General features: G+C 42.3%; 2 protein-coding genes and 1 long non-coding RNA gene across 3 annotated transcripts; 2 read left to right on the top strand and 1 right to left on the bottom strand.

Annotated features, from left to right (window-relative positions):
• Window positions 1-4,301: 4,301 nt before the first annotated feature.
• Window positions 4,302-14,931, bottom strand: LOC144466879 (uncharacterized). The gene is made up of 3 exons (XR_013493295.1): window positions 14,635-14,931; window positions 5,971-6,047; window positions 4,302-5,873 (listed from the first exon to the last, which is right to left on the bottom strand). It is a non-coding gene; the product is annotated as an uncharacterized LOC144466879 (long non-coding RNA).
• Window positions 14,929-78,717, top strand: LOC117251521 (SH3 domain-binding protein 4). Its single transcript, XM_033617920.2, has 5 exons — window positions 14,929-15,062; window positions 44,176-44,394; window positions 46,560-48,913; window positions 72,244-72,432; window positions 76,145-78,717. The coding sequence occupies exons 2-5, from the start codon at window positions 44,271-44,273 to the stop codon at window positions 76,367-76,369; spliced, it is 2,892 nt and encodes a 963-aa protein (XP_033473811.1). The 5' UTR covers window positions 14,929-15,062; window positions 44,176-44,270; the 3' UTR covers window positions 76,370-78,717.
• A 37,891-nt stretch (window positions 78,718-116,608) lies between these two features.
• Window positions 116,609-118,557, top strand: LOC117249086 (ADP-ribosylation factor-like protein 4C). Its single transcript, XM_033614473.2, has one exon. It carries the CDS (start codon window positions 117,271-117,273, stop codon window positions 117,847-117,849), a length of 579 nt encoding a protein of 192 aa, XP_033470364.1. The 5' UTR covers window positions 116,609-117,270; the 3' UTR covers window positions 117,850-118,557.
• The last annotated feature ends 3,339 nt before the right edge of the window (window positions 118,558-121,896 follow it).

Here is a 121,896-nt window from a genome sequence, read left to right as displayed (position 1 = left end):
TGCAGCGCTGGCTGGTTGGTCCGCCACGGTGGTGTAATCAACTTTATTATAGTCGGTAGTATATTGTGTTTTCACAGCTCATACTGTCATGTATGTTCACACTGATATGTTTCTAGACATGCTGCTACCTTCTTTTTCTTTCCAGGGAAATCTGCTGCACGGGATTATGAATTAATTGCTCGCTACCTTTGTCTTGAGGAGCTGCAGTATTTATTCATAGACAAACCGACACCTTTACTTGACAACTTTACCGCTTATTTCTCCTCTGGTCCGATCGCCACTGTCACTCCCTCACTCTTTCTCTCTCATTCAACCCCAACATGCTACGCACTCAGTCAACACATTCTCACTCCGACCTCGTCACATATCGACGTTTGGTCATGAACTTTCCACGTCGACATCCAAGGTACCCTGGGTGTGTTGGTTGTTGACGTTCTGGGACGCCGTGTCAACTTCAGCCTGTTACATGCATTGTCTGACTTCAAAATACACTTCTGTGCATAATTTGAATTTGCTCAGCGAGTCACTCTGGCAATCAGTAATCATTACCCATGTCGTTGGAGCCGAGCTGCACCAGTCACATCGGTGTATCTGATATAGGCGGGCCAGAGCCGAGCTAAACAGATGACGACAGCGCTGCGACGACGAAGTCCAGAATCAGTCAGTAAACATTGCAAGATGGCTACGGATGAACACCAGTTGTTTGAAACGGCTTTGGCCGCTACAATGAACGAGTTAGACTTGGCTTTTTCTCTAAAAGAGGAACAGAAGACGGCGCTCAAATCTTTCCTTTGCAAGAAGGACGTTTTTGCTGTTTTGCAGACCGGATATGGCAAGAGTCTAATCTACCAGTTAGCTCCGCTGGTAGCTAAGCTCTGGATACGTCACCCCGTGTATTGTTCTGATTGGTTGTAGTGTTATCCAGTTGCATGCAGTGATATTTTCAAATGCATGCTTGGTGCCGCCCCTCGACTTGGGCCATTTTCATTACTCATAACCAGACCCTAAATCTTTCTAGATTTGGGTCTGGATTTCCAGGCTACAGTTTGCATACAGTCTCTTTCAAAATAAAAGCACAATGTCGGTACAACACTGCAAACTGACTTTTTTTTATTCAGCAACACACACATGTGGTTGTGTTTAGTGTTATGCTGGTTGAGTTTAAGCAACAAAAGCATGTGCAAAATGACAGGGCTTTGGCTTTACAATCGCACGGAAAGGTAACACTGATCCCTGGGCTAAAGTCGGTGGGTGTTGTCTCGCCGTGTTTCCCCTCGACACGGCCAGGTGCTGTGAAACAATAACACCAACCAGCCACATAAACAGCCGACATAAAAGGACGGCTTTGGAGTGTTGGACGTTTCTCACACTCAGTGTTCGTAATGTTGCCTACGTAGCACAAGACATTGGACCGCAAATGCTTTTCAAACTTGTAAAAATGGTGGCTGATCAGGAGAGTAATAATTTGGTAGACATTGACGTTACATGTGTTGTGGCATAAACTACACAACCTATGGACGTAAAATATGTGCGTAAAATCTTATGACCGTCATTTCTGGTAAGTGCGCAACGGCTGTGATTCACGTTAGACAACTCCACACTGTCAAAATTCACACACTACTTTACTAAGAACAGTGTATTGTATGTACTAATGGAAGTATCTGAGTTGAGACACAGCAACAGGACTGTTAAATGAATCTGCCCTTTATCTGCTTCGTGTTATCTGAGATGACATTGTAAAAAAAAAAAAAAAGCAGACTTAAAGATGAATTACACAACTCAAACAAGTTTTGCTTCATACATAAATGAGTTGAAACCAACGGCTGCCTGGAACTATTAAAAAACATCCATAAATCTCAGACTGAATATATAGACAGCCTTTAAAAATGGTCAGTGAAAGTCTGAAGTACATACATTTTTGTCGTTAATGACCTAAAACTTGTGTTAAAGTACTCATTGTTTCGGCAGCTGAGGCCATTAAGTGAAAAAATGTTGCCATGGTTACATTATAAACTGTCAACACTGACGACTATAGCCTAATGAGACAGGATATGAATGATGCCAAGTTTTAAGGCAAACACTTCCACACCCATCCATCACTAGGATCATTACTTCCTGGCTCAACACTGGCACACATACCTCACACTCAATGTGAACTGATGATACACAGTAGGAAAACATTTTTAACCCTCTCTGCTGGTGACACCTTTTCAAAAGATGGACACAAGACAACTTCTTCTGAGAGAATGAAGAATGGTTTAATGAAACTATGGTGGGAAGTGGAGGAAAACTAAGTGCCAGCAGCGGCCCAGAGGTTGGTGTTCCCTCCTTTGTTCAGCCACTTCCAGGATTTCTTTCAGAGGAACAGCTGGAACTGACATCTCCTGCAGACTGGGAGCTGAGTCATGCTTTATTTTGCCTAACTGGGCTAAACTGCTGGTTCATTTGTTCATCGTGAACAGTGTGTTTGTACCATCGGACACACTGTGGATTACAGAACGTTCTCTCTGACTCGGCACATTTTCCATCCAGCTAATTCTCTTTTAAAGATAACACTGGAATTATCCTGCTAGCAAGCCACAGCCTCATACACTGTAGTTTATGTGAGGATATTGTGTTTCCATACTTGTACACATTATACAAATCCTGTTTCAGATTATTATTCAGGCATTTGGGGTTCTGGAGAGAATTAAATTGTAACACAGAGCTGCTCCTTTGGTGCTGATGTGGGATGGAAACCTCCAAACGACAGATATAAATGTAACTTGTAAACATGTTTGATCAGTGTGCCTCTATTTCACATTTTGCATGGACATTTGTAGAGAACTGAGATGAAATCTTCATTTTACATGCTTTTAAATTTTCAGAACAGGTTACAGCAACAAGTCCTCCAACACATACAACCACACAGGTCGTTTGTTCCGACCCTCTAACACTCATTCAGGCTTAATGTAAGATACGGGATGGACGGAGCCTTCTGTCAGTACTGCTGGGGTTAACACGCCACAGTTATATATTACATTTTAGCCAGTAACAAAGTAATGTAACACATTATCAACAGGATTTCGACTAATATTATTACCTTTACAATGTTACATAACACGTAATCACCCAAAATAATCTGTTAAATTTTTTTCATTTTTAATTTATCCACACTGATCTACATCGCTCCGCTTCCACCAGTGTGCCACCACAAAAAATATCCCCAAAAAGTTGCTGTGTCTTGTCGTGTCATAGTACACTACAAGAAGATACTGCAAAATACCTGCAAAATCTATGGGAACTGCCCATTGGTCAGACAGCCCATTGTTCCGACCATGTTAAACCCATTGTTCCGAAGTCCCGTTGTTCCGAAATCATCATGATGCCCTGTGGTTAAGGTCTGGTTAGGTTTAGGCACAAAAACCACTTGGTTAGGGTCAAGAAAAGATCATGGTGTGGGTTAAAATGAAAAAGAAAGTGGCAAACTCATAAGCTGTGAGCCTGCTTCGCCTCAAGCCTTTCTCAGCTGACCCAGAGCCGGTCGCAGCTCACTGTCAAGGCAGAAATATGCCCGCCGGGAGCCGTTCAGCATCGCAGAAAGCTCCCCACACAACCCCGACCCCAGAGTTAATAACAGGAGGTTATGGTGTTTCATTCTCTCCTCTCTGTGACACTTGTATCTCGACCAGTAGCCTACTTTTGTTGCGTTTGCTGATCCTCTATGGTACACAAATACAGTACAGCCTAGTATAATCACATATCGGAACAACGGGACGTCGGACTAATGGGATGGACCCGAATCTATAACGTATCCTGTTCTGCGTGCTACGGGTGCAAGAAAGTAGCGAGGATAAGGAGCTGGCCTCCGGTTTGTTTTTTCCTCGTCCCGAAGTCTGGGTGATAGTAGTATATGTTGTGTTTCCATCCACATCCCCTACAACAGCAGAGCAATGCTGGCACACAGCAGAGTTCCTACACATTTGGAATTTCAAAATTCCATACTTTTCCATACCCTAATTTCCAGACTTCTCAGCATTTGTTTTTTTTTTTCCAGAGAATATGCGACATCTGAGTAAATATATCAGTGTATCATATTTCACATATTTCACATCATATTTAATTATTCTTAATAGGCGACTGTAGCCAAGTACCATAATGGCATGCAAATAAAAACTCAGGTAAGTTCAATGCATTGGATTTTATTTTAACACAATTTAAGAGTTCAATGTTTACAATTTTTTTGTGTCCCTGAAGTGTCTGAACATAAAACTGTAAATACTGTTTCACACACACACACACACACACACACACACACACAGAGAAGTAAAACAACATGTCCCATCTCAACATTTTGTAGGTGAGGTCAACAGTCAACTACAAAGGCAACACTGGCTCAAAAACAACAAGTTAAACTTGTTAGAATTACAACTTAAACATGTGCAATAAATTGTAAAAACCTACATATGGTTACATGTGCATTTCTGATTGTTCCACTCAAAGTTGTACCATAAAAAGCAATCATATGAAGATTGATTAAATTATTTTTGGAAAAACCTAATTTTCTATTTTAGAAAACAGTATTTTAGAACAGTGGTAATAGTCTGGAAACATAAATATTTTTCCATACTTTATTTTTCATTTTCCATACTTTTTAATACCTGGAAATTGATCAAATTTGTTTCCATACTTTCCATACTTGCATAGGAATCCTGACACAATGCCATTCTTATGCATAACTCTCGCTACAGTGCTGTTGTAGCTTACCGGCACATTCAAATGAAAGTAACTAGTAATAGGCTATGTAATATATTATATTTTGAGAGTAACTTGCCCCACACTGCTGGAGATCGTGAAGACAGTGTGGTGTCGTTCAAACGAGATACAACCATAGGAGACCACAAAGAAATTTAAATAATGGGAGAACAAATCGGTAGTAAAATGAAAAGAATTCCTCGTCCATATGTCGGGATGTAACATTATATGGCCGTGCAGACCGCTGCCATCGACAATGTTATATTGTACAAAAGGTACACTATAACGACCTCCTCCACTGTCGCTTCGTTTGTTGTTGTGTGAAACTTTTGACTCCGCCCTATAGTGCCTTCTATTGGCTGTATCTATAGCAACATTAAGGACACATGGAAGTATGAGGGCAGTTAACAATGTTTGAAACCGATGTATCTATTTCAAACATGTTTCTTAAAATAGTGCTCCATACCAGTGGCAGGAGATCAACATGTCCTCATCCCTAAACAACAGATGCTGTATATGACCGTTAGATTTAAGCAACAAAATTACATGGTTAGGTTTAGAAGAAAAAATTTGTTACTTAACTTACGTACGTAAGTCCATATGTCGACATTATGCAGATAACTGCATTACGCCGTTAAAAAAAAGTAACATAGGTAAAAGAACTCAATGTTGAGTTTTGGTTTGACACGAGACATGAACAGCAGTTTCCCTGATCAAAGTCCTGTGTTTGTTTGACACATTTGTCCACTCTGACCTCCTGACATGGACTTTGTTGCTCTTTAGACTACGTCACCTGACTTTTTCATTGCTTCCGTCAAGATTACTATGAGCTCTAGAGGTTGCCATCTAACAATGAATGTAAAAATGGGTCGTAATAAGCTGTTGTACAAACAACCTGTGTGAATTTTTTTTGAAAGTGGACAGTCTCGGTTAAAGTGTATTATACCATAATTAATGGGAATTCTAGATTTTGACTGGCTACGTAGATAAAGTTATAGTAACTGGACAGTATCACCAGACACCTATGAAGCAGGTACTTTTTTGCAGATCGTAACTTGACTGAAGGTAAAACTGGAGGTAGGACTGTAGGTCTCAGCCAAAGATTCTGGAACTGGGGCTATTTGTGTAACCACCACCAACTGTTGAAAACAAACAAAAAAAAGATACAAAAGCTGAAAAACATCCAAATTTCATTTCCAAAGCCTTTGATATTTATGAGAAACTGGAGGTCCAAACCATCTCACGACAGGAGGAGGTGAAGCTGCAGCCTGAGGACCAGCTGCAGGGAAGAGGGGAAGGAAACGTGACCGAAGCTGCACAAAAAAAGAAAGAGAAAGTATTTGCAATTAAAAGTGTGAGATAGAGTCAGAGAGCTAAGTAGTTAACTAGCATGAGTGGGAGGGTGACAGTTTTAACATCAAGTTCCAGTACGCAGGCTATAGTTTGGGTGTATTCAAAATCTAAGTCTCTCCAGCCTTCAAAAGTATTTTAACACTCTTTGATCAGTCTCCTGAGCCTCTTCTGTAAAGCTGGAGGTCGTAAAGCAATGCAAACCGCAGAAATTTTGCAGCTAAGGAACTTTTTTTATGATATTTGAAACAGTAAAGTGAGATCAGGTTAGAATATGGGTAAATAAACCACTGGTACTTTTAATTTAAGAACATGGCATTTTGGGGGCAAGTGCTATGAGCAGGATAATACCCTCTAAGGTTATGCAGAGGTTCATAGTCATGGCGAAAACTTTATTCATTACAAACATGAAGCGTATCATATTATTATTTCTTACATTTTCACTGTAACTTACAGCTATCTCACATGGCTTGACTATACTGGTTTCCACATACATCTGGCCACATTGTGCACTTATAAACTTAGCAGCAAAGTTTAAAATAATGTCCCACACCTCCAGTCATGCGTCATAAGTTTTTGTCTGTGGAATCAGTTTACCCAGAAGCCATCAGTGCGTTCGCCTGAAGATGGAGCTTCACAGGCTCCACGGTACGTGCTGGAACATTCTGCAATAATGGCTCCATTTGTTTCATGTGCAAACACGTATTATGAAACCACAGTTACTTGATGCATTTGCAATCCATCTTCAATCTGCCCGCAAGCCTCAATATTACACCACACATCTTCTTTATATATGTAGAGAAGCCAATGCATTTTATCAAGCCGACGTCTCCCACTGAATATAAATGAAGAAATTTTTATTCAGAATGCTCGCTGTTAGTACATCTGCTTTTTCTGGGTTGAGGCTATAAAACATAAAACATTTTGTTAGGTATTCTGAGTTATTATACACTGTATATATTAGCTGCCTGCTCTGTGGTGTTAGTGTAATGCAATCTAGTTTCATGGACGTGATGTGGCGGCCTGTTTGTCTGTCAGATATAAACCCAGACTCTGATTTATTACAGACGAGAGCCTCGGAGTCGGATCAATTCCTATACCTCCACCTTGTCATTCATCACACTGATTGAAGATCAATCATTCAGTTTTTACTCTTATTTTGTTTTTCTTCTCAGGATGGCAACATTGGTCCATCACTTTGGTCCAGACTGAAATATCTCAACTATTATTGTATAGATTATACATTTGGGTCCTATCAAGACAGTAAATGGCAGCAAAGAAATAGACGCAGACCTCCTGTCCATCATTCCTTCATCCAACACAACACAAAGCAGAGTCAAGTTAACTAACCAGTTTCACAGGTTTCTCACTGATTTAGTTAGCATGCTAATGTTAGCATTTAGCTCAAAGCACCAATGCGCCTTATGCTGCATTTTAGACAAGTCACAACTTGAAAATTTCCAACTTTCTAACACCTTGTCCTAACTGGATGCAAGGCAAGTGAGCATCATCGACTAAATCAGTTTGACTGCATTGTTTTCTATGGACTGTCCTAACTGTGTAAGCGCCACTTCTCATTGCATCGCACCATATTGAGTGAAACTTTTCGTATTGAAAGCGCTACAATGGATGAGGTATGGCTGTTTGACAAGGCTGAAATGAGGTGTAATCTATACGTCCAATGGGACATGTAGTCCAGTGTAAAGTAATGTGGCATGACAGCCAGAGGTTCACTCGCTGTTAGGACACGTTGTACTAGAATAAGTACAGATACCATCACTCAAAGTTTGAATTCCTACTTGTAAATTCAGGGAAAATCCATTTATGAAGAGGAAGCAGTTGTCTGACATCACAAAACAGTGGCAGCACCAATGGAGGCGCACATTGTAAAGGTAAACCATCAACTAAAATGCAACATAAAGTATATCTGCCTGAATGTGATTAAAATAGCACATACTGTCATATAGTCAAACCAGTTCTGCATGTAAATTGATGTTAAAATATGTTACTAATTTAATGAAGTAGTTGGTTGTCTGACTCAGTGGGTGTGGACTGTAGCTTTTAAGGCCTGAACATACTCGGGCGTACTATAAGCGGAACAGACTCCGCGAGGAATGTCCGCAGTTATTTGGGCTTTCATAGTCGAGCGCACTTCCGTGTTGTAGTTTCCTGTAAAAATGTGCGTGAAAAATCCCCGCGATGTGAAAAATACATGCCGAGCAGTCACTGGTGTGCGGAGTGGAGTCCGTGCGGTCGTAAAATCTGAGCTTTGCGCGCACAGGGCTTGCGGACGTCCTCTTTGAGTCTGCGCGGACCTCCACGGAGTTCTGCGTACGTTCTGCCCAAGTACATTCGGACCTTTAGCTTCCTTCCGCAACCTACGTGCTAAAACATCTCATGGTGTTTAATGTGATGTTCACTTTTGCAGGTGTTTTAATGCCACCACTTACCTCTTCACCAAGACAAGTTCCGGCCTGACACTTATTTGCAGGGGCACCATGGCTGTATCCTGGGATTAGCATCGCCCAAGATGATATTGATGGGTTTAAAGCAATACAAACAACACAGACTCCTTTTTCTCTTTTGGCTATGTGAGAATATTCCACTAGTGGCACAAGTCTTGATAGTGGTCACTTTGGTCACTTTTTGGCCCATGACAAAGGACCTGCAAAATGACAGGCTGGATTTCCATTAGAATTTCTGAGGATGAGCTCAGTCTCCAGAGGATGAATTCTAATAATTTCGATGCCTCTTAGATTTTTTTTTCTAGTGCCACAATCAGACCAACAATTCCATTTGTCTGTACACAAGAACTCTGAACAGTTTATCATATTCCCCAGAGTATGAACCATTTTTATTTGGCCATCCAAATAATTCCCCCTTCACCCTCAGGACAAAATCTCAACTGTTACACAAGATACTATATCTTATAATCAACACAGGTTTGTTGTTTAATTTGTTGAGCACATTACTGCTCCCCAGAGGATAGATCATTCCCATTTTGGATGTCCATGAGCTTCCCCTCTAGTGCTACCCTTAAGACAAAATGTCAGCTTTTCACACAAGATACCAAATCTTAATAATCTTATAATCAACAGGCAGGTTTGTTGTTAAAAGCATTAAGCAAATTCCTGCTCCCCAGAGGATGAACAATGAGCTTCCCCTCTAGTGCCACCTTTTGGACAAAATGTCAACTTCTCACACAAAATATTGTATCTGAAAATCAAAGGGCAGGTTTGTCTAAATGTATTGAGCATATTCCTGCTCCCCAGAGACTGAACCCTTTTGATTTTAATAACATCATGGTACAGGGCTCGAGTATACTACTTTCTAAATTAAACTGTGTTTATTCAGAGAAATTCAGTCTTCACATGAAAGTCATTGTGAGTGAAAATCTGTCCTGAGACACCACAAAGTTTTTTTTAGTTGTTTTTGAGAGATAGTACCCAAATCCAAGGCAAAGACGACACAAGTACGGCAACAGAAAACAGAAAAATAGACAGTATGTTTGTTCAGTAAACCAAAGAAAGAGGCGGAATAGAGAGATGACTCTTTCTATCAACAGATGAGGAGTGCAGATGAGGAGGGGGATGTGTTGTAACATGTTTTGTGTTGTGGGATGTAATGAACAATGTAGCCTTTAGGGGATGCTCAGGGGCTTATATTCACAACAGTGACTAGTTCAAAATAAACTGTGTGTCTGCACTGTGGACAAATCATCAGTCATTATTTTTAATGTTTCAGAAACAAATAATAATTCAGTAAGAGCGAAAACAAAGACTGTTAGAATCCAACAGAAAAAGTTCTACCATCATAAAGATTCTTATTTCTGATGCTGCGTCTCTGTGGAGGTTGAATACAGGTTTGATCTTCTGTTTCTGAACTTTCCACAGCAGATCATGAATTATTCTGTCAGACACTATTTTGAACCTCACACAGTTGCTCACGTCTCCACATAATGCCAGACTTCCTTTAAATTCTGTGAAATCTAACTTTACACTATCTATATGAGAGGACATGCCTGCTCTCGCCCACTGTGTCCTGATAACAATCATAGATAGTGTCATTTCCATGACGCCTCACTCCTTTAGAATAATGGGCTCCACAGGTGGTTGTAAAAACAAACATAAAAACAGGTTTTGCATAAACAGTAAAGAGCTGCTCTGTTTTTGTTAAACAAAAATATTCTATAGTAAGGGGTGGGTGATGCCATGCATGTTATTTTAGCATATGACTTTGATATTTGCAGGTCAGTTTTATTATATCTTATGTAAAATCAGAGGGGCGCCCTTCTGTGTGGAGTCTGCATGTTCTCCTCATGTCAGCGTGGGTTTCCTCCAGGTGCTCCAGCTTCCTCCCACAGTCCAAAGACATGCAGGTTAATTGGTGACTCTAAATTGTCCGTAGGTGTGAATGTGAGTGTGAATGGTTGTCTGTCTCTATGTGTCAGCCCTGTGATAGTCTGGTGACCTGTCCAGGGTGTACCCTGCTTCTCGCCCTGTGTCAGCTGGGATAGGCTCCAGCCCTCCTTTCAACCCCAACAGGATAAGCAGTAATGGAAAATGAATGAATTATGTAAAATCATAATCTGCAAAATGGTTAGTGATTTCATAAATATGTGGTGGGGTAAAAAGTACAATTACCCCTCTAAATGTGAAGGAGAATAATATTATAAGCAGCATGAAGTATCTAGTAACGTACAAGTAGACTTATTTCAAAGTTATTACCAATCAATCAATTTATATATCATATCATATCCTGCTTAAGTAGAAGTACAGAATAATTATCACTTAATGTACTAGGAGTGTCAGAAGTAAAAATGCTCATAATGTAATGTTAATACTGATGCATCAATGTTAAAGCAGCATGTTATTATTGTAGCTGCTGCAGGTGGAACCAGTTTTAACTACTTTAAATACTGTTAGCTAGAGTAATCCAGTGGTTCCCAATACAGGGTTGGGCCCCTCCAAAGTCCCCAGATAAGCCTGAGGGGTCATGAGATGATTAATGGGAAGGAAAGAAGCACCTGTCTTTAATATTATCAACCCATTAAATGGCTTTTATCAGCTGTCACCAGGAGCATAGATCTAAAGTGGTATGGCTCGACTCTAAAGTGGGATTTATACTTCTGATGCAGAGCCTACTGCGTAACACACGCCACAGCCTGACACGCACCTCCTCAGAGATGCAAGTACATGTTGCGGCGACGCAGACCTCCTGTCTGTCTCTGTAAGCTGAAACCATTTCCCTCAGTGGAAACAAAGCTTTTATTTACTTTAATTTCACAGATAAGAAACAATAAATTGTGAAGACAATAAAGCCTCAGCAAAAATAGCATTTAAAGTCCTGTGTGTGATTTATCCTGGCTTCATATGAGCAGAGGAAATCTCCGCTAGCTGCTAGGCTAATGTAGATTCAAGATTCAAGACCTTTATTTGTCCCCGAGGGGCAATTGATTCTGCCGCAGTAGCAATAAAAACAACAGCAACAAACAACAATGACAACAACAAGGTTGACACACACAAGGCAACAGTCACATAAAATCAGTCGTAACTAAATAAATAAAAACGCATACTTGAATAAAATATGAACTAATGATGATGCTACCTGTACTGTACAGAGTTAAGCAGTGAGATGGCAGAGGGTATGAAGGAGAATTTGTATCTGTTAGTTTTGGCTAATGGTTGTCTGAGACGGGAACCAGAGGGCAGGAACTTAAATTCTGAATGCAGGGGGTGAGTGCTGTCGGACATAATGAATTTTGCCTTCTTTGATGGCTGGTTATTGTACAGATCTGAAAGGGTTTTTTGCTGAGTGCCAATGATTTTACTGCTGACTTTTGTTATCTTGGTTAATGAGTTTTTCTGTTTCAGATTTAGTGATGCAAACCAGCAAATAAAAGAAAAGGTGACAACAGACTCAATAAAAGATCTATAAAACATTGTCATCAGAGATCTGTCGACCTGGAACTTTGCCATGTGTAATGTGTGTTTAATGTGTGTTTTGAATCAACTGACCAGTATTTTGGAGGTGTAACTGCAGAGTGACACAGACACACCACCAAACAAGTATATATGCTCCCAACAGCATAGGCTCTGCATAGAACTGATGCACAAGTATAAATCTCCCAGACTCCACTCCTAATTGGCTCAGAGGGATATAATTTATTTTTTTAAAGATGTATCACAGTGGGGTGGTTCAAATTTGTTCGGTGGTGGCCTCTAGTGGTCATAGTAATTGTGACTGGAGCACAGAAGAAGTCAGGTGATGTAATATAGAGAGAAGAGGTCAAAGTGGATGGATGGGTCAAACAAACACAGCACTTCCACCCTGGACACTGCTGTTTGTGTACTTTGTGAAACCAGAAGTAAATGTTGACCTATGTTAACTTCCTTAACAAACAGACTTATTTTAACCTTTAACCTATTTTAATATTTTTCTAAACTAATCAAGTAGTTTGTTTCAACTGTCAATGCTGACCATGTTTTAAAACTGCAACCCTTTCTCTCTCTCAACACACACGTAGACACAGTTCGCCCTGTCTGAAGCATCAGAAATCATATTAAACTTGATGACATAAACATCCTGAAAGGGCCCCTTTGTATTTCCTTGCATTGTATGTGAATGACATCAGCTGACAGGAAGTAAACATGGACCAAAGCTGTTGACTAGCAACTCCAGTGAAACTCAGCTGATAACATTTAAAACTGGTGCAAGAAGAAGAAACTAAGTTCTGATACACAAATATGTTTTCACTTTTTTTTCGCTTTTTGTAAAATATTGGACAAAATGACCTGTTTGCACCTCATTTTTAAAAAAAAATGAAACCATATGAAAAGTTCAGAGGGAAATGTCTCTTTGGTTTGTATCACTTCTCATAAGTTATCAGTATTTAAAACTCTATACCTACTGGTGAGTACAGTAAGCCTAGGCTACATGAGTAATAATTCTTTTCACAGAGGTGTGAACTCAAGTCTGGTGTTTGATGAACTCATACTCGACTTATACTCAAAATCAAAACAGACTTGGACTTTAATACCACTGACCTGTGACTTCACTTGGACTTGAGCCTTTGACTTGAAAATTGCCTCCCTGATACCTTTCACCAAGCCCAAAGATTAAAAAGCATTTAAATTAAATGTGCCTCAAATGAATTATTTCCCTTCATTTTCTCAATCATCTTATGTGAACGCAATTAATTTCCAGCCAACTGAGACGTATCTCCCCAGATGATCCACAATATCTTAGCCAATCAGCATCCAATCAAGCTGCAGGAGAGAATCACGAAGAACTAACGTTACGTTACTGAGCTCAAGTTGAAAAAATGAGACCAAAGATAATTTGGTTCACGTACATTTGAAATCAACAAAAAATGAACTGCAGTATGCAAAATGTGAAAATCACAGATGGAGATGCAACAACTTCCGACTTTGTACGACATTTGACGTTACACAAAAAACAGTAATAGTATTGTAGTTAGTGAGATAATGCTTATGCAGCAATCATCACTGCGTATCTGACAAAAATAAAAATAGAAAGTAAGAAATTAATCATTTAATTGAATCCTTTTTTTTTATAGTGTATTTATAGATTTTCTTAGCCTGGAAATCCAGACTCAAATCTAAAAAGATTTTGAGTCTGGCCCTCACCGATACACCCTTCCTACCCAAGGGGCGGCACTAACTGAGGCATATTAAATGCTGCTGCATGCATTTAGATAGCACGATAGCCAATCAGAGCAAAAAACAAGGTGAGGTATTCATTGCACTAAGCCCCATTGGTTTGCCGACCAGTGAGGCTAACTGATATATTATGCTTTTGCCGTATTCCGTCGGCAAAACGGCAAAAACGTCCCTCCTGGAAGCGAAGGCTTCTAGGGCAGTCTTCTGTTCCTCTCTCAAGGAAAAAGATAAGTGTAGCTGGCTTAACGTTTCTTCCAAAGCTAAACTGAATGGATGTGGTCCTTTGGCAGCTGCCATCTTGGCTGTCTTCATCATGTTATGCCTGCCCAGAGCCCGCCTCTGTCAGATAGACTGATCTGATTGGTCTGATATGCAAGTCACTGGGCTCTGCTCGTCGGGGCCAGATCCCCTCCCCTAGCAAATCGAATTTGCTCTGTCCGTCTCTGTGTCTCTGTCTGTGGCTGGAGTTGGGGACACCAGTTGCCATAGCATCAAATACACCTCCTCTGATTTCTTTTGTTTTAGATAGCTACTATTTAGATTTAATAAAAAAGGAAACCATGATGGCTTTGCCTTTTTGAGGGTCTATACAGCAAATGACGCTGTTTTTAAATCAATAATATTTTTTTTTATAGGTTTATTTCCAAGGTTGCAGTCTGAATCACTTGCAAGGGCCAGCTCTATCCTCAGCCCCCCCACCCCAGGGTTCCCGGTGCCATCGCACTGCCTCCACTGTCTGTATTTACGCCCCTGCATCCATGATTGTTAAAATGACATTACATTTGACAAAGAGCTTATTATGACTTGCTCAGGACTCAAAACTCAAAGTTTAAGACTAGCGACTCGAGTGCAATAACTTGAGACTTACTTGTGACTTGCTAACATTTCGGTGACTTGGTCCCACCTCTGCTTTCCACCACTGTGTTGCTCCTTTTGCACACATCTAGTGTCCTTGCTGTAGTGTTGTGTGGGAGCTGTTTCCGTGTCTGAGGGTCTCTCTCCACAAACCCTTCACCATTAACAGTCTCTGATAATAAAACAACTGTTCCTGTCTGTGTACTGTACATCTGTGTGTGGAGTCAGAGCCATTTGAACCAGTGAAGTGACATCATGTGTCCCGGTGAGGCCCCTCCCTGTCCCGGTGACATCAGCCGGAGCTGTGCTGCTTTCCTCCAGGAGCCCACGGTGGATCCGCACACACACATCCAGCACCACCGGGAGAGCTCGACGGAAACTGCGCCTGCTCGGCTGTTATCGCCTTCTTCATGGGACAAAACAAGACTTCTTCTGTGCCAGGTAAGCTGACATGTCTCCTCCTCTTCATCTCCCTCTGTGTCTGTTCAAAACGCATTTCTTGCTCATAATGTCAAAGTGTGAGAACATGTTTGAGCGGCTCCACCTGGGAGCGACGGAGCTTCATCCTGGCGCACAGAAGGAACTTTTCACTGTGGGGACTCAGCTGGAGCGGAGCAGATTTGGGGGAAAACGACGATTAATCGACATCAAACTGGTCTGCTTTGGATTCTTTGCAGTCTTTCCAAGTCCTGTAAACACCCAGAGTTTAACGGTGAAGCTCCACGTCCTGTTTTTCCGTCTCGGTGCGAGTTGGACCGTTTGAAGCCTTTCTTTCTGTCTGTGGGTGGAACTGAACCGTACCTGCTGTGAAACTACTGTAACGGCTCTTTGCAGCGTTTGTCTTTATAACGCCGCCGTTTCAAGTTTAAAAGCAGGCGGAGAGAAACTAAAGCTGTGATGATACATGTCAGATACTGTGTCATAAGCTGACGGCCCGTTAAGTCTCTGTGCAGCTGTTTGTAATGAACACGGTGCTCTGTCTGTCCGTCTCTGTGTCTCTGTGTCTCTGTCTGTGGCTGGAGTTGGGGACACCAGTTGCCATAGCATCAAATACACCTCCTCTGATTTCTAGTGAAGATTTGGCATCATCATCTTCATCATCTTCACAGTACGTGTTTGCAGGAAACCCGGATCACAGAGGTTTCACACTGCACGAGCCGTCTGAGTCTGAACTGTGGAGCCAAAAATAAACACAGAGGAAGATGATGAGGAGGGATGGAGGTTAGAGCTGAGATTATTTATCTGACTGAGTCAATTAACAGAAAAATATTAGGCAACAACTCTGATATCTGATTGATTGAGAAAAAAAGCAAAACAACAAAACAAATAAACAAAAATACAAAACAAAAAATAAATAAGCAAAATCAAACTCTGGGTTCAGCTTTTCAAAATATTTGCTACTTTTATGACTCTTCTATGACAGTACATGAATATCTTTTTTTTTTTTTAGTTTTCAGACATTTGAAGATGTCACACAAGGCGGTTGGAAGCATCATTTTCACAGTTTTCTGTCACATTATGGACCGTTTAATTAATTAATCATGAACATTATCTGCAGATAAGTGGATAATTGAAACAATTATGTGGCACCGTGCTAATTAAAATTGTAAAATGCAAAATTTTGGCTCATATCTCCAACAAATATGGGTTTGAGGTTCTTATACATTAACAAGACGGTAATATATATATATATTTTTTTTTTGTCAAAAGTCCCTCCAGCTGGGCTATTAAAAAGCTGTGGCAACAATATATACTGAGGTATTATATTTTACAGTTGCTGAAAGTCAACAGTCAAAGATGGAAATTAACAGTAAATGTCAATGTAAAATACTGTAAAAATGGAAATAAGATATGTAGAAATATTTTAAAGTTGACTTAAGGTAAGGAATCTTAATTTGTTCGGCACCTTAAACACAGAAGCAACTCAAGGAGCTTTACATGAGGCAAAGACATGCATCACAACAACATCAAAGAAAGAGTTATAGGTAGATTAAAGTGGTTAAAATCTAAATAGATAATAAATATAGTTTATTGCAGTGTGCCCCTGCCCTACGCCAAAATACAAAAACTTAAAAAAAAATAAAAAAATAATATATATATATATATATATATGTATATTAAAAAAATATAATTTATTTTACTGACAATTTTCAAAGAAAAGATGACCCCATTTATCACAGCCAGAAACTGTGAAAACGATTCAAAAAGATTTTATCATCGGATTTTCACATTTCGGACGGTCCCTGGACACATCGTGTGCCGTAATGCAGAAGTCAGAAAAAAAACATGACCATACTTTTAACTTTAAAACATTAAAGGGTACGTTTTAAAAATCAAATCTAATAACAAATTTATGGTGGACGGAGGGTTGGGCAATTTCCACCATTTTTTTTTGAGGGTTCAAAAAACTGCCAAAACAAATCCTAAAGTTTCACCCCCTCCTCTGATAAATAAAGAACAGTCCCTAATAATGTATTAGTGTCTTTATAATCAGTTTAATCCATGGTTAGTGAGAGTTAAAGGACCAGTCTGGGGGACTACTTCTTCGCAGAGAGCAGCGACTTCACAGAGTTGCTGGTTGCCTGGCAACATCAATACGACAGCTAGACTCCAGGAACTCACTGCAGCTTGACTGAGAGATAGTCCCACTCCCACACATAACACAACCACCTGTAACATGGAAAACTTTTGATTTTACACTTTGATATTTGTATTAGATAAAGAAGTGGGATGCAGCATGTTAGTCGTTGAGCTTTAGATGAGCTGGATGGTGGATTGTCTTACCTTTGGACAGAGCCAGGCTAGCTGTGTCCTCCTGTTTCCAGTCTTTATGCTAAGCTAAACTAAGCAGCTGCTGACTGAAGCTTCATATTGAACTATGAATATGAGAGTGATGTTAATCTTTGCAAGAAAGCAAATAAGTATCTTACAAAAATGTCGAAGTATTCCTTTGATTGAAGCCACTGAAAATCATCTTAAAATAAATTTGCAATATCATGAGTGTGAAATGGAAACTGAGCATATATGTCTCCTTTCTCCTAATCCCTCACCCGTATGTTTCCTGGCAGTAGAGGAGAGAAGAGCTGTTAACATGCTGAGGCCGAGCCTCCTGACTTTTTCTTCTTCTCCTCTGAGCCGCCCTGCTGCTCTCCACACATACCACCTTAAGTGGTTTAGTCAATATCTGACAGCAGCATGCTGGGTTTGCTCCTTTGCTTAAAGTTTGCACTTTTAAGCCGCTCTTTAAAAGAAAATGTGTGAGTGTTTCGTTGTAACAATCCTGAGTCATATTGTAGCTTTGAACATCATTTATATCATGATAATGAGTTACAAACCAACTCTGGCGCTGAGATGTGAGGATCCATATGACAAGTTTTCAGATGATGTGGTTTAAACTGGACTCAAACCATTCATCTTAACCAAATTACTTGTAAGGCAGATGTTAAAGTTCTTATGTAAGCTGTCTGTTGTAAACAGAGACTTCCTGCTTCAACTTTGACCCACTGGATTTGGTGTAATTCTGTGCTCACAGTTTTCCTCTGCACTGGGGGCTATTTATGCACATTTAGGTGTGGGCAGTTTGGTTTCACCTCTAAATGATGTGGTTTTAGATGAAATGCTGAACTGGGAGTTTGTTTACAACCTGTGTGGTATAGCTGGACTGGCCGCAGTTCCTGCTTTGTTGGAGTCTGACTTCCTTTCATGAGAGAGCATCTTCAGTTCTACGCAGTACTGAGGTCATGTTTGTGGGGCTTGGATCTTGGGATGGAAATGTTGGTCAGCTCACTGCTTTGGTCCAGACTGAACATGAAAGTTGGTTCAGATATTTGTGTTTAATGTCTGAATTCATTGAAAACTTCTGAAGTATGGACAAAAGAAATTAAGATTAAGGAACCAGGTAAAGAAATGTCCTTGAAGTCTGATGTATGCTACGTCACGAAATGCAGGGTTTCCCATACATTAAATTATTTGTGGCAGTCCACCACAATTAGCACATCTGCTGCCGCACATTAATATATTTTTATTTTGTTAAGGAGCTGGACTGTTTGTTATACTGTTCGGTTATTAATTTCTCCACACTCACAGAGCCCAGAGCAGCAGAACGTCAGGCTCAGTGAAACCGAAATTAACCGTTCATTGCACTGGGTCTTTAAGTTTGCCTCTCATCCATCAATCTGGTCTGATCAGCTCTGATCAGGTCGACTGATCAACTATCCACCCTGCAACTCAAAACTCCACAAGCTGCTGCTGAGAGGAAAAACTGAACTCATTAAAAGGATAGTGCACCCAAAAATGAAAATTCAGCCATTATCTACTCACCCATATGCCGAGGGAGACTCAGGTGAAGTTTTAGAGTCCTCACAACACTTGCAGAGATCCAAGGGGAGAGGAGGTAGCAACACAACTCCACCTAATGGAGGCTGACGGTGCCCCAGATTCAGACGTCCAAAAACACATAATTGAAACCACAAAATATCTCCATACTGCTTGTCCGTAGTGATCCAAGTGTCCTGAAGCCCCGACATAAAAAGTTGTTTGGAAAAATGTCATTTGAACTCGGTTTTTAGCCTCATTGTAGCCTGTAGCTCTGACTGCTTCTCTGTGCACTGCGCTCATGTGTGTGCGCTTGCGCAAGACCGTGAGACATGTGCACCGCCTTCATGTGTGTTCATGTGCTTTCGCTGGTCTTGTGTGCAAGCGCGCACACGTGAGCTCGGTGCCCAGAGAGGCAGTTAGAGCTACAGGCTACAATGAGGTTCACTTGGATCACTACGGACGAGCAGTATGGAGATATTTTGCGGTTTCAATTATGTGTTTTTGGACGTTTGAATCTGGGGCGCCGTCAGCCTGCATTAGGTGGAGTTGTGTTGCTACCTCCTCTCCCCTTGGATCTCCACAAGTGATGTGAGGACTCTAAAACTTCACCTGAGTCTCCCTCGGCATATGGGTGAGTAGATAATGGAATGAATTTTCATTTTTGGGTGCACTATCCCTTTAAGATTTACGTGCTGCGTTCACGGACCCACAAAAACCTCCCAATTTAAAGGGGACCCCACACCCTGCCACCATCAGCTACCATCACACACAGATTCTAATTTTGTGGGAAACACTGAATTGATCTAATGATGTAGACGTGACAGTGACAAAGTCTGTGATGTGTGTCATCTCAGGCGAGTGTCAGCTGTCTGCAAGTTGATTTTTTATTGCACTGAAGTCATTTCAATCAACGGCTTTTCTGACAAAAAGGCACATTTGAAAAAAAATACAATAAAACATGACAATGGAGTCTGAAGAATGTGTGATTTGCATTAAACCGTCAAAACTCACATTATCCCTCAGATATGTCAGACAGTTTATTCAGTTAAATATGAAAAGAGGATGTGATATTTTCTGCTGTGGCACAAACAACATGGAAAATAAACTGGGTGATTTCCCAGCATGCTCAACAACAGCGTCAGTTCCTGGTAGATTTGATTTAACTGGTAACCACACACTGTCATCGAGTCTTGATATAATTTCCATATTGAATGATACATGAATACTGTGTGTTTGATTTAGAAGTGTCTCTTTCTGCTCCAGCACTCAGTGAAATATGTGCTCATTTCCAGAAAGCTGCAGCCGACAGTGTGACCGTGACTCACTCAGTCTGCATGTTCACATGCAAAAAGCTGATGTGCGTTTGAACACTGTTATGGAGGAGGACTGGTGGATATAATGAGAAATGTAAAGATAAACCCTAATGTAGGCGTATCACGGTTGTTATATCTAATGACTCATTTGTATTTGAATTAAAAAACAATTACATTAGCAGTGGTTAAATTATGAGGCCTCTCATTTTTCATATATGAATTAAATAATGTAGCTTGCAATAATTAATGGCACCAGAGACTCAACAGGCTCAGTGATGGCCTAGATTGAGTAAAGGATGGTGTATCATGTTTTAGTCCTCTAGCTGTTGTCGGCTATATGTTAGGTGAGTACTAAAGTATCTGCAGACTGTTTTTGGACAGTGATGGAGCTCTGTGGCACAGAGGAAGAAGATATATTACTTCTGGTTTTAGTGTGTTCATGGGAGCTGTTGTCAATAAGAGAAATGGGGAACATCTCCAAAAGTTGTGTGTTGAAGAAATTCCCTTTAAAGGTAAAGTAGGCAGACATACACCCTCCTCCTGCTGCTCTCTGTCTTAAGCCCCTCCCACCAGATGACCACAGACATGTGCACGCACTTATTACAGTAACCCAGTGTTTCCCATATATTGATTTAATCTTCAATCTTATTTCATTGTAGAGTTGCCTGCAGCTCATTCGCTCAGTCCCTCTTTAACCTGCTCCCTCTCTCTGTTTATCAGATCACAAATGAGACAAGAATTAGCTGCTAGCCCCACAGTTCCCCTGCCTCGCTTCCCACAGCTGTGGACTGCTTCTCCAAGGAGGAGAGTGGGCAGCAGCATGGGAGATGGACCTTTATTTGGCTCAGATTCAGCCAGCGCAAGCCCCCCTCAATGCAGGGTGTTGGGTCTAACCTGTGTCACAGCAGCAACAGAAAGTTTGCTGATCCAATGGGGAGTCGAGACTGTCTTGTTTGAGCTGGAGTTTGCGCTGGCTGGATTCAGATTGCTGCAGCCACTGACTAGGGGTCTCCGGAGCTCCTGCTCGCTCTCCTCTTGGCGAGATGGTCTTTAGTGGCGGGGAGTGAGGCGGAGGACACGCTGTGATTGGAGGCTCTAGCTAACATCAGCTACTTAAACGTGAACTTGAAGCCACAGCAATGAGTCTTTGGTTTCAGTTAGCAGAATGCTAAATATTGCAATATTTTCTCTCCATCTCTTAAACACTTTGACGATATTGACACGTTTTATTTCACTTACTGTCAGACTCTCTCTCAGACGGACCGACCAAAAGGAGAGTCTGAAGACCACGAAGCAACCCGAAAAAGGATGGCGATCCTTTTTTGGGTTGCTTCACGGTGCAGGCAGTTGTTGCCAATGCTAGGATAACAACTTTCCCTGTAGAATTCCCCACCACTGAATCAGGCTTTCACCATCCGGAGCCAAGAGGCGGTGCAGAACTTTAGTTTTCCTTGAGACCACTTGAATTACAATATGCTCAAAGTTTATGACGGAATTTTTGCTCAATGACACCGAAATAAAACTGACTACCCAGCTTTTAGGCTCTAAGACAGTTTACATCAGTGGTCCAGCCACAGGGTCCAGATTTCTTCTTAGTCATTAGTTCAAGGTCCACGCAATTTCATATACTCAGGCTCATACTTGTGTTTGGACACGCTGTTTAGTAGCTGTCTCTAGTAGCAGGAAATGGCACTTCAAAATAAAATTTCTGAGCCAAAAATTCACTGTACTTGAAAATGATGTGTATATTTTTGGAAACTTTATACTGAATCACTTGTGGTCCAATTCAGGATGAACCCGCAACCTTCTTTTGGACTGTGACCCACCAGTTGGGAGTTTCTCATTGCTCATCCTTAGCAACAAAAATAAGAAAACATGACTTTCAACAGCAGCTGTCTTGATTAATATAGAGTAAGTGTGAAGCTCTTATCTTGTTTCATCATTTCTTGCAGTATGTGTTGCTTCACACTGAACGATACTCTGAGATCACTTTAGTTTTCTTTTGGCAGATTGTTTTCCTTCTCAGTCCAGATTCACTCCTCCCTGTCAGACATTTCTAACAAGCACTCGCTAAATATACAGACAGCAGCATCATTGTTGATTGTAGATTTGAGTAACTGGAGCATGAAGCAACTGTAACGGCAGGTCAGTGAGGAATTACTCAGGATTTGACTTCAGTTTATGAGTCTGACCGTTGAAAGTGGTTTCTAGATGTTTCACCACATTCTGAGCAAAACCTACTTCATCTCTGTGTGTTTGAGGACCTGATGTTGGGTTACAGCTGGACTTGAATAGACTTCATTGTTTGAATGAATGCATGTGATCCCAGATAAGCCCCCCCCTCTGCCCTCCAGGCGTAAACGTGCGTCTTCTGGTGTTGCTGAAGCTCCGTTCCAGCTGATTACAGCATGAGTCATGACTGGGAGGGCACGGCTGTAGTTGGCATCAGATAGGCAGCTGGTACCACCCCGACCCCCCCCCCCCCCCCCCCATCCCAACCCCAGCCCAGGGCCACCCTTGTCATCTTTGCTTGTCAGAGACTGAAGCCAGCCATTATATCAGGCGTGAGTCATACTGTTGCTCGGTCTTCCCTCAACAACCCCCACCCCCTGATTGTGATGGCAATCAGTGATATGGGCCTTTTCCACTGTCACTTTTGTCCGCGCTGAGTCAAGCCATGTTGCACCGATTTGTGTTGCTGTTATCATTTAAGACGTGCTCTGCCATACTGAGCTGTGCCAGAGATGGACTTTTTCCAGAGTAGGTCCAAAAGCCAGGTCGGACACCCTCAGGTGGGTAGCGGTGATGTCTCGCTGACCGCAGCCAAACCCTGATGACCCCCCTCAAACAAGCTGTGTTGTGCGAGACTCTCCTCACCTTTCTCTGCAGGAGACCAGAGAGAAAGGTGTTTTTAAAAGTCTCTGTGTGTTCAGCTCTCAGTACGTCTGTAGCTTCTAACTGAATCTCTGTAGTTTGGAGTTTAGTTTCTCTCCTGCCTCCTGTTTGTACTTTAGATATCTGCTTTATTTTACTGTTTCATGTTCACTTTGAGCCGTATTAGAAGTTGTGTGAAGTTGCTGCTTGAAGACTCAACATTTCCTTGTTTTGCTGCTTCACAGTAAAAGTTTTTCATTGTGAAGAATTTAAATTGTTAGTGGCTTTTCTTCAATAAAGGCAAGTCTAATGGTACCCCAGAACAAGAGTAAAATCAGAAACAGCCTCAGTGCTGCAGACAAACAGATCACCTCCAACAGGTAAACTTCTTTTACCTGCCCTGCTGTGTGATGGAAAAACACATGCAGCAAAAAATAGCAAGGGACTTTTAAAGTCATCACTCAAGACAAACCATTGTCAGTGAAAGACACACCTCCTAGTTGGTAGCCCTGTTGTAATGGAAATGAAAATCCCTGCTGTGCTGTGCTAACGGCCCAAACCAAACCAAGCCAGCTCATGACTGCTGAAAAGGGGAATTACGCTCCCTGTGTTTATATTCAGCATGTTAGCACGCTGTGTCAGTCAGTCTGTCGCTTTGGTCCAGAGTAGAGTTTGTGGTTTCTGGCAACTTTATATGTCTGCAGGGTGCATGAAATATGGGTCAAACTGCAGCGACACTTACTGTCTTAAGAGCAGCTTTATTGCAACAACTCCTTTGGTGATTCCTGACTTTTCATATTTGTCCCACTAGTGTCTTTTTCAGTGGACACAGAAGCAGGGAGGGTGCTTTGCTGAGGAGCAGTTTATTTAACAGGTTTTACAATCAAAGAAGTGCACCAATTTAAGACTTGTTACAAGGCTTGAAAATGTATATTCAATGGTGCACCTAACTTTTTTTTTTTAACCTGCACCAACGTTCCACATCCACCAGAGCATCTTTTCTCGGCTGAAAGCGACAGGTGCTCCTCAGGATACGCCCAGCTAGGAGCTTTGAGATTGCTTGGGAGGCAGAACGTTTTTTTTTTTTCATCTCAGACGCTTTGATTGAGTGTGGTTGCTGTGATGCAGAAAATCTGTGGACATAAACATGTTGGCACAAGGTGGAGAACTTGGGTGAGGGGAATGCTGAAGCAGGCAGGAAGAAAGGATGGACCCGCTGGTCTGTGTGGGTTCATGAGAGGAAACATAATATATATATATATACAGATTTCTACTCCATTGTTGTTTTTATTCAGTGCTTGTACTGCTAAGATGTGACGGTTTGTCTTTGTGGTATTTGTCCCTCCCCTGCTGTGACTGAATGGTAGAGCGTTTTCACTTGCCCTTTTTAGATAGGAATTGTGCAAATTTGCGGGAAAGCCCAATCAGCATGTGTTGTTTCAAGCTCTGGAATGGTTACTTATAACAGTCTGTAGAGCTGAATCCATCTCATCTACAGTTGTCGATGTTTTGCAGCCAGTTTTCTGTTGCTTATTTATATGGATAGCTGAGTTAGCGAGATAGTTTGAGAGATAACATCCTTTTTAGGAGAAAAGCTCTGTGGAGCTTTGGCCCTTCCTTCAGGACGCACGTCACAATCCTGGTAAAGAACAGCAAAGTTTCACCCGTCCATCAGCTCTGTTGTCTGCTGGCGTGACTAGCCATGTTGAGGAAAGCAAAGGGAGTGAAGTGTGTGTGTGTGTGTGATGGGTGATGGGGTGGGGGGATAGAGGTGGGAGTGTAATGTCATTGTTTTCTGGTTCGTGACAAGACTGGCAACAACGAAAAGCAGCCCAATGAATTTGCTGATAAAAGCCCAGAATGACAGTTTAACATGCTCTCTAACCTCCTCTTTGTCGTCACAAGAATGATGCGTTTTCGTTCCTTGCTCCTTCTTCACATGAATAATACATGATTTCATTCGGAGCTCGGCATTCCTCACATTCCTCCTGGCTTTATCCCCGCAGCCATTCCACCTTGCTACGTTTATATCGTCAAGTAAAGGGATGAATGATGGCTGCAGCTGCTGCAGCACTGACGGAGTCTACTCACAATACATTTCTGGTGGCAGACGCAGAAAACAAACCAATTGAACTGCTGTCTGCGTGCAGAATGTCTCGTAAACATCTGTAAATATGTACTTTAGCAACAAAACATTGGGGCTGCAAACACCTCTGGCTCTGACTGACAGAGCCAGAGGTGTTTGCAGCCCCAATGTTTTAGCATGCAGTTTATTGCTTCCAGCCAGCAGCAGAGCACTCTGAGGAGAGTTTGTAAGTCAACAAACAGACTGTGCGTCTCATGAAATATAAAAAACAGCATTTAAAATTCTAAGTCTACGAGTCTGTGGGTTTATCTCAGATCAGACAATTAGTCCTCGGGCTGTGTGGACCTCAGGGTGTCAGAAGTGTCGGCTGCAGACTCCTGACAGCTCTGACAGTCAGAGGAGTGAGAAATAATGAACGTGGTTTCTAAAAGGGAGCAGGGATATAATTCGTCCTCTCACCGAGGCTGGCACATCACACAGGGTTCGCAGGGTTTGTTTTTTTAACCCATTTATTTCATAGCCTGCACCGAACAGCCGAGGGTGCAGGGTTCATTCCAACATTGGTGAGATACGTATGAAGCAAGAGGTCCTTCTTCTGGAAATTTTGAGTGTCAAACACTAAATTTCCTGCTTTCTGGTTATAGTGCACCAATTTATGGTGGAAATGTTTTTATTTATGTAAAGGAAAACACAAATTCAATTCAATATATAATGGAATATACTGCAGTAAGACTCTCAGGTGTTCTGCATTGCTTTGCTTCAAATATTTATTCTCCTTTAGATCAACTTTTCTGCTGAGTCAATACACCTGCAGGCATAATCTACTCCTCAGTCTTCCTTAATGTCTCTGGGGTATTAATCTCTTTAAATGTGCATGTGGCACCTATTCACCTCAGTGATCATTTAATTTAATTTAAATAATTCATAACCACCCGGAGTTTAATAAGTCACGTGTTTTAGCAGGATTTCTGCTCATGTTCAAAACTTTCTGCACGTTCAAAACAAATCCAGCACATCTGTGCTCTCTGAGATTTCGAGAAGAAAGCTGAAATATTTTTGAGAAAAAGTTGTAATATTACAAGGATGAACTGTATACTAATCCTTTGTGCTCTATAGTCTGCTTTGCGTTGTATTATTCAGAGCCATTCTGGATGAGACAAAGTTTAAGAAAGCGGCTGCACTGCTCTTGATTTCAGCTGAATTAAAGAGACTAACTGAAAATACTTACTTAGTCACAAATCTCCTCTTTGTGTGACTTATTGTCCACATAAATGTTAACTTCACCACCTGCAATAAAGTTCAGCTCACAGCTTTTTACCCGAGCTATAAGTAGGGGCACATACGCCGACTCAGAGCTCCAGGTCAGAGGGATGTGATGTAGCCACAGTCTCTCATGTGTAAGCAAAAGTGAGTCCTGTCGGTGATACTGTGTTAAGGAAGCAGGAGTCTTCTGAGAGAACGAGGTCTGTTAATCATTGGTGTACCACTGACTAGACATTGATGGACAACAGTGATGATTATATATATTTAAAAAAAATCAAAATGAATCCTTCGCTAAGTCCTGTGACTTGAATGTAGACGATCATAGCGTAGCATCAGCCAGCTCCGACAAGGGTCCGACAAAAACACGGCTGTGCTCACAGACTGTCACGCAGTTGTTTCAGATTTCCTTCATTTTTCAGGCTGATTTTGTGGATTTCCATTTGCAGAGGATGGCTTCCCCCAGGGTTTTCCACCCATCCATCACAAAGATGTGGCGCTCAGAGGAGGGACAGTTATTGCTGATATTGTTAGGAACATTGTCCCTAATGTTCTACCACACTCTGTGACCTAGTGTTCAGCGTTCTGTGTACAGACACTTTAAAAATAGTGCTGACTGTACAAGTAATAGATTGGTCGATCGACTTTAACTCAAAAGCAAAAAAGACAAATATTGGCTGGTGTTAGCTTCTTTTATATAATTATCTTTGTTTTAATCAGAAAGTTCCAGGAAACAGCACTGATGAGGTGAAACCCCACATCTCATGGCTATTTGCATTTCCACCACATCTGGAGACTCGTAGGCAAATCAGTCAGATGACAGATTAAAAACGTCGGCGCCATGTGAGATGCAATTTTCACTCAGGAGGAAACGACAACTCAGTCTTCCTGTTGTTGCTTGTATTTCGTCTTGCATGACTCTGATGTTTGAGTGAATGTCATGAATAAATTAAAAGGAGACATGCAGAGGTGGAGACGGAAACCTCCAGAGCACCTGTCTCCACAGGTGAGTTATTTATTCAGTAAGAAGTGACTGCTGCGAACGAAATAGCACATTTTGGATTTGCTTCCCTGGTTCCCACACTTTGTTGACTCACCTTATCTCGCTTTCTTTAGACTCTTTGAGAAAGTCAACAGCATCAAGACACATCACAAGAAATGTCCGTCCCTTGTTCTAATATTGGTTCTAGTTGCACCCACTGCTGCGCACTGTGTGCATGAAGCTGTGCACAAGTTGTATCAGCACAAGATTTTGATCGATGGCTTTTTTCCCAGATGTGTCAATGGGAAAATGTCAGCAGTGAGTGCACATACTCTGCAGCGTGGCTCCACCTGGAGATATTGGAGCTTTGTTTCCAAACACTTAAAGCCTCGGCCGTGTTGACTCGGTGTGAGACTCTGGCTGAGCTGCTGCCTGAGAACACAGCATCTGGGCTTCTCTCATTATCTGATGGAGCTAATTCAAGGTCTGCGAGTTCGCTGACCCGGTGCTCGCCAGCGCCTAAATCCTCCGTCACTGGAGACACAACCAGGCGACTCTGTGTGTTTGTGGCTCTGAATGTGAGGCTGTGCTGGGATCAGTTTGACTTCTGTTCAGTCCATATGTGGTTAGAGAAGAGATAACGAGAGTTTGCTTGTTTTCATCTCTACATCTTAAGCAGATTAACGCAAAACAAACAGATATTAAACTCTAAATGTTGCAGCAGCACTTTTATTTATAAAAACATTACCTGTGTTGTAGAAGATAACACTTGGTTTGTAAAGCACAGTTTTGCTAAGTCGTCCTTCTGCTGTCATGATCCACAGTATGTGTGTTGTATAATACGAGGTGTGTCTATAGAAACATTGTGCTGCTGTGGATGGTGTGTTGTCACAGCATTATGTAAAGTGCTGTTTAAAGATGCCCTGTGGAGTTTTCTTGGAAACAAACACTGTTCTGTTTATGCTCAGTGTGTCCTCGCCAGAATACGCTGCATGTATCCTTGTTTTTTACACTCTGAAACCACATGTTCCTCGGCACATGTAGTTGGCTTTATACTGAGCTGCTTGTGTCAACCGGAGTCCTGTCGTAGATACAGATGGTGCAGGGTTTGATTTATAGTTCAGTGTCTGATGTCACCAAATCATTAAACTGGTGTATCAAACATGATCAGACTTAAATTGTCTTCTCCTCAGCCTAACAGGCTTTAGGGCTCGACATGAACCTTTTGAGGCACGTTTAAATTTACTTGGTGAAGTAAATTTACTTTTCACTTTTCCAGGCACATACGTCAGAGAAAGAAGTGAAAATAGCTGACTTTTATTTTGTTTGAAAAAATGCAGAATTCAGACGATCAAACAGTTGAAAGCATCTTAACTGTGTCAACATAGTGAGCAACCAGTAGGGCAGGGTGTCGGTGCTCGGTACCTTTAAGGTATCGACTGACTGATTCAGTGATTGCATGTCACAGTTCTCTAGATTGATGCTTGATGTTATCTTTACCGAGGAAATTATACAGCTGCTAATGATAGCTTGCTAACATCGCTTACTTTTCAGACAAATTGAGTTGGCAGAATATTACCTCTTCCTCTTTGTTTTAATGAATCCAGTGACACTTGTCTCTCCAGCTGCTGACGAATTTCTCTTTTTGATTCATGTGCTGCAGTAACGTTAGTTTTTCTTGTGAGCCTTTTCCATTGTCACTTTTGGCCATGCCGAGTCAAACCATAGCCCCTTTTACCCTGCCAGATTCTCCACGAATGTTGGGCCGTTTTGCCGGCAAGCTGCGAGCATTTAGACACACAGAGCAGGATTGGCGAGTTGATCCGAGGTGCCCAGTTTTCCGCCTCGTAGGGTAGACATATTGGCGGAACCCTTTTGGTTTAAAAAGACCGAGGCGGCCTTCCGCAACGGGAGGGGCTGTTGATGACTTGATAGCAGGAATTAGCGAGCAGCTAGTAGCAAGAGGGAAACGCAAACCTGACAGACACTGTAAAGATGAGCAACTGGGGAGGCACAATTCCTGTTTAAAAAGGGCTCATGTTGCGGCGATTTGCATTTACGTAGTCAGTTTCAACATGCCAGACTGCACCAGAGATGGACCTTCTCTGGAGCAGGGTCAAAAAGGCGCTGTCTGCCTCCAAGTGGGTAGCGGCAATGTCTTGCCAACATCAGTAAACCCCCGACGAATCCCCTCCTTCCCCTGAAACAAACTTGTGTGTTGCGAGACTCAACTCACCCCTTTCTGTGAAGGAGACCAGAGAGAAAGGTGTTTTTAAAAGTCTCTGTGTTCAGATCACAGTAGCTTCTGTCTGAATCTCTGTGGTTTGGAGTTTAGTTTCTCTCCTGCGTCCTGTTTGTGCTTGAGATATCTGCTTTATTCAACTGCGTTTAGGAGTCATGTTAAGACACTGCTGATGAAAACTCAACATTTCCTCATTTTGCTGCTTCACAATGAAAGCTTTTACATGACAAAATAAGGGGGAACTTTTCCTGCGAAGAATTTATAGGAAATGAAATGTGTTATTACTGAATTAGCAGAACTTTGTTAACGGCTTTTTTTCAATAAAGGCAGGTCTAATAATACAGCAGGGAGGAAGAGAAAAAGCAGAAACAAGAACTTCTTTTACCTGACCTGCTGAGTGATGGAAACAGCAGTTTTTAAATGTCATCACTCAAAACAATCAGTTAAAGACACACCTTCAAGCGGGTAGCCTTGTTGTAATGGAGACACAAATCCCTGCGGCCTTGTGCTGATGGGCCGAGCCAAACTAAACCAAACCAGCACATGACTGTGGAAAAGGAGTATTGGTGGATTCCCTGGCACTTGGCCAGGCTGCGAAAGCCTGAAGCTGCCGCTGTTCTTGAGTGGTGAAATGTTTTAATTGCAGCGGTTCCTACTCTGCATATATATGGGAAGACTGCATTAGTTTCAAATCAGTATTCTGAGTGTGTTCATTTAACTAAATAGCGGAATAATGAGTGGCACAGAAGGTGAAAACATACAGTGAGTTTTATAATGACTTTTAACTTGTTGAGAAAAGTCTTTTTTTTTCGACTCAACCTGCAAAAAAATCCTCCTGTCCTGGACGAGCCTTAATGTCCAGCTCTGGGCTTTTAATCACCTTGTAACACGAGCAACAGTGGGAAGGTCATCCTTGTTTCATTAGTGAATATGAGAATATTCTGTGCTGTCTCTGTGTTCTCCTGTTCATTGTGGTAGAGAGCGGGGGTCGCAGTGAACAGACGGTTCGCAGTGCACAAGTCAAGACTCATAAAGTCAGTGAACTAGTGGCGCATGAGCTGCTGGTCAGACCACGAAAAGCTGTAGCAGCAAAACTCACAATGGTATTGAACTGAGCAAGTGTGGGTTTGATTGTTCACAGATTTAACTTCTGCTGTGTGAGAGGAAGAATTTATTTCCTGTTTCAGAAGTTACACAGTGTCTGTTTAACTGTTGAAAATAGTTCATAATAATGTGTTCTCCCTGATGCACGCTGCCTGCAGAACCAAAATGAAAGCTCACTTAATTACATTTTGAACATTCTGACGCAGATGATTAATTTTCTAAGGAGAGAACAGAGCAGGTAAGAAACAAAAAGCATTCCCTGAACTCAGCCTGAACTGCTGAGCAACATTCAGAGTGGAGTATCAGCTCATTTTTGGACAGTTTTCATTTTATTCTTTAAGTGTCATCACTTCCTGTGTGGAGATGATGTCTTGCCAGTGTCCACACAAAATGGAATCTGATATCTCTTCTCTTCATGTTGAGTCTCAAGCATCCTTCTGCACTGTGAGTGAGCAGATGAGAACAATGCGTCAAAGGCGGTGCTTTGAAGGAAATGTAGCAGGCAGGGAGAGCAAGCAGAGGTTTGGCCGCCTCTCATCACAAAGGCATTTCCTCCTCAGCCACTTCCTGCTCAGGAGCAGTCGTCCTTAAACTCACAGCAGAGACAGGGCCTGCTCCGAGGGGTGATACGGAGCCAGTCATATGGGCTGTCGTGATGCTTTTATTGCTGCTGGATGAGCGTTGTTTTGTCTTTGACCTTGTACAGTGACCAGTTTTATAGCCCGGGCCTCATTAATGATCTTCCTCTGCAGTCGTTTCCTCTGTACAGATACACACAGAATATATTGTCCTATTAATGTAAGCAACAGCAGAAGCTGAACATGATGAGTAAGCAGGAGCTTCAAGACACAATCCCTGACCCGAACGTCTTCACAACAGGAAGTGATGGATGTTGTTTTCTGTTCTGGTACAGGAGGGTGTGCATGCTTTGCAGAATTTCGGGGGCGTCTTGAGGGCTGGGTGATGTGGCCAAAAATGTCATCATGATAACAAATTTCCTGTCAGTCGATATAGATAATTATCACGATAAATGATGGTTATTTTCTAAACCAACCCACGTGCCTTTGTTGCACGATGAAATTAACATAAATACGAGATGTTTTACGGGCGTTGTAAGTTTATTTTGAAAAAGACCTCCTGCATCTAACGAACAGAAACTCTTCATTTCCTGTAAAAACTAAGTTTATTTTGAAGACACACTACATGTAACAGGCGAAACTGACACAGCGTCCCAGAACATCAACAACAGACGCACCAGGATACCTAGTGTGTCATATGAAGACGTGAAAGTCCACTGATGAAGTGGCAATATGTGACCAGTTGGGAGTGAGAGTGTGTTATTGCCAATGAAAATCTGACGTGATTCAGGCAGAAATCATGTTCACAGATTAATACTTTGATTCATGTCATGTGTACGTACCTTTATTTATGTTATGTCACTTCATTCCAGTTTGTGTGGTGACTTCAGTTGTGGGGTAGTGTTGCGCTGTTATCTGTGGTCAGCACGGTCAAACTAAAAATAACTTTATGAACCTGACAATGTTACGGTACGTTTTAGCTTGGTGGCTGGTCTCGGTCACTTCTTCTCCTGTTTTGCGGTGCCTGGCAACTTGTGTCTGATTACCCAGCGACACCAAACTGGCCTCAAAGAACTCGTGGCGACAAAGGTGGACTGTTGCGTTGCCTCATGCTGTCTGAGTCTCAGCCAAAAAGTTGCATTTGAACACGCCGCAAAGACAACAGCTAATGGCCAACTAGCATGTGCGTTCTGCGCATGTGTGAGAGGAAATAACTCTTCACTCCAGCAGACGACAGTCATTCAGAAAGGGAAACAGCAAGACTGATGACAGAACTCCAACCATAGTCTAACTGTAGATCAGTGTTGAGTCAGTGCTTCTTTCTGTCACGTCTAAAAAGCATTGCTGGAAGAAAACGTTGTTGTGTCTGGTGTTTGTAGGTTTTGATCATTCACAAGTCTGTTGCCAGCTTTTATGAATCATATTCAAAGCATAAAAACTAAAAATACATTTCACTATCAAGGCCCATAGTGAGGCCCAGATTTCTGAACCTTCGATCTGTGTTCTCAGTAGAAGGTGAGGACCTGCTGTGTCCTATCAGCTGATCAAAGCTGCTTTGTGTTTTCCCCGTGAGCCTGTAATAAAATACCACTTGGCAGCGGCCCTTTCCCGGGGGACATCCACCCCACAGGAAGTGAACTGCTGAATAAAAGGAGTGGGATGGTTGACAGCTTCATGGAGCACTTCCTCTGTGGGGACTGTGAAGGAAAGGCTGAGTGATTTTTTTTTCCCTTTCTCTGAAGACGGGCTGTTCTCCCACGGCTTCTGCAGTGAATTCAAGTGTGGAAATCGGCTTATGGTGCCTCAGCAGGGTCAACGCGCCGCCGCTCCTGCTGCCCGCTGACAATGACCACCTCACTGCCCAGACAGGAAATGAGAGCAGAGGTTGGAGAAGGGCAGACATGATTATAATTTTATATTCATAGCTTTGGTTTGCGTTGGAAGAGTCCTATCAGTCTGAGGCAGCGGCCAACACAGCAGAGCCTCTCTCCTCCTGCTGCTGCAGACAGTTTGAAGGACAGAGCAGCAGGCAGCCCGAGGCGGCTGAGCTTTAACAGCACTGACAGCGGATCTGTACCGTTAAACTACTCTGCAGAGAAGGCCAGCAAACAAAAGATATGACCAAATTATCTTCTTACAGTCTGCAGCACAGACCTCTGCACCAGAGTTTACTGGACGATCTGGAGCCTGTTAAATGTTCTATGTAAATAATTTAGGGTTTTATTGCTTCTTTCTCCAACTGTGAAGTTGTTTTGGTCGATATAAAGTCTGAATGCCAACAGCTGTAAAAGGAACAATTAGTCTTTTTTACAGGTATGTTCATGCAAATATGAAAGGTTGAGATTGAGAGACTGACATAAGAAAAAACAAACCGACCAATCAAACAAATCAGTTTCTGCTGAAGACTGGACTAAATTTCTTGCATTTTTCTTTGCAAGTGTCACTTTTTAACATCTTATTTGAGCTCTTAATTGAAGGCACATGATGTTTACACCGAGTGGAATATTGAAACCCAAGACTCCATGTTTTATTACAGCTGCACCTATGAGACATCACATAGAAATGTTCAAGATGTTTTGTGCATCATTTTAGACAATTTTCCCCACAAAACATTTTTAATATTTTTGGAAACTTTGAGATCCTTACATCAATTTAAAAAAAATGTTTGAATAAGATTTTACATGATGATGCAACCCAGTGGCAGCTTATCTTTCTGTAATCCAAAGACACATTACATTTGTACATCATTATGTAGCGGATACGCTGAAACTTTTCAACAACGCTGTGTTTATCCTGTGTTTAGGTTTAGGCGCAAAAACCACTTGGTTATGGTCAGGAAAAAAATCATGTCTGGGTGTAAAATACATGTTTCATTATTTGGCACTATCCTAACAGTGACACATGGCTAAAAAACACATTTGTAGGCTTAAAAGCTGCTGGAAATGCTGCAATGACTTGCTAATAAAACAACCAGTTTTGTTGTTAGTTGGTCTTGAACAGTGGTCCGCAGCCCAGCAGGCATCCCATCTCGGTGTCACACCATACACCATCCCCTCCGACTCCAGATGACAAAGTCAGCTCATATACTACACTATCACTTTAGAAACGTTGATACGTATGAAACATACAAATGTAACATGTTTGTGGTTTGCAGAAACATACAATGCCAGCATTTTCCTCTGGTGACTGGGCTGTGTGATGAAGTCACAGTCACACACATAAAAATCCCTTTTCTTTACAAATATTAAACCTTCATGGGTAAAAAATCATAATACAAAGAGTAATAACTGACATTATTTTTAGTTTAGAGCATCTCTCTCTTTTATAAAGGCGGTCTGTTGGGAAAATGCTTTTTGGGCTGCAGGGGACTTTATTTGGTTGCAGTACCTTCGTTGACCAAGATGAGATAAAACTTTATTTTTTGCGGTTTGAAATCACTGTGCAGCCATTGTAATACAAAGTGGGAAGAGTGTAGATATAAACTGGGACTGATCGGCAACTGGCGCTGTACCCAGCTCCGCTGACATATTAATGGCTAAACAACATATTCCATTTGGATTTTTAAAATTAGGCCTTTCTGAATCTCGCATTTTGTGATTAAGACGTGAGATATGTCGATATTATTTGCTTTTTAATAGCATTATTTGGGCCTATGTGCAACACATCTCAACTGGGATTTTTACTGCAGTTTGCAACACACTGCCTTTTGACTGTTTACAGTCGGCTCTGTGCGTTGTCATGGAGACGTTGTACACAAACCAACTAGCCAGCAGTTTGCAAGGCTGAGGGTAGAGATGCATGCCAAAAAGAAAAGCCCACATTTGTGGTCGCTTAAAGAAACTCACCTACTGTTAAACATTATGAAAGACTTGAATATCAACAGGTTTTTGGATACACGGTTGTTGAAAGATCAAAAGTGGGCAGCTGTGTTCACACGATCCAACAAGTTGAAGAAAACTTTGAAAAAAAAAATCAAAAATACTTTCATGTGAAGAAGCAAAAAGGCACAAGCGGCTCCAGCTGTTGTTCTTTTCCATATTTTGACATGATGAGGACACGTTCGTCAGAGTATGCAGGGCAGCATGTACATCAGCCATGTAAAGAGCTTAATATAAGTATTGTCTGTCTTGGAATTACGACAAAAAACAGAATATTTCGTGCATGTAAACATCGTCAGTGTGCAAAAATTGTCAGACTGAAACTTCAAACTATACTCTGTTTCCATGGCAACTAAAGCATTAAAGACAGGATCAAGAATATCGACGTCACCTTCCTGCATCAGAGCCATAAAAAAGCAACAGGAAAAAGGCCACAAATATGGCGACAAGTGAGGATGAGATGGATGCAGCTGTACAGCCTTTCAAAATAAATCAACATATGTATTGAATGAAGTTGTGAGAAACTGAAATTGCTTCTATATCGCTACTGAAAATGACACCGAGGGGATGTATACATCACTCACCACACAGCGTTCAGAGCAAAATAAACTGTCCCCCTCCCCCCAAACAAACTGGTGACTGGGAGAAAGGCTTTACAATCTACTGTAACACTGCGTCCCAATAATGAGCAGTGACCAGCTGCTGCACTTTTCTCTGCATCGGTCCAGTGACCTCAGAAAATTTCTCCTCCATTAGGCTCCAGAACTTAACATAAAATGTAATGTATCAGATAAGAGACGACTGGTGGAGATCCTGGGATGATTTCTGATTACTTCTGTCTCTTTGCTCCACCCAAACATCCCCAAAGACTCCAACAGCAACATTAGCAATATAAACCATCAATCAGCAGTTAGATCTTGTGTTCATGTTGTTGAGGAAAGTACTGGCATCAGAGCCAAAGACTTTCCTCTTGACACAATCCCCTGATGAGACACATGAAATAGTGCTGGCTGTTAATACCACACATAATGAAAGTCTGTGCGAACGGCCGGGCGGTTAAACTCTGCAGAAATGTTATTAGAGAGGTCCAGAGGGAGGGTTCCTGACATGCCGTAAGCAGGGGAAGCTGGCTGAGCCTCATTATGGCCTCTCCAAGCGCCTTATTACCAGGCAACATGTGGTGATTTGCATGACAGAGTTGTTGTTGTGCTTTTCTCAGATTTACATGCCAGCAGTCCCCACCCGCCATTGTTCTGTGCTGGGAGTTAAACAGTGCAGTGTGGTCAGGCTGAGGTTTGGATAGCTGCTGCAGACCACCCAGACATATGACCTGACATCACCACCCCCCGCCCCGCCCCCACACCTCTCACACCTCCCCCGCTTCAAAGAGATGAGATCCAGACGTCATGTCGTCGAGGAAGCAGAGCGCGGCAACATTAGGATGGAATTAACGGAGTGACAGAATTTCCCTCAGGGTCTGACTGAGCTGGATTATTGAGTCTGATCCTGATGCTCTGGATCAAAGCTGCAGATACCTGAACGCACTGGTTAATGAAACTACTGGTACTTTTTATACACGTGTACTAGTGCAGATCAGAGTCTTTACAGGAGACTGAAAAAAATATGAAGACAAGGGCGACTGCTGCACCAACAGAAGATTCAAATGTGAGTGAAAATGAGTCTGAATGAAACAAGATATAAAACAATAAAAACAAAACAGGCAGTCGAAGATGAAAATCAGATAAGAGCCATAAACCTGCCAGGCTAAAACTGTAGCTTTTAAATTGATGCATAAAGCTGTCAACACTAACTCATTCCAGCAGCTCAGAGCATTAAAGGTAAAATCTGCAGCACTTCTTGTTCTGCACTTTGGAACGACTAAAGCTCTCGTGCAGACGACCTGAGAGGCCTTCTTTGTTCCTTGTGTACTAAACACTGACCAGCAGGCAAAAGACTTAAAATCTATATTATATAATCAACATCTAGATGTGCTGTTTAGAAATAACCTGCCTCCATGGAGTGAGTTATTTTCGTCATTGCATGTGTCACAGTGGATTATTCCACTTTCATCGCAGTCATTTTCCAGCCAATCACATTGTGACTAATGGTTTACTAAGTGCTGAAATGATAGTCGATTAAAGGGATACTTCACCCAGGTTTGCATCACAACAATGTGGGCAGTATTCAGGGTTAATTTTGACAGCTATTTTAGATTTTATCATAGTCTTGTGATGAAAATCCTCATTTGTTTTAGTCACATTTAGTCTTTTCTATCCTTCATAGTTTTAGTCTAGTTTGAGCTGATGAAATTAACACTGATTATATGTGTAAATGAGCTGTGTTAAACTTCCCTTCATGTTGCCAGTGCCCAGATCTCCCTGGTGACACCTTTTGCATCATCCGGGGTGGGTGCGCTCACGCTGACAGAACTTTTTGGGTACGCTCTAATCAAGCAATAAAATAAATAATCAAAATCTTTTCATGTTGAGGGGCAATTAGCTCTCAAAATAAAAAGCCTTGAGGGACTGTTGTCTCAGTTTCCATGGAAATACATAGGGTCTGACTAAAAACTGGAAAGGAATCAGTCACGTCAGCAGACTCCTATATGTAATGAAACCTAAGTCCTTTTTAAACAGGAGTTGTGCAAATTTGCAGGAAAGCCCAATCAGTCTTCTTTCAGCATTGGCAGTATAAAAACAAAATCAGGGAGTGCAGCAAAATGCCGCCTGCCTACTTTTGTTTATACAGAATGCACCTTTTTCGGGGCAAGTAACAAAACGTGTAGCTCAGCGTGTGATGTAAACAGTGACGTGGGAGGGAAGCCGCGGCTGGTCAGTCCTTCGGTGATTCTCTCATAAGTCGGCCCGTTCTTCACCGTCCCCGTCATCTGACGGTTAATGGCCTCTTCGTTTGCGAGGACAAGGAGGGCGCACAATTCCTTGTCTCCCCAGTTGCTCATCTTTACAGTGTCTGTCAGGTTTGTGTTTCCCTCTTGCTACTAGCTGCTTGCTAATTCCTGCTATCAGCTGTTTCCTGTTAGTCCACCCCCAGTGGGTCCCATTGTGGCATCATCAACAGCTCCTCCCACAAGTCTTCAACAGCCCCTCCTGTTGTGGAAGGACGCCAAAAGGGTTCCGCCAATATGTCTACCCTACGAAGCAGAAAATTGGGCACCTCGGATCAACTTGCCAATCTCAGCTTGCCGGCAAAACGGCCCAACTTTTGCCGAAAATCTGGCAGTGTAAAAGGGACTCTAGTTTACTACTCCAGCAAGTTGTTCAAACCATAGTAACAACCTACAGACCTGTTTATAGTCCCTGAGTCGGCAAGCCAACATGAGCTTCATACTTTTGAGAGCTTGTCGGGTTTCCCAAACTAAATTAATACCCCACATATAAACACAAAACTGCTTTGCTAGCTCAGTCTTGTAACGACTAAGATGTCTGCTGAAAAAAATAATTTTCCATAAACAGATTTAGCTCTTACATACTCAAACTTCACATGTTTCTTTAAGCTAGGAGCGTCGTGTCACCGGCTCAGCTGGGGTCTTCATTCATTGCTAACTGAATATTAGTTGGAATGTTGGTCAGCCAAAATAAGTAATGTGTAGGTCATGTTGGGAACTCGTGATGTGCATGTTTTATCTTGACATTTTACAGTCAAAATATTTGCGATATTAATATCTATTCATCAGCTGCAGCCCCAGATGACTCTACTTTGAGGCAGTGTGCTTTTGAACTTATCTACTTTGTAAGAGGCTGATACTGGTGTCGGATTTTTAATGTCATAGTTGATCTGTAATATTGGTTTGCATTAGTTAGAGGTCATAAACCACTCAGATCCTGGTGAGATCCAATCTCAAGATCATTTTGATTAGTGTTTGACGCCCAGAACAACAGGCAGACTCAGTCAGTATGTGGCTTTGAATTTGCTTTTGATGTCATATTGACTGATATTTTTTGGAAAGGATCAGACAAATTTAGTTTGTTAAGAGTTAAAACACAGATATTTAACTGTTGTAAGAATAATGACTGTTAAATGTCATAAAGGTGCAGCCTAGATATTCTTGAACTTTCCTGCACTGAGAGTTTTTCTCATATCTCTGACAGTGATACAGATTTAATGATGTCGTCTTGTTTTGCTCAGTCTAATGTGGCTCAGGCACCATACATGTGTAGGTTGATACAGCAGGCTGTGATGCTGCTGTAAGGTTTATGTTCTTTCATATAGTAACCCCGTAGGGTTTATCTATCAGGATAATATTTCAGCATCAGTGGATGGGCTGTTAGTGGTATAAAATCACAACAGAATAACTCCTCTGAAGTTCTAAATGTCACAGCAACACAGCGGGAAGTTGCGAATATGGTGGCTTCTGGTTTTGCTGCAGAAAACAAACTTAAAAGCAGAACACAAAGTAGAACAGCTCCTTGATGGCTTGTTTCAATCTGTGCACTCTTTGTATCTCAGTTAGTTCTGTTGTTTCTGCTGCTGCGTAACTGCAGTGTGACTGCAACATAAAGTGCTGTCATTTAGATGTTGGAACAAACTGGTTCAGTCAACGTAAGTGAGCAAGAAAGAGCTGGGTGATATTGTTAAATCATGATATTGATAATTTTTTTCAAATATCAAATATATGCTACAGCTGTCCCCCTTAGCATTTAGATTCCAACCATCAGTTGATAAACCCCAGAGTCGAACCTCACTTTGTTGGTTCACTGACTTTTAGCTGCATCATTGTACACAGAGAGAACAGCATGATGGGAGATTATTCTCTTAAAAACCTGTCTCAAAATCACCCGACTACAAAGCTAACTGTAACAGGAATAAACGAGGGGGAATACTCAGCCTGAACTGACTCTGACTCTCTCATTGACTACATTTCCATGCACACAAGTATTCCACCAACATTCAGAATAATTAGTTATTCAAAGAAAACAATAAAACACAGGATGCTTTGGGTCAGCCTCAGATAATTAATATCAGATACTGACTGTTACGATTGTCTGAATTCCCACTTTCAACTAATATGGGTGGTCTAATTGTGTCTCTGTTGACAGCTGAATGCAAATACAATGACTGCGTGTACATGCACCCTAATATTCCATTACTATTGGACATGATAGGGGTTATTTAAACAGTATATTATGTTATAATGATTTCAATTAGGCTTCAATCCAAATGATGCATTTTCCGATTAAAACATGCTGATATTATTCAGGCTGAGCATTCTTTGGACATGTACACAGCACATTTAGAACATGCATCTCAGCTGGGTTTTTGCTGCAGTTTGCGACACACGGCCTCGTGTCTGTTCACAGTCAGCTCTGTGTGTTGGACACAAAAGTTTGCAAGGTTGGTGTAGGGATGCAGACCCCAAAGAAAAGCGCACATTTGTGGCCAGAAGGAGATTCACACCTACGTTTAAACATTATGAAAGCCTTGGATATCAGCAGGTTTTAGATATTTGCAAATATCTTAACTCTGACCTTTTCAAGATGGTGGTAGAAGGAAAGAGGAAGGTTGTGTTCTCCCAGTCCAACAAGTCCATCACTGTTGGAAACCAGTGGAAAGTGTAGCTGTGTTATCTTCACATGTTCAGGAGCCACAATTCTTTGCAATGCTTGCAATAGTTGAGAACAGACAGAACATTTTTATTTCATCATGCTCAGATGAATACATTTAGACAATAGAATTTTGATGACATGATGACATGATCACGATAGGACCCTTTCACAGAGGATGTTCTGTCACAGTGGGAAAAACACTGGTGCAAATAATAAAGTTAATGAGGGTTGAATTCCATTTAGAAGCTTCAGTTTCAGTTTCTTGGTGTTGTCCAGGCTCACTGTGATGCCTCAGGCCTCAATCACACAGACAGACGCACCACACCGCCTTATTTTTTTTTTAATTGAATACCACTAGTGGAAAAAAAACATTGGTGCACCTTTTTATTGTTGCCAGGCAACTACCCTAAAGTAGCCCTCCTGTGTAATCAATCTACTGCTTATTTATTTCTTTTTTTCACAGTAATTAGTATCTAGTTCCTGCTGAGGCTGTCAGCAGATAAACAGAGATCTGTGTGGGTACATGAGACCCTAAAAACGAGGCTGGATCATGGGGGGTACCACCAGTTGGCCCAGGAGCTTCTCCTCCATCATGGACGTTTCCACGTATATTTTAGGATGACTCAGGGGCAGTTTTACAACCTGCTGTCTCTCATTGGGTCGTATAGCTCTGGGTATGCAGCAAAAGCTCCCACCAGTTTCTCCTCCATCATTTAGCAGCTGTAAACTTGTTGTCGTGACCACCACAGAAGGCCCGCCTCACAAACCATCCCATTGGACAATGGGACAAAAGATGACGACAAAAAGAGATGACGTGCCGGAGTGTTCTGATCCTAGGCGCAAAAAAAAATCCAACCCAAGGCGCATCGCAATGCAAAAACAGCATTCTCATTCAAACCAATTCCCAACAGCCGCCTCCAGCTGCTTAAACACTTTGTGTGTGATCATGGCCTTACTCATTTGAATAGAGCAGAGCCATTGTTAATGTGATTAGCACTGTAACACCTGTGCTTTTCTTATGAGTCAGAATGTTCTCTGTGATAAAGACCTCTTTGCTTCTCTCTTGACACCCAGTATACTGGAGGAGGCGGCACATGATAACACTAATTACATTAAACTGACAAAACAGATCCAACAACAGCGGATTATCCCTTTAAAGATTTCTCTGTTTGTCCACTCAACTCACCACTGAATGTGTATATATATAATATTGGTGACGCAGTTTTCACTGCAGGTTTTACAGACTGACAAAAGCATAAACACCATGATATTGTGGGATATAAAAATATAAGATCATCATAACTGAGTGGAGCAGTCGTGGCCTTTGTTGGCAGAGTTTGTCAGAAGTTCCAGGTGAACGTCTCCTGCTGTAGAAGTGTGTCAGTAGTGAACTATCATCAGCCTCTTCCTCTCCGTGCAGTGTGTCGTCCCGAGCTGACACCCTTATGAATTATGGATTTAAGTAAAAAGCCTGGTGTCTCTCAGACCGCTGTGTTCCACTGACCCACATCTGCTGTTTGCACTCTCAGCCCTCTGCTTTTTGTTTCAGTCAGTGAGTTTACATTGTACAACAGTGGTGTGAGTATTTATAATACCATTTAAAGGTAGCAGCTCCAGCTGAACCTGCGAGGGGCTGGGGAAGTCGACAGTGTAACTGTTGGATATGACTAAATACAAATGGTTGAGGTATGAAGTCAGTGTTTAACTTCCCCCTCTACAGTCTCCAGAAAATGTTTCATATCTGCGGTTTGTGATAACTGAAAACAGCAGACGACAAACCAGAATGATTCTAATGTTTCTATAGATGCCAAAGAAAAGGGCAGAGTTACTGTCGGGCATTACATGTTTTATTACAGTGATATGTAGAGCGATTAAACACTTTGACACCAGAGTTTAAAACAGGGACAAAGCAAGTGACAGTGACTTTAAACTGAGTTCAGCTTTGTTCAACTTGAATTTGCACGGTTGAGTTGAAGTATTCATTTTCATGTAACCTCCATTATCAGTGACAAATTCACAAAAAGGTACTTGTAGCAGTTAAACCTGCAGAAATAAAACGAAAAGAAACTGTAATTCTTTAAGTATCTGCAAAGGGTGAAATGCACCAACTGCACTGCCAAGCAAAGAACATCTTAGTGCTCCTGTGCTATTTAAATTAAGCAATATGCATGCATTTGGGACAAAATTGGCCACTTTCTATGCAAATGAGCCTGATTGCCAGATAGTCTAATTTACAAAGATCAGAGCTAACAGCCACACACAGTTACAGTGGAATTATTAGCGTCTTCATAGAGTTGGTGATAAGTGAAGCACATCTACAAGGGGGTCCCAGAAGGCCCAGACTTTCCACTCTGCCTGTAGTTTTGAGGAATGTCTCTGCACCTCATTGGTCAAGACCTTTAGCTCATAGTCAGAAAATGTCAGTTTTATTTTTTACTCCTCATTGTTCTGCCGACTGTGTTCTTGGTGCAGAGGCAGCACTCATACTTTGCCACGTGGATAATTGCAATCAGATGCAAATATAGGCAAAGTGCACTGAGCTGCAGAACGTAATGGGCGTGATCGTGCTGTAATATTACAACAATGTCTTTTGTGAATTGGAAGTATTTAGTATAAAGTGCTACACAAAAGAGGAACACTTTGCGCACACTTAACAGACAGGAGTCAGTGGTACAAACTATATACAGTGTTTGGAGGCAGGGCCCTGTTCATTCCAAGAGCATCCATATTCTTACAGACATGGATGTAAACTTAAATTGCACATAGACATATTTACGCAGGGTGGTGAGTCTAGTTTTCTATGATGAAAAGAATTAAAGATGTTGAAATATTTATTTTTCTCTCAGTTTACCAGCGTGTTACTGATCAAAGAGTCATGTATCAGTGAGGGCTGAATCGATATGAATAAATAATCTGATATGTCTGAACATCACACATCTCCATTTTTGAGTCAAAGGGCAAAACTCTGGGAAATTTCTTATTCTGTTTATAATGATTTTCTGTTTCTTCTGTTGATTCTATCCATGAAGATCCAAACTCCTGAGGGGAGGCTGAAGGATCACAGATACTTACAACTTTAATCACACTCATATGTATTCACATTTACTCAAAACTGGCATTTATTGCTTAGCTTATGTTGATTTGTAGCGCACTGAAAGCTCATGAGTAGAAAGCCAAAAACATTCTGAATTAAAAGTGGGCTGAAAATGTTGTGGCTGATTTAAATGATCAACATCAACATCATCAAGATTCTTTATTTTTCACACAGAGCACTGGATATCTAAAGTTATAAATAACAAGCAGTTATTTGTTTTATTAAATATGTTTCATAACCCAATGTCTCCTGTGTCTTTCAGAGATCATGGGAGGCTGCTAACTCGGCCCACCAGCTGAAGGAACCCCACTAGAGTAGCCTGAACACACCGGTTGGTGCTCAGCGAGAGGTCTGAACATGGCCGCCCATCGAATCAGAGCCACCACTACCAACAACACTTCTCTGCCACGCTGCAAGTCTGAGGGGACGCTCATCGATCTCAGTGACGGAGTGTCAGAAGCCAGTCTGAATGATGTCAAAGGTCAGCTGCTCAGACAGGAAGAAAAAGTCACATCAGTAGTTTTAATGGCATTCGAACTGGGGGATACATTTATTCAATCTGATTCTTTTGAATTTGTGGATATTGTATGATGTGTAAATTCTCTAAAACATGTGCCCTTAAATGTCAGCCAGAATACCAGCATAGTATTTGTGTACCTGCTTCAGTTTACAGGACTGTTGTGGCTCGCAGGGACAGACTGAGAAGAGACCCTGCACACATCTGTTGTTGGTGTTTGTTGATGAGATATTGACCCACGTCTGGTTAGAGAGGTGAAACTGAGCAGCACGTGGATTTACTTTGTTCAGCTTGTCCCTTCAAGAAACACAAACAGCAGGAGCAGATGAATTAGTGAGCAGACTTTCAGTTTTCCCCCTGTCTGAGCTGAGACAGATTAAGTGGATGTCTATGCTCTACTTAGTTTGAGCATCTGGTAGTGACAGTCCAGAGCTGCGTGGGTTAGCCTGTGTTTTTTAAAGATGCATAATGATGAAGTCCTTGCATGCATTGCAGCTCTTTGTTTTTCTTATCAACTGTTTTGCACATGTAGGCCTCAGAAATATGTGTTCCAATTTTGTTTTCACTCGATTAATACTTTGCAAGAAACAGCAAACCCTCAGACTGTAAAATAATGTGTGTAGTTAACGTGACGTCACCCATTGGTTTGTAGAGTCACATTTTGAATCCTCAAGTTTGGCATTTTCACCGTCGCCATCTTGAATATTTGAAGCCAGCAGTGACCATATTTGGATGAGAGGGTTGAGATAATGCTAGCTGCTAGCTTGGTTAGCACAGTGCATTTACCGCTATGGATCACTTTGATAATGCTAATGCTAATTTCATTGCTGAAAACAAAGGGTTAGAACCATTAAAACATCATGTACTCGTCCAAAAAACTAGACCTCCGGCTCCTCAGAGGGTCAGATCCGAAACATTTAGTAGTGAGTATGTGCTGTTACCAAGTCCTGATCTGATACTTATATTTTTCTAGATACAGCTGCACAGTGCATGCTTAAAGTGTTCTCTCTGAAAAATGTCTGTGTGACAGTTGACATAAAATGGAACAGACTGGGCTCTACGTAGCTCAGTACAGCCAATCCTGATCAGTTAGAGAAAATGCCTCAATGGGTCCCAATACTGATCTTTAAGATCATTTCGGTACATCCCTAACAGCTACACCCACACTTTGTGAGTCTAGGGTTATGCCATGGTTACGTTAACTAACCAGCGTATGTTTGAAATGTCTTTCAACAGCAGAACATAGTCAGAGTTTTGCGTCTAGACTCTAGCTTCATCCCTCACCACAGATACGTTTATATGAGATGTTGGGGAGTGATGTAGGTTGATGTTGGGCTGAAAGAGCAGGCGGCAAAACTGACGCAGGGTAGCAGCGGCGTTGACAAGGCAGAGGGAAAGCTTGGAAAGTTCTGCAGCTTAAATAGACCATACTGGAAGGGTGTGTTTTGTAGATGACATAATATGGAGAGAGTTATGACACACGTGTATGAATCAGTGCAGGTCGAGTTAAGTGCCTGAACTAGCTCGCCGGTGTTGCTACATTTGTTGCACTGGTAGCAACTTGTCGATGGCTAATACCCGCCTGTCAATCAAAGTGACCAAGCCCCTAATTATGCATATTTTTAAGCCTAAGTAACATTTTAAGTTGTGAGTTTTATAAAGATTCAGCCCCTGTACAGTTGTCATGAATGTTTAAAGTAGCTACAGAGACCAAACTGCTTTTGCGCCAGGCTGTAAACATGTTTATTTCTGCTGTTAAGTTGGGCATTTTAACATGGGGGTCTATGGGGATTGACTCGCTCTTGGAGCCAGCTTCAAGTGGCCATTTGAGGAACTGCAGTTTTTGTTACCTCCACATTGGCTTCATTTTCAGCCCTGGACGCTGCCAGTTGATTAAACTCCCATGTCTGGGAGTTTTTTAAATTCAGACTGAACTCCACAGTGACATATAAAAAAGACACTGTGTTAGACAGCAGTTTATGCTGATGTGCCCCTCACCTTATGGATCTGCACCTATTTTATAACATCAGAAAAATGTGAAAGATGTTATAATCCCAAGTATTGGTACTGGTATAAAACTAAAGATTTGATGTCTCTACCTGACATTGTGTTTTGTCTTTTTCCTCTAGTGCCTTCTCCCAGTGCCTTACGACTGGATGCAACTGCCTCCTTTGGCGCTGCCAGGGAAGTCGTTGCCATTAAGGACTACTGCCCATCCAGCTTCACCACCCTGAAGTTCTCTAAAGGGGACCGCCTCTACGTTCTGGACTCGTCGGGAGGAGAGTGGTGGTACGCCCACAACAACACAGAGATGGGTTACATCCCTGCAGCTTATGTGGAGCCCATCAACTACAGAGACTCGTCATTCAGCGACAGCGGGATGATTGACACTGTGGGAGACTGTAATGAGGAGGCAGCCAAAGAAATGGACCTTCTAGGAGAGTGGGCAGGGGTGATCCTGAAACCAACCACCTTTCAAAACGGAAATCCTTTTGCAACAACCCATACCTCTACAAACCCTTTCCTAAATGGGGGTCCTCAGAGCTCACTTGATCAGAACAGTAATGAGAAATCAGTTGACCTTCTTCTGTTTGATACGCTCACTCCATCAGTGCCCAACTCCACCAGCAGCACCGCCATCAATGGTTTTGGCAGTGGCGTTTTTAACCCGCTCAGTCCCACTGCAGGGGTGGGGCAAACATTGCGCAGGGACAACCCGTTTTTTAGAAGTAAACGGTCCTACAGTCTGTCTGAGCTGTCCATCCTGCAGGCTCAGTCCGATGCCCCTCAGGGCTCCTCTGGTTTTTTCGGGGGCCTGAAAGCACCGGCGCCAGAGCAGTTCAAGAGCAGGGAGGACTTCCGGACAGCGTGGCTCACCCACCGCAAGCTAGCCAGGTCCTGTCATGACTTGGACTCACTGGGTCAGAGCCCAGGCTGGGGCCAGACCCAACCGGTGGAGACCAACATTGTCTGTCGGCTGGACAGCTCAGGAGGGGCTGTCCAGCTTCCGGACACCAACATCAGCATCCATATACCCGAGGGCCATGTGGCCCCGGGGGACACCCAGCAGATTTCTATCAAAGCTCTGCTCGACCCGCCGCTAGAGCTGAACAACGACCGCTGCACCACCGTCAGCCCTGTGGTTGAGATCAAACTCAGCAACATGGAGACTAAAACCACCATAACCCTGGAGATGAAGGTGTCCGTCGTGGTGAAAATGGAGAGCAGGGAAACGACAGAAGTCTTGTGTGTCAGGAGTGATTGTAAAGAAGGACCTTACACTCCCATTCCTCAGGCGTACATGTATGGGGACACAGTCCAGGTGTGCCTGGATAACCTGGAACCGTGCATGTATGTGTGTGTTGTGGCCCAGTCACAGTCTTTGTTTCCAGACTCCACAGTTTGGGAGCATGTGGTTAAAAAGATCACCTTAGGTGTATACGGTCCCAAACACATTCACCCGTCCTTCAAGACAGTCGTGGCTATGTTCGGCCATGACTGTGCCCCAAAGTCATTACTGGTGAATGAGGTCGGCAAGCAGGCGCAGTCTGCTCCGTCAGTAGTGCTGCAGCTGTGGGGTAAACACCAGTTTGTCTTGTCCAAACCGCAGGACCTCCGTGTTGGAGTTTACTCTAACATGGCCAACTATGAGGTAAAGGCTAGTGACCAGGCCAGAGTGGTGCGGGGCTTCCAGGTCAAACTAGGCAAAGTCAGCCGGCTTGTCTACATCATTTCCTCGCGCAACACTGAAGATGTTTCTGACTTCACCTTAAGGATCCAAGTCAAAGACGACCAAGATTGTATTCTGGCTCAGTTTTGTGTCCAGACGCCAACACCACCACCCAAAGCAGGCCCAAAGACATCAGTGCAACGACGCTTCTTGAAGAAGAAGGAGGTGGGTAAGATCGTCTTGTCTCCTCTCGCCATCGCCACCAAGTACCCTGTGTTTCAGGACAGGAGAATTAATAACCTGAAGTTTGGAAAATTAATCAAAACCGTCATCCGACAAACAAAAAATCAGTACTTGCTGGAGTACAAAAAAGGAGACTTTGTAGCTCTGTTGAGTGAAGAGAAGATCAAGCTGAAGGGCCAGCTGTGGACAAAAGAATGGTACATTGGATATTATCAGGGCAAAATGGGATTTGTTCACGCGAAGAATGTGCTGGTGGTCGGCAAAGTGAAGCCCATTTACTTCAGCGGGCCCGACCTCACGACGTCACTGTTACTGGAGCAGATACTGAAGCCCTGCAAGTTCCTCACGTACATCTACGCCTCTGTAAGAACTATACTGATGGAGAACATCGGCAACTGGAGAGCGTTTGCCGACGCCCTTGGATACGTCAACTTGCCCTTGACTCATTTCTGCCGCGCAGAGCTGGACAGCGAGCCTGAGCGGGTCGCATCGGTGCTGGAGAAGCTTAAGGAGGACTGCAACAATGCAGAGAGCAAAGAGCGCAAGTCCTTCCAGAAAGAGCTCCTGACGGTAAGTTACAACCCCTGGCACGCTCCCCTGTTGCAGTGACTAAGCATTTTCTCCGAGTCATTGATTTGAGAAATGCAAATTGTCCTCCCCTGTTTTAAATTTGGAGTCTCAGTGGCGTCTTTTGTCCTTCACGTGTCAAATTAAACGGTCGTGTGTTTGTGTCTGTATCCTCCTCGTAGGAGATTTCTCTCTCAGAGCACAAATCTTTCCTCTCTCCTGTTATCTGCCCACAGCTGCTTCAAGCTTTTGGCTTTAGGCTGTGGTTCAGTCTGTTAATTCTGCTGGGAGTGCAGTCGATAACTGCTGTGTAGGCACAGAGGTCTAATCGGGACCTGAGGAGCTGTGGAGGGCAAAAGAATACTTTGTTACTCAACAGAGGCTGGTATGAAGACAGTTAGTGTGCAGTATGTGTACTACTCAGATAATTCTCTTTCTTTATGTACATATGAATCAACGCCCACGGGGACAAAACAGTGCAGTGGAACAACTTTATGAAACAGCCCCATACATTTATATTTGCAGTATGAAGTCATTTGAGAAATTACTGTACCAATATTATGAACTGTTAGTGAGCATCTTAAAGGCAGAGCAAACAAAGCATAACCTTTCTCATTATGCAGCAATGATAGAAGTTTCTTTTCCAGAACGTGTTCTGCTTTAATTTGAATTAAGGCTGCAGGATATTGGAAAACACTGACGTTATTTATATTGATGTATATGATGGATTTGATTTAAAAAAAGCTGCAGACTACTGACTACTGTAACTTGGACAAAGCATGTGCTTCACTGTGCCTGTGGCCCGGTTACTAGTCTACACACACTTCCCAAAAAATAACATCACCAGACTATGTCACATGCACATGTAGCCTGTCTTTTCAGTTCAATTCAACAGAACTTTATTTAACCCCAAGGAAATTCTTGAGCCAGGGAACGCTTCAGTTACAGTAATACTATGTACCGTAACCACAATGCAACGCTAACAACTAGTAACAAACAGTGGTTTCCCCGGGTCAGGGTCACTCACTGGGCCCAATTTTAGAGACAATAGAGTATTAAACATCTGGCAAAATATACAAATATACAAGGAGCAAAGCAAAACCAGTTCCTAACAGAGTAACAATAGGAATTTAATGAGTACAACAGTCACTAAAAATGAACTTAAATGGTGGAGAAAAGCAGACTGTGCCTGATAATGAACGAGATATTGAAAAGTAGTAATGTACACCATATAAAGTAATAGTGCAACTGATGTAGGTGAATATTGTTTTCACTGTCCTTTGTTTCAGCTCTCCTCCCTGCAGACGGGGGAGGAGTTACACAGTTTGATGGCCACAGGTAGAAAAGATGTCCTGTGGCGTTCTGTGGTGTGTGTCTACGTCTGAGACCTTTTGTATCAAGCAGTAAAAAAGTTGTAGCATGAAGTGTTTGAGTACATTTAAGTTACATGACATAGCATATCTTGCAATGCCAGTGTCGATGCTGGAACAATATATCGTGCAGTCCTAGTGCGCAATATGTGTACGTCATTTTTCATCAATAACCAATACTGTATACTGTTACTGAGTATCTTAAAAACAGAGCAACCCACATTCAGCAATGACAGAAGTTTCTTTTCCACAGTGTTCTACTGTAATTAGAATATCAGACTTCAGCCCTGTCAGCCATTAGTTTGGATTTGACTCGTGCTTTTCTAATAAAAGAACAGATGTGTCCGCAGCAGATGAACAGGCCCGTTCATGCCTCATGCTTTCCTTTCTTTTTTTTTCAGTACATTCAGCTTTTCTTCAGAGAGGACAAAGTGCTGAGCTGTGTTCGCTTTAAGTGCGCTAACAAACTCTCTCAGGCACTCGCTTGTGCATCTTCTGTCACGGAAATGTGGGTTTTCATTGTCGCCTCAGGCATTCAGGGCAGCCATTCTCATCCTGAGATGTCTAAACACACTGAACACCCTCATCATAGCCAGTCTGACACACACGTATGACCTATAATGCTACATAAACCTTTGCATTTTCATTATTATTCTCTGCGCCTGAAATACTACGCTCTCTCAGAGTGGTGTTCAGCTTCCCTGCTGCTCCTCGACTTAGTTTCTCTGCCAGCACATGATCCTGCTGGGAGTCTCTGTCAGAGGTCACGGACGTACTACAGCTGAAGTAACACGGAGCCGAAACACTGTAATTTACGCGAGGTTGTAAACACTAGTTAGAACCATTTATAGATGGAGAAACTGCAGTATGAAAAAGAACATAATAAAAGGTGGTGAGTGAAAATATGGCCTTTGAGGGAGTTCTGTACAATTCATGTCTGAATATAGGTCTGTGTTCCTGCCAGGATTACACCTAAACTACTGGTTGCTGCGGGCACAAAGCACGCAGCAGTCCAGCAAATTTGAAATCACGAGGACGCTTTGTTTAACCAGCACAAATATGCTGTTTGTTCCATGTGCAAACGTCTGATGTTTGGGGGTTTTTGTCCTCCTAAAAGTGGATTTTGTCTTGTGTGTGGGCCTCAGAGTAAAGCTGAGTGAGTCTAAAGACTGTCAGATGAAATCCTCGTCTTCCTCTCGTTTCTCTGTCACAGAAGACAATCTTTCATGATTTGCCGGTGTGTCATTTGACATGGACGGACGTCTATTTTTAGAAGAAAGAGAGGCAAATCAAAAGCGCTGTGGTCGCTTTCTTTGTGCTCAAATGTCTGAATCCATTGTGGTCTGCTTTGATTGTGGGTGGAGGAAGGGGGTCAGCAGCAGTGCATGTACCAGATACAGTGGATTTGTTGCAAATATAGATTTTTCATTTCCATCTGTTGTGTATTCTGCTTCACAGGCTGGTCAGTGACGCCTGTGCATTTGTCTACAGAATATCAAAACAATAGATATTAGCGTGTTGAATATGTGAACAATGGCTGCAGATGTTTTATAAAGCAGAGCAATGTGTGTGCAGCTTGGATGTGACACTTTGACTCCAAGGCTCAGCGTTTGTGCTTTTTGCCTCAGGTGATTATTTATCATGTGTGCAAATGATAATCAGTTGTTCACAGGAAGAGTGCACACCAACAGAGAGGTTAGTAGCAGCAGGCAGTAACAAGCCCGAGGTCTCAGTGTGAATCTCAGCAGTACAGGTTGAGATTTATCATCACGTGTCACCGTGCCAACTGCCTGATGGCTGCGTGTCTCTCAGAGTCTTCATTCAAAACAAAATGAAGGAGGAGCAGAGTGTTTCCTCTGTTTGATAACACTGCATGCTTTTCCTTTTCACTTTTCATCTTGTTCAACATTTCAAAATATGACAACAGTTACACAATATTTCTATTTGACTTTTACTCCTTCAGTTATTATTTCTGGGGGATTTTGGAAGATTGAACCATTATCTGTCCATTTATCAGACAGTGAATGAAGGAAGAGAGAGACTGGGGAAGTCCTGCAAAGGTCCATTCCAGACTTGAAGCATGGACGTTGTAATTACACACTCAGTATCTAAAACCCAGAAAGCCACCAGGAAACCCTGTCTCTGTTTTCTTTTCCTGGATTGTGATGTAATTTTCTAAACTTACCAAAATAATTTGCCTTTAACCACTTTGTCATTATATTCACATTACTGAGGATTGTTTATCAAAAATATCATAGTGTAATTAATTTTTTGAAGCACCAATAGTCAACCCTAGTTAGTTCAGTTTAGGATTAGATGTTACAATCCTTTCATGCACATACTTGAGGCTATGAGTGGTAGTGATAGTACCGTCTGGGGGTTTCAGAGTGGGAGACAAAGGGTTAAGGTGAGGTAGATAGAAAATTAAGAAGGAGCATAGGGAAGGCAGAGCCAAGGAGTGACGTCTGTGCGAGCTCTCCCCTGCCGGACTGGGCTGTACACTCTACCTTTCCCTACTCCCTCATTTGATGAGGCAAGACATTGTGAGTGATACTTGGAGCCATGCTAGGGGCAGAGGGTTGTCAAAAGCTTCATTGGGGTCATCAGGTGGGTACCCTTCTTCACTGGTGTTTCAATGACAGGCCCACAACACCGTGAGAGGCCTCCCTGGCATCCCAGGTTTGCCTTCCTCCACTTTTAATCCCCTGAGCTGTGCTGTTGTTAGTGGCATTTCAGGGCTCAAGTAGTGTCCCTCCTCTTAGGGCCCGTACACATGCCGCTTCTTTAACTGCTTGGAAAATGAAAGGTCAGGGGCTGGGCATTACTTATGTGCCTTTTTTGAGCCAGCTTTCAAGAGCGTGGTGGTAGGTTGCATCTAAGGTTGCCAAGCAACCTTAACAAGCACTGCTTCATGGCCTATTTACCTGAAACCCTGAGTGCAGAGCTGATCTTCTTCCAGGAGCTGTTTATAAGTGTCAAGTCAATTTTATTTATAAAGCCCAATATCACAAATCACAGTTTGCCTCACAGGGCTTTACAGCATACGACATCCCTCTGTCCTTATGACCCTCACAGTGGATAAGGAAAAACTCCCCAAAAAAACCTTTAATGGGGAAAAAATGGTAGAAACCTCAGGAAGAGCAACTGAGGAGGGATCCCTCTTCCAGGACGGACAGACGTGCAGTAGATGTTGTACAGAACAGATCAACATGATAAATTTCTAGCCGCGTTGCTCAGCGTGAGCTACCAGCTCGGTGTATTTAAGGCTCTTGCACTCGTAGGCCTCGTCCACAGCATGCTCCCAGGGCACAGTGAGCTGAATGATGTAGACGAGGCGCAGTGAGGAGGACCAAAGCGTAGAGGCTATCGCAGATGAGGAGTACAAACTCTGATTCAGATCTGCCAGTAACCTCTGGTCTCGTGCCCCTCCCAGTTGGCTGGTGTCTGATTTTACTGTACAGGCCTTGGATTGGAATGATGGAGGAGGTGGAGCATTGACGGATGTCCATCTGGTCTCCAGGGTAGCTGCTAGACACTTAAGCACCTGATTGTGCTGCCAGGTATAATGAACTTGTGTCAGGCTTGTCTTGCAGCCAGCCAGAACATGTTTCGTGTTTGCTGGAGATGGATAGATGTGGCATAAAGGGTCTTTGGCTGAGGTTCCCAGGGGATGGCAGGACGTGCCTCCTTGTCCCACAGCTCCTTCCAATAGAACTTTCTCCTCTCAACTCCCTCCTGTCTCATCCACTGACCTTGCTGTGCTTGAGAGGCAGCCTTTGCGTGCCTCAAAGACCTACAATTTTGTCGTAAAGTATTTGATCAAACATACTGATATTTGTCTTTTTCCATGTCACCCAGCCCTAACTCCACTTTTAACTTCATGTCATCAACCTTCTGCATGTTTCAACAATATGTTCCTCAAGGAACCTCTCACACTCTGTGAAGCCACAGTTGTGTATACTGTATTTGAGTGAGAGTGTGTTTGTCAGGACTGTGTGTGTCAGCAGAGTGGTATGAACCTCAGCAGATGGTGTTTTTGTAGCTTGCTCACTTAGGGGATCTCTTAGCAACAAAGTTTTGTTTCTTCTCTTCTTTTACTTGTGACATCACATTTAGTCTGGAAGGAAACAACATTCATAAACACTTTGACTTGTAGTTTTGCTTCAGGTGTCTGTATGTATATGTATGTAGGGTGAGAGTGAAGCCAGACATTTTCTCCAGACTGAACAATCACTCATTCAGTATGTTTACATGACATTAGAGAAAATCTAGGTCTTACGTTAGTCCGACTAAAACCAGACTTTTAGAATACATGTAAAGATGTTAGCCTGACCTAAGTTGTACTAAAGCCAGTAACAACATGGAGAAATCTATATCTAGAGCTGTGCATTTTTGGACAGACGAGAAGTCACAGGTCATAGCTGTAAAGTTGTCCACCATGGTAGCAGTTAGCTGCTAGCTAACCGTAGCTACCTTGTTTGTCCATTGTTTGGTCTGTGACGTAATAGATCAACCAGAAAAAGGTCCAATACTAACAAGCTGAAACGGGGCATATCTCCACCTATCACAGTGGAGTCAGACATACTTTGGTCAATAAATTGATTCCCTTCCCGTGCTTGTGTACTGGGACAAGGACAGTAGGCCAATTAAAAGGCCTAGTCGAGCTATAACTGAACCTCGACTTAGCTGCTGCTGGTTAGAAGACAGATTTACAGTGACCACACATTGCAGATTTGATTAGAGGGATGTTGCTGCAAAATTTTCTTACTGCAGGATTAACAACAGAAGTAGAACATCATGTGCATCGTAATGTTTGGTTTTAGATGCTTTGTAAGGTAGTGACAAGTCGCAGGGCTACTTGGTGAACTACCTACTTCTAGAAACAGATACGTGTGTGTATATGTAAATGCAGGTAACAGGAGAGGATTTGGTATCGGATGTGTTCTAGTTTCTGTTTGTCATCTGAGTAGTATTGAACAATCAAGTTTGAGCAAGCTTTGGTTGTTTGCAGGCAACCAGTACGTGTGGAGAGAAAAAGAGGCGTTACGCATCGGCCAGCATGCAGTCATCTGTGTTTGACTTTTTATTAGCTTTTTTATTTATCTGCATTCACAGTTAATTGAATATTCGCCATGATCATGATTTTGGCTTCCTACAGTTAAGTAAACATGATCAACTGTAATATTGACATCTAACACGTGCTCTGCTCACAGAAAACTCTGCTGCATATTGAATCAAGCACTCCTTAAACTAACAGCCTGCCTCCACTTTTGAAGAGCTGTCTGCTACATGTGCACCCTGCAGCAGCAGCAGCAGCCTGTGAAAAACTTTCCTGAATGTTGTGACTGCAGACGAACAAATTGAAAGTCATGCATTCATCAACCACCATCATCTGTTGTTTGGAGGAGAGAACAAATCATATGCAAACAGCGCACAAGACTGTTTGTGCTGCAAAGCAACACAACTAACTCAATAAACCACTTGAAAAGCACCACAATCTGCAGTACAATGAAGACATGAAGACCAAGAAGAACAACACTGCAGTGTCGCTGTCATGGAAAAGTTCACATTGTTTATTGAAAGATGTGTTTGTATCATTGACTGTCTGTGCAAAATTGTCTGTAAACTGCTCCTCTTTTCTGGAGCAGTTTGTTTAAAAGCTCTGACAAGACAGCTTGTTAACAGGCCAGTGTGTGAAATCTCAGCTCAGATCTCATCAAAGTGGAGCCTGAAGTGAAACCTCTGCTTCACCCCTGCAACATATCCACTGATCGTTACCGTTCCATTAGTATGATCTGATCTGGCTGCAGAATTTTAATGTTTTTGATGTTGTTGTGACCTTTGAGGTGAGCAGTGAGAGATCTTATGATGTAGTGTTTTCTGTCTTTATGTAGACGGATCTTTGTGTTTTTCAGAGGAGCTTTTGTTGCTTTTAATCATGTTTGACACTGCACTTGAGTTGTAATAAGTCTTGAAAGTGACGTGTGTAGAGAGGAATTCATAACACTGCAAAACGGACTGAAACAGACTCTGATTAATTGATTTTTTAAAAATAGTTTCACTCATGTATTCATTCTGGTTGTTCCCAGGTAATAACATCTGTGTGTGTGCATCATATATGAAACCGAGTGGACCCTCTGGTGTGTGTGTGTGTTGTTGGTTTGTGAAGAGTTTGTGTTGTTGTCATTGTCAGCAGGTGATGGAAAGGATCCAGGTTGTGTCTGTTGGATCTCAGGCCTGCAGATGTTTCCTGCCTCATTGTTCAGAAACTAAACAGAAGCTCCAGTTGTGGACCTGCAGGCGCCTGCAGTCCGTCCCACTTCCATGTCCTTCCCATAATCCTCCTTGACCCAGACGCCCTCTGCATATATGAACATTCACAGCTAACTGTCACACTAACACTCAGTTGCTCTCTGTTAGGTAACAGATCATGATTTCTGTTTGTCAGTGCACGGCTGCACTGCACATTTTACACCATTCATTAGTTTGATTAATAGTCAGTGTAATTACTAAGTGATTAATCATTCAGGTACATTTCACTCAGATGTTCTTGTGCTCTGGTTTCCACATTTAAACACACGTGCTGCCACAGTGTGAGAACACAGAGCTTTGTGTGTTTGTTCAGATTTCTCTGCATGAAACCTGCAGTTCAGTCTAAAAATGCTAAATTTGGTCTCTTTTTGTGAAATCAAATCTTTGCTGCAGAAACTGTGTGTTTTCTCCTCTGGAGAGCTGGAATTATGATTCTCCAGGGTGCACTCACTTGAACATACACAGGTATTGTTCGGACACATTCCCGTGTGTTTTTCTTTTGTACTTGCACAGACTGGAGGTATAATGCATGTGTCCACGTGGAAGTGTTGTCATGCTTAGCAAACCACAATGGAAAGCAAACAGTGACTGGTGACAGGTTGAAGAAACCAATACTGTGAACAATCTGTGAACCTGAGATGGGAGAGAATTTGTATTCATAGTTGTGGTTAGAAGTTTACATACACTTAAAAAAGAACATGTCTTGAATTTCCAGTCATTTACATCTCTTATGTTTCTGTGATAAATTATTAGAGCACATACTACTTTGTTTTTGTCTACTTTGACAAAGAAAACGGATGAAACAAAAATTTAAGCTATTTGGCCACAATGACCAGAAGTATGTCTGGAGAAGAGACGGTGAAGCATTAACCCAGAGAATGGAATACCTACCTTCAAGCATGGTGGTGGTTTATGCTCTGGGTCTGTTTTGCTGCCAGTGAAACTGGTGCTTTACAGAAAGTGAATGGAATTATAAAGAGGGAGGATTACCTTCGCATTCTTAAGGAAAACCTAAAATCATCAGCCAGAATGTTGGACGCAGTTGACCCTGAACACAACACTTAAAAAGTGGTATCATAATGGTGAAATCAGGCTAGAATTAAGTTCTGGAATGACCTTGCCGCAGTCCTGACTTAAACCCTGATCACACAGAAAGTTTTTTGCAGGGGCACTGCCTTTTTATTTTTATTTCTTTTAATTGAATGCCACTATTAAAAGAAATTGTTATCATTGCCAGGCAACCACCCCATCACCTCCTTACCCTAACCTTCCTGTGTAATCAATCTACTGTTTATCCATTTATTTATTTGACAGTAATCAGTGTGTAGTTGCTGCCATGTTGAGGCAGAGGGTACTGTCTGTAGCTCTGGTTGAGGGTGAGAGGCTGTCAGCAGATAAACAGAGATCTGTGTGGGTACATGAGACCCGAAAAAAGATGGTGCATCACAGGGAGTACCACCAGTTGGTCCAGGAGCTTCTCCTCCATCATGGCCCCTTCATGCACTGCGCTTATATGCTTCCACTAGGGTGGGTATTACCACTGATTTCCTGAATCAATTTACAAAGTCCCAGGTTGATTCTATTTCTGATTTGACTGGGGATATGTCAGCTACAATACCAATTTTTGCTAGTATCTGAAGAAGATTCTCAGAGAGCTAATACTGTAAATTTACAAGGAATTATTTAAAAAAAAAAAGAATAAATTCAGAACAAGAATACAACTGAATATTGTCAAACTAAATGTTGTTTCTAAAGCAGCAACAGTTATATTAAAACAGCAAAGTCACAATATAAACTCAATAACTCAGTGGAAACAAATCTAACATGTCTCACTGGACAGGAGTTGGTGGAGACCAAAAACAGAGTTTAAAGAGAGAATATTGGACTGACATTCATCAGGTGACACAAACATAAAGACTCCTAATGAATCATGTTGCTCTGTCTCTGCTGGATGTGGAAAGGAGAAACTATTTGCTCACAAGTTCAACATATCAACTGAAAGATGATATTTTAGTATTGTTTTTCACAACTTGTTTTCCCCCATAACTGCCCAAAGATCCCACATTGCAGGGATTGTCCAGACTTGAGAAGGTCTGAGTCAGTCAGAGATGTGACCTCAGGGCAGCTGACACATGACGCTGGAAGTTTCCTCAGTTTTTTAATATGAGGATTGTACTTTATTTCAACAAAGCATTGTGAAATGACTGTCACAGGACAGGCCTGTACAGGTTCGCCCTATCTCTGGCTCTGTGTCTTAAGCTGCTGCAGATGTCTTTGGGGATTTACATAGAAATTAAAAATGCAAAACAAAACTAATCCACCCGATCTCTCTTTCTCTTTCCTTTTGTTTCTCTCCGTCTGCACGTGTCCTGCTGTAACCTCTCCTTCCACATGATGTTGAGGCACATACAGGTTTTACAGTGAAAGGTAACTCTTCCTCCAGCACATTTCCACACAGAGCTCATTCTCTTATCAGTAGAGATTTACGATTGCAGCAACAAATGCACATTTTAATGGGCAGTTCCAGACTCCCAGTCACCTGACCTCCTCCCCCACCTCCTCACCTGTTCCCACTTTACCCTCATCAGCCCTGCAGTGTTCAGACCTTCCCTGTCCACTCACAACACCTGCCTCCCATTTCCCCTCATCAGCCCAGCGGCACATACACTGCTTCATTTTCAGCAGTGCTCTGTCTGTGAAAGTTGCTTTCTTGCTTTGTGTTTTTGCTTTTGGGCTTCTGTTACTGTCACCTTCACCTGTACCTGTCTGCCTGTACGCTTTTATATAAATGACTGTCTGCTTGCTTTGTCTGCATTTGGTTTCAATCCTGCACTTCTTCAGTCGTGACATTTTTCATTAAGAAGCAAGAGTAAACTTAATAACAAAGAGAAATATAAATGTTATAAATATTGAACATACAATGGGTGGACTGATTGTGAAATTCTGGGCTGAGAGCCGATACTGGTGTTTTTTTTTGTTGTTGTATTTAGTTTTTATTATACCCCTTTTTTGTGGAGGGTAACAAAGAAATCTTCATGATATAAATATAAAATAACTGAAACTGTGTTTAAGACATCTGGTCTGTAATTACACTACCTTTGAGTGAGCACAAATTTAATCATGCACATTTGATATATACTTCTTTCATATGAAAAACATAACAAAAAATAATGTTTATATTGCTGTGAAATCAACACATTTCTGCCTCAAACAGCTGTATTTATTCGAGTTTCTTGCCAAAAACTACATTTTACAAGATTACATTGAACACATCATGAGGTGTTAACCTTCAATAATACACATTTTTACTTAATAAAGCTTGAACTCATCAAGATGTAACCCAGTGCAACCTTCATCAGCAGTTAGTTCCACCAGCTGCCAACAGCTAACGTTAACTAACTTTCCTCCTGTTGATTTTCACACTAATTACAGGGAAACAATAGTGTGGCCCCACTGATGTGCCAATACTGCGTCTTTCCATCCAAACAGCGTCCCTGGGAAGATCTCGGACATGCTCTCTAATGTCCCCAGGCAACAGTATGCAGTTAGTTAGCCCTGCTTTTCAGCCTGTGCAAAATTGATGTGACACAGCAGAAAAATATCAGCTGCTGCCATCGGTGAATGTCACCTTATTTGCGGTTGATGGCAGCCAGTAAGGAGAATATCGGCTGATACCAATGTTAAGCCAACAAATTGGTGCATCCCTAAAATAAAATCTTTAATCTTTACCCATCAATGGGTAAAAAAATAAATAGTCTATATCAAATATTCCATATCCAGCTGTTGGATGGATTGACATTGACCATTCAGGGTCTCCAGAGGATGAATCCTCCCGACTCTGATTTTAAATTTGTGTTTTTGAATGAAATTTACCAAAAACCACTGGATGGATTTTGATGAAATGTGTTTAGTCACTGAATTTCATTTATGAAGTGTTATAACTTTGATGTTCCTCTGACTCTTCATCAGGTCAACATTTTATTTTGTCCAGTACTTCATAAATCAGTGGTATGTCCAGCAGCCTCCACTGTATAGCCTCCACTGTTTTGCTACAAAGAAAACCTGTGAGGGAGGCAGCTAAAGGTGTGTTTTTTACAACTAAATATAGCACAGAAGCCTTCAAAATTAAAAATATCATTAAGAAAAATTGGAATATAATTGAATGTTATAACAGTCTCAAGGACATTTTCCCTGAACCCCCTGTTGTGACCTTTATGAGGGCACCTACTTTGAAAGACAGAGTGTCTCATAGTCATTTACCAGCTGCACGTCCTAATAACTGGCTCAAATCTGAACTTAAGGGCTGTTACAGATGTGGCCATTGTCCTCATTGTAATAATATTGTTAAATCTAAAACCTTTGAAGTTAGAAATATAACATATCGTGTTCATCATTTCATCAATTGTAAAACCACCTTTGTGATTTACAAACTTGAATGTCAGATATGCTGAATCTTTTACATTGGCCGTAATAAACGCAGGTTACAAGATAGACTTGCAGAACATAAGTATGCGATCAGGATAGGTAACCTGGACTACCCTATGGCTAAACATTTCAAAGAACGTCATGGCAATGACCCCTCCTCTTTGTTGGCTATGGGTATTGACCACATCCCTGAGGCAGATAGAAGAGGGGATAGACAGAAACGTCTCAATCAAAAAGAGGCGGAATGGATTTTCAAATTGAAAGCTACTGTGCATCCAGGAATTAATGAGGACCTTGACCTTACTCCATTTTTGTAAATTAATACTTCCTATGTAAAGCTTCCCTGCTTCGTATATCTGTTTGCATATATTTAGTGTCTTTTTTCTTATTTTGGTTGTCTCTCTTTTTTGTGTTTTACGTATATATTCTATTATTTTTCATATGTTACTTCTGCTTCTGAATGCAGTCTATGTATATATATTTTTTTGTTCTCCGTATAGAATTTGACCTATTGATGGTTTATTGTGATTTTTTCTAATTATATTTGTTATATTCTCATTGTTTGCCTACTGGCCCTATAATGCAGGTTTCTATTTACGAGTGCATTGTGTAAATGGAGTTTTGCTTACATGCCTGCAGTCTGGCAAATGGAGTGCTGATTGGCTCCACCCATGTCTGAGTAGCGCCGCATTTAGGCCACCTGTGAACCCTGCAGCTTTATGTCCTGATGAAGGCCAGTGAGCATGGCCGAAACATGTTGGTGATTTTAATGTTTATCATGAACTAGCCATTTAATAAAGGCCTTTTAACTTTTGCACCAGAGAAGAGTTGCCTTGGATTTTGTTTTTTCAAGATAGCCTCCACTGTATTTTGGGTTTTGTGCTGATTTCCAAGTTTGACGGTGAGCACATCTGCTAAACATCAGCATATTGTCATTGTGAGCATGTAAACATGTTGATGTTAGTATCTATTAGGGCGGCCCCCTGATAGTCGGAGGTTCAGGTCAGCAGTCGGAGACCCCACAGTCGACTGAGATTCCTTCAAGTGGAGCAGTCAGGTTTTTTTTGTTTGTTTGTTTTTGCCAGTTGGTATGCAGTGTACTGCTAGGGAAGATTCATGCTGCTCTTTGGTCCAGGCAGCTGCAGACACAGAGGCAGCTGCCTGGACGAGGAGAGGCTTTGCTCTGGCAGGCTTTGATACTATGTTAACCTTCTGCCTTCTGTTCAGAAGTTGTGACTTAGTATGATACAGTCTGGCTTTTGTTTGATATTTTGTGTCAGCAAAAAATATTGCACTTCTCCTATCTGTCGTTAGCGCAATCAGCTTATTTATTATATTAATAAACTCCCTGAACGTCCCGCTGAGCCCCATTTAAACTCTCAAGCTCTCGTATAGACAAATAGGTGAATATTCATACTGAACAGCCAAATCTGATTTGACGGACATAACTCTGAGCCGGGTACAGCCCCAGTATTTATCTCAAAGCTCTGTTTGGCTAAATATAACCTCACAGAGCTGCGAGCATGACTGTAGACGCTTTGTTTTGAAAAAATAAGTTGAAAGAAAAGCTGCTTTGTTTTGAACGAGACCATGCCAGCATTCATAGATAATCCTAGCTAATAAACTAATTGAGTAATTAGTGCTTTACCTATTAAAATATGCATTAGAGACCAACCAGAAATGAGTGCCCTCCCAAGAGTCACTGCTGTGTCTGAAAACTGTTGTTAGTGTTGATGTTTATCATCAGTAATGGCACTGATTCATTTATTGCTAAATATATGTTTTTAAAAAAAGCCATTTATTGTGTATTTTCTTTGTTAGTAAAGGACCAAACGCTGAAACCTGCGTGCACAGTTTTCTCTTATTTAATATTTCCAGTTTCCTATGATGAGAATATAACTGAAGCTTCTCTCCTGCTGCTTCTGTTTGACTTCCTCCAGTGCTTCTCCTCCTCCTCTTCCTCCTCTTGTTGCAGACGGACAGTAAACCGACTGCAGGTTTTATAACATCTTGAAGCCTGAGACCACAGAGGTGGAACTTTTGTTGTGTCTTGGTGCTAAGAGGAGATTTTCATATTGAAGCTCTCGCTCAGCTCTGCAGCCGAGCGTCTGACCCTTCTGAATTATTTGCAGTGCGATCAGCGTGGCAGGTAGAGCCGGGAATAATAACAACATCCTATTTCTGGAGCAGGACTCTGACAGTCAGGCCCATTATGTGCGATAAGCTCTCTGCTTTGCCATTCTTGTACACAGATCTGGATTTTTGTTTTCCCACCATCTCCGGCCTCCTTCCTCATTTTTTTCCCTTCACTTCCTCCTCTCCCTTCCTTCTGTGGCTGGGTGTGGTGAGCTGCTGCTTTTGGAATAATTGACTGAACAGTAGATCACTCACTCTCTGGAGATTTTGGTCTTGTTTGGGAATGTGGGAGTCGTTTCGGAGCCAGGCTATGGAGAATAAAGGGAGTTCACATGTTGGATAAAGTGCCAAAATCAGCACCCACAGTCTGTAATCTCTGAGGTTTAGGTTTGTTCACAAAAAGGTGAAGAGACGAGCGAGCAGGTTTTAAAGCAAAACTGGAAGAGGAATGAAATTGCAAAGCCACAGTGCGGCTAAGATGGAGTGGAAAGGCAGCAAATGGGAAAGGTGGAGGAAGTCAGATGGAAAATGAAGATGGGATAGAAAATAATAAAGTGGAGATTGAAGTGGAGAGATTGAGTGTCAGAGAGGAAAAACAGAAACAGGAGGACGGAAGAAACAAGTCATTTATCAAAAAGCTCACTGTTGGTTACACCGAGGGTTTGGTTTTGCCGTTTTCTCCGAATGCGAGAGCAGGGAGGGACTGTGTGTGTGTGTGTGTGTGTGTGTGTGTGTGTGTGTGTGTGTGCGTGCGTGCGTGTGTGTGTGTGTGCTCTGCTGTGCAGCGACAGACATGATTGAAGCGCCCACTTCGTTTCCACATCAACGTTATCTCCGAAAATATGTCTGCAGGAATTTTCTTCTCGTTTTGACAAGCAGATGATTTATGCAGCGGGGGGAGCTGCAGGGCTTCAGAGCACTGATTGCTGAGCTTGTGAAACAAACTCTGTGGCATTTAACTAAAGCACACACACACTCACACACACACACACACTCAGAGTCCCATAACCCATCCTCATAGACCAGCTGACATTTAAGAAAAACACAGCACAGCATTAATTCCTCCTCTGTCTCTGTGTATTGTTGCGGTGCAAAGGAACTGTTTGAATTGCTGTAATGACGGTGCGCCCGCCTCCGTCTTCTGCAGTGCAATTATTAGTTTAAAATCAGTCTGGAGACTCACATGGCACAACGCTCAGTGATAAATACTTTACAACGCACCATCAAAGATTTACAGCAGCCGGGATGTGTCCAACCAGAAAAAGACCAAAGTGCAGCTTCACAAAACTTCTTAAAGCTCTGACCAGTCAACTTCATTACATATAAAAAAGTTAAATTCAACACACTTCATAAAAGTTTTGTTGACCACCATCTCTCGCCTGCAGTGCAAGAGTTCATTCTTGACCTTGGAATATTATTTTGACATAATAATCTCAAGGCCCAGAGCAAACTGCTAACGAAGACCATGAAATGCACTTGAAAGCTCTGAAAAAGCTAGTGTGTGGTCAGTAACAGAGATAAGATTATTCATCAATGTTCTATCTTATCACCTAATTGTCTCAATCATTGTTCAAGCAGACAGTGTTGCTGCTGCAGAGCTACTTGCTGCTATGAGATCTGTATTGTCACAATTGAAAGCTGGTGTTTCCCTAATTTATGGAGCTGTGCAAGCCACTGCATTTTGATAACACAATCCTGCAAATATTTTACAATAAAAAGCCTTTTGTTAACAAATGAAGGGATTCTGTCCACAGAAACATTGTCAGAAGGCTTTTATTTTGAAACAGAAACACGTGTTGAGTTGAAAAATATTTGTTTTGTCATGTCTGTGACAGATGTAGACATTGAAACTGTTGACACGTGGTGAAAGAAATTAGAATGTCAATACAAGCATCAAAAGACTGTTTTCACTGTATATTTTTGCCCTGACCTGTTAACTTGGGCGCAGACAGAAAGAAACAAAACAACAAGTAGTTCTGTGACGCACATGCGCTGCTGACATAGGCAGTGTGGCTCAGGCTAGCTCATTACACTACTCGTTATATTACTTTTCTGTCTTACCCCACATATTGGTCAACACATCCTTTCTTTTTGGACTTTTAATGTGTTTGTCTCTGTGAATGTCAAGGTACTTTCCAATAAGCGCAGCTGATGCTAGCTGTGGATAGCTTTAGGCCTGTCGCGATATGCAATAAGTCGGTTAATTGCACGGTAAATTTAAAGGGAGACAGTAACTTTTCCGGCCTCGATTAATTGCCATATTCATGCTTGTTTGTTTTCCTTGTCTCTCTCCACCAAAGAGACTGGACGACAAGAGCGTTCACTGCCGTGCATCGTCTGGCAGCCAGGTGAGTTGGTTCATTAGCGTAATGAACGGAGGGAAAGCTCTTGTCATCGAGTGTCTTTGTCTCTGTGGGGGAGGCGGGGCTATGGGGTTTTGGACGAGCCGGTGTGCCGGGTTTGTTCTAAAACCATCTCAACAAAAAAAGCGAATACGACCAACTTAACTGCACACCTGAGAGTGAGAGACTCTGTCTATTTTTTTTGTTTTTATTTATTTATTTATTTTGATATTTTTACGTGCTATTTCGGATATTTACATTTTATTTTTTGCATTCCTAAATATTCATGTTAAATAAATGTTTATTTCTCTTTAAAAGGGTGTACTTGCATCAATATGCCTTTATTATCATTATATAAGTTTAAAAAAAAAAAGGTCTAAAAACAGCAAAATTACAACAATAATAAAAATGCTCTTAAAAGCACAATATTACGCAATATTATCACTTATCGCAATAATTTCTGACGCAATTAATTGCCCAGCAAAATTTGTTATCGTGACAGGCCTAGATAGTTTCAAATGATTTTTTTTACCTTAGGTTCTCTGTTGCCTTTGAGTGGTATTTTCGCAACGATCTGTGTGAAAGACAAAGTCCATTGTGGCAACATTTCATCCAACACGTATCAAGCCACAAGCTTCATTAATTTTTTGTCTCTTGTAGCCTGCAGCTTTCCACGATTAAAATCCATTTTGATTGTTTAGTGTACACCTTTGTCGGGGTATATTTCCTGGAGTTTCATGTTGTACTGTCGGAGTGTTTCAAGAGGTTTGAGGTTGTGTTTTTGCAGTGGAAAGAGTCGCACAACAATCTTCCTCATTTCTTTCCTCCAGACAAAATCGAAGTAATGCAATGTGCAACAATTACAAAAGTGAATCCAGTGATGCGATCGATAGTTAGATTTCCAATCTATAAAGGGGAGACAACAAAAGTAAGGTTGTAAAAAGTGATTTGTTTTTAGGGTAACTAAACCAACACTGCACCTGAGGCCTGCATGTCTTCACAGTTTGGTGAATCTACACAACGTCAAGTCATGCTGCATTAGCTACTAGTTCTTGATTGATTGTAACCATGGAAACAGACTATAATCACCTTAGATTTGATGCTGAAGAAAAAAGTCTGAATTTGATGTTAATGAGTAAAGATATGCAAAAATAAAGATAATCTTTCTTGTGTGATTTCAGAGAGTTACTAAACGTGTCTTATTGTGATTGAATATTTGAGTTAATGGGGACCGTCATCTGAGATCTCTTCACAATGCCTTTAAGCTCATGTTAAACTTCCCAGAATCCTCTAGCTTCAGAACCATGTCTCTGTGAAGAACGGATCAGGTTTACTTTAAGCAATTAAATTTGATCTGGAGGAATTAATAGTCTGCTGAGAACAAAAAGAGGCACCAGGGAGTGATGCAGGAGGAATTATTGATCGAGTCACTCCTTAATTCACCGTCTGTCTTTTCATAATGGAGAGGTTTGATGCTTTTATACCTTCACTAAGTAAAGAGTCCGACACTGGCCTCTGAGAACTGCAGAAATCACATGATGACTTCAGAGGAGGCTTTCCAGCAGTGTGTGCAGCAGGCTCTGAGGGGACACACACATCTGACTGTTCAGACTCATTTCTTTTTCACAATTACAGACAAATACAAAAAGAGAAGGAGGAAACTAGTAGGTCCTCTGATGGATAAAAATTCCCCAGATTTTACTCCACTTGGAGCAAACGCCAAGTTTGCATGTGAAGAATGCAAACTACAGCAACAGAGTGCACAGAAAGCCCTGCTGCTCATTAAAATGATGAATCTGTTCCTGCATGTTCTTAAATCATAAACTGTGTTATTAATGAACTGCCAAAACCATAAACACAAACAAGCAGTCTTTATGCTAAGCTAAGCTAAATGTCTCCGGGCTCCAGTTTCATATTTACCACACAGACATGAGAGTGAAATTAATCTTTTCGTCTGACTATTGGAAAGAAAGTGAATAATTTCCTAAAATAGCCAACTAGAATTGAGCTGATGTGAAGAAATAAAGGTCTATATTTGCAGAAGGTTCTAACTATGAGCAACCCCAGACATGATCTTGATGTTTATTCTGTATTAAAATATTTGCCTGACTTTATCAATCCAACTGTATATCGGCACTGTTGAGTGTACCATTTTGGTGCTTTAGGATCTCAACCACAGCTTTTGACACTGTGGATCACAGTATCTTGATTGAAAGGCCAAGTCAGTGGGCGGGTGTCTCTGAGTGCCCTCGACTCGTATTCCTCCCGTCTTTCAGAGAGGAGTTTCTCTGTGTCTCTTGGTCCCGTCAAGTCTGAAATGGCTGTTTTTTCCTGCGGTGTTCCTCAAGGCTCTGTTTTGGGTCCTTTATTATTTGCTATAGATATGTCTTAATTTGATCATATTATTAGCCAGTTAGGTGGTATATCCTATGTTATGCTGACGAAATTCAGCTGTATGTCTCGTTAAAGCCTGTTAGCAACTGTTTCCAACTGTGTCCAGCAGCTTTTTACAGTTGGAGTGTCGGGTCCCTCTTCTCAGTAAAATGGTCAAATCTAAGAAACCTTGGTGTTATATTTAATCAGGCATGCATTTTGATCACCATATCAAATCACTGATCTGTACTTGTATTTTTACAGTAAAAATATTGCAAAGCTCAGGACTGTTCTGTCTTGATCTGAGCGGGAGATGATTGCTTTTGTGTCCTCCTGACTGGACTACTGTAAATGTCTAAATCATCTCTGAACCATCTGCAAATAATCCAGAATGCCGCTGCTAGCCTGTTAACCAGGTCCAGCAGGACAAGACACATCACTACTATTTTAGTTTCTTTACATTAGCTTCACATCAGGTTCAGGATTCATTTTAAGATACTTATTCTCACATATAGAGCCCTCCATGATCACGTGAGTACATCTGTGACCTTCTCCATCCCTAAATCACCAGTAGGTCTCTTAGGTCTCTTGACCAGGACCTGCTGGCTGTTCCCTGTTCCAGACTGAAAACAAAAGTTGATATTGTCTTTGAGGTGGTGGCTACGACCCTTTGGAACTCTCTTCCATTAGGTAAACACCCTGCAGTCTCCTTAGAAATCCTTAAAAAACACCTTAAGACACATCTTTTCAAAATGTCTTTTGTTCCACCCTAAGATGTGTAGTGCTTGTCCTTCTGTGTGTTTCTTTTTGGGGTCCTCAGTAGCCTGTTTGTAGTTTGTTTCATGGTCTTTCTTTTGCTTTTGTTTTGTAGCTTTTGTTTTTATTGTAGTTTTGTCTTTGTTTTATTGATTGCGTGTTTTAACCGTCTTTTTTTTTGTGACACACTTTGTGAATTTTCTTTTTGTGAAAGGTGCTACACCAAATAAATGTAGTTGTTATGCAGTATTGTTACCAAGCAGCTCTCCTGTGCAGTGATAGACTTAAACCTGTAGTAAGACAGAAAGTGGTCCCCTTTATTTTGGTAGGAATTTCCTGTCGTTGTTATCCAGTGAGGAAACAGGTGCTTGTCAAAGAGTTTATCTCCCCGACAGCCTCTTCCCCCAACATCCACACAGACCCAGAAACAAACAGATGTTGTGAGACACCTCCAGTCTGACTCAGAGTCAGAATAGAAAGGATTTGTTTGTGTCTTTGATTTGGTGGCAGCTCAGCGTTCCTGAAGAACAGTCAGCAGCATCTGATTGGCCCGTGGCCGCTGCTATTTCATCCTCTGGTCTCGTCTCAGAGTGAGAGAGGCTGCTGGAGCATGGCATCTGCATTCCTCCCCCACCTCCCCCTCTCCACCCTCCATCCTCCGTCCTCCTCCCCCCTTCATATCCTGTCATTCCACACATTCCTGCACATGGAGCTGAGGCCCAAAGTGGAGCTTTAAATTCACCTTCGCTCTGTTGAGTCTGCAAGTCATTGCGTCCCAGTGTGGCGGGCCATCTGTGTGTGTCCTTCTGTCTTTGTGGGGACCAGTTTAAGTTTTAGACCTGTAGAATGAGGACATGTGGAAAGTAGGGACATTTTTGTAAAGTTAGGACTTGTTTATAAAGTGGTCCACATCCAGATAAATCTCTCTTAAAATAAAAAAAAAAAACACTTAAGAACTTTGGAAAAAAAAAAACAGTACAGACTTGTTATGAGTGAGTACATGTGTATCCATCAGTGCAAATGCACATGTATTTGCATGTGCCACATTTGTATTTGCAAATCCCCCGTGACATGCTGCTGGTTGTGTCGGCTGCAGGAACAGACTGAGTCTCCACAGTATTCCCTGTTCCCACTAACACCAGTCTAATCTGGGCAGAACTGATGGAGACAGGGAGGTTACAGAGGCTGATGGGAGTAGCCAGACTTGTGTTCAGACCAGTGAGACCCAAACAAACAGGAGCCACATACATCAGACCGGCAATGCATCACTCAGAGTACGCGCTCATCACCACGGCTCCTATTGGGAAAACAATTCAGCATGTCCACGTAGATGGCAACAGTGTAAACAGAGGAAGCTGAAACATGTCTCCAAACTCAACACTGATTGTGAAACTGTGGGCCATTACAGATACCAATGTTTGAAATAACAATTAGCCAATAGCCGACATTGTTGTTTTTTGTTATTGCTGTTTATATTATTTGTGCTGTTATTTATTTATTTATAAAAAAAAAAATTAAGATTTTTTTGGACATTTCAGCCTTTATTTGATAGGACAGACAAGTGTGAAAGGGGGGAGAGAGAGAGAGGGAGTGACATGCAGCAAAGGGCCACAGGCTGGAGTCGAACCCAGGCCGCTGCGGCAACAGCCTTGTACATGGGGCGCATGCTCTATCCACTAAGCCACCAATGCCCCTATGCTGTTATTTATTTACACCAGTGCAACAGAGAAATCTGAATCATAAAAGATAACCTGTTTTAAAGTCATTCAGCACTTTATTACCCGACCTTTAAATGAGCACAAATTATATCATACACATATAGGAAACAACTTCTTTTTTTATAACCTTTCAGATGAAATTGTCTTTTAAAAATTAAAGAAATAGTTGTATTAAAAGTCTTTTTACTATATGTAATATATCATAATCCTCTCTCCAATATCTATTTTATATTATATTTATTTATTTTACAAGATTACATTGAACACGTCATGAGGACCTTATAATTTACATTTGCCTAATACTAGTTGTACTGAATAGAGCTTGAACGCATCATAATGAAACTCACTGCAACCTCCGTTAGCCGTTAGTTCTGGCCACCAGCTGCTAACAGCTAACAGCTAACATTAACAAGCTCTCATCCAGCTGATCTTAACACAGATTTGTTGTTCATAATGTAGCATTATCAGGGAAACAATAGGGTGCGTCCTCTGTGAGTTTACTGCGTCCTTTCATTCCTAAGGCGTTCCAGGGAAGATCTCTGCTCATCCCAAACTAGTTTCCTACTGTTGACAGGACAGTCTGTTAGTCTCAAGCCCTACTTTTAAGCCTGCGCAAAACTGATGTGACACAACAGAAAAACATCGGCCACTGCCATGGGTGATTGTCCTCTTATTTGGCGATGGCAGTCAACAAAGTCAATATTGGCCAATACTGATGTTAGCGACAAATCGGTTCATCCCTACCAACACTAAATCCAAAAATGTTCGATTTCTTCCCTTATCATGTCTTAAAAATGATCCGGATAGAAGGGCTTTGGCTCCAAGCTAAAGACTTGAGCAGCATCATGCCATCACTGTTGGCATCGCCATGATCTTGTCCCCTTTTTGGGGAAGGAATTCCGCTGTCACTAAGGAGAGAAACTGAAAATATGAAAAGCTTATGTGTAGCAGGTTTACCGAGACTTCACACTGAGATTTGTGGCTCATAATATACGTGAATATTCACTGTCAGTGTGGTCAATGGCTAAATGATGCTGGTGACAGTTACTGCTGATTGGATTGCTAATGTTAGCTTGAGTGGGAGGCTGCTGTAGTACAGTCCCACAGTATCGCAGCATCAGACTGTATCAGATCTTTATCTGTCCCCCCAAAAAAGGCATGGCCTTGACATTTTGCGGAGTACCCATATGTGTTGGTCAGATGTATCTGCATGTGTTTTCTTAGTTTGTGCCTCACTGGCAGCAAGACTGTTGAGCTGTCTAAACTTTAGTGCAGAGCAAGATAACCTGACAATTATTGTTTATCACTGACCCTGACGTTTCCAACGCCCCCCTGAGGACAGACGACAGATAAATCATCAGTATGTTGCCTTCAGGAGACGCTGGCGAATCTTCATTCTTGTTAAATACAGCCTTGTTGTGTCCTGCTGTGCAGCATTGTCCGTATCAGTATTGGTCACCAGGCGTTTTCTTCCCCTCGGTTCAGATGGGACGTAAATCCTGAGTGTTGCTGTTGAAGCAACTTGAGACTCTTATTTGTGTTTCCAGCAGAAAGCATGTGAAAAATGCACAAAGCTGAGATTTACAGGGGGATTGTGGAGGCAGGCTGGAAAATAACAGAGGATCAAGTCACTGGAATGAAACCTGTAGATGTACATTTATTAGTCGCTATGTAGTGTTTGGTTTTAGTCAAACTTCAACGGACTCCTCGTTAAGAATTCAGTGTTGTCCTCTCTCTTACCCCGTCCACTGATTCCCAGTCAGAGCTCATATTTGATTATTCTGTAATATTCAAGTCGTGCATGTCTCTAGAATCTGATTCCACCATTTCAGGCTGTACTTTTCTCTCCTCTTTTATTTATTCACCTCAGTCTATATCTGTCTCGTGTCCTCTCTCTGCAGGCTCTGTTGAAGATGGACTGTCAGGGTCTCGTAGCCAGACTGGTCATGGACTTTGTCCTCCTGACCACAGCGGTGGAGGTGGCCGGACGCTGGAGGGAGCTGGCCGAAAGGCTCGTCAAGGTGTCACGGCAGCAGATGGATGCTTACGAGGCGCCGCATCGTGACAAGAACGGGGTGGTGGACAGTGAGGTACGTCCGTCTCATAGGAAATTACTGATGTCTTAGAAATGGTTTGTTAATTCAGGCTGGCTGTCCGTGTTATAAAGCAACCGGAACCCTTTAGTTTAATGGTGGATGATCAACAGCAGCATACAATATCACTGCCATCTGGGAAGGATTGTCGTGGGAGAGATCGGTGGCCTGTGACTCATGTGATTTGAATTTTATTATAATGACACTGAGCCCTATTAGCTAATTTGTTACCTATGGGCAGAAATGTCTCTAACCCTAGGTAACTGACGTCGCTTCATGTTTTTTTCCTGCAATTTTCGTCATTGTAAAATTAGTCATTTCATTCTGAGTGGCATTAAAAAAGTCTTGAATTTAACTTTTGCTTTAGGAACCGTTTATACTGTTAGATTTGGTGCACAACATGACAGGAACATAAAATCTGAAAGTAAGAAAAATGTAGCACATGAGGTTTGGTTATTAGAGGAGCTGCGTTGGCTCGATGGTATCAGCAGAGTAACAGTGAGAAGTGACAGGTTATAATGGCCCGCTGTACACCTGCTAATGGGTCTATGACTAATGAGTCATTACTCATAACTGGATAAAGATATTCACATCTCCATAATATTCACAAATGTATCTGGAGAGTTGATTTTGGGAAATAAATTTTAGTATCCTGACGCTTTGGCGAGCGTCCTGCTGCAGAGGACATGCAGGATTACACAGCAAACAGTGGGTTATTCTGTAATCTATAATCATGTCAGTCAAATCAGATTTGGCAGTTCGATACAAATATTCGACAATTCTGGGTAGTTACGTTTTTCCATATAAAGTTTGAACAGGTTCAACCAGACAGTCAGTGTGACAGTGACATTCATGTAAAACAAGCTGATGGCGCTAACAGTGGATCAGAAATGTGCAATAACATTTTTTCCGACACTAGAGCTCAAGCAGAAGCCAAAGACTGTGTCGTATTAAGTTGCTGTGAGCTGTAAATTCAACACTTCCAAGCAGAAGAGAGAAGATGATGTTATCTCAGAGCCTTACATGTATCGTTTCCACTGCAGCCTGTACTAAAGAATATTGAGACAGTCGACAAGAAAAGCAAACCAAAACTGCTCGACTTGTCAGCTTAGGTGTCGCTGACTGATGATTTGTGTCTCTGACTTTACAAGAGTAGGTTACTCTTTCTGCATGAGCACTTTATCGAGAGAACAACCCAACACTCAGTGTGCTGGTGTGTCCATTCTGATTTAGTGGAAATCTTTTTGGGAGAGTGCTGAACACAAAGTTGCCATTACTGACTCTTGATTTTTGGGTCATAATGTGATATTATATAAGTGTCTGAGTCGGAGGTGATTTGAAGAGGTATGGCATCCCCCTTTTAGCAAAATGACCAAAATGCATTTCCTTTGTTTATCTGCCATCCCTCTCCATCCCTTGAGTCTGGGCCCAGATGCCATCCTATCTGGACACAGACCTAAAGCCGATAAAATGTTGAGAATTTCAAAATTTGGGGGCGCCCAGTGGGTCAGTGGTTGGAGCAGGTGTCCCACGTACAGGGGCACTGTCCTTGTCCCTCTGCTGCATGTCATCCCCTCTCTGTCTCTATTCCCTTTCATGCCTCACTCTGTCCTGTCAAAGAAAGGCAAAAAGCCAAGAAAATAAAAGAATTACAGAATTTTTGGCAGAGTGCAGCATTTGTAGTATTGGTTTATCAAGAATAAACAGACTCGTACTCTTAGTTCAAAACCAGTGTGTCCCATCATGTGTTCCATAGCAATTATTAAAAGCTGCAATGTGAAGTGCTACTGTGAGACAAAGCACAGAGCATTTTTTTAGTAAACATACCCACTTGAATGACTGAGGGCACAGAAATAAAATATTTCATATGTCAGTGAATCATAACTCGAGTTAAGATAAAGAAAACTTTTATTTTCATGCAGGGTCCAAAACTAACACTCGCCAATTAAGGGTTGATTTTGTCTCTGGCTGGTAAATTTTTAAGACCACTCGCCACTCTGGCAAGTTATTTTTTTACCAGCGAAAAATGCATTTTTTGTTACTGGAGAACAATGCTGGTATCGGCAGAGTAATGTGTATTTCAGGCAGAGATGATCTTTGGTCACGTAAGTGTGTCACATGCATTTGCGACTAAAAATAGTTTAGTGCGGGCAAAATAAATCATTCAGCACGCTGTGTGAGTTCAGATTTCAACCAGCAGCAGAAACAAAAGGAGAATCCTGCCGGTTGTGGGTTGAACGGGGGTCACAGACACAGACAGGAATACGTATTCCTGTCAAATACGGCAGCCATAGTGCTCCGCAGCGCAAGATAATGGCTTACCGGCGCCCGAGAAGCCTGGGCTCCAGGTCCAATAATTGGTGTCATGACTGCCCAAAAGTACCTGAACAGCCGAGCCGTGGCGGCACACAGGTATGTGACGTGTCAGAGGAGAAACGAGCCGTTCACATTTCTCTCTTTGTGGCAGGTAACGGTCCACAAACCTCACTGCACTTTAGGGACTGTTCTTAACTTGTCAGGGGAGGAGGGTGGCTGGTTGATTTTCATTTTATTTATTGATTTTATTTTGATCCTCACTATGTTCATCAGTTGGTGCAGTTTCACTTAAGTAAAAAAATGACAACTTTCACTTGTTTTGGAGTAATATTTGACCAAAAGTATCTTTACTTACTGGATACTTTGTCCACCACTGGTCAGACATTCATGTTTATATAGGGCAGGCCCTGCTGCTGCAGTCTGGTTGAGCTAAAATCTTATGTCTCAACTGTCCAAAGGGGACTGAAGTCAGTGATTCATGTAAAATTCCTTAATGGAAGATTCTTTTTGCACTGTAGTAAGAATACTACAGAATTTATTAACCCAAACATTACACTTGAAACAGTTATTCATATTTTAGCATACATTATTACTAATATTAGTGCACACTATTAAAATATTGATTGAGAATCGCATACAAGACCCAAATGACATGCTAAATAATACTGATAGCAAATTACAACACTTAAAAGCAATTTTTATTTGGTTGGCTGATAAAATATCTGCCTGGCTGGTAAGTGAAAAAGTTTGTTCTGGACCCTGTTTTCATGCATGCCTCCAGTGAACGAAGAATCCAACCCTGAGAAAGCTGTTGATGAACTGAAGTCATAGGTTTACGTCTGCATTTAACAACTGCAAAACCATATAAAAAAATCTGTGTAAAACTCTCACGCAAGTTGTGCAGTATAATCCAAGTTTAATTTATCCAGCCATATGCTCAGTACTTCTTTAAAAGATAATCCTTTGTGCAGGGGGGCTGAACTAAAAGTAAAAAGTTATCTATGCTCTCTTTAAAGCCAGACTTCGTTGACAAAAACTACAATTTTACCTCGCTGAATATGGAGGTGCTGGTCTGCTGCCTCAATCAGTTAGTTTGTGTTATTGTGGGACTTCTGAACGAACCCTTTAAAACACCAAAAACACACAAGTTGTGTGAGAGTTATTAAACGGATGTTTTGATGTAGTTTATTAAGAATTTTCTCAGTTTTTAGATTCTCCGTTCACTGTGGAGGCATGCAAGAATAACAAAGTTCACTTGAGAAATTCAATGCAGGAGGGGTGAATAATTCTATTTGTTGTGATGAAGAAAGTATTATTGTATTAAAAAATAATTAGCTCTGTCCGCATGAATATTTAGCAGATTATTGGATGTTTGTTCTCTCTCTGTTTACAGGCCATGTGGAAGCCAGCATATGACTTCCTGGTCACGTGGGCCGCTCAGATCGGCGACAGCTACAGAGACGTGATCCAGGAGCTGCACATGGGCTTAGACAAGATGAAGAACCCCATCACCAAACGCTGGAAGCACCTGACCGGCTCGCTCATCCTGGTCAACTGCCTGGACGCCCTGCGAAGCTCCGCCTTCAGCCCCGCCGCTCAGGACGACTACGCCATCTGAAAGCCCCTCCCTCACCGCCCCTTGTTAATCCTGCTGGTGTTTCCCTCCCCACACCAGCTCACCTCGCTCTCCTGGAGCTTCTGAAAAGTTACACAGTTTGAAATGCTGCATATTAGCTGTCTGCTCACTCTGAATGCCACTACTGCTGTCGTGTGTTGTGCTGTTCCTGCGGTGCTGCCTTCAGCTCCTCGTGCCCAGGGGAACGTCGCCGGACCGCCCCCGCGTCTCCGCGGCTGCCGGCCAAACAACACAGTGCTGTACGGAGCTCGCAGTATTCACAAAGACTCTTTTAATAGTTCCTGTCTTGCATAGTTCTGTATTTTTGTACTCTTGTTATGGCACAGCGTTTTTTAAAGCAACACTTTGAACCCTTTGGTTAAGAACTTCTGGATCGAACGCCAAGACAGACACTTTTTCAAGAAAAGACACTTTTAGATATCGTATCCTTGTTACCGTAGCCTTGTCACATGTGTCCAATCTGTTCTATTTATTTGTACATCAAAGAGAAAAGTCACTTTTTCTTCTCTTCTTCAGGTTCTCTCTCTCACTGTGGTCCCGCTCATTTCACACATCCAGATATTCGGCTGTCAGTCTGTGTGTTTAACACCTGGCACCAAAGAAAACAGAATCATTCTTTAATCCTGTTTGAATGAAGCTCTCCACTAGTGCCAAAATATTTAGTCAATTAATTGAATTGTCATTGAACAGGAGGTTAATCAACAGCAGATTAAATGTCTAAATTGATTGGATTTAAAACACTCTGGTTTCAGCTTCTCAGATGTGAGAATTCGCTGCTTTCTCTTTTATATTCTTATTAACAAGATGTTTGTTGGTTGGACAAAACAAGTCCTTTGGAAATTATTTCTGACATTTTTCTCAGTTTTCTGACTAAACCATTCTTGTATCAAGCCACACAGTTCATCCTTGACCCAAAGGGCCGTTGAAGAAACAGACTCAACTCAAGATCTACTCACTCACTTCTTCTGGTGCTTTTGACCGAATCTCAGGTTCTTCATCAGCAGATTCAGTTCACTCAGTCTCTCCATGATTGTGAGTTTAAGGCTCAATCCCAATACACCCCTTGCCCCTACCACGTAGCCCTTACAGGGTTGGGTACTGAACTCGATACCGACTGAATAATGTTAGTACTACCAAGTGCTGGCTTGTGTAAAATCAATTTGTGGCAAATTTCAGTCCCAAAGGACGCATCTAATGACAACACTGGGATCAGACAGGAGGCAGAAGCACCAAGAAGCCACTCATAGAACTCCCCAGTTTAGGGTGCTTCTTAGTGGAGCAAACGAAGCTCTCTGGAGCTGTGAGGCTCAGAAAGGAAGCGTAAGTGCCACAAAATTTCTCAAAGAAAGGGAGAAGGCCAAACTCCAGAGGCTGCCTTAACTATCACTGCAGCGTCGATACTTTTGGTGTCTGGTCTATTTTCTTTTCTATTTGATTTTGGGAACAGCCAAGTATCACTGCTTTCTCAGTTGTGTCTAAACAGACATCAAGAGAGACGAGTGCACAACACACAGACAAGCAGACAGACAGACAGACAGACAGATTGTGCTTCTCAGAGTCAAGGATGCTTCCTGGGTAGGAAAGGTCCTTCCAAGTCGGGTCCCACAGAGGCTAGACAAGACTCCATCCTAGCATTTGGTGAACACACATTGGAACAGGCTGGTGAGTGCCCAGATGTGCCTCACTGAAGAGGCCCCACCTTCAATTCTGGCAAATCATGTGCAAAGCATTATGGGCAGCTTATACCTGCAAAGTATGGCAACAAACGCCATCGATGATGTCACTGATGACTATAGGGTCTTGAAGGGGTGACCCATTTCATAGGGGAAGATTTCAACCACTACCCCTTGTAACCTTTCCAAGGGGCAAAGAGGAACTCAAAATCAAGGGGTAGGGGTAAAAAAATAAATGGAACTGGGCCTAAGTCAATATGGATGAAAAATCTGCCCGTGAGACTAAGAGCTCCAGAACAAGTGAGTGAGTAGACTGAGTTAGAATTTGTCGACGATTAATAATTTTTTTGATTAATCAATTAAATATTTTCAGCCTTACCTCCTCACAAACTGTCTCCACTCGTGTCTCCACTCTTTGTTGTCTCTTGCCTGTTTTTCTTTTGTCCCATCAAAGTACCTTTTACCAAAGCTTGCCAAAACTGACTCCAGCTCTACACACACGACCTTGTACAATGTTGAGACCACTGTTGTCAAAGCTTCTGGTTCAGTTTTGTCTCAGTGCTGCATACTGTATAATGTGGTGACTTTGAAAACCTTTTTGTGACTGCATACTTTTGTGGAAAAGACTCTAAATAAAATGTAAATATTTGTACACACCATTTGTGAGATCGTACCTGTTTCTGGCTGCTGTGATAGTCTCTCTGTAACAGCATACAGCGAGCAGTGCATCAGTGCCTTATCTGAAGCAGGAGTGATAGGCCGCCATGTTTTGTGTGTTATCAGCGTTCTGTTTGTGGAAAACACCCTGAAAATACAGCATCTGAGAAAATGTGCAGTGGAGAGTGAGGGGGACGGTGCAGGAGGGAAGACAGGCCGGCCTCGGGGGGGCAGACAGCAAGGTCAGAACACAGAGGCGAGGGAAAGATAAGTGAAAAAGAGGATTCTGCAGCAGAGAAGTCTCGATGACCTCCAGCGGCTCGTCCTCTTATCTTCACGCTGCCCTCATCGTTTCACGTCTTATGTGTAAGACATCAAACTGCTGCTGCTTAAAAAAATGGTCTTACATTTTAAGTTGGAGCTTGACTTATTGTCGTATTTCCCCACAGCAGAGCTCTCCTGGAGGGAGAGATAAATATGTTCATACTAGAGGAAGAATAAAAATCTACAGGCATCCTTTTTGATCATTACATAGAGAGAAGCAGAAGGGCACTGTGAGAGCGCACACTTGTGCCCAGGCTAAACGCTGTATCATGTGAATAAAAGTGAAAAGTACAGTTCACCAGAGCACATGAGTGGTGTAGAGTGGTGAGAATTTCTTCTCTTCACTCACGGAGCTGTTCTTTACCTCCGCACTAAGGTTCTCCAGGCTGCTCCACTCAATATTGCTCCACGTTCAACTCAGATTTCACCCTGCTCCTCTCACATCGCTCGTCGCTGGCTCTGAAAAATGGAGGTAGCTCACCTGTATGACTTCTCATTTCCCTTTTGAAAGTACTTTGTAAACTCAGTTGTAGAGCTTGCAGCAGCAGACTTTGTGTTACACACAGGCAGGCTGGGTGTGCTTTGAGCTCATGGTGTGAGCGGCACTGCAGCAAAATTGGAATTTGAAAAATTCCCTATTTGGTCCTTCCAAAATCCATCTGTTGCTTTCACACATGCTCTGCTCATATTCTCTGGTTTCCACCCTGTGATTTGGATCCACTCCCAAATTTAATGGGTTCTTCCGTGGCCCATGCTGCACCCTTCCACCACATCTCATGAAAATTGTTCCAGTAGTTTTTCCGTGCTACTGCTGACAAACCAACAAATACACAAACAAAATTAGAAACATAATATCCTTGGCAGAGGCAGGAACACTTTGGATGGCACTGCATGTTCACATGGTTACATACAAAGACTCTTAATATGCTGACAAGTAGCATGTCAGCTTATCATGACATGCTAAACATACATGCTAAGCAGGCCTGCCATCAGGTGGGTTCAAAGTAGGGATGCACCGAAATGAAAATTTGTGGCCAAAGCCGAAGCCAAATATTATTAAACGCTTGGCCGAATACCGAGTACCGAATACTGAATATCATTGTTTAGTTGTTCATTAGTTTTTGCAGATGAACCCCCTCCAGATTAGTGTTGTCACGGTACCAAAATTGGGACCCACGGTACGATACCAGTGAAAATATCATGGTTCTGAGTAGTATCACGATACCACAGCGAAAATGAGGCAGATGTGCCTTTTGTCATTTATAAAAAGATAAATCACTTTTCTATAATACATCAATGATATTTCAATGGAATAAATTACTTACTGACCTATTCATACTTCAAAAACAGCATCAATAAGTGATTAACATAGGGGGGGGATCAAAATAAAATAAATAAATAAAATAAGAATCAACCAGCCACCCTTCTCCCCTGACAAGTAAAGAACAGTCCCTAAAGTGCGCTGAGGTTTGTGGACCGTTACTGCCGGAAAGAGAGAAATGTGAACGGCTCGTTTCTCCTCTGACATGTCACATACCTGTGTTCAGCTGGCTCGGCTGTTCAGGTACTTCTGGGCTGTCATGACACCAAGAAGAAGATATTTCTGGAACCGACTTCTCCGTCGCCAGTAAGCCGATAGCCGCCATATTTGACAGGAATACATTACTGTCTGTGTCTGTGACCCCCGTTCAACCCACAATCGGTGAGATTCGCCTTTTGTTTCTGCTGCTGGTTGAAATCTGTAGGCTGCTCGCACAGAGTGCTGAATGATTTAAGCCTATTTTGCTCGCTCAAAACTATTTTTAGTCGCAAATGCGAGTGCGGTGACGGGTGGATTGCCACACTACCGTCATTTTATTCCGCCTGTCATGACACGCCGTTTGATTGTGTTATCAAAACGTCGCTATTATTCAGCCTTGCTTTTAACTTATTTCACCAAATACCGAATGTGTGTTTTTTGCAATATTCGGCCGAATATATTCGGTTACCGAATATTCAGTGCATCCCTAGTTCAAAGACTGCGGGTGAGCCCGGCCCAAGGCCAAGGGGCGGCCAATGAAAAGGTGTATGGTTGACCTTAAAATGGGATCATGTACAACAATTTACTTACAGACTTACATCGCTAACAACACAAGTTAGTACATGTATTTACATCATAGATAAATGTATTTATTTCATTAAAACACATTTCAGTGTGCCATCTGATACTCCCACCCACTAGCCTGGAAATCCAGACTCAAATCTAGAAAGACTTTGAGTCTTGCCCTCACCGATACACCCTTCCTACCCAAGGGGCGGCACTAACTGAGGCATATCAAATGCTGCTGCACACAATTGGATAGCACGATAGCCAATCAGAGCAAAAAACAAGGTGACATATTCATTGCACTAACCACCATTGGTTTGCCGACCAGTGAGGCTAACTGATATATTATGCTTTTGCCGTATTCCGTCGGCAAAACGGCAAAAACGTCCCTCCTGGAAGCGAAGGCTTCTAGGGCAGTCTTCTGTTCCTCTCTCAAGGAAAAAGATAAGTGTAGTTGGCTTAGCGTTTCTTCCAAAGCTAAATTGAATGGACGCGTTCCTTTGGCAGCTGCCATCTTGGCTGTCTTCATCATGTTACGCCTGCCCAGAGCCTGCCTCTGTCAGATAGACTGATCTGATTGGTCCGATGGCGATTCAACGGGCTCTGCTCGTCGGGGCCAGATCCCCGTGCAGAGCAAATTTGCTAGGGGCGGGGCATCTGGATTTCCAGGTTACCCACCCACTGCAGGTACCTTGAAATGGTGTGGTCCATCTGACATGGGTCAGGTGCGCGATGTGCAAAACTCACAAGTGCCGCTAATATAAATATATATGGTGGACTGCTGCCTGATTAGGTAAGTCAGAATGCCTCAGTAAAAATCAGGAGGTCCTAAACAAAAACAAGCCAGGGTACAAAGAGAAAAGAAACCGAGAAGAGCAGAGAGGCAGCAGCCAAATATCTCGCAAGTTTTGAAAGGCTGCAATCACAAGACCAATGTGCTGACGGCAGTAAACAAGCAGTCCCGCTCACTTGTAAGGAGGCAGGTTGGGGTGATGGGGTGCTGGATGGGTAACTAAATTCCAGACTGTCCCCCAGAACTTTCCCCTAAAGTTGCGTGTTTGGATCTGCGTGAACTTGTGTCATTTTAAGGCACGTCCTCACTATGTTTCTCTTCCTGAACCTAACCACAGTAACTTTTATTGCCTAAGCCTATTATTTTTGTAGGATATCATACAAACTGTTCTATGAGAGAACACTGAATGGGAACACCAAGTTTTGTGATTGTTCCAGTATTAAGTAAGAAGGCTGCAGCTGACAGAAACAAACCAGGCTGCAGGCTAACATGTACGTCCATTAAAAGCGTTTGTCACCAACAGATTCAGATTGTTATTCTAAATGTCTGACAATTTTATGGAAATGATCCCTACAAATAAATGAAATGCTTTTCTTTACCTTCTGAAATCTTGCTGCAGGAAAACAACTGTAGAGAACTTAGTGAGAGTTGGAGAGAGGAGTGTTAGGAAGAGTTTGTTGTGTGCAAGTACAGAAAGTGTAGCTTAGTATTATCTAGAAGATTTTCAGTGTCATGGCTGAAGATTTAACTAATTTTGATGATGTGGAAAAGTTCATGAGATTCTTCTCTCTAAGTGAGACTTGGTTACACGCTCTAACAACAGACTGGATCAGCGAAAGGTGAAGAAAAACATTTTATTTCTATGTCAAATGGTTATAATATCAGTCTGATACTGTCAGTGGCAAAACAAGCACTTTTAATGGACCTACATTGACAGAGTATAATTGCCCCAAGTGGTTACATTGCAGCCTGTTTCTCAACTGCTGGCTGCAGCACTCCCACTCAATACTGGACCAGTTTCAGAAATGATTGTCTCCATGAGTCACTTAGACACAACATGTGAAAATATGGTCCATGAAGTGTTCCTTTAACTTCCTCCCCAAAGTTTTGTGTAGCTTTACACAGACACATACTTTTGACCTTTATAGGAAGGATATTTTGGAACTCAGTTGTTCATGTTTTGTACAAATGTTTCATGCTGATCCAAGTTGTAGAAGAGCTCCAAGTCATGTTTTACTCTCAATGGAAAAATTAATGGGACACTTGGCTCCAAAACCAGGAGCGCCTGAAATAACTCTGCTTGCTTTGTTGCCTTATGACGGGAGGTTTTCCCATGGTTTTGTAGACATGGAATGAACGTTAACATTTTAAGGTTTCTATATTACGCATGTTTATGCAAGAAAATGACCACTTGGTGAACAAGGATTAAAAGTCAGGGATAACTAAAGTTACATGGATTCATCCTCTGGGGAACATGAATGTCTTTACAAAATATCATTGCAATCTATCCAACAGTGTTCAAGATATTTCATTCTGGACCAACCAACATCACCGTCCCTAGAGCTTTGCTAAAAGAGTTTTGGCAGCTCCACATGCTGGACATCTTACTCATGTCTTGACAGGATGAAGAAGATGAAGATATCTGGTCACTGGTCATGTGACTACAGTGCATCAGATACAGTGTCTGGGTCAGAGGAGGCTGGGGAAGACCTGCTTCTTCACTCACATAATTGGGAGACTTCTCCATAAAATCGTCTGGAGCTTAAAGGCTCATCTTCTCTTCCCATTCATCTCTGTCCTTTTTCTGCCTCTCTTTCTCTCTGTGCCGTTAAAGCAAGCAGACCTTAATTAAATACACAGATTAATGGAGGAGAAAAAAAGAGCCAAAAGGGTTGGAATTAAATACGGCAGAGTATGGGCTGACATGCTTCAAATCCTAGCCTGGAGTGCCGGTAATTAGCTCCCCCAGGGTGACGGGGCTCACAGAACAGCACGCGGCTCCACACTCAGCTTCAAGATCCAAGGATAATCTGTACAAAGAGGGGACTCGGGGGCGGCTCATTCAACATGTTGACTTTTCATTGTCATGTCCGACGTGTCCGGGCTGTTACAGACTTAACTCTGTGCTCATTGGACTTAAGGTTTTAGTTTAACCTTAAATATTTTACTTGCAAATGACGCTGTATCATAAATGAGTGGATTATAGTTTAAGCCTCCTAAAAACCAGCAGGTCTCACTTTGCACACAGGCTCAGGTCAGAATGGAAAATTGGAAATTAATAATCTCCCTGCTTCTTTGTCCCGAATCACAGTGGCTACACATGCTGAACAATTTTATAAAGGATAAAGTCTTGATGTTTCTGGCTCACTGAATGATAGATTTCCATTCGCATAATGCTGTTTCTAAATTTGGCCCTTTGTGGTGACCGAGCATGAAGCAGGAAATCAAAGTTCCCCTGGGACGCAGACAGGCCACGCAGAAGCACACAAGTTGCTTTTTATCCTCCTCCAAACCAGAAACCCATAATTTTTTACTTTCGTTTTCCTTTTTACTCCTCAACACTTGCACCATCTCAGGCAGCAAACCAGATTTTAACACGTGTTTAATATGCTGGAGTGGAATCTGAGAAAGTCCTTCTTGATGCCTCAGCAGTTTCAAGATTGAGTCAAGAGTCCAAACAGTCTCGAGACAAAGTCAAGACACAGATCATCATCAAATAAACCTGCAGTAACTTCAATTTGTCCACTTGTCACCAGAAACAAGCTGCTAACACATTATTTTGTATCTTCACTCTCCAGCCACATTTCCATTTCTCCAAATCTGCCCATGGACATTTTCTACCTGTCCATTAAATACCCCTTGATGTTTCCACCTGCCTCAGCCCTATCAGTGGGTCCTTTTCATCATGCTGATTTATGCTTCCTCACCTCCTCTCTCCTGCTGTGACCCGGAAATCGTTCTCCCTCTGCCATCATGGAGGACCCTCCAATTCCTTAAACGCACCCTAAGGTGTGGACACACCAAACCGACATCAAAGAACTAGCGACGACAAAAGCCAACTGTTGCATCGTCTACGTCGCCCTGTGTCAGTTGCATTTGAACACACTACACAGACTACATCCGACGGCCAAGTAGCACGGTTAGCCCCGGTTTCACTACAGGCAGATTCATTCGCTACAGGGGCGAGGAAATAAAACCTGAACAGCCAATCAGAGTGATCTCTCTCACCGACAAGCTCCACTGCCGATTCAACATGCTCAATCTGCTGAAAAGCCGCAGACGCCGAAGTGCCAAGGGTGCAGGGCACACCGCAAAATCTAGGGCGACAAATGCTCATCGACGGCCCGACTTTGGTCGACGGCCAACCGTCAGCTTGGAGTGTCAAGGCCTTCAAGGAGACGAGAAGAGAGGTGGAGCTAAGAGTGGGGAAACATCAGTGTATTCTACATTTTTATTAGGTAGTGTGACTACAGAGCTCCCCAGGAGTCATGGTGAGATCCTTTTCTTGCGTTCTGTGACATATTATTCTGCCCCTCCTCATGATTCTTTATTCACTGCTCACATTTTAGTATTGTCTAAAGGGTGTGACAGCCCTGCTGAAGCAGCAGGGCCTGCTGTGTGTTTTCGCCTGGTCTGTCTGTTTTCTCTTGTCTTGCAGGTCCTGGTGGGCAGAGCTAATGGGTGCAACTGGGAGCACCTGGCCAGTCTCTCAGGAGCAGCTTATTTAAGACCTGCCCGTTCAGTCAGCTTCCTCTCTCCCTAAATCCGAGTTCCACACCCTGCAACACCATACACACAATACCCACTCATGCATCTGCTGACACACTGAAACACAGATTTACACACCTCATGACTTCTGAAACTATCTATCTATCTATCTATCTATCTATCTATCTATCTATACTGTAAGGTCATACAGTTGTGCAGCACGTCATGTGTAACTGATGCTATATGGAACCAAGCATTTCTCATTCAGCAGCTTCGGCTCCTTCGTCCTTGCGTCCCTTCCTCGCCTCCCCCGCTTGCATCTCCCATAGGAGGGGCTAGACAAGAGGAGAAAAAGCATGTGAGGGAAGCGAGGAGCCATGTTAGCGTGATGAAATGCACCCACTGACTCCAGCCCCTCCCTCCTGCCCTGCACACCTGACCTTCCCGCCCACTCACTCACCTGCTTCCCATTTCCATTAATCAGCCCAGTGGTACATATACTGGTTCATCTCTACTTGTACTCTGTCACTTCATCACAGTTGCTTTGCTACATTGTTGGTGCATCTGCATGTTTGTTTTTCTACCTGTCTGCAAGCTGATTTATTCAAAAACTCACTGAAAATCCTCATTTTTGCCTGAGCTATCTGCACCTGGGTCCTTCCTTTGTTTCCTTGCACACAACAGCCACTACAGGACATGTGTTCCCAACTGTAAGAAATGTGCAGCGGGCCGTGTGAACCGAAACAAGACTTTGTACTCATTTTACACCTGTTGCCTGCAGTAAATATAAGATACAAAACAGGAAATGGAACAAATGAGAAACAAGGTGGGCTGCATGAGGTCAGTAGTCAGCAGCCAAACAGAGATGAGGAGTCTCTGGAGTCCAGGACCAGACTTGAATCATACAGCTCATTCAAATAATTCTCTGACAGCAGAAAAGTCAACACCTGCCGTCACTCTCATGAGTCTCTGCCCAGGTTTTATAACCACTACATGGTGCACTACAAGGGCAGAAGGTTGTAGGCGCTCAAACATCCCACCCCATGCGATAGTCAAAGGTTTAAATTTAAGAGTGGCTGCTGCTCTATAAGACTCCCCTCCTTTAGTTTAAGTCTTCCACTGAATGTTGAACCTGCTGCAGAGATTTGCTCCCATCCAGACATGAGAGCGTGAGAATACTCCAGTCAGCAGAGAAAAATGCATTGTATGTTTCCGCAAACCATTAAAACATTTTGCACATGCATATGGTTTTATACACATTATATCATTGTTTATGAAGTAACATAGTACATGAGCTGACTTTGTCAAGCTGCAGACCACTGTTCAAGACCAACTAACAATAGAACTGGTTGTGTTTTAGTGACCCATCGCTGTTTTCCCACTGGGGATATAGTGACATTTACAGTTACATATACATCACACGTGGAACAAGTTGTGATTCATAGAGAGTATTATACAGCCCACTACTATATGAAATGCAACATTTCAGCATGTCTGCTTCATAAATACCATCAAAAGTGATGGATCTATAATTTGCAGAAATGTAGCCTACAATGCAAACATTTTTTCCTCTTGTGAATGAGCGGGGGATTTACTCCCATTCACACACCAACGTTAGAGGTCTAAAGGTGCGGACACACCAAACCGACATCAAAGAACTCGCGGCGATGAAAGCCAACTGTTGCATCGTCTACGTCGCCTCACATCGCCCTGTGTCAGTTGCATTTGAACACACTACACGGACTACATCCGACAGCCAAGTAGCACGTACGTTCTGCGCCTGCGTGAGAGAGAGCGGAGTGAGAGAGTGGTACATCCTGTCAGCCGAGGGGTTTCCTATCTGTGCAGCCGAGCACCGCAGCACCTCCACGGACTATTACATCCAGACGGTCCCGGTGTTTCCTCCGCAGGCTCCACTTCACTCAGCTGCCCGATAAACCCGCTGCTTCTTCTCACTGTAACCTGAATAACAAACCAGGGCTTGGTGCTCCGGTTGGATCCAAACGGAGAGCCGGGGCTAGCTCAGAGACTAGCAGAGGCTAACTAGCTGTGCTTCCCTCCGGTCATGCTGCGGCTAACGCTCCACTAGCCTCCCAGCTAGCTCCGGTTTGTTATTCAGGTTAAAGTGGGAAGCAGCAGCGGGTCTGTGGGGCAGCTGAGTGAAGTGGAGCCTGAGGAGGAAGCACTGGTTAGCCCCAGTTTCACTACAGGCAGATTCACTTGCTACAGGGGCGAGGAAATAAAACCTGAACAGCCAATCAGAGTGATCTCTCTCACCAACCTCTGCTGCCAATTCAACATGCTCAATTGGCCGAAATGCCGAAGTGCAGACGGTGCAGGACACACCGCAAAACCTAGGGCGACAGACACTCACCGACGGCCCAACTTTGGTCGACGGCCGACCATCGGCTTGGTGTGTCAGGGCCTTTACACTGATCAAGTCTGGCTCAAAGTCAGTATTTCGGTTCATCCAGAAGGTGCTGGATCAGGTTAAATTTAGGACTCCTTTCTTTCTAGTCAAGTTCTTCCACACCAAACTATTCCATCCTCATGGAGCTGGCTTTGAGCACAGAGGAATTGTGATGGTGAAACAGGAAAGGAACAAACATCTGTTGTTGACACAGAGTTGGAGACAAGCTATTGTCTAAAATCTCACTGTATTCAGCAGCATTAAAGTTTACCTTCATTGGAACTAAGAGGCCCAAACCTGGAAAAACAGCTCAGACCAAACATGCACGAAAGGTGTGAGTGTCTACAAACTTTTGGCCACCAAACCCATTTTTGGTCACAGCGATGACAGCTAAGTCAAAACTTATTCTTTCTCAACAGAGTTCCAGTGTTCACAAAGTCTTCAACAGTTTTGCATTTTATCTTCAACTTTTCTCCGATATCCATCCCAGAATGTAAACAAAGCATTGACAGAATAAAGACACAATGATTGTGATGTTTTGTTTTTCTGTGAAGAGCGACGGCTCCTTCTGTCATCAACAGCGGCCAAATGTCACTTTAACTACATTTGAGACTGTGGCAAAAGCTGCGACATCCCTGCCAGCTGAAGAGGAGCTCAGTGTAATTTGAGTCATTTTTTATCATTGTGCTGTCATTTCACTGTGGCAGCTATCAACAGCTCCAAGAAAAGGTCAATGTCTGGATGAACCACTCAGCCCGAGAGCCTCTGAGTCGCTTAATGGAACCATTTTCCTCTGTCTCTGAAAACCCTAGTCTTTTGAACCCCTGCTCTCTTGTCTTCTTCTGAGGTTTAATAGGTTTTGGCAACATCCTGTTTCATCTGAAACTTGCTGTTAATCCTGCAGAGGAACATGTAGAGTATGCAAGGTCAGATCAAACACGATTTATAATATATCTGTCTGACATTTTATAAACCAACAGAGTCAATCCATCGTCCACAGTTGATATTATATAAACATTCTTTATGTCGATGACAGATGCCTCCACTTCATCTGAGAGCTGACACGTCCATGTTGATCCAACTGTCTCAGATGAGTTATGAATGACAATTAGAGTTTAAGACGCACAGTTCATGCTGTAACACTTTCCAGGGATTTGTTGTATTTAAAGCTGCACTAATCATGTTTTACACAAACAGTGACCAGACAGTCTAATGTGAGAATGTTTGGTCATACCGCAACCCAGTCGCCAGAGCAAATGGTGGCATGTTATGTCTCTGCAAACCACAGCGTTATGTAACACTGTGGTTAATGTGAGGTTATGTTTAGGCACAGAAACCCACTTGGTTATGGTTAGGAAAAGGTCATGTTTTGGCCTTGAATACCATTTCTTGAGGCACAATCCTGGCTGGAAAAGCAGCAACAGGTCTCTAAAAAGCCACTGGAAACCCAGCAATGACTCACAAAAACACAGCTGGTTGTGTTGTCAGTCGGTCTCCAACAGTTGCATGCAGCTTGCCTAGATGACACGCCAAGTCAGCTCATATACAGCATCACTTTATAAACATTGATATGACATAGGCGCGGATGCTTCCTGTCACCTCTCTGTCAGTTCTGCTAAATTTGTGGTATATTTAGGCTCTTGTGTTTATTTTACAAGTGTTGTTGGTGCTTTTTGTGTATGGCATTGGACATCAGTGGCGTGTGGCTGCGAGTCACTCATCAGGATGAGGAAATCAACTCACCAGTCTGTAAACTCTCCTTGTGCTGACTTCTGCTAGCTAGCTGCTAGCCAGCCAGGTCGAGGCTTTCAAACGGAAGCATCAGTAAACATCTAAGAAAGATGGAGAGGCTGGACACCAGCTGAATTAACTTCCTGCAAGCTGTTGTACAGGTGTTTGAAAATAAACTGGACAACATCCGTGCTGCATCAGTTTCCAACGTGATATCAGAAATTGTAATATCCTTTGATTCACCAAAACTTGTCTAGATCCTGGACAGTGCCATTCAGCCAGGAGGCCCTTTTTTATATGCTAATCTGACAGATGAGAGAAGGAGAGGAGGCGAGTGCTTTAAGTAAATTAAGGACTGTGTGACAGTGAGATTGTGAGCTGCTGTCGTGTTCCTGCTGTGGATCACTGCCGCCCATGTTCTGGGGGAGGGACTACGTGGCGGTCTTTTTTAGGGGTTGGGATGTGTGGACACAACCAGAACCATCTGGAAACATAGAGTTTCGTTTAGTTAAAGGAGCTGATGGGATCACATTTCACTGAAGATGCACATTGTATAATTCCATTTACAAATAAATGGTTGAGATGAACTGATATGTAAAAAATTAAATTTGTGGTTTGCAGAAATGTACAATACCAGTATTTTCCTCTGGCGACTGGGCTGCGAAGTGACAAAGAATTATCACCTCCTGCAGTTCCACTGAGCTTTTCAGCCTCTTTTAGTACATTTACGCTACATTTCCATGTGATCCAGTGAGGAGGCTAGGGGATGCATTTCTCCCCTGAACTGGCTGCTTGATGGGCTTTCCACTGGTGACATACTCTATCATGGAATACACCTGCCTGGATGAAAGTGCTGCTAGTTGGGCAGTCCCTGCATTTCTGCTTGCCTCCTCAAACAGGACGGCCTGCTCATAAACTTTCTGTTTTTCAATTCAAACAATCCACCAAAATGTATTTCTGCAAACATTTGAGGAGAGAAATGGGAAATGTCACTGCTGAATCTTGTCACCCAGTTTGACAGCTTGGTTCAGGTTTTGTCAGCCAGGTGCATCGCTTAGCATAGACTCATTTGCATAAAGTTGACTCGAGTTACTATATGCAAATATAAACTGACGAACGCAACATCTCGTCCAAACTCCCCTGCAACACTCCCAGCATGCACTGCTTGGCTGCCTCTCCTGCCCTCCACTGGAAATAAATAGAAAGCACTGAGGCGCCCTTCATTGTTGGATCTGGTGGAAATGTCCAGTTTCAGTGTTTCCAGCAGCAGACAGACACAGCCAGAGACAAACTGGTGAACACAGGGGAACATTTAGCAGCTAAAGAGACAGATATTACCCTCAGGAGGTGGTGGAGACCAAAAACAGAGTTCAAAGAGAAAGAATATTGTTGGATGTGTAAATAAGCAACTTTTTGCTAACATGTAACCCAGAACAACTTCATGAGGTCATAACATTTATGTCTTAGCTTCTTCTGCTGCACAAATGGCCGAAAAATCTGTAAATTTGGTGTCAATGTTGTCAATCCTCTAACCTGGGCTTCCCTGCCCATCTCCCCACCTACACCTCATTCCCTCATCAGCCACTCAGTAGTAAAATCAAAGTTGCCATGTGCCTTGTGCCTTTGCTTTCTAGCTTCTGTTATCTTGATGTGATCTGTTAGCTTAAAACCTGAAACTTTGACCTTCTGTTTGCCTGTTTGGACAACCTTCCTGATTTTGGCCCTTCCTGTTTTGCAACTTTTTAAGTTTGTGCCGCTTTATCAGTAAATCACTGACCTGGTCCCATCTGCCTGCTTTTGTCGGGATTCTTCCCTCGTTACCTGCGTTGCCCTGCCATGACAAATGTCCAGTATTTTTTGTTCACCATCAGTTGGCCATAAACCGCAGAATATCTCATTAGCCACTGATCAATTTTCCTTGTGAACAATTTGTGTTCCCCAGAGGATGAATACTTGTTATGATGTGGACACCTCGACTTTTTCCTCAAGTGTCAGCATCAGAATAAAAGTCCATTTCTACAGAATACATATTACAGTTTTTCTTGATTGCTTAGACACATTTCTCGAAACTAAGCTCCATTCCTCAAAACCCTAAACACAAATCCAAAACTGCACACTCAACTCCCCAAACGTCAGACTTCCAGGTCAAAACCAAACGTTGCCTTCACACATCACACAATAGTCCAGAAAAACACACACACTACAACATAGTATTAGACACTGCGGAGATCAATTCATAACACTGCCACAAAAACCTAAAATAAATAATGTTGCTTCTGGTTCTCCCCCACAAAATCTCTTTAAATGATAAACACAATAGACAAATGTTTTTACTTTTTTTATTCATAAGGGAGGAAAAAAAGAAGAAAAACATATTTACACAAAAATATAAATACAGAAAATGTCAAAATGAAATGGCAAATACAGAAAATATTTCACTCTTGTACAGCATCGCGTCTCTGGTCTGGGTCAGGCCAGAGAACCTCATCCACATCACATGCAAAAACAGAAGTGGGATGGGATACTGTAACTGTAAACAATTCTTTTACTGTAACAAAATGAGAGCCTAAAGTAATTCCATATTACATACTGTAACTGAGATGCATACAGAATGATAGAGCAAACAGATACAATACTGTAAATATATACATGCTGTACAGTAGTGTAAGAGCTCAGGGTATAGCAATCTAAAGTAGAGTACAGTAGAGAGCAGTATGTACATAAAATACTTACCTATTTTCCTGCCTGAAGGTCCGTATGATGGAGGCAACAGTGAAGCAGCTAAGGTTTGGCTGCACTCATTGCCCAGCCTCCCTCATTGTCAGGCCATGCCCAAGGACATGGTCAACAAGAGTGGCACGAATTTCACTCACTACTTGTCTCCTCGGCCTCAGCCTCCCTCTTCCTCTTCCTCCTCCTCTTCTTTGACCTCTTCGTCTTTCTTACCATCCACGATCCATTGTTCTAAAAAATGAACTGACCCAGGGCCCTTTTAGACGTTCTGATTGGTGTGTGAACAATTTTGTCTCCTAGTGTTTTCAGTCAGGTAATTGTGTGCTAATTGGGTTCAGCCTTTGCTGACTGAGTGAACAACATCAAATGCTTGTGCTTTCTGAATGAACACAAGGTGCAGGCAATGATAATTAAGGGGATTTGTGTGTACAGTTTTGCACTAAAAGTTAAACTAATTTGAATCATGCGTGTGTAAACAGCTCAATACAGTTAACAGTTTAGGAAAACGGGTGTGTCTTTTGGGAGATGGCGTTATGCATTAGGATATTTAGTTCATAAGTCTGGCAATAGTGTGTAAGCAATTGAGAAAAACTGTAACATCTAAAAGACAGGCTGCTGTTTATACAGCAGCTGCTGCTGTTGTATTTCAATGACCCCTGTGACGTTTTCTCTTGCAGACAAACTTTACATTTTTAGCCCCTGAAAAGTTATTTTCACTTTAAAATCTAATCTTCGAATTTGAAAAACAAACAACTTTGTTTAATCTAAATGGTGGAAGTGAGACGGGGAAACAATCAGCATCACAAATCTCAGGGTGAAAGTCAGATTTGCCAGTCCACACATTTCACTGTTTAAACTCGGACAAACTCAGCAGCTCTTTGATGTTTTCTCTCCAATTTCTCTTCACTTTCTATCAGTCAAAGAAGATTTTAATCTGTCCTCACCACCAGAGGAGAAAATAACTGTCTTCTGGTTGCAGCAAACAAACTAAAACCCTCTGATGTCAAATCAAGCTGAAAATCAGTTGAAAATAGTCTGCTCCTTTTTAAATATCTCAGCATTTCATAGTCATTTATTACTGTTTATTTGTTTCTGTTAATTTGCTACTGCATATTTGTGTGTCTATATTTTAGTTCTTTTCTTTTTGAGGTGTTTTGTAATCTTCCTTCTGCAGCAGGAGTGTGTGTGTGTGTGTGTGTGTGTGTGTGTGTGTGTGTGTGTGTGTGCGCTGACATGGGCAGAACAGGAGTGTGTTTGTTCTCGGAGCAGCTCTCTGATGAGAAAGGTGAGTGAGATCGAAACCTGGCAGGGAGGCCGACTCTCTCTGTGTACTCAGCAACCATCAGCCCCCTCCCCAAACCAAACCCTCCTCTATCTCTCTGCTCTGTGTGTGTGTATGTGGTGTGTGTGTGTGTGTGTGTGTGTGTGTGTGGGCACAGTCCACTCACTTAACCCTTTGTGTGTCTGTGTGCACTGAACACATGCAGGTATGAGGGGAGATAAGGAGCGCTAACAAACAGGAGCCAGAGACGTCGATGCGAGGAGGCCCACTCCATGTTTACATGACACACAGGTGCGACTGAAGGCCGAACAAGCACAACATGTTAGAGACTATTTCTAAACTCATAATGCATTTTTCCACTAAATTAATATTAAATCATTTTAGATTCAAGCAAAGGAGAAATATGCTGGAAGGTCAGTGAGAACAGTTTGGTTTTGATTAGCCCAAATACACTCATGCGTACACGAATACACACTTGTGTATATGCACACACGTCACACTCTGCCTCCAGGTCCTTCCCTCCAGCCACAGCCTCACTTGCCCAAACCTGCTCATTTCTATTCTCTACTTGTCATGCAGAGGCCTTCCTCTCTCTCACTCACCTGACTTTGGGCCTGTCCCAATACCCACACTTGCCCTAGAAATACCCACTTGCACTTGATTGTGCGTGTTGACGTTTAGGCTAGTGGTGTCCCAAAACAGAACTGAGGTAGTGGAAGTGGTTTCTAACACTTAAAATACACCCTAGATTCCAAGGGACCCGACCCACACTTACAACTAAGTGGAAGATGAAATTTCCTAGAGCACCTTGCGAAGTCAGCAACTTAGGCAAGTTTTGGAAAACAATTTGTTACTGTACGATCGTAATGTAGGCTATACAGACAACAGATGGTTGGACTAGCGTAAACTCATCAGCAACTCAGTTAAACACAGCGTCAAAATATTTAAACAAATCGACTTACCTGAACAAAATCGATCAGAACTAGAAGACGTTGTAGGCGCCTCCTGTTTCTTCTCCACTGATTCATCAGATGGAGAAGAATAAACATAGCACATGCTACAACACAAGCACTGGAGCCGGCACTTTCATTGCGTTGCTAGTACGCGTGACGTATGTCTGCACGTCGGCCATGCCGATTTGCATGAAGTGGTGTCTCATTTCTTAGGGAAAGATCTCTACTCTGATATTTCTCTCTTCCCTCATCAAGGGTTATCTCACAAACGAGGGCACTCAATACCAAGTGGAAGATTTAAGGCGTAGAAATGGGACAGGCCCTTTATCTACATGCTCACCTCTGGTTGTGAAAGACACATTCACTGTTGGTAGGAAATGAGAGAGGACTATCTAACACCTTATCAAGATGTGACATTCTCTTGTTCCATCAACCCGACCCAACCTCCTCCTGTGGACTATTTGGCTCTGAAACAGCTCACCTTCAATGGCTTCTGCTCCCAAGTGACCAAAACCAGAGTCAATTAAAGCAACATTATGCAGCTGTTGGTGTTCACACAGTCATGGAGGAACTGGAAAAGTCTTGGATTTCTAATTCTCATTTGCCAGGGCTGGAAAAGTCACAGTATTCGTAAAATCCTTAGAAGTTCTGGAAAAGTTCTGGATTTATTTATGTTTAATGGAAAAATTGTTGCAGTAATCGTCCACAGATAACCTTCCACATGATGAAACATAACAGTGAACTTATTTCTAGCTGCTGACGTAGCGTAGCTGATAATGCCTTGACGCCTGACGTTTTGCTTGTTGTCACATGACACCGCTTCATTTTCTCCCTGCGTTCCATCTCTGACACAAACCATTGCCCTTTCACTGTGCATTAGCTTTTTTTCATATTGAATTTATTTCCATTAAACCCAGTAAACACCACCCTAGAAAGAAAACCATCTCTCTCCTCAAGGCTGGAGAGAAGCCCCATTCCCTGACAACAGACAAGACCGTGCCGACTGTCCACAGCCCCAGACTGGCAGCTGAGAGTGGATCTTGGAGCACAACTCAAGTTCCCTGATCACATCGCGCTCACGGGACTCCGCCCAGACTTGATCATCTTCTCAGATTTCACCAAGCAGGTGATGATGTGGGAGCCTTGTGTTCCCTGGGTGGAGCACATGGAGGAGGCTCATGAGGGGAAGCTTGCCAAATACCAAGAGCTGGTGGAACAGTACAGAAGCTGAGGCTGCAGGGGATTTGCTGGGCGCTGAATCTGTAAAGCACTGGCAGGGCTAGGAGTAGCCAGAGCTGCAATGAGGAGGGCCATTTGTACCATCATTGAAGCTGCAGAGCAAGTTACTTGGTGGACGAGCCCGTGGATTGCTGCTGCTGGGATGCAATCCCGGACTTGATTGGTCACCTGGAGGAGGGGGTCTGAGGTTGAAAGACCCGACACCCTCCATGACCCCAAAACATCACTGATGATGCATCCCAGTGCCTCCTAGAGATGTGTCTTGGCACCATTTTATTGAGGAGATTATGAAAAGAAACAGCTATCATAGATTAAAAATGGTTGTTAATTGTACTATACAGTTCTGTTCATGCACGTACACGTTTTAATTGATTGTTGAGTCTCATTTCCAGGTCGTTAAATACCAACATTTTCGGTTGGTAGACTGAAGCACAAACCCAAAACGTCAGTATTTGGCGACCTTGGAACAAGACTCAACAATCAGCAAGTTGCATAATGTTGCATTAATACAGCTTTACACTGCATACTATTGTATCATCAAGGCAAACGTCTTTTCTCTTGCTTGAATAAAAAATCTGTTAAATAACAGGCTTTTAACCAGAACCAAGAGACGTGATCACATCGCTTCAATTTCTTCAGTATCTTTCAGAATAGATTTTAAGATTGCACTAATTACTTGTAAGGTTCTTCATCGTCTCTCTCCCGGCTTTATCTCTGATCTCTTAGTATCGTACACGTTGGTACGTACTTTGAGATCCTCAGGGAGAGGTCTTTTGTCTGTTCCAGAGGCCCAGCAGAAAACTAAAGGGGACAGAGCGTTTGCTGTCAGGGCCCTGAGGCTCTGGAACGATCTGCCCGAGGAAATCAGGTCAATTGAGTCAGTGATCGCTTTTAAAGTCTCTTCTTAAAACTTACTTTTATGTTAGTCTTTCCTGATTTTGCTTGAGTTCTAATTTCCTTTAAACCATCTTTTATTTCCTCAGTTTTATCCAGCCTGTTGATTTTATGACTTGAGTGTTTTATTTTGTCGCCTGGTGAAGCACTTTGTGATGCTGTTTTGTAAAGTGCTCCAAAAATAAAGATTATTGTTATTATCATATTCTTGTAGCTGGATTTATGTGTTCAGAATATTAAATGACTTTGGCAGCACTAAGTCTGTGCAGAGAAGAGCTTGGTAGCGCTTGAGGGAATGCAGAGCATCGATTAGCTGCATGTCCTGCAGACACAGTCTCCACACTGAAGCCAGGGCTTTGGACTTTTGTTGGATTTTCAGGCTTTGCTGTTGAAAACAGGCTGTGAAGGTAAAACTGGAGAGAAGCCAAACCACTCTTGCAGCTCACAGAGTGCCAGAATGATGGACAGAATATATCATTTTTTAGTGGCGACACCTCAGTGTCCGAGGGTCTAACAGGCACCAGCTCGATGATCACGGCCTTATCCTTCCCCCTCCCTATTCCTCTCTTGTTGACAACAGGCTGCGGGTGACGTTAGCCGTTTGTCTCCTTGGAAACCTCATCGGTTTGAAACCGTCTTGGTTTCAAGGAGGATAGGTTTGCCAGAGATAAGACGTTTCATCAGCATTACACTGGAGAGCGGCTTAAGAAAACTCCTGCCTTTTATCACCAGAGCAACACAACTGAACATTTCACCATCGATCTAGACTCTTGCAGCTCTTATGTCAAACTTACTTTACCCACAATCTTACAGATGACATTAGAATCTAGATATTAAATACAGTTTGCTGTATAGAGGAGCTGATTGAGTGTATTTTTAGTGTCTGGATTTTCTTTTCCTTCGGGGTGAACAGCAGCTCGGCTCACTCTGAGCAGAAGTAACAAACAGAATAAAATATTACAAAATGTAAGAGTTACAGAGAGAGTCTCTTTATGCTGTTATCTAAAAATGTGAAGTAATGCCTCGCCGGATGTTAAATTTCACTGGATTCAGACGATTAATCTGTTGATGTGTCTCCTCTGCAGGCTCCCCTGACTCTCTTTTAATGCACACCAAAACACACAGGGAGGTTTTACATTTTTAATGTATGAGCAGCTCTAAGATGGAGACTGATAGCAAAAGTTTATGGTAAAAACAGCATGACTACATGATAATAAGTTGTATTTTTCTTCCTATTTGCAGCTGAAGCGAGGCTGTAACTCGGCACACCGCTGCTCCTCTCCCTTCTGTTCACCCTGAGTGCTGCGCTGGGTGCTTCACAGCCTCTTCAGGGTTGTTTTTCAAATCATCCGATCATAGATCATCCCCGGAGCACAGCCCCTTTCTCACTTTCTGTCTCGCCCACGTCCTCCTCTTCCTCCATCACAGTCATTATGATCCATTCCAGGAGTCAGTAAACATCCAGAGCTGCGTTCAACAGGCTCAAACAAAAACGCTTTTATTAATTTGAGCTGCTGGAGGAGGCAGAACGGCCGCCGCGCCAACAAAACACTCTGCTCCGAGTAAAAAACTGGTGCCATGGCAACCTCTGGAGCACAGCATGCAAATCTCCATAGCAACCTTTATCTGTTTGTCATGTCATGTGTGTGCGTGTGTGTGTAAGATAGAGACAGTAGGGAGAAAAAAAGAGAGGTAATGATTGACAGACATCGAGACAAATGACTGTCAGAAGTGCAGCAAACACAGAATATATTTGGAGTCCAGGAGATGAATAATGTGAGAGCTGAGGGAATCAACAACAACAACAACAACAACAGTTTCCTCACAACAAACATCTCAAAGACCTCTCATTACTTCATTTTTAATCCTCAGCTTCAGTTTTACCAGATTCGTCTTGATGGATGGACTTCTTAAAGTCTCAAACAAAAGCAGTCAATGAAATTTCATTGACTATGTTTACATGGACAAAATATTCCGGTTTTCGCGCAGTATTCCTACTGAGCTGTTTACATGACATGAAAATGAATATTCTGCTAATCTTCCCGTTTAACATCACAGTTTTCCAGCGGTGGTGAACTTGTTGGACCGTGCCAACACAGTCGCCTTCTTGTATTCCTTGCACTGATATTTGCACCAGACTCGAAACAAAAGGTGATCGTACCTTTAAAGTAGTGGCTCCAACACTGAAGCCCAGTCTTTTCATAATGGCCTTTGTCTCATCTTATATTGTCTAATGCTTGTTCCTTGGTGTGTTTCTTTTTGGGTCCTCAGTAGCCTGTGTTTGCTCTGTTTTATGGTCCTTTCTTTTACTTTCTTTTTGTTGTTTTAATTGTTAAATTGCCCTTGTTTTTATTGACTGTATGTTTTATTGTTTATTTGTTTGATTGTATTTTTGTGAAGCACTGAATTTTACTTCTGTGAAAGGTGCGACATCAAATAAATTGTATTATTATTATAAATTATCCAGAAACCTGTTGATATCCAAATCTTTCCTTGTGTTTTTAAGTAGGTGTGTTTCTCCTTCTGACCAGAAATGTGGGCTTTTCTTTTGGATGTGCATCTCTACACCTGCCTTCAAACTGTTGGCTAGTTGAACTGTGTACATCACAAGCAAGCAAGAGGCCATTTGTTGCAAACTGCAGTAAAAACCCCAAACTGGTATGCCTCACTGTACATGACCAAATCATGCTCCTAAAAGCTGAATAATACCAACATATCCCACATGGACTAATCTGAAAATGCTACATTCATAAAAAGGCTGTATCAAATTCTGAATATTGCCATATTTTGAACAATAGTGTGCATGTAAATGTAGGCAGTGTTACCAGGGCACAGTTTCTGGAAGGAGATGTTGCTTTTGAGGACTCTGAGAATGAATGTTGGTCAGTTAGTCGATCCAGCGCTTTGGGCCAGACTGAAATATCTCATGAACTGTATGACGAATTGTCATGACGTGTACAGAGACTCCTGGTAACTAGCTGATGAATCATCTCAATTTTAGTGATCCTCCAAAAGACAACCTAAAACCTGGATTAACAGAACCAAAACTATCTGCATGGATAGATGCCATGACAGAGAAATGACAAAGCCTGTCTTGTTTTTTTCTTTACTAAATCCTTTACTGTTTCAGTTCTTGATACTTGATTCCCCAGGCAGAGGAGTTCAAGTATCTCAGGGTCTTGCTCATGAGTGAGGCTAAAATGGAGCGATAGACTGTTTGGTGTGGCGTCAGCAGTGATGTGGGCGCCTCACTGGACTATTGTGTTGAAAATGGAGCTGAGCCGGAAGGCAAAGCTCTTGATTTACTGGTCCATCTACACCCCAACCCTCACCTATGGTTATGAGCTCTGGCTGAAAGAATGAGGTCGTCGAAACAAGCGTCCTAAATGAGTTTCCTCCGTGGGGTGTCTGGGCTCAGCCTTAGGGGGCGATCACACCAAGATGAAATGCTAGAAGCGCGATGCCAGTAAAACAATTGTTTTCTTTTTAGATGGGCGTTTTTGTAGATGCTTCTTTTTAGACATGCGTTTTTAGACGAGCGTAGACGCTGAAAAGTTAAAATATTTTCAACTTTTTGAGCATCAGACGCCAGTAGCACCAATCAGATCAAATCCTCCTTCCTGTTTTGTTGTGGCAGTTACAGCAGTTTGGTCAGTTACGGTTTTACGGCACTTACGAGCGACAGACAACACAATGCAATCCGAAGACGAGAATCTTATCCTGACAATATTTGATTTTGAAGAACTATACAACACACGCACACCTCAGTACTAGTTTCATGTAAGCTACTGTCTCTACTGTCTTTGAGGGAAACACTAGATTCAAGCGGAGATGACAGGAGGTGTGTGTGTGTGTGTTGCGCACGCACACCCGCTCCACAGGCGCTCCTTGCTGTTTTTTTGTTTGTCTAGCGTGCACTGAATACGTTTCTGCGTCTCATTTCTGTGTGATCGCCCCCTTAGAGATAGGGTGAGGAGCTCAGACATCCGGAGGGAGCTCGGAGTAGAAGTGCTGCTCCTCCACGTTGAAAGGGGTCAGTTGAGGTCACCTGAGCACCTCCTGTAAGAGGTTTTCCAGACATGTCCAGCAGGAAGGAGCAGACCCTGAACATGCCGAAGGGATTATATATCTAATCTGGCCTGGGAACGCCTCGGGGTCCTCCAGGAGGAGCTGGAAAGTGTTGCTGGGGAGAGGGACGTCTGGAGTGCTTTGCTCAGCCTGCTGCCCCCGCGACTCAGCCCAGGATAAGCGGATGAAAATGTATGAACGGAGGGAATTAACACTCTTTTTATATCTACAGCCTGATATATTTTCTTCCTCTGTGCCATAGGGCTTATTATCTTATTTGCTCCTCTTTGTCTGACTAAATGTTTCAGTACAGTAAACCTGGAAACATTGTTCCCAACAGTTCTCTATAAATCATGTTTATTGATGTACATTAAAAGTTCTTTTGTCATGACCTCTGTCTGCTGCGTTCACAGGATGTTTCTAATTGCCTCCAGTCTTTCAGAGACACTGCTGTGACCTGCAGCTATTAATTTTTCAATCAGTGATTCTCGTTTGCATCCAACAGGAGATGTTAATGAACGGAGCTCACCGCTGTGTGTATGAGGCCGCTTGCTGGGTCTCCATCTCTGCAAACAATCACACACCACTTTGTCCTCGCTGGGGCTGCGGTGATATGACTCGGTGATGTCGGTGACTGCGTTTGAAAACCAGCTGGGTGCGTCAGTGTTCTGCCTGACTGGAGTCTTAAACAGGCCATGTTTCCTCATAGAGGTGATGAGTTTTTGCTCTGTGATACAGCAGTGCGCAGATGTTTGTCAGACAGTTTCTGCAGCAGTCAACAGGTGGAGTTCTGCCCAGCACATCCCTCCCAGTGTGTCTCACTGAGGGAGAATGTTTTGGTTTGGAGGTGGGAGGGCAGACAGCATGTCGTCTGCTCCATCCTGTGGGCGTCCTCGTTGAACAGTGGCACTGATAACATTATATGAAACACAGTTTAAGCTGCATTTATTTTGTGATGCATACCGTGCTGAGAGATTGTTACATTTGCTAGTCTATAGATAACGCAATATCTGCTTCCTACTGAATATTAGAAAATTAGTTCTCTTTCTGTACAAATAACACATTTTTTTGTCATGACTTGTCGTGACAGGTTAACATTGTGGTTCTTTGAAATGGTAGAACATTAAAGGGGAACTAATGTTTTTTTCAACCTGGGCCCTATTTTCCAATCTACTTTTGTCTAAATGAGTGATAGGATGTTCAATATTTGACATTTCTCCAGTATGAAGCTAGGGCTGACCTGCCTGCAGCCCGTGAGCGCGCACTATATTAAATAATAGGGCACTCAGACAGCATCAATTAACGTCAAAATACGTCCTCTAAAAGTGCATTGTTTTCCACACAGATAGGCTCGGATTGTTAGTGTAATTATCCGACAACATAACGGAAAGGAGAAATGAACGTCTGTGTTTACCTTTAGCTGGATTCAGACATGTTCCTCTGCCTGTTGCTGCTCCCTCTCTCTCCTCGTCCGCTCTTCGATTTCAATAAGCTCTGCATCCATGTACATCTGTGTACTCCGTGTTCAAATAAATACGGCCCATCCAGATCCAGCTGGCCAAAATTGGGTAAAAATTCAGACATGTTTGTTGTGGCAAGTCAAAACACTCACTCAGAGAGTGAAAGTTTGGCTCTGAAATCTCACGTCTCGCGAGATTTGAGTTGTTGAAGTTACCGCTGGAGTGACCTTACCAAACGCGAGGAGTCACTCTGTTTGGAGTAGTCATGGCTGAATTTTTACCCGATTTTGACCAACTGGATGAGCCATTTGAATTTGATGACCGCCCGTATTTATTTGAACACGGAGTACACAGACACAGAGCCGGACGAGGAGAGAGAGGGAGCAGTGTTACTTCGGTAGCACATATACTAAAATTGCAACAGGCAGAGGAACATGTCCGAATCCAGCTAAAGGTAAACACAGACGTTCATTTCTCCTTTCCGTTATGTTATCGGATAATTACACTAACAATCCGAGCCTATCTGTGTGGAAAAAAATGCACTTTTAGTGGACGTATTTTGACGTTGTTTGACACTGTCTGAGTGCCCTATTATTTAATATAGTGCGCGCTCACGGGCTGCAGGCAGGTCAGCCCTAGCTTTGTACTGGAGAAATGTCACATATTGAACATCCTATCACTCATTTAGACAAAAGTAGATCGGAAAATAGGGCCCAGGTTGAAAAAAACATTAGTTCCCTTTTAAGCCTCATATCAACCCATCTACGACAGTGAAAATGACTCACAGGACACTTCTCAACAGGTACATCTCTGATCGTATGATGTTCTACATTAAATATTCTTTGCATGGCAGGTTGTTTATGTTTACACACACACAGAAACATACAGAAAAACACCACTCCACCGCCATCAAAAGCTCTTGAGTTGAGATGTGAAGCCTGAAAGCAAAATTCAGGCCATGTCTCCGTCTCTTTGATTCTGCCCCACCACTCTCTCTTTTCATCCGAAGGCCTTCTACAGTCCAGATGCGTTCTTCAGGGAGGATATTCAGTCCTGTCAGCTTCCATTATACCTCAACACACACACTGTTGGAGGCACACGTGACACTGAGAGCGATGCTTTTATCTCCCAACAGCAGGAGCTGAAGGAGCCATTAAGACGGAGCTCGCCGGTCTATCAGGCTGGCTAACACAAGATCTGCAGCACACCTCCAGCAGCAGCAATCAGCCGGCTCCATCAACATCCTCCTTCAGGCTGTTCAGAGACGTTTCCATTCAGCTGAGGATGGAAAACAATATGTAGGTTTGCACCATCAGGCAGAAACTTCCTCCTACAAAGAATACAGAGTTTTATGGTTATTGCCTTGAGCCCTCAAAACGGCAAGAATAAACTGCACAATACATCAAAGCAGAATTATTTTGATCTTTCCTGGACAGGTTTGAAGATGTGGACACTCAACACCAGCACGATATATTACAAAGTGGAAACTTTGGATTTTCTCTGTGGCCATATTTCATGTTCAAAGCCACTTTATGAATATATTTATATAATTCCAGCATCTTTAATACAACCTCTGGGGGTCCTGGTGCTTTCTTTAGTCTTGCTCTGTCTCGCTCTCTGGGTCAAAAGGCAAAAACTGGCTGAATCTACATGTCTGAACTAGAACAGGTGATGTCCTCAAGAAGACCTGAACATACAGCTGTCAGATTCTTCAGCTAATATTAGACTTTGTGCAGAATTTCAAGAGGAAAAGAAACTGAACACATGCATGCTGGGATAGCCTCCCATGGCCTGACTGCTCGTGGAGCTCAGGGACTGTTCTATATTTATCAGAGAAGGGAGGTAACTGGGGTGTGACTCTATTTATTTATTTATTTATTTATTTCACTTGACCCTCCCCGAAGCTATAAATATTTCTCCTTGAGCCCTAGGTTACTGGGGGTAAATGCTCAACACTCCCTTCGCACCAAATGCAGGTATTGGAGCCAATGCAACAAGCAAACAGCACAGAGGGAGTGATGTATGTATGTGGGATGCTAATTTGTCCAGAAGGGGCCATTGTTCTGTCATGAGCATCTGTCAATACAGGTAGGGACCATTCACTCAGGGACAGCTGCTGCCAGACGGAGGAGTACATAAAGATTTTTAACCACAACGCTGGGTCATGTCAAGCCAGGTGTACGCTGCTAAATGTAACGTTGAGATATTGTACTTTTGAATGTTTTTAGACACAGATTTATGGATGGCTGTATCTTTTTCATTGAAGTCTACAGTGGTGAGAAATAAATTATGCATCAACGTGTCAGTTAGTAGCCTGTCTGCAGCCCCCTCAGTGGGTTTAAGTTTAGGCTTAGCTGCTATGCAGCTAATATCTTTGGAAAAATCCAAATCCTTCATCACACAAACTGCAAATGCAATTCAGCAGAATATTGGTGCATGACAGCCACACCAAACTAACAAACGTGGTATTTCACCATACTTATTCTGGTATGTCCGTGTAACAGCCACAGGAGATTGTTGTTTCCATAATCTTATATGTATTAATCTGAAATTATAGGCCTAACATTCACTCTATTTGCCACAGAAAGCTGGTCTTCTGTCTTCTGTCAACGTTATGTCACCTTAGCTGTGGTGCAAACGTAGTATTTGACTGGAGATATGCTGGAATTTACCCCGTAATTTTCCCTTAATGGCTGTAGGAGACAGTTGTTTGCAACAGTGTTGAGAGTTGTTTGCATAATCCTGTATATCAATATAAAATAAAACCCATAATGGGGCGTCAGTGGCTTAGTGGTAGAGCAGGCGCCCCATGTACAAGGCTGTTGCCGCAGCGGCCCGGGTTCGAGTCCAGCCTCTGGCCCTTTGCTGCATGTCATCCCCTCTCTGTCTCTCTCCCCCTTTCACACTTAACTGTCCTGTCCATTAAAGGCAAAAAAATATCTTTAAAAAAAAAAATAAAATAAAACCCATAATATCTAGAACATTCATTCATTTTGAAGCAGAGAGCTAAGGCTTCTGTTTTTTGTCATTACGCTGTAAGCTTACAATGATGTCATTACACTACGTTACGTGTGGTGAAAACCACACAAAAAGCCAGTGGCACCAGAATAATGAATGATGAGTCATTGCAACACCTTTTTATCCTGCTCAGAAAAATGAGCACATGTGAAAAACTAAATTATGTGCATTGTTCAAGGAACTTATAGAGTTTTAAGAAATATTTTCTTCATGTTTCTACATTTAAAAATCTATCTAAATCTGTAAAAATGTCAGATTTTTGTATTTTTAATGACACAATTTCAATACTTTAATCAATTATTATGGTTTATTCACTTGCAAAATCTTTTAGTTTACATTGTACTTCTTTTAGGGATATGAAGCATTTGTACTCCAATACTCCATGTCATCACAAAAAACAAAAATACCAATGTAGATATTGGCGGACCATTTCTGTTGCAGAGTTTAAAGGGTGAAAATAAACATAAAAAAAAGACATTTAAAGTTGTATGTTCCTCCCCTAAGCTAAAATAAAAACATAAGTCCCTCCCCACTGCTTAAAGGGAAATTTCGGTTTATTTCAACCTGTCTCCTATCGTCCTAAATTTGTTTCAAGTGACATAAAAATAATAGTTATCATGTTAGCTGTTAGCCTAGATACAGCCGGGGCGCATAGTAGTGTCAGACCTGTTAAAACGTAAGTGAACGGGCAACCTTCAAGTGCAAAGTTAGTCCACTAAACAAGCTTTTTTTCCACAAAGACCGCCTCATATCGTTAGGATAAATGTCAGAGAACATATAGAAAACGACATGTAAACGTGTTGTCTTACCTTACTGGTGTGCTGCCATGTTTGTTTACCATCTAGCTCTGCTTTCCAAAGCGCGGCCGAAATATCGTGAGAACAAGCAGCGATCTCATACCGTGCCTGAAATCTCGCGAGCTCTAGATAAAGCCCAGCTGGATACTACTCCAGGTGGAGGTGTCTCGTCCTCGGTCACATCCAGACCTTGAAAATAAGGCTGCAACCGGTCCCATTCCTTGCAACAGAGGCATTCCTCTTCTGTGGGCACTGGGGCACAGCATTCACAGGTACACCACCAATCTCCAGAGCTACGCAGCCTTGCAGCAGCCATTCCTCCTCTCTCGTCCTCTACCTGTTGCGCCTCTCTCTCTCTCCTCCTCCGTTATTCAATTTCACGAAGCTCTTCGTCAGTGTATTCTGGCTCAAATAAATAAGGGCGGCCATCAAACTCTGCAAAATCAAATTCCTCCTCCACAAAGTCGAAGTCTGGCAAAAAGTCAGCCATTATTCTATAAATCTTTCATAAAATAAATGAATGAACTTTTCAGGCTACTGTCCAGTTCTGCCTTCCAGCTGTTGCTGCTTGTTCTCACGAGATTTCAGGCACGCTATGAGATCACTGCTTGTTCTCTCGGCCGCGCTTTGGAAAGCAGAGCTAAATGGTAAACAAACATGGCAGCACACCGGTAAGGTAAGACAACACGTTTACATGTCGTTTTCTATATGTTCTCTGACATTTATCCTAACGATATGAGGCGGTCTTTGTGGAAAAAAAGCTTGTTTAGTGGACTAACTTTGCACTTGAAGGTTGCCCGTTCATTTAGGTTATAACAGGTCTGACGCTACTATGCGCCCCGGCTGTATCTAGGCTAACGGCTAACATGCTAACTATTATTTTTATGTCACTAGTCACCTGAAACAAATTTAGGACGATAGGAGACAGGTTGAAATAAACTGAAATTTCCCTTTAAAATATTGTTGGACATGTCTACCCCATTTTGCACCACCCCTCAGAAGTAACGAACAGTCCCTTAGTGACGACAGCACTTCCTGATATTTTTCACTGGTACTCTTGAAAGAAATCTGACTTCCTGATCGAGGTGTGAGCTCGGCCCGACAGCCCCAGACCCTGGAGTCATTTAACATGATTGCACATGCAAAGGCCTGGGTTGCATCACTCGTCCTCTCTGGCTGCTGCGGTCCAATTTTCCATTGCCTTCCTGTCAAAATGGGAGAAAAAAAGCTTCAGAAATTCACTTTAGAGTCATTAGGAATGTCTGGATGTGAAATCAGCGCTGCCATCCTGCAGATCAGACTTTGAAGTCTTCATTAGCAAACGGCTCAGATAGACCAGACTGCACTGGAGTGAACTCTTCTCTCTGTCCTTGAATAAGACCAACATTCAGTTTATCTCCCTCCATCATCCATTCATGAATTGTGCTACATTAAGCGCTCAGCGTCCTGGCTACACTTTTATTTACTAAATAACATTTCACAGTGACAGATATAGACACAAGGCAGCTGAGCGTCATTTAGACAGAGTCATCCTCTCATGGCTGTTTGTACTGATGTGACCCACTTTGATATGTGAATGTTTCATATATTCAGACAACACTGAAACACAACCAGCCAAAAACAGAAGCATGAAATTTATATGTGTTTATGGAGCTGCAGCTGGTCTGCAGAGGACAGAGCTTAGACACACCCAGGCATCAACATGCCCACACCGCCTCCAACAACACATTAGAAAACTCCCACATGAAGATGCTTCTGGAAAACATGCACGATAATGTGAATAAATCATGACTTTGAATATTTGGTTCATACACATGTGGGTTCTTTGGTTGCAGGCAGAATGGAGTTTTAAATCCACAAACGTTCCTCAATAATGGAGCCACTGTGATGACACAGTCTCATTAGCTGAATGATTTTGCAGTTAGTTGAGGGATGTGTTTTGTAGCTAAGCAGCCCATCTACAGGAATTAGCTGTCTTACATTTGTGCTGCAAAACTTCCACCAAAACTGGTCAGATTAGCACTTTGCAAATTTCATCAATGTCCTTTTCCTGCTAAGCATGCTAACACACTGACATGTGTACATTGAACCTATTAGCATAGTAACGTGTCATTTGTTTCAGCGTTGAAGGTTCAAGGTTCAGTTTGTCATTCAAATATGTTAAAAACATGACGGAACAAAATTCAGTACCCATGTCCAGCAGCATGCAGAATAAATAACATTTTAAGATAGACCTAAAATAAATATAACCTGAAAGCCTCTAATAAATAGAACACATAATTGATAAGAAAAAACAAAACAAGCAGCATGTTAAAGTGCGTAATCGTGCATCTATAGCTTCACGCGTCGCAGTACAAAGTGCACAGGACAGACTTTAAGCCAGAGTTTGAGCATCAGACAATTTCCCTCATTTCATTCTGGTGAATTTTTATGCACCAAAAAATGTCAAATATTATTTCTATTTTTTTTTTTTTTTTTTTTTAGATTTTTGTTTGTTGGGATATTTTACTTGTACTTTTCAGATATTTTACTGGTATTTTTTTTTATATTTAAACTTTTTTGTAAGTCTTTTTTTTTTTTTGGCTATTTAACTTTCTTTTAAAAATTTGCTTATATAATATAATACAAGCATAATACTAATATTTTTTCACAGTTTTTCAGGGATTTTACCAACATACCTATAGATACTTATTTCTTTTTTGCTGTTGTTGTTGTTGATTATCTTTCTGTGATGGCCCCTGAGGTGCTGAGCTGGTTATGGATGACCAGTAACTGTTTTTCCCTCCTGTTCCTGAAGGCATCACAGGAGTGCAGCAGCTGATTTGGAGCACCTGGGCTGAGGGCACCTGGGGGATTGAAGCCCAGCTCCAGAGTTGGACTCATCCCCTCTGGCGTCAGCACATTTTGGCCTTTTGTTTGGCTTCGCAACACCTCACACTTTACTGTGTTCACTCACATCTACGTCTCTGACTCGCTGATTAGCCACACATGCTGTTTTTTGTTGGTTGTTTACTGTGTAACAGTAAATATCTTTTGATTTAACACCATCCACTGTGTCACCACCCCGTCCGTATATGTCATGGCCTAGGAGCTGGGTTATTACAAACTGGAGCTCCTCTGGGATATGAACCTGGGACCTCCCCAGATATTTCATAGGCTGAAACACAACGTTGTTTTTTCTTGAATGCTTTCAGTTGTTTCAAAGCACAAGTTTTGCCCCCTCCTTTGCAAGCTAGCTGCTATCACATTAGCCTCCATGTCACAATGTTTTTTCTTTCCACTGCAACATAAGTTCTTTTTACACAGAGGTCGTCCATAGGGCCTCAATGAAGTCCCTTCTTTATGCCGCCTTTGCATTTGACGGCATCGTGGCGCTCCAGTATGTGATTTTAGACAGCATGCCGGTGTCTGTTGCTCTGGTTGTTCTGTCCATGCAGACATCGTTTCAGCGCTGTTGCTGCCTTTGATACTGCCTCAAAGGGGAGATAACTCTGTCCCCCATTCCGTGATTGTACCTTTTTATTCAGAATGGTGCGGCGGCATAGTGATGTCAAATTCCCGCCTTGGAGAGGCTGTGTAAAAAGGTTATTTTCATGGAGTTCGTAAATGAAATCTAATGTAAAATCCAGTATAGCCTGAACTCTGATTTTTTAAAAAGGCCTCATAGTTGGGCTTGTGGTGTTAAAAGTACCAGAAAACAACAGTCTTCACATGGACAGGCATTAACCGTCACAGTTTAAATGAATGTAGACATGATGTGTTTGTATGGCCTGTATAGAATGAACGCTGATCAGAGCTGCAGCTGAGCGTCAGTTTGCTTTTACCTCCACCTCATGTGTGTGTGGGCGGTGGGTTAATGGCTCCTCTGTGCTCCTGTGAAGATAACAATAACCAACAATATGAGAAAAGAGAGAGCTTGAATGTGATTTGTGCCAAGGGTAAATGGAGTTTATTTATGTTTATCCTCCACTAGCCCCGTGGTAATGACATCCCTGGAAAGGAATCAGGCTTCAGGGAATGGGTGCAGCCAGCAGAGGCCTCTCACACATACAGTCAAATGTGTGTGTGTGTGTGTGTGTGTGTGTGTGTGTGTGTGGTGTGTGCGTGTGTTTTTGCATTTATTTAGAGAGAAGAGGAGGTGGGTGGAGTGGTGCTCCTGCAGGTATCCTCTCTGGAATAGTGATGAAGGAGAAATGGAAGACGTGCGTGCACATGTTCACCGAGTGTTTGTTCTTACAGGTAACCAATATTTCCTGTAACTGTGTGTGTGTGTGTGTGTGTGTGTGTGTGTGTGTGTCATGAACATGCTCAGACCTCTCTCCTCATGTATTCAGATGTTATCACCTCCATCACCACACTGAGCTGTTGAGCTCCAGCTGTCTGATTGACTGTCTTTGTCTCTCTCGTGCAGAAAGTCAAGATAAAACATCACGTTATCTCATATTCCTGTCACATCAGCTCAGTGCACACTGTTCTGATGAGTGTGGGCGACAGACACAGTCTGCCATCTAGTGGATGGAAGTGGTACAGCAGGTTACAGTTTGTCTCTATTGAATACATGACAAACTAAACTATGGACACAATTCTGAAAACTTGGAGCCTCAGTAGCAACAACAGGACTTCTGACTGGTTTCTTGGCCAAAACAACACTGGTCTTTGCCACATTCTTGACTGTGCTTGATTATGGGATGTATTCACACCCAGTGTTTGCATGTGCTGGGCTCTGTGTACCATGATGCACTGAGATTTATTACCAACTGTAAGCCCCTAACTCATCACTGTATCCTGTCTGCTCAGGTTGGCTGGCTCTCTTTACAATTTCTTAGGCTTTTTCATCTGCATTCTCTTATTTACAAAGCTGCTCTTGGCCTTCTTCTGCATATTTATGTGTGTACATTAAAGGGAAATTTCGGTTTATTTCAACCTGTCTCCTATCGTCCTAAATTAGTTTCAAGTGACTAGTGACATAGTATAATAATAATAGTTAGCATGTTAGCCGTTAGCCTAGATACAGCCGTAGCGTCAGACCTGTTATAACCTAAGTGAATGGGCAACCTTCAGGTGCAAAGTTAGTCCACTAAACAAGCTTTTTTCCCAGAAAGACCACCTCATATCGTTAGGATAAATGTCAGAGAATATATAGAAAACGACATGTAAACGTGTTGTCTTACCTTACCGGTGTGCTGCCATGTTTGTTTACCATTTAGCTCTGCTTTCCAAAGCGTGCCTGAAATCTCACGAGAACAAGCAGCAACAGCTGGAAGGCAGAACCGGACAGTAGCCTGAAAAGTTCATTCATTTATTTTATGAAAGATTTATAGAATAATGGCTGACTTTTTGCCAGACTTCGACTTTGTGGAGGAGGAATTTGATTTTGCAGAGTTTGATGGCCGCCCTTATTTATTTGAGCCAGAATACACTGACAAAGAGTTTTGTGAAACTGAAGAACGGAGGAGGAGAGAGAGAGAGGCACAACAGGTAGAGGACGAGAGAGGAGGAATGGCTGCTGCAAGGCTGCGTAGCTCTGGAGATTGGTGGTGTACCTGTGAATGCTGTGCCCCAGTGCCCACAGAAGAGGAATGCCTCTGTTGCAAGGAATGGGACCGGTTGCAGCCTTATTTTCAAGGTCTGGATGTGACCGAGGACGAGACACCTCCACCTGGAGTAGTATCCAGCTGGGCTTTATCTAGAGCTCGCGAGATATATTTCGGCTGCGCTTTGGAAAGCAGAGCTAAATGGTAAACAAACGTGGCAGCACACCGGTAAGGTAAGACAACACGTTTACATGTCGTTTTCTATATGTTCTCTGACATTTATCCTAACGATATGAGGCGGTCTTTGTGGAAAAAAAGCTTGTTTAGTGGACTAACTTTGCACTTGAAGGTTGCCCATTCACTTACGTTTTAACAGGTCTGACACTACTATGCGCCCCAGCTGTATCTAGGCTAACGGCTAACATGCTAACTATTATTTTTATGTCACTAGTCACTTGAAACAAATTTAGGACGATAGGAGACAGGTTGAAATAAACCGAAATTTCCCCTTAAGCAAAAAATTGAAAATGGCTCTGCTCTCCATCTACAAAACATGTTTTTTCTTGTCTGTATAAGGGTACATACAGAGTTTGGCAAGCGTGCATTTATGTCTGCAGCTCCTCAAATGTGGAATCTTCTGCAGAAGGACTAAAGTTGCACTCAGTAGTTCCTCTTGGTCGTTTCAGAGCACTGCTGCAGGATTTTTGTACACACTCTTCTATATGCCATTGTCAGAGTGTATCGTAGCTGGTCTTTATAATCATGTGTAGTTGCCCTTTTTTGCGTTTTTATGGTTCACTTCTTGTATACATTAACGTACTTTATGGCCTTTCTTTGTAGTAATCTTATTTTGTGTTATATATCCTCCTGAGGCCTCCTGTTGTCCTTGTTCATGGACACTTTTTTGTGCCATCCAGTTGTAGTAAGACCACAGTACACTACATGTAAAAACAAGATGGCAGCCTTCTCTGCCAAGTCAGTCTGCAGCCGATCCCGACACAAGAGTGGACGAGGTCCAAAACATGATCAAATATTGTGGTTTATTTATGTTTAATAATGTTTGTAGTTTGACATGACCAGTTTTTAACAGTAACAAGATAAGACACATTTAATTAGGAAGTACTTGTTTGAGGACTTTGAGACTTCATTTTTGATGACATTGTTTAGTTTTTTATACTTATCGGGTCCTACTGATTCCATATAGCTAAGAGAAATTAAAACAGCACACCAAACAAAAGTTCGGGTCTCAGCAGGTTATTACTCATTTTAGAGCTTTCCATTCTTATTCTGTATTCTTGTTCTTTGCTGTCTGTAACTTATGTTGCTGCCTGTCTCGGCCCGGACACTCTTTAAAAAGAGATTTTCAGTCTCAAGAGGTTTTTCCTGGTTAAATAAAGGTTAAAAAACTAAAAGTAAAAAAGCTGAAGCTGAACTGCTAAACTCTGAGCAAAATGTCACTGTTTCAACACAAATAGAATTTTAAATCACCTGTTTGTAAAACTCTTAGCTCAAATCTCATAGTTTAGCAAACTTTGTTTATCCGTAAAACACTGGCCTTCAAAATGCCACACCCTCATTATCAGGTGCTCTTCTTCATGTCTCACCTGTTCCATCTCACAGTCATGGACATCAATCAGTGCAATCATGTGTCAGAGTATAAAAAGGTCTCAAGTGACCTCTGCTGCATTAGGTAAAAATAGAGCAGAATGAAAAACAGTTGTTTTGCAGTCAGTTCTGTCTCCTGAACATTTACTGTATTACAGTAACAAACAAATGTTTGCTTTGCTACGTTTTGTATTTGAGCACTGATTTCGTCATCACATCCTCAGAAAGACCATCTAAACATTTTCTTATTGCAGTGTTCCTTATTTTATTTTCAATACTTATAAATTCTCAGAATCAGTGTTGCAGTAAATGAGTTTACAGTTTGACTCTGGAAAGCTGGGTTGTTAGTTTCAGCCCAGCTGGAGCAGCACTGAGAGGCTCAGGAGGAGCTTCTGCCCTCAGGACACAAGGATACTGAATCATCACCCTGCCTTAGACCGCCCACTATTATATTCATTATTAGTCTTTTTTAAATGCACAATCAAAGGAACTGATGGGATTACATTTCATTGTAATTATATCTTATATGATTTTATGTGACAAATTAATGTATTAACTGATTGATACATTTACTTTTAATACTTTCAGTACTTTTTAAATGCTCCTCATATTTTTTATTTTACTTTACGCTGTGATATTTCTACTTTTACTTTACTAGTAAAAACTTATCTCAATACATTTTCAACCACCGACCATGATAACTGAAGTGCACCAGTCAGAGATGTAAATAGAGACAGTGCAGGCAATGTGGGTGCACTAGGGCCAGTGAGGTGGGGGCCCATAGGAGAGTCGGCCCTTCAACAATGTGCTGGGTGGAAAACTGGCCGTTTTGGGCATGTTTATTTTTTCTTTATTTGTTAAACAATCAATAGCTTCTATAACAAATGTATATGATTATTCTATAACTATAAGTCAACTATTAAAACTGCTAAATCAAATTAATAATTCCTCAATTTCTTTGGTATTTTTGTTATATACAGATGTGCAATGATGATTGCTGGGTGATAAATATGTTGATGGTATCCACTGTCAAGTCTCTGGTCATGTGACAAGACGATATGTGCACGATAGCATACACTAGGGCCCGTCATAATAGCGTGCACTACCATACTCCACTGGCACCTGTTATCCTTACTGATCATTACGTGGATTACTTTTTAAAAATTTATTGATTAAATCTTCTGGTCTGAAATATCTTTGCTATCACAGCCCAAAACTCAGATGAAGCAAACACGCCCAACTCAATCGCCAGGAAAAGCGTTGGCATTGTACGTTTCTGCAAACCAGATATGTTACATTTGCATGTCATTATACCATAGATACACTGGAACTTTATATTTCAGCAGTGCTGTGGTTAATATGTGGTTAGGTTTAGGCAAAAAACCCACCTGGTTATGGTGATTAAAAGATGCTGTTTTGGCTTGAAACACCCAGTTTGGGGGGCAGAAACTTGACACTGCTGGGAAGTATGTGAGGTCACCTGAGTCCATGAGCTAATGACAAGACAGAGAGCCTACAGTCGTGCTGCTGGCTCTGTGAGGCTGCACTCATCCACAGCAGAGCTTTGAGTCAAATGTCAGGTTTTAAGTCTTTGTCATGTAATGAACAACAATTACTGCAGAGCAGTCAGTGGCAATTAAGTTCATGGTCTCTCAGCCAAACAATGTTTCCAGGAAATGTATAAAAGAAAAAAAGACATGCATGCGAACATGCTCACAGTGTTGTTCAGATGTTTAATGTTTCTATGTTCATCAGATTAGTTGATTTACTTATTAGCACTTGACACTTGACGTGACTATCTGAGCTGCATTTCATCCAGTAGTTGTTGAGACGTTTCACTCCAAACCACAAATATCAACCTCATGGTCTATGTAGAGGAAAAGCCATTAACAGTGTGTGTGCAGGGGCTCTGAAGTGTCTATGTCAGTGAGAAAAATTCAACATAGTTTTCCTCTAAAATGCTGAACAGACAGCCTGACATGACCCTGCATGTGATCTCATGTTGCTCACAAGGTGGTGCTAAAGTTTTAAGTTAACAAATATACTGTTGGTGAAGACCTGTGATCGGATTCTGTTCATGTGCTCAAGTTCAAAGTGATTTACTATCAAATGCACAAAAATCACAGAAGCAGACATTGCCTTTGAAAATCAGGGTCTTCTCCAGGGCTTCCTCCAAAAATGATTAAATTTGTATAAAAAAAGAAGATCATACATGTAAAAACAGAATGAGAATCTAAGATATAACATAGTGCAAGTTAAATATACAGTAGGGATAATGTAAGATGAATAATGAAATAAAGTAATATAAATGTGTGGATCTGTGTGCTGAAAAATCCCATAAAGACATTTACAGCAGCACAAAGGGAGGCGGAGCTCATCATGACAGCTTCTACAACTTCATGTGATTTTACACCATGTTTCTACAGTAGCCCAGAACAGACAAACCAAACACTGGCTCCTTTTTATCCACGTGAAACTGCTCTATTTAGTGTTTTTACTGGTTTTAATTAGTGTGTCCCTTTGTTTTGGAGAGGAGGAGGAGACCTCAGTAAAAACCTCCTGAACAATGAACACTGAAGGAACTCAAACCAGGAGAAGTTTCAGCCGGTTGAGATCTGCAGTCCTCATCACTAGATGCTGCTAAATCTCTCTAAATCTTACACACTGCTTCTTTGAAATAAATCAGTGGTCTGGGATTAATTTTCAATAGCTAAAAAGTCTTAATTCAGCTTGGTCTTTGGTTGAAATTAATAAAATCAAAATATTTGTTCACTTGTTTTGCTGTGGGAAACATGACCACAGTCTTCAAGGACTCTGTATTTATATTATCCTCAACATATTCCTTTTAAAGACGCCTCCAAAATTCATCTCAACACATATTTTAAATGTCAGCTTGAGTTTTTTCTTTTAATTAATGAACTCAGTTATTTTCTCAGAGCCTGTGCATCCATCCTGCTTCATGTTCTGACCAGTTTGTACCAGCAGGTGGCGCTGTTGTCTATGATTTATCCTCCACAATCCCCATGAGCACAGATAGTAACAACAGAGAAAGAAATAAGGGTGTAACTGCTTCGGATCTAACACGTTTTATACTTTGATTCTCTTTGTATTGTTTGGTGAGGGGAAGGAAATTAAACCAACTCAGACACTATTATATTTTATTATTTTATTTCTAGGACAAATATGTCCTTGATGTGTTTCTATGAACCAAACGTTGCACGTGAAGTTTGTACTTCAGTGTGTGTGAAGGAGCCGGACCACAGCAGCTCGTGAGGACGCGCGCTGCCTCATTGGCACATGTCCCGGCGGGGTGGAGCGTAGCGGGGCCGCCTCTTGTTTTGCGGTCTGGTTTTGTCAGCCTCACAACAGAGCAGCTGCAGCGGCCGTCCGGAGAGGAGCAGCCCGACACCAGCCGGTCAACGAGTCACTGGACGTTATTATTCCCGGTTGGATCACGGGAGCAGGGCGCAGCCAGGAGCCGGAGGGGTGAATCTTTCTGTGCGCAGCTTCCACAGGGAGTGTTTGATCCTGAACAGAGGATACAGAGGGCTGCTGCTACTGCTGCTGTGGGCTGCTGAAGGTTGAGATCACCGTTGTCCTTCTCAGCGCTGACACCGTCCACTGTGTCCCGAAGGAGCATTTTAACTGTGGAGCTTCTTCGTGGCCAAATGGATGTGAGTGCGTGAGGAGAATACTAATGAACGGCGCGCTGCGTCCTGCCGAGGCGCACCGCGTCCCCCGCTGCTGCTGAGGGCCACAGCACAGCCGATCAGTCATCCAGAGCGCACCGGGGCCTGCGCACCACCTCAGCCTCTGCACGGGAGTTAATGAGCGGCATCTGAGCACCGGAGCTGTTTTATTTCCGAAACCAGGAGGTGGATAAAAAAAAAAAACCTGCAGCAGCTGCAGAAAGGAAAAATGGGCAACAGCTTCTCCAACATCTCTGCCTTCCAGTCCCTGCACATCGTCATGCTGGGTCTGGACTCTGCTGGGAAGACCACAGTTCTGTACAGACTCAAATTTAACGAGTTTGTCAACACGGTCCCGACGATCGGCTTCAACACGGAGAAGATCAAGCTGAGTAACGGCACCGCGAAGGGCATCAGCTGTCATTTCTGGGACGTGGGAGGCCAGGAGAAGCTGAGGCCGCTGTGGAAGTCCTACAGCCGGTGCACCGATGGGATCATATACGTGGTGGACTCTGTGGACGTTGACAGGCTGGAGGAGGCCAAGACTGAGCTGCACAAAGTCACCAAGTTTGCGGAGAACCAGGGCACGCCGCTGCTGGTCATTGCCAACAAGCAGGACCTGCCCAAATCTCTGCCGGTGGCGGATATAGAGAAGCAGCTGGCTCTGCACGAGCTCACCCCCTCCACCACCTATCACATCCAACCTGCGTGTGCTATAATAGGTGAGGGGCTCCACGAGGGCATGGACAAACTGTATGAAATGATCCTGAAGAGGAGGAAATCCCTAAAGCAGAAGAAGAAGCGGTAACAGTAAGAGCAGCTGGCTCTGTGGACAGTGTTTTAATGAACTAGAAGGAGTCCGGGTTCTGCCAGTGTTGCCCTGAACACCTTTACTTTGCAGTGATTTTATTCTCCTCAGTTTGGATTAAAGCTGTTTGACGCTGTGAAGCTCTGCTGAATGATGCCTCTGCACACAGGAGGCTGCAGGATATACAACACACAATAACCAAAAAGACACATTTTAGAGAAGAAACTTGAAATGATTCTTCAGATCTACAGCATGGAGGAAGAGAAACGGGCTGGCCCGTTCATCTGCTGCTTTATATCCTTGACTCTGAACACAGTTTGACTCTGAAGAAGACGCTCACTGAGGACTTTTATAGCATCATAGTTTTTATTTCCACCCACAGGAGGTCTGCTGTGGGGACACGTTTGATTTTGCACGTGGCTCGGGTCACTTGTGCCCCCTGCTCTTTATTATTTTTTCCTTTTGGAGATCAGACATCTGTAGTTTGAGTCTGGATGTCACGCTGACTGTTTCTTTGGGAGCATTGAAGTAGCCTTTCCTCTGCGTGGTGGACTGGAGGAGGACACAGCGTCCACTACTTTGCACTTTTCATTTCCTAACAGACAGTAGAGAACTACACTGTATTCATAGAGGAGCAGATCCAGGTGGTTTATGTACTAAGAAGCCAAAATTGAAGTATTTTTTGAATATTAAAAGATTTAAAATCCATGATTTGGGTGGCTGTTGTTCATTCACATGATGTGGTGGAAGGAGTGGTGCTGTGAGATAATACAAACAGGGGCTCTATAAAGATGTGTGAACTTTTGACCCGGTGCATGTCTTTATTCAGATCCTCACAGGTGTGGATCAAAGGGAGGTCAAAGGTCGCAGAGTTCAGAGAGCCTGCAGGAGGTTAAATGGGAGAAAATCCTTCTGGTGTATGAAGATGTTTTAAAAGAAAAAGGCCTGAGCACAGAGTTGTGTTTGAGTCTTCTGCACGTGAAGTGAACATTTCGAGCACAGCCGGAGCTCATTTGGGAAATTTATGGATCTGCATTGCAGTGCTGAATTTTCTGCTTCACAACAGTGTTTACAGCAGCAACCAGTGCTCCACTGGGACCAGTGCTCACCAGTACATTAGATTACTGTCCTGAGTGCAGTTAATTATAACTCACCACAACATTTTTGGATGAAATGGGCCTATTTGCTCACACAGCTGCTAGTACAGTATGAGCTCTGCTTTAGCCAGAAAGTTGCTGAATAAGAGTTTCTGCTCATGAATTATAATTACTTTGATTATTGATTAATCTGCCAGTTTTTTCTCCAGTAAGCGACTACTCTGTTTGGTCCATAAAATGCCTGAAAATAGCTAAACTGCACATCAGAAATTTCCCTAAGGCTCAAACTGACATATCCAAATGTCTTGTTTTGTCTTAGCAACAATCCAAAACACAAACGCTATTTAAACCACCAAATATTCACCTTTCAATTAATCAATTTTTTTCTTCTTTAGAAAACAAATAACTTGAACGATAAATGGATTATCAAATGAATTGATTAATTGTTTGAGTTTTAATTTGTGCTCTGACATGAATAATAATTCTAGTGTGCGTCATGTGCCTCCTGTACAGAGTTGTCCTATTCAAGCTCTGGCAGTAAATGTGTCTGATCAGTTCAGTGACAGTTCTTATTTTGTGTTACAATCAACAAAATTTAAAATGCACACAGATCTAAGACATTTTCATGCACACAAAAGTCTCGTATCTCTTAAATCTTAGGCCCACCTGTGTAGTAATGAAGCTGTTTAACCAGCACCCAGATATGCCACACCTGTCAGGTGGATGGGTCATTTTGGAAAAGGAGAAGTGCTCACTAGCTTGGATTTTAACAAATTTAAGACTGAAATTTGAGGGAATCGAGAGTCTTGTGCGTGCATAAAAAAGTCGTAGATCTTTAACTTAAACCTGAGATAAATGAAAGCAAATGAAAAACATGCAACAACAAAAGTGTTCGCTTCTCCCAGGTTGCGGACAGTAACTGAGTACATTCAGTGCTGCACTAAAGTACATTTTGACGTATTTTACTTAAGTGTTTCCATCTTGTGTTACTTTACACTTCAACTACAGTCATATGGGTTACTGAACAGGCCTATCAGGCACAGACCCAGGGGCCCAAAGTGTCAAGGGGCCCCCCCTGACCATCTGCAAAATGTTCCTGAGATCAACACGTACTGACCACGACCAGCGAGACTTAAAATGACCAATAAAACACAAAATAAACCTCAAAGAGACACAACGCAACTACAGAGATGCAAAACAATTTTAAAAAGTGTCAAAATCAGCACAAAGTCTGTGTGTCTTGCTCCTGTGTAACAGAGGGGCTGGGGCCTCCTGCATGTCTGGGCCCAGGGGCCACTTCTCTCATAACCCGCCCACTCCACTACATCTCAAAGAGATAGAGTGTATTTATCTGACTGCTGTGGTTACATTTCAGATTAAGATTTATCAGCTGCATTGCTAAAGATTAAAAAGTGATTTGCAAAATGTTTAGTATGTGACTTCTTAACAACCAAAAATAGTGTCACAGTTTCTGTCATGTTCCATCAACGAGACATGTTTGCTGTGAACTTCTCACATGGTTTCATTTCAACAACAGTTTAAAGCCCAAAGAGGTCAAACTATCCAGTATTTCACACAAAAACAAAGACGAGAAAACACCAACATGTGATTATACATTCGTGTATCAGAGCTTTATTTTTTCCTCTCTCCTCTCCCATTCATCATCTCACGACACCGACATGTGTGCCGTGTTATGCCTCTCCCAGTTAAAGTCTACTGAAGTCAAGTGTGAGACAGAAAAGGAAACAAAGCCATCACTTTACTGCGCCGTGTACACGCTCATGATGAGAACTCCAGTGGAGGAACGCTGTAAGTTTGATGCTCTTTAATGACAAACAGGCTCCGAAAAACTGAGAGGTTTCCCCACAGACACGAGAACAGAGAGAGCCCTGTCATCTCAGGACTACCCGTTACTATGGCAACAGCATAGCAGAACCAACCCAGTGATTTAAGAAACAGGTTTCCCCTCTCGCAGTCGTCTGCAGCGTTAGCGTCTGTGTTTACCACGACCAGAGTCACAAACATTCATGTGTCAGTCCCGTGATTTGCCCCTCATGTTAATCACATTCGACATGCTTACAGTGTGTCGTCTGTTATCTGGATCCAGCTCTGCTTTAAAGCTGCACCATTCCATCAGATATTGTAAATATCTTGTGTATTATTTTCCCCCAAATTCAGTTTGATACCATGGGTGGATCGTGAGACAGTGGGTCCCTGGGCACAGATATGCAAAGGGCTCCAGCACCTCCTCTACACAGGAGCAACACACTCAGACTTTGTAGTCGTTCTCATCATCTCTCTGTGGTTGTTTTGTGTCTCTTTGGGGTCTTTTTGTTTCTTTTTTAATCAATTTTGTGCCTTTTGTGTTGTGTGTCTTTGTAGTTGTTTTGTGTCTCTCTCTGTGGGTGTTGCCCATTCTTGTGGTTATTTTGTGTCTCTTTGCAGTTTCTTTGAAGCTCTTCAAGGTGATTTTGTGTCTTTTTTTTCATTTTGTGCCTCCTTCGGGTTGTTTGGTGACTTTTTTAGTCATTTTGTGTCCCTAGATTGTTTGGTGTCCCTTTGTGGTAGTTTGGGTCTCTTTTAGGTCACTGTGTTTCTTCTTGTGTTCATTTTTTGTCCTTTTAATCATTTTGTGTCTTCTTTGGGTTGTTTGGTGTCTCTTTGAGGTCATTCTATGTTTCTTTGAGGTCATGTTGCATCTTTTTTGGTCATTTTGTGTCTCTGCAGTTCCTTTGCATCTCTTCAAGGTAATTTTGTGTCTTTTTTGTCATTTGTGTCTCCTTTGGGTTGTTTGGTGTCTCTTTTGGGTCATTTTGTGTCTTGTTGAGTTAATTTTGTAACTTTCTTGGTCATTTTGTGTTTCTGAGATAATGTTGTGTCTTTTTTGTGGTCATTTTGTGTCCCTAGATTGTTTGGTGTCCCTTTGTGGTAGTTTGGTAGCCTGGAAATC

This window comes from Epinephelus lanceolatus, chromosome 14 (assembly GCF_041903045.1).
Source record: "Epinephelus lanceolatus isolate andai-2023 chromosome 14, ASM4190304v1, whole genome shotgun sequence".
Classification (NCBI taxonomy): Eukaryota; Metazoa; Chordata; class Actinopteri; order Perciformes; family Serranidae; genus Epinephelus; species Epinephelus lanceolatus.
The sequence above is the reverse complement of the archived record's forward strand: the minus strand, read 5'-3'. Positions and strand labels throughout refer to the sequence as shown.

Bases quoted from the DNA above. Each gene is read 5' to 3' on its own strand.
- LOC117251521 (XM_033617920.2), top strand. From the start codon at position 44,271: ATGGCCGCCCATCGAATCAGAGCCACCACTACCAACAACACTTCTCTG. The intron at 44,395-46,559 runs GTCAGCTGCTCA...TTTTTCCTCTAG, and splicing joins CAGTCTGAATGATGTCAAAG to TGCCTTCTCCCAGTGCCTTA. The intron at 72,433-76,144 runs GTACGTCCGTCT...CTCTGTTTACAG, and splicing joins ACGGGGTGGTGGACAGTGAG to GCCATGTGGAAGCCAGCATA.
- LOC117249086 (XM_033614473.2), top strand. From the start codon at position 117,271: ATGGGCAACAGCTTCTCCAACATCTCTGCCTTCCAGTCCCTGCACATC.